The sequence below is a fragment of the Culex pipiens genome, chromosome 2 (genome assembly GCF_016801865.2).
Source record: "Culex pipiens pallens isolate TS chromosome 2, TS_CPP_V2, whole genome shotgun sequence".
NCBI lineage: Eukaryota > Metazoa > Arthropoda > Insecta > Diptera > Culicidae > Culex > Culex pipiens.
This window is the reverse complement of record NC_068938.1, coordinates 175,031,396-175,175,574: the sequence shown is the minus strand read 5'-3', so window position 1 is coordinate 175,175,574 and position 144,179 is coordinate 175,031,396. Positions and strand designations below refer to the sequence as shown.

Here is a 144,179-nt window from a genome sequence, read left to right as displayed (position 1 = left end):
AGTTCTTTAAAAAAAATAGTTATACTATTATAAAGTCACGACAACACGAAATCAAAAAAGTTGCCCAGACCCCTCTTCGATTTGCGTGAAACTTTGTTCTCAGGGGTAATATACTGTAATGTAATATACTTTTTGAATCAGCGGTTAACCCGAGCAGGGGTAAATAACACGGAAATACCAAATTTTGGTATTACTTGAGCAAAAAACATTGACCAAAATGTGCCCTTGGTTGCCCAGTAATAGATGGTAAAATACCATGAAATCATACCAAAGTCTTGTATGTGGAAGGGCACAACTGAGGATAATATGGATTTTATGATTGCGCACATAAGAGCGTCTGTGTGATCCTGTCGCACTTTCTTTCCCGGTAATTACAAACAAAAGTTCTCGCGGTACAAAACAAACTATTTATTGCAAAAAACTGTTTATTTGCTGTTAAACTCTACTGGATTTAGCAGTTACTGTACTGAACGGAACTGTTCTGACCTGTTCTGAGGTCTGTCAAGGAATGGGACTGATCATGGGATGTTTTCCATCAAGAAACTGAGCGGTCAGGACAAGTTCACTGACCCTTTTCCATCTGTTTGTGTTCTGTGAGTACAAATATGTGTGTGTTTACAAGTAACGTAGAGTGAGAAAATTAGACAACAGAAACTGCGGTAAAAACTACACGAAAACAGTACAGGACAAAAGTTTCTGACTAGAATCTTAATCTTGTGTGTAAACATGCCGCCCGCCTTGAAAGACGGCGGCTCTGAGCGTGCTTTCAACATAAATCTTCTTGCATAAACTCTACGGTTTACTTCTGTACTGTCTTGGTCTGAACTGTTACAAAACTAATGCGTGTATGTGTGTGATCAAACGATCAATCGTCTTTTCTTCCTTCTTTCTTCTTCTTGTTCAATCACTGTCCGATGTTGCCAAACATAAAATGCCGCCCGCCATGCTGATACGGGGCTGTGAGCGATGCTTCGCTGAACCTGCTTCTACTGTTGCTCGACTGTAAGCTGTAACTGCAGCTGCTCGAGTCGAACTGCTGCTGCTGACGGGTCCGAACTGCTGTTGCTGGCTTGACCTGCTGCTGCTGCTTCTTGCTTCCTCTCGACCGCTGCTTTTGTACGCGTGACCAGGGTGTCACCTCACGTACCGATTGTGCTGTAACTTGCGCTGCTGTTGTTGTTGAAGTTGTCGTTGTTGCTGTCCTAGTTTGTACTCCTGCCTTCACCGTAACTGTTGGGACTTTCACCCGCTTCTCAACTCATCCTCGCCAACAGTATCTTTGGGACTTGAACCCGCATCAAAAAGCGACCGTAATGTTGAGACCAGTGTGTCTCCTTCCAACTTGAAGTCATGTCGCGAACATGACTCGTACGTACGTGTTGACTGTAGATGGAACCAGTGTTCCCGAAACTGTTTACTGTGGCCGTTGAGGATGGGCTGACTGACTAAGACGACTCTCGACTTCTTCTGTCGAGTTCCAGCAAATGTTGAAGTACCTGTTAAGCAGAGTGATTGAGCGGATGCTCCCGAACAGTATTTCAGGTACTTAACTTGGAGAACTGTTGGAGCGGCTGTTCTGACCCGTCCGATCACGAACGCGCCGCCCCTGAGGGCTTGTTTGCTGGAACCTCGACACCGACTGTAGCATGCGGTGATTCTGGATCGGTAGCTGTAGTGCCCAGCAGTCCTTCTGACCGCCGAACCGATGACGTGCAGACAGTTCTTGCAGCTGTCCGTCCAAACGTTGATTGCAGTGCTGCATCCGACAGTCCGTTGCACTGTGGACTGCAGCTTCGTTGCCTTCGCTGAACTGTTGCTGTGCAGATCCCTTTTCCAGTAGTCGTAGACCACCAGGTCGTTGTTGAAGATCTGCTCCTGAACAGTGATGCCTCCGACAGTCCGTCCGACTATCAGAGTGTTGATCGTTGATAAGCTGTAGTTGTTGTTGTGGTTCCAGCTGCACCGTACCTGAGTGTGAGAGCGCTGAGCGACTGATCGCAACCAAAGTTGAAAGAAAATACTCAACTCGTGACGGTGGTGGGGGGCTGTTCTGGCCCGTCCGACTACGAACTTGCCACCCCTCATGCCTCCGGTGCTGGAACCTGCTGTCAGCGTTAGACGTGCTGACCTCCGAAGACTTGCCGGCTTCGGCCGCAAGCTTTAGTTGACTGCTGCACCTTGTTGCGGAACATCGACGACTTCCGTTCCACCGAGGATGTACTACGGGACTTCTCGACCGTAGTTTGTGTGCGCTCACTGTAGAGCTGAACTCGAATTTGCGCTCGCTGCGCTCGCTGTGCTCGTCCATCTCGTAAAGATTCCAAAAGGGGCATCTTTTAGAACACGACTTATGCACAAAGACATACAAACACAAAACTTCCAATTTGACGAGCACGATCATTCCTGATTCCAGGCAGTTTTACGGACCAACACCAACATACAGGTTACCTTACATTAATCTATGATGACAGCAGGTAGAGTAGACTGGACCTGAGACCATCGTCTGGTCAGTGATAGAGGTGTCCGAGGGAAGTTCCGCTGTAAAAACATTTCATTAGCTTTTTGAAATTCGAACAATAAATTAACTTCCCTGGTGTCCGGAGGCCTCCCAGCCTCCGCCGGTGGAGGAGTCTGAATTCTCCCCGTTGTACGGTAGATGTTGTGTTTCTTACTGTCGCTGCTGTTGGTCTGTTGCTGGCCGTACTGTACTGTGGACGACTGTTGACGTCTGCGACGCTGACACTGTTCTGTGCTGAGCTGGACAGATTCTTCTTCCTGTGCTGCGTCCCAGAGCTGCCACTGGAACCGACGTTTTCTCTTTCGATCTCGTACAATTCAACTGCCGCAGATTGATCCTCGCCCGTAGCCTATGGTGCTTGACTGTACGCACTGCTGTCGGTTGCAGCTCCGATTCACCTTCGCAAAACACCAAAGCGCGAAATACAGCGGAATTGTGATGTTCGGAACGCCCGTAGCTTCTTGAACACGACGCACTGCATGCGTTTCTTCCGTCTCGGGTCATCACCGCAGAAAGTCGCACAACCAAACGTCCCGTCGCAGGAAATAACGAAATTTCCCTGCTGCACTTTTCGCGGAACGATTTTTCTTCCAACCGAGTCGACCGAGGTAAACAAATTCAATTTCGTTTGACGTTTCTCCTTTTCGTCAGATCTGTCACCTCCAGTTTCGCCGTTCTACTTTCGCCGATGGTAGAGCTGCGCGGTATTACACCGGTGCACACAACTTTTCACAATGTTGGATTTCGCTCATGTTTTGGTCTCGTGTGGCAAAATGACAAGACAAAATGGCGACACAGAACAAAATGGTGGATACAGTACGACGATTTGGCACACTTAACACGGATTTTCGACACGGGCAACTTAACTTTCAGGTTGTAACTGATGGTGTGCAGACTTCTGCAGTACTTTTCTGCAGACTTTTCTTCAGTGCAGCGAAATAGCTCCCAGCTCTTCACGGCGCTGACAGTTGGTGGAGCTCACAGTGACAACCGCGGTTGTCAGACATCAAAACAAAAACAAGTCCGAGATTTCACACACGAAAACTGCGAATTTCTTCGACGGAGCAGATTTTCGTCACAGAAACCGGTCTTAGAAGCACCGGACGGAAACTGAACGCGGATCGGGATGCGATTGAGGCGCGCGCGGAACGTCGGTACGATTACCGAAGATGGCGGATCGTCGAGTGTTCTTTTTCAGCACTTCTTCACTTCGACGGAATGGCTGCCGGCGCCATCTTCGGCGACGATTGTTTACGGCACAAATTCAGTGGCCCGACGGACACGATCCATCGGCTTCGGAACCAGGATTTACGGCGCGACATGATCCGGTTCGAAGGACCATTTTATGATTGCGCACATAAGAGCGTCTGTGTGATCCTGTCGCACTTTCTTTCCCGGTAATTACAAACAAAAGTTCTCGCGGTACAAAACAAACTATTTATTGCAAAAAACTGTTTATTTGCTGTTAAACTCTACTGGATTTAGCAGTTACTGTACTGAACGGAACTGTTCTGACCTGTTCTGAGGTCTGTCAAGGAATGGGACTGATCATGGGATGTTTTCCATCAAGAAACTGAGCGGTCAGGACAAGTTCACTGACCCTTTTCATCTGTTTGTGTTCTGTGAGTACAAATATGTGTGTGTTTACAAGTAACGTAGAGTGAGAAAATTAGACAACAGAAACTGCGGTAAAAACTACACGAAAACAGTACAGTACAAAAGTTTCTGACTAGAATCTTAATCTTGTGTGTAAACAAAAATCAAGTTCGAAATTCCGGTTTTCAATGAAAGCATTCGCTTTGAGACATCATTTTAGCGCAAAATTAATTGTTTTGTCAAAATTGGTCAAAATTTTCCCATAGTTTCAGAGGAATTTGATAAAATACTGTAATACCAAAATATGGTGTTCGACCATTGACAAATTATGCAATTTTGCAATATCAAAACAATACCTTAAATTGGTATGATACCACATTTTGCTCTTGCATAATCCTTAAGACAAATTTTAAAGGGTCCAGGAATACCAAAATTTGGTATTGATACCAGAGAAAGGAATTATTACGCATTTCCCTTGTTATTTACCCATGCTCGGGTTAGTCATAAGGGTCATTATTTGTGAATCAGTGTGACAATGTTCTCCAAAGTTGTAGCGCAGAAAACTACTAAAAAAATCCACTATTAAGCCATCAAATTGGGCGTCCAAGTCCCTTTGACTGTGGAATTTCAAAAATAGTGTCCAAGCTGTTTATAGATGGCGTCTCCGCAATATTTTAAAATGAGTAATGATAAATTTCATGCTTTATACTCTGCGCGACACTTGAAAAATGTATGCTTAAACTTCGAAACCACAGATTTAGTTTTTGATTCTACACAATAAAATAAACTACAAAAAATAAGCATCATGAGATCCATGGGGTTTATTTTTTTTAAAACACTCGACATCTTTAATTTACATGTTATTGATGCTAATGTTTCCCTTTTTTTATTTTAAATATTGTTTGGTTGATAAAAGTTTGTACGATTAAAAAAACAATTAAAATTTTGATTTAGCTTTGATTTCCTAAAAGCAATAGTTTTCAAGCATGAAATTACAAAAAAAAACACATAGGAAATGGTAAAAAGATTATGTTTTACTCACTTACGTTAATTTTGAATTAAATTACCCTTGCACCAATCTGAATGGCGTACAACGATTTACGGGACTGACACATAGGGATTATGTGACTAAAAGCAATTCCAGCTCAAATCAGGTTTTTTTTCTGGTGCTTTTTTACCCGACCCTCTCCAATTTCAATGAAACTTTGTAGACATGTTATCCTAAGCCTATATAAACCATTTTTGTGTATATGGAGCCAATAGTACTCGAAAATAACATTTGAGAAGGGCGGAAGGTATTTAAATATTTTTGTATTTTGTAATTTAAAAATTGCTGTATCTCGAAGCTGTTGCGTCGTTACAAAAAGTGATCAAAGACAAACTTGTAGGAAATTGGACGGGCTTTCTGAATACACTGAAACAAAAATACACGCCACATATATGAGATTTTCTGATTTTTAAGTCTAAAACTTAAATTTAAAGGTGATGTCACGATTTTTTTTCGTTCAAAATTTTTGAGAAAATAGCCTAAAATTTTACCAATAGACTGACGAAAAATGCAGGATGGTATGTCTCTCCTAAAAAAAATACAAAAATCATTTACTAAAACTGTTTTTTTGAAAAGTCATTGTTGGTAATGAGTGAGGAAGGCTCCAACCACATAGGTGGATTAAGTAAGTTTTTTTTAATAATTTGATGATTTCATCAAATAAACGATTTTTAAAAATTTATAATCTGCAACTAAACTTTGAGAGATGATAACGAAATAGGTATTGGTATGCCCACAGAAGCCAGAACAGTTTATTCATTTTTTTTTTCTGTTTGAGTATTAAGACACGGAATCCTGATTACAAGGACTATTGTATCGTGTTACCCATTTTTACTGTTATTAAGCATTTCCAGATCTATAACACAATTCCTATTGAGAGGAAAAGTGCTGTTCCATCCAGATGCTGTAAACTCCATTCCTTGTGCCTTGTGCGCTATGTATCGCTAGAACCGCGGTGACAATTTTTTCGTGTCGTTTTTCAAGCTCTTCCCAGCAGCTATTATTTGCCGCGCGGGGTCTTGTAAAGACAATTGTCTTTTTGCGGTGCTACTTTTGCGGTGTTCCCTTTGCTCTGATCTGGACAAAGCGACTGGACTGCAGTGCAATACCGATCGGCTGGGCATTATTTACATGCGAAGACACGAGGAAAGTATTTTGGGAAGAGGCGCAAAGGAATATCCCAAGATTGATCACATGCTAGAAGAGCACGTGAAGCAACCGTTTTATACTCATACGGTTGCTGCTACCTCTGGACTTAAACCTAAGGCTGCCACCCTGAGAAGAACCCATGACTTTCCGCTTATGAGGCGAAACCCGTAACCATTTGGCCACAGGAGGTTGGCATTTAAGAATAAATTAGGTTTATTCATTTAATTCTCAATACAAATTTGACAGCTGTCCATATATAAATGATAAATCAAAATTCTAAAATCTGTAACTTTCGAAAGAATGTTTTGACCGATGTGGTGTCTTCGGCAAAGTTGTAGGTATGGGTAAGAACTACACTGAAAAAAATGATACAAGGTAAAAAATGGTGATTTTTAATTTCACTTTATGTCATTGTGATTTTTTCAATAAATCAGTTTTGATTCTGAAATTCATAACTTGGTCAATGATTTTTTGCACGTTATGGAAATTTGTGGGTATGGCTAAATTAAGTTTGCTTCAAACAAAATTGCATTTTTATTCTGTTGACAGAAAACTATTCAATTTTTTTGTAATTTTCTAAAATTTTATTAAGAATCTTTTAAAGAAATCAATTATGCAAAATTACATTTTGGTAACAAGGTCTACGCCAAATCAAAAGGTATGAAAACTTAATGTATGAGAAATCATAATAACCGTCTGCCACCTAAAGTCCATTTCTGAATTCGAAATATTGCTTCGTTTTGTACTATTTTTCTTCTTCTTATTTTGTTTTTTTTACGTTGTCAGACGGCGGAATCCAATATTTTTTAAGTTCAATTTATTATAAAGGCCCTTTTTTGTAATTTCAGCCAAATATGGAAGTATGTCGATTAGAAATCTTAAGAAATTAATTAAAGTCAGATGAAAAAATAATAATAATTAAGATAGGAAAATAAAAGTTAAATCATTACAAAGAAATAAGTAAATTTATAGCACAGCTAACGATTTAATGTTTAATTAGAAATTTATCTTAAAAAAGTTGTTTCAACGAGTTTTTAGAATTTCTTAATATAAAAAGTTTAGATTTGATTTTGTTTTTCTTCTTTACCTAGCCAACATTAATATCAAAGAGCTACAAAAAAGAACATCATATTGTCAATCACGAAAAAAAAATACTCTCAAAATAAACTTCCACGAAAATGTGGGATAACTATACGAAATAAGTATTACATAACATAGCAGCAACTAATTTGGTATGGTGAAGCAACAAAAAAAGAAACAACGGAAGTGTTGGATCGCATCGAGTTTGTTGTTTGCCGGGCCGAAATCACCTGGTAGAACCAAGCTGGAAGAACATACACAAAAAATTGAACTCGTCGTAAACTGGGGCAGATTGCTGATAAGAGGTATTTTTCAGAATAGGTTATAATTTTTAAACTCAGATTCACGATAAATGTTTGATTTGATTTCAAGTTATTCGGTTTTAAATGGTTTACACAAAACAGTTTTTATGGGTATTTTCAGTTTAACGATTGAGAGATCATGTAAAAAATACAAATAGCTAATGTAAAAAATACAAATAGCTAATGTAACAGATTTGCCTAATTTATTCTTAAATCCCAACAAACTTTGCATTTTTGCTTCTGAGTTTACAACTGCGCCATTAATGCAAATGACTCATAAATTTCGCCAAACTCAAACCCAAAAGCAAAAAAATAACTGATCGTGATCTTCCATCCCATACAAACGTCTAACTTAGATCCATCAAACGCCGAAAAAAATAACAACACGATCCATCTAACATATGTTGAGCGTCCCACAGAACGTGCCTGTTCGATTGACTTATATTTTTGCTGGTTTGCTCCCCCTCTTCCTCCCCACCACTTATTCACTTCTCCTTTTCTTATGTACTTGTCTTCTCTTATGTTATTTTGTTGTCCAGTTTCTCTTCGCTCTTCCTGTTACTCAATTGATTGCTATCGCAATGTTAAACCTCTTCTCCCCAACTCACCTTCCTACACATAACCATTTTTCGCCGTTCTCTTTTGTTCCCTCGTTTGTTTATGTTTTGGTATTTCAAGGTTACCGAATTTTTTGCTTCATCATTGTTGTTGTTCCCGCTGCTTCTTCTTTGTTCTGTTTCGTGCATTTTTTTTTTATTTCACTTTTTTACTACTACGCGGCCGGCTGAATTCTTAATTATCTTCGCTCTCCATTTTTGGCAACTGTGGCCAAAGGGTTGAGAACAAGGGGAGAGGCCTGAGGGGCGAGCCAGAAAGCATGTTGTGAATAATGATGATAATTTAACTCGTTTTATGTTCTATCATGCATCAACTGAGCCGGGGGCCTGTGTAGGATGATGATGATGGTTGACTGAGAGATTTTTTTGTTGTTTGTTTTGCAGGAAATTGATGTGGATGCGAAAAGGTTTGAAAACTAAAATTTGAAAAATATCTTGTTATATTTTTTTAATTTAATTTCAGGTAACTTGAAAACAATTAAGATTCACTTTTAACTTTAGCATTTTTTCCCGTTAGTCAATCTGAAAACATTTGCTTGCTACAATAAACTCAAAATTCTCCGTTTTACACTCCACCTGAACTAAAACAGCAAATGTCTGGAGTTTTTTTTTAAAAGGTCCAATAAACCAAATTTTCAATTTTTGCTTTTTGGGTGTTTTTTAATACCCTTGACTCAAGGCGGTTTCAAAAACACCCAAAAAGCAAAAACTAGAAATTTGGTTTATTGGACCTTTTCAAAAAAAACTCCAGATGTGTTCCTGGAAAAGAATTAGCACAAATTTTTGCACACTGCCGAGTGTTTCCGATTCTTGGAATTCCCCCCAAATAAAACAGAAGGGAAAAGCAAAGTATGGCAAAACTAAATCGCAGATGAATTTTCATGTACAAGAACAAAAGGACACCGTTCAAGGGCAAATTTATGTAGTACATGGTTTTGGCATGTGAGGTTGAATAAATTGAGCATATTTTTACATTCGATAGTTGGAAAGCTGCCGGAAATTGTTTTTTATTTGTATGGGCAAAGTTTTATCCAGATTAAAAAATTGTAAATCGCGGAAAAAAATGCTAAAATCTTGAGAATAACTCAATTGTTATATTTTTTTTAAATAAAATATTCATCATACTTGTACGAATATGGTGCAAAAGGTGCAAAATTTACAGCAATGCGATTCATAAATACATTGTTGCACCCAACTTTGATGACTTTCGAGGGGATGAAAAGTCAATCACTTTCGAATCAATCTTAATTTCCGCAAAAGCCCTTCACCACCAGTTAATTCCATTATGCAAATGAAATCCAATTAAAAATACGTCATTCAGATTTGGTAAACCATGGTCACCCACGCAGTGATGGATGACACCACAGCCCACAAATGATTTCGTTTTTTTTTTTATGTTGATATTTTTATCCAATTTAAATTATTCGCTTCCAATTGACCAATGAGTGGTTTGGACTGTTTATTTTTTTGTTTTTCTTTCCGTGAAACTTTTACCAATCAGATAGATCCAGGTTGCACCCCTCTCGACCGCCGCTCTGGTGCGATCAAACCCACTTTGCCGTATTTTCGAATTAAAATCCATTAAAATTCAGCCAATGAGGTGGTGGCGCCTCTCGGAATAATAAAATTAGCTCCTAGACAGAGTACCCACAGGCATCCTCCAATCATCATCAATTACTGGCCGGGGCACTCCCACCATCACCGATTCGCAGCTTCCAAAGGTGGTTCTGCTGAACATCATCGACATATAATGAAAATTTGCTAAAGCATAATAAAGTTTAAATTTACATTTATTTGTAATTTTACCTTAATTTGAGTAGAAAAAGAAAAAATTGCACAAAAAAGAATTAACACACCTTTTCAGGATTTTTTTTTACTAACACATATCTTTCTACATTTTTGTTGTTATTTTGAAGAAAATTGGGTTTCGAGAGAGCCCAGAGAACCGAGTTGTGGAGAAGGATGGGGAGCATCAAGTTTTCTTATTTGATTTTCCGCGGGCATCGCTCATTCTGGAGGCTTATTTAATTAAAACACAAATATATATATCCAAATAGGCAGCTTCGGAGCAGATTTTAGCCCCTTCTGAACCAGCAATGGCGATGCTGATTACTACAGGTTTGTCAACCTCCTTAAAATGCGGAATAATTATGAAAAATAATACATTTTTGAAAGGAAAACAAATTGAAATTTCCAAAATAACATAACCCAATTCAATTGGTATTTTATTAAAAAAAAAGTATTTATCGAAACCTGACTGTACTTGCAAGTGAAGCGAATAGTGGTTGAGTGGTTCTCCGATTAATGGATATCGGAAGAATCTTTGATGAATTTCAAATGCCAATTTTTCCCACCACTCCTAATGTATCTTCCAAATTTGCGGTAGGGAAACGCAAAAAATTGTATAAAGAAAGAGGCGTAGTTTTTAACAAATTAATAATTATTATCTAAATAGTGACTTAGATGTGGGTGCTAATGATGAAAAATAAATCAAGCTGTTCACACACAATCACTTTTAGTTAACAATAACCAAACGCAATTGTTGAATAAATTCCAAATGTTAATTTAAATTATATTTTTGTTATTTTTTTAGTTCTTAACTTTTTTAAATATTGATATAATTTAATGACAAAAATCCAAACTGAAAACAAAAAGCAATTCAATAGTTTAGACATGATTTCAAATGTTAAAAGTTTGAAATATTGAATAATTTTGTGAAATGCGTATTCTGTTTTGAATAAATTTGATTGACATCTCAGCTCATTGAAAATACTCAAAGCCTTTTGTATCAAATAAAATAAGATTTAAAATGCAAAATAAAACGATTCAACAATTAATCAAGTAACTTTAAATTCATCACTTTACTTTTGTTCCACGAAATTTTTTTTTGTGGTTTCATAAGTTGTCTTGTTTTTTTAAATATTTTTTAAAGATTTTGCAAATCAAACTTGTATGACTACGACTATGTACTGAAAATTAAACTAATTGAGTTTGAACATAGTCTAGGAAATCGAGTAAACTTATACTTTTTTGAGCTGAAAAAAAATTAAATTAACCCCGCCTCTGGACAAGCTCCGATCTGAAAATTTGCCAGAAATCCATTTTTCAACTAATATCTTATCTTCACAACGTATTGGTAAGAAAAACTCTTTTTTTTTTAAATATGGTTTTTAATTTTGACTTGTTCTATGTGACTTTGCCAATGCACGGTCCAGATCGCAAAATTAGGTGGAAAATGGATTTTCCGTAAAACGGTGAAGTTTTGAAGCTTTGATATTTTCAAAAGAGTTGTTGGAAATAGAACGGGGCAATTGTTGGTTTGTTTGAAAATTAGGGTGATTCCCTATTAGGCTGATTTTGGAAATGTATCTTTAAGGAATATTTTTGGGATTTTTTTTTTGTCTTCTAGACAGTTGTTGGGCTACACCTTCTACGACCAAATTTAGAGAAAACATTTGAGCGAACCTTTAAAAATCTGTTTTTTGAACGTCACAATTTTGGGTTATGATTGGAGAAAAGTGCCAAAATCAGCCTGTAAGTGAACCACCATTTTCAACCGAACCAAAAGTTGCCCCTTTCCATTTGCAACAACTCTTCCCAAGACAAGGTTTTGAAAAAAAAATCAGGGGTCAACTTTGGTTTTGTTTTTTATCAACATTTCATATTTCAAGCAAAAATAAGTTTGTTATTTTTTTACTACATAACTATGCCTCAACGCATTTTTATACAATTTAAATTATAATGATAGAATTCTACAGTAGAAAATGTGAAAAAGGCAAAAGTAATTGTACGAACATGAATAAACTAAAATAGAAAAAGCTATTGTTGGGAGGTGGTAGTATAAGCCAAGACTATCAAATAAAATACTATGCAAATTCAATTACTAAAAATGAAACATTAAAGTAAAGTATCTGTAAAACAAAAGTTGCTGAAAAGTTCTTCAGAACTCGGGGAAAGGGAAAATTTTATTTAAAAAATATTTGAGCACTGGAGGGTTAAGAGCTCATCTACCCAATGATTTTGGTGAATTAAAAGTACATTGACTTCTTGTTTTTTAGAGTGAAGGTAAGAAAATTTGTCTTATGCAAATCTTTATGAGAAAAAAAAATAGCTATACCTTTTTTAAATTTATTTTTTCATGAAGAATATGAAGAAATATTTATTAGTGTATTACTTAATATTTTAATTCTGCTTGAAATCAAGAATAAACAAATGATAATCCGTTTTTTTTTGTTAAAGGGGGACAAAAAGTGAATAAAAAAAATTACACATATTTGTGATTCCAATGCAAAACTACATTCTTTCCTGACATTTTCAAATGATAGAATGGCCTCCATTTCATCGTCAAAAATTACAGTACTGTTTAGTAATTGCAATTACCTTAACAATCAAGCCTTCGGACACCTAGTTTCTAGAAGAAATCTATTGACAAGATATACTTTTCGATGCAGTTTTTAGAGTATTTTTCAGACGTTCAGAGTAATGTTTATTTTCCTAAACTTAGCTATCCCTGCGCTGAGTTAATCTTAAAATTGCTTTGATTTAATCAGAAATACAAATTGAAGTTTGATTCTTCATATACTTTAAGCTAAATGTTTGATTGCTCTCCCAAACTTCGTTGACAGCCGATATACTCAAAACATGCAAAATAGATTTTAAAATCCCATCTGACAACATCGACAACAACATCGCATATCTTCACCTTAACGACAAAAAACATCTCGTATCGCCTAACCTTCAAAGGAGGAAGGCTCATTCTCGCGCGGCTTTGATTCATTTCCCATCAATATTCTGCCTCTTTCTGCCTCGGAGCAGTAAAACATTATCTCACCTCACTCATGAGGGGGTGTGCGTCGTCTCATATGTGAAAGCAGAGCTACGGAGCCCAAAATAAGAAGTAAAAAAAGGGCAACGTATATTCACGGGAGGAAAAATATCCCAACAAACTCGAATTTATAACCACATTTATCATCAATTTATATGCGCATATATTTCATCCATAAAATATAGAAAATGCCATGAATAAATTCTGCTATATCTCTCTGACTCTCTCTGCCCTAGTGTTGTTGTGTGCGATGAGGAGGGTTTGGCCTGCCCCGTGGGCCTTTTGCGCTAGATATGAACATTGTATCCATCATAGAGAAGAGGACCAAAAGACTAGAACCAGCAGGAATTGGTGGCCGGTGTGTCCAAAAACTCACAGGACACCGTTCCCTGGCTGCGTGTTATGTTGCATCGTTTGGATGGATAGATGATTCCACCTCCCCACTTGTTTGGTTTACACTGCAAATAAAGATTGTTTAAAATCATGTTGAATTCTCCGTTAGTACAAGGTTCTTCTTGTTTGTTTGTTGCCTATTTGTTTCATGAACGTCTCAAGTTCTCTTATCTTAAGTTATTCCTGTTCGTTTTTAAGCTTTCTGAACTTGTCTTGTTGCTTTTATTTTTTATTTATATGTTTTATGCTAAGAATCCTAATTTTTATTCTGACTGATGAGTTGTCAATTTAAATTAACAACAAATTTTATTTACTGTTCATTATCATTCCCAAAACAGGAAAAGGGTTCCCAAAGTTGCCCACGTCGAAACTATATTTCCACTTGGCCCCGAAGGGACACTTTCATCGGTCCCCACTGACTGAGGGGGGTGGCGAGTCATATCGATAAGAACGAACGAACATTTCGGAAATGTTTTCCATGTTTCGTGTGTGCATTTTTCGGTGCTGATGATGATGAAGTGCCGATGGCCATTGGGCATCGAAACCGAGTGGAATTGAAATATGCAGGAGGAAGCTGCATGCTGCTGTTATGTTCTGATGAGTAACGAGCCGAACAGGAATGCAAAGTTGAAGGTTTTGAATAGTGATGTAACGTGGAAAAAGGTTGGAAATGTATCGATACTTAATGTTGCACGTCATTTTAAAAATGTTGAAAAAAGTATTTCAATTTCAATTCGGTTTTATTGGTGAATAATCAAGATACAATGAGTTATTTTGAAGTGCATAACAGAGTTTTGGAGTTCCTTACAGCTGTGTGTTGCATCATAATCCATTTAGGAACAATTATTTCTTTAACTAAGGCACTAGCACGAGTAAGAAAAAACTATAAAAAAAACTTACAGAAATTGCAAAGGAAAGGGGATAGAGGAAGAGAAAGCTTATATCTAGATCACAGGTAATTTATCCTTTGTAGATGTGTTTGATCATCAGTTCCCCAAGGGCCAGGAATTGTTCTGCCTTGTTCCGGCAGCTCCGAAACCGCGTCATCATCTCCCCCGCGAGAGCAAAGAACTCCGGCAGGGTGAAGAGATCTTCCCCGGTGACTTCTTGCTGGGCCGTACTGCCGCTACCGGCAGCGACCACGCTGGCGAACGAACGCCCCCAACCAGGAGGGAACGCTGAGTTTTCAGCTGGAACCGTACGCTGTCCAGCTGCAGGAACGGCTGCGCTCGTACTTCGCTGAGGAGGGTGGGACGCTTTCTTCTTCCTCTTTTCCTGCTCCTCGAGGTAGGCCTTGCGCGCAACGCATCCGCGGTAATTGCCGGTATGGTTGCCGTCACAGTTCGCGCACTTTACGCGCGGCTTGGTTTGTTCAGCCTTGTCCCCCAAGTCCGCCTTTCGTGGCAGTGCGCACGCCTCCTAGAGGTGTGACTCACCGCACTTCACGCAGCGGGGCCGGAGGTTGCAGTTCCGCGAGCCGTGGCCGAATTTCTGGCAACGGTGGCATTGCGCTACGTCCGTCGGGTTCTTGGTGTAAAACCGCCAGTTTACCCAAAAACCGTCCAACGTTTTAGTCCGCCGCAGGTCTTGGATCTTGACGGTGCCGCGGTCGAAGTACAACAGGTACAGTGTGTGTGTACCTGTCACCGTTGTCTTGCGCGAGAGCACTTTAATCTCCCGCGGTTTTATTCCGGCGTCCGGAAGGTGACCCTTCAGGTCGGAGATCGGACGGTCTTGATAACCCTGCAAGACGACCTTAACAGGGGGCTTCTCGGGGTTGAATGTGTAGAAGTTGAAGTTGCTACGCTTCAATTCTTCAAACACCAGGTCGAAATTCTTTTTGGTCAGTGTGATCACTTGCACTGCCGACTTACTGATTTTCAGACAATATCCGAGGCCTTCCAGCAACTCGTCAACATCGTCCGCTAACGTGTCCAAAACAAAAATTGGAGGTGGTCTACGTTCCGCTGGAGAGTTGTTCTTTTTTGACGTCGGCACTTTTTTCCGTGCACGACCATCATCGTCGTCGTCGTCGTCGGTAGTGCTGCTACCGTCAGAGTTGTTATTTTCTTCGTCGTCGCTCAGCATCTGGAACTCGTTCCTGATGGGGATGTTGGCGGATGTTGATGTGCCACTGGTCGTGGCACCAGAAGTACCGGAACGGGTTCGCACTGGTGATCTTGGGACATATCCAGGATGTAGTTACTTTTTGTCGATGCCTTCTGCGTTCATGCTCCCCTGCGCGATGGCGGTCGACACGGCGTTGGTTTGTTTACCTTTTTGCACACGGCCGGTAGACGAACTTCGCGGGTTTTTCGAGGCCGCACTCGAACTGCCACGGCCACGGCCGGCCTTTGGCATGCTGGAGAAGCAAACTCGCGGGTAACCACAATCAATTACGGCGAAAAAAATCGAAAAAACGATGGAGCACTGAGCACTAGCTGCATGCTCTCGTGCGTACACGGAGGGAGCTGAAAAAAAAAAAAAAAAAAAAAAAAAAAAGTAAAAATGCAAAATTTCAATAACATTGACCTATTGTGTTGGTCAATTATCTCTATAATTATTTTTAGAAATTTTTAGCAAAAGTTTTACAAAATGCTTGAGGTTTAGAACTCACATTTAAACTGACTTCTGAGGGTATTTTCATTTACGTACATCTTAAACTGCTAGAAATTTCTGACTGGAATAATTTTATGATTTCTTAAAATTAAAAATTACCCTTGCTCGGTTTTAAATTTTTATAAAAAAAAAGTTCAAAATCTGGCTTCTACCAACGTCTTCTACCAAAATTTCAGTCAATTTGGTCCATCCAGTCTCGATACATCGAGGCACCCGTAAATAAAATTCTTGATTCTAAACAGTGAAAAAATTTGAATTTTGGAAAAATTGGTTGGTTGAATATTAGGGGAACTATACCCTTTCTCAGCCTATTTCTATTATCGGCCTATCAGCACTTTGATCATGAATTACAGCTTAAATAAAGTGTTTTTGACTGTTCCAAAGTAATAAATAGCTCAAGTAAAAGTGAGCAAGCAACTCATCATTATTGATACATCTGATAATGTTGATTTAATAGCGGAAAACGACAAAAGTGATGAGAATTGTTCGAACGGCTTAGTGTGAATAAAATGGGTATATTTCCCCTACTACTTTTTTGAGTAATTTTACCTGAAAAAATGCGTAAAATGTGAAATTTAACAGAAACTTGTGCAAATTTAAAAAAAAAATACTCAAAATCTGCCACCCATTTTTTTACTGTGTCAAAAAACACCCTGCAAGTTTGAAAGTTCGTGACAAAGTTGATTCACTTTAACTTGAAGACTTCCATCATTGCCATGATTTTTCGTTCAAAGATTTAAATTTGACCATCAATATTCACGGAGAAAAAAAAGTTCCCAAAATCGTGAACACTTGTTCATGAAATTGGGAACCACGAACAAAGTGTTCAAATGCCATGGTACGATTTTCAAAAACGTACCATGGAATTTGAACACTTTTTGTTCGTGGTTCCCAATTTCATGAACGAGTGTTCACGATTTTGGGAACTCTTTTTTCTCCGTGTTATGACAAAATTTCTTCTACAAGTTGTTTTGAATAGTGCCCTACACATGCTGATACTTTTTGGTAACAATTTACCCATTCCTTGCTAAGTTATGGAAATCGTCATTAATCAATGATCGCCAACAAGGGTGTCAATGACTGTACCAGAAAATTATATACATTTTGATGCACAATTGATTTAAATCAAAAATTTATTTATGGGCTTCCAGAAGGCAACAACCGAAACATACTGATTCACTTTGGTGCAGAAATCCGTTAAATTGAATTCAATACAGAGAATTATTGTCTGCACATTTTCTAATTTGACTGGATTAATATTTTTCTCGATTCTTAAATTTTCGAATTTCAGGTGTAACATTTTAAAAGCTAAGCCTCATAAAACTAAGCATAAAAACTTGTCCAAGTACCTAAATTATAAAATTAATCGATCATAAACAACACAAAATCAAAGATTCGAACAAAACAACCCAACCCAATAAAAGTGACACCATCTCGGCCATAAAACCGATCCACCCACTCCCGCCATCAGATCTCCCTGATGGAAGTGATACAAAGCTTAAAATATAAAAAGAACCAGCTACAATCGCGAGGAAATAAATTAAAACCTGTTTTTGTGACTAATATAGTATTCAGCACAGCGCAGTCAGCAGCAGCAGCAGTTCTCTCAAAGCGTAAGCTAATATGTAAACAAAAAACCTGTTTCTGGACACGATTTTAGAAGATGAAAGTGAGGTGTTTTCAATATAAACAACATCATTGAGGACAGTGGGATTGTATGCAAATTAAAGAGGTATAAAACCGGGTTAGATGTAAAAAGTTCTCTAAACCACGAATTAACTCAAGCCCACCGTACCAGTGATTTGCACTTCTTGACCTTCTTCCTCAGGCGAGTTTCTAGCAGCAACAAAAAAAAAAGCTCGCCAACTCTCGGAAACGTGTTCTGAAGCCGTGCGGTGTCTCAAGAAGCCAGAATAAAAACAGCTCGCTCGCAGAATCGCCTCGAACTCGTCAAACCGGTTGGACCAGACCCGCACAATCGAGAGACGAGATCGGCGTCTTGTTTACCCCCTGACGCCTACATCATCGTGGGTTCTTGATTTTTTTAGACTTGTTTAACCGGCTCAATGCAGTAGCGGGCCCCTTAATCAGCATCCACTTCACACCTTTCTTTGTTACGCAATTTATTTTATTTATTCTGGACATTCGCACGCCGGGACACCAGTGAAGGTTAAACTTGTAATGGCATTTAGATGCTGTAACGAATATCTTGACAAAATGCAATATTCATTTGAGTTTAACTTTTTAGCACATGTATTGAAAATTATTATACTTGTCTTTACTATTTTGGATATAAACACTCATCTTGACGGAAAATAACATTTAAGCCCACAGTAATTTGGAACCCCGCGTTGAACTTGAAGTCCTGTACGATCGGGGTTCCAAATGAATTTGGTCTTAAATAGGGAAACACGCCACTCACTGCTAAAATTCCAATTCAAAGGTTGTTTTCCGGAATTGCATAAAAAATGTATTAAACTCGTTTCAAAACATGATTTTGTCAGTACTTCTGTATTTATCCAATTCGGTAAACCTTGTTGACTAAATTTACGACTCTCACTGAAGAATTCTGCTTCTGCAACTTTTTACATAGACTACTACAGTCCAGACTCGATTATACGAAACCTTTGGAAAACATTCACTTCGCATATTCAAATGATTGGATAATCGAATTATCAAAACAATAGTTCGACGCCTTATTTGTGATTGTCGAGATTAGGTATGACCCCTAAACAATGCTTAAGTGATTGAGAATTATTGAATCCACGATGGCGGCCAAAATGGCGTCGATTTATTGACTTGACTAAAATTGAGTAGCAGACTCGAGTTAGATGTTAAAAGTAAGAAAATAAAAAATGAAATCTAAATAGAAGATAATAAAATAAGTTGCGCAAAACAAAAGAAATTCAGCAAAGGTCGTATATTTATTAGAGTGTAACAAAAATGACATTTTGGCGGACATTCAAGGGTTTGTTCCGGTGGGCATACTAAGTCCAAGTCCTAAATATGAGCTTGATTGGACGTAACAGGAGCTGGCGCTCCGCCTTTCAATTTTAAATGGGCTTTAACCCGTAAAAAAAGATTTTTTTCAAAAATGTGACTTTTTGAGGCATTTTGGCCACTGAGGCGTTTATTTTCAACATCATTGGCGTGTAGGCCAGATCCTTGTGCATTTTTTTGGTATATATAACATTGAAATTTGGAGCACCCTATAGAGTCCGGTACAGACCTTCAAAGTTTCGTATTTTTTCGAAAAATCGGCCCCGGCAAAAAAAGATATGCGTCGCGCCTCGCGACGCCCTTGACGTCATTTGATTTTGCTGGGGACAATTTTTCGAAAAAATGCCAAACTTTGAAGGTCTGTACCGAACTCCAGTGTGCTCCAAATTTCAATGTTATATATACCAAAAAAAAAAAAATGCGCAAGGATCTGGCCTCCACGCCAATGATGTTGAAAATAAACGCGTCAGTAGCCAAAATGCCTCAAAAAGTGACATTACTGAAAAAATCTTTTTTTACGGGTTAAATCCCATTTAAAATTAAAGGGCGCCAGCTCCTGTTACGTCCAATAAAGCTCATATTTTGGATTTGGGCTTAGTATGCCCACCGGAACATACCCTTGAATGCCCGCCAAAAAGTCATTTTTGTCACATCCTAATATTTATCCAACAAGGTTAACCGAGTTGGATAAATACGACGAGTGCTGAAAAAAAACAAGTTTTGCAACGAGTTGCTTACAATTTTTAAGCAATTCCGAAAAACGCTTTTTGAATGGAATTTTATGTCAAACATTCATGTGTTAAGTAAATTCACAGTTCAAAACAAAACAATATTGAAATTTTTTACTTTTCGATACAAGTGTTGAAAAATTCAACTTTTCAGCACCCATTTCAGTATGAAAAGTAGAACTTTTTGGCACTGACATTAAATGGTATTGATTTTCAAATCAATTTTTTGGAAGCAAAAAGTAGGCTGTTGCATTTCTCCGGAGAACAAATTCTTGTTCATGATTCGATTATCCGAAGTCTCATACAAACCTTTGGATAATCGAGTCTGAACAGTATTGGTATAAAATTATTTAAGTCGACAACATTTGATATTCTGACATTTATTTTGCTCTACTGATTGTCACTTCTTCACTCATTCTTTTATTTAATATCCATCATTTGATTTTGATTTTACTAACATTTGATTCTCTTATCTCTCAAAGCTTTTTCACTCTTTTTTACCAATTGATACTGCTGTAACAAACTTTGTTTTTTTCTTTAAAATATACTTTTCCTTAATGTACTACTAATATCAAATCTATTTATCATTTGCCTAATCTTTTTGGATATTATTGCGAATCTATTTATTTGAATAATTCTTTACATGTCCTATAAATAATCATTACTATAATCTTAGCTTGTATTTATCTCTATTTATTAACTATTGTCTAGTGTCTAGTAATTTTGATTTTGATTTTGATTTGTCTAATTTTACATCTACTACTTCCAGCTTCTCATTTTTATTCTTTAAAATAGAATCATAATTCTCTTACTATTGTTTCTTGATTTTTTATAAAATATTTTCTCTTTTACTGTCTATTGTTTTCAATCTTCACCCTTTTCCTCTAACAAGTGAGGTTTGATCCCTTACTCAATTTAACACAAATATTACTATTGCACTTTTGGTAAACTTTACAACATGCTTAGGACCAAAAATTCTAACGAAACACCGCGACATAAGAAATAGCAACACATAAATACGACTCAACACTAGGAAAGAATTCAGGAGAAAACAATACACAGTAAAATAACAACTAGCTTTTGATTTCAAACTAAAAAATAAAACAGTTTTTGCTTTAATGAAAATTGATAGGCACACTTTAAATGGTTAGGCGCTTATACTTACATCAAACCCTACTTAATGTACCACCCCCGGCCGAGTTAAAATGCGTAACCGGAAAAGAAGGTGTGCATGCCTGGCACGAACACTCAAAGCGTGTTCTAGCGTGTTGCTCGTACTAACTCAGAGCAAGGGTGAGATGTAGTATAAGGGCAGTGCGTGTTCGTCAGGAACCTGGTGCATAAGATCGGTCAAGGCTCGTTCTTACACTGAAAATTGCGAATTGCGAAAACATAGGTAGATTTCTTCTTATTTGTAATTTTGCTTGTTCAACATAAATTAAAGAAATATTTCATCAGAAAATATGTATCCAGACAAATTTATTAGCAAGATAGATATAAACAATTTAACAAGATAATAAGTGCATAAATATGTAACACAAAAAAGGAACACTATCAGTTTACCTTAAAGATATAAGATAAAACTAAATGAGATACAAAAGTGCATATAACATTACTAAACAAAAACATAAAAGAACAAACCTGTAAAAAAAATCACACGAACTTGTCTTTTAAACGAATGAAAAATTAGGAGCAAAGAGTTAATATTAATATAATTAGAATATTATATAATTAGAAAGTTCATTTTTCAAACCGTTGCTGTCTTGCTAACTTGTGCCATTAACCATTTTGTGCAGCTCACAGCGCCTCATCTTTTGACCTTCACACATTTCCAAAATTCAATGACAATTCTGAAATATTCAAATAAAAATGAAAAAAAAAACTCCATGCATTTTTGTCACTTTTCATATGAAAGAAGTTTCAATTTTGTCGTGCTATCTTGACACAGTCTGAAAATTATTTTAAGTGTGATAATTGGCCAAAGGGATTTCAGGTCAGAACGCGTTTGACACAAATACAAGCTCGACTAGTGTAAACATTTGTAATTATAACTCGGGACTCCAGCAACCAAACTTCGGGATGATGACACAGAATGATCAACCACACAAAACGTGATCAACCACACAAAACGTGATTGTGATTTTTTGCATTTCGTGCTCTAGTTTTTGTTAATTCAAGGTCAAACATTAAAACGCGTTTTTCTCGGAACGTCAAACAGCGACGTACGACAAGTTAGCACGACGGTGTCGAAGTGACATAAAACCCTTATCCTCAATAAGAATAACAAAAAAATGGTTTGCAATTATATTGCAAAATTTTACAAAAAGGGGCTTTTGAAAAATAGATTAATACTTACTCAATGCTATTAGAATTCATACGGAATATCCTTAAAATTGTATGAGCCTTCATTAGATATTCATAAGGTAATTGAGAATTCCAACATAACTATTCATTCAGCCGTAAAGAGCTAAAACTTATAGCCTTTATCTAGAACATTCCATTGTCACACCTAGATACACACAGATAGACACTAAACTGACATAAACTACCAATTTACAACTTATTCCAATAATGTTAGACAACTGTCTTTGTCTCCCGGAATGCCAGGCTTCGTTTCTTACCTCACCTTTGCGGTTAAGGATCGTAAGGGTAAGGGAACCTCTCTTTGGCTGGTTAGTAGGATGTAACAAAAATGACTTTTTGGCGGGCATTCAAGGGTTTGTTCCGGTGGGCATACTAAGCTCAAATCCAAAATATGAGCTTGATTGGACGTAACAGGAGCTGGCGCTCCGCCCTTCAATTTTAAATGGGATTTAACCCGTAAAAAAAGATTTTTTCAAAAATGTCACTTTTTGAGGCATTTTGGCCACCAATGCGTTTACCAAAAATATCACTGGCGTGTAGGCCACATCCTTGCGCATCTTTTGGTATATATAACATTGACATTTGGAGCACCCTGGAGCTCGGTGCAGGCCTTCAAAGTTTGGCATTTTTTCGGAAAATCGGCTCCGGCAAAATCAAATGGCGTCTAGGGCGTCGCGAGGCGCGACGCATATCTTTTTTGCCGGGACCGATTTTTCGAAAAAATGCCAAACTTTGAAGGCCTGTACCGAGATCCAGGGTGCTCCAAATGTCAATGTTATATATACCAAAAGATGCGCAAGGATCTGGCCTACACGCCAGTGATATTTTTGGTAAACGCATTGGTGGCCAAAATGCCTCAAAAAGTGACATTTTTGAAAAAATCTTTTTTTACGGGTTAAATCCCATTTAAAATTGAAGGGCGGAGCGCCAGCTCCTGTTACGTCCAATCAAGCTCATATTTTGGATTTGGGCTTAGTATGCCCACCGGAACAAACCCTTGAATGCCCGCCAAAAAGTCATTTTTGTTACACTCTACTGGTTAGCCTTACAAGTTGAAACCACGACCTATTACTCCATACTCGGGATGTGTATGCTCCTCCAGTTTGACAGTAAATTGACTTGGTAGAAAGCGGGCCGGGCCTTCGAAAACTTATTCCCTTTTCCGAATGTACTTCCGGCAGGCATATTTCCCGGTAAATTACGGCCCCCGTACAATTTCACCTATTTCTATTCCCAGGAAGCTTGGGAAGATTTGGGAGGGGTGATAGTGGCGGCGGTGCTGGTGCCGGTGGCACCTTCGGAATGGAAATTTTAATTAAATTTTATCAACTTTCCATCTATATTTTCGTGCAGAGAGCCTGGCACAGAACGGCTACCCTCTTCCCCCTCCAAAATCGGTTCCGTGGGAAGCGGATGGTTTGGGAATCCGTTCTCCGGGGTGGTTGGTTTTCTAGGAAATCCTCGCCTCGAAGTGGCTTATCTGTTCAATGCTGAATTTAAATGGTCCTCTCCTTTGGTAACAGGCGAACAAGTGTTTTTGTGTAAGCTTCAACTTTTTCCAAGATAACCGGGGAAAATATGGGAGTGAGTGCTCACCGAAGCAAACCAGCTATTGATTCTGGGTTTGTGCCTGGAACCGCGGAACCAGGACTTTGACGTTCGTTACTACTAAAGACTTGGTTGAATCTTGATTTGGGAGAAAGGGTTAGACGATTGCCACATCCATGGAGTTGGAGATACACCCGCCGGGTGGTTACGGGAGGGTTCAACCGCAGCCGACAGACGTTCCAGCTCGGGAGCGGAGAAAGGTATTTAATTGTACCGGGCTAGCAATTTGGAAATGTTTCAAATTATTGCCCGTGAAATATTAGACAGTTGCGGTTAAAGATATTGAAAACGAAATTGGAGAAGCGGGTCGCTGGTAGGTAGTCACCTATTGTAAATTGTAAATTTATTTGAGGTTAGGGTGAAGGTTTGGGTTTCTTTGTTAAATTGATGCTATACACGAGCTAAAAATACACAGAAAAAAATAATGTAAATTTGGAAGCTGTAATTTTGGAGGGTTGAATATTACCTCTTTTATGATGTAATTTTACCTCAATTTAGACTGAAAAAGTGACATTACACCAGAAAAGTTGTAAAATTACACATTTCCAGAGGTAAAATTACACCTTTTTTCTGACATAAAAGATGTACCCCTTCCCAGATGTAATATTACCATGATTTTTTTTTCTGTGTAGTTTAACGCAATGGTAAAGTTTCCATAGGTTTATTTTCATACGAAGAGTGAAATTTTCAATTTATTTTTAACTACGTTTTCTTTTCGCTAAATTTATTTTCATATCGAAATTTTCTCAAATGGCTAATAAATGAAAATCCTGAATTGCGTTGGAAGTAACTTGGACAAACAATCTGAATACTTCAAACCCTTCTGTACATCTCATTCGTTGCAAAAAGCAACTAGTCAACCCCAAAACGTTCATCTTTAATTTCCTGATCCCAGTTCTTCCCCATCACAGTGCTGCTGTGACGCATCAGAATATTTCCACCCTCATTTTCCAGCTCCCCCTTTTCCATCTCGTTTCTCTCGAGGCCTTCAGCGTTGATTATGTAAATCACTGTTGACATAATTTCCTCCGGGAGATTGTTTTTCCTGCCCATCACCAACGCTCGTCCCCTCAACTTCCTCACCGAACCCAGAGATTTTTTTTGGGTGCAGTTTCACCCTTTTTTCCTCCTTCTTAAAATACCTACACCAAACTCCTCCCTCCAAGAACAGATGTCGCCTGGACTTTTGTGCGATGGATTGCATACAAATAGGCTGACTTGTCCCTTCCGACTTCCGCGTGGTTTTGCTCTCAGCTCACGTTGCGCCGTGACATAACCTCACCCGACACAGTTAGTGCCGACGATGATGATGCGCCCCTGCAAGGTAGGCCGCCCGCAAATCCGCCGAATCGTGTCCACCCCAGTGTTGGCGTTGGCGGCATATTTACGCAAAAGTGTAATCGGATTCATCACTGCTGACCCGGAATACAAAAGGACAACCCCGGCCAAGGGGAGGGAGGAAAAAAAAAAGTATTGGCCGAGGGCGTTGGATTATCAATCATGAAAAGTTGTTTAAATTGGAGCTGGTATCAGGTTTCGTGGCGGACAAAGTGATGAGTAATTCACTTAAAATTAATGACATCGGAAAAGTTTTGTCCAATAATGAAAAACGCATTTTGGTGAGAGTCGTGTGGTGTTCGTCGGGGGGATCGGTGTATGACGTCGCGCGCGAGAATCCGCGAGAAAGTGGTGGAAGATTCTGGAATCATTGAAAAGAAGTTCGCGTCGAGGCCTTGGAATTTGGGCCATCAGTCGTGTGGTGTTCGTCGGGGGGATCGGTGTGTGACGTCGCGCGCGAGAATCCGCGAGAAAGTGGTGGAAGATTCTGGAATCATTGAAAAGAAGTTCGCGTCAAGGCCTTGGAAGTTGGGCCATCAGTCGTGTGGTGTTCGTCGGGGGGATCGGTGTATGACGTCGCGCGCGAGAATCCGCGAGAAAGTGGTGGAAGATTCTGGAATCATTGAAAAGAAGTTCGCGTCGAGGCCTTGGAATTTGGGCCATCAGTCGTGTGGTGTTCGTCGGGGGGATCGGTGTATGACGTCGCGCGCGAGAAAGTGGTGGAAGATTCTGGAATCATTGAAAAGAAGTTCGCGTCAAGGCCTTGGAAGTTGGGCCATCAGTCGTGTGGTGTTCGTCGGGGGGATCGGTGTATGACGTCGCGCGCGAGAATCCGCGAGAAAGTGGTGGAAGATTCTGGAATCATTGAAAAGAAGTTCGCGTCAAGGCCTTAGAATTTGGGCCATCAGTCGTGTGGTGTTCGTCGGGGGGATCGGTGTATGACGTCGCGCGCGAGAATCCGCGAGAAAGTGGTGGAAGATTCTGGAATCATTGAAAAGAAGTTCGCGTCAAGGCCTTGGAAGTTGGGCCATCAGTCGTGTGGTGTTCGTCGGGGGGATCGGTGTATGACGTCGCGCGCGAGAATCCGCGAGAAAGTGGTGGAAGATTCTGGAATCATTGAAAAGAAGTTCGCGTCAAGGCCTTGGAAGTTGAGCCATCAGTCGTGTGGTGTTCGTCGGGGGGATCGGTGTGTGACGTCGCGCGCGAGAATCCGCGAGAAAGTGGTGGAAGATTCTGTAACCATTGAAAAGAAGTTCGCGTCGAGGCCTTGGAATTTGGGCCATCAGTTGTGTGGTGTTCGTCGGGGGGATCGGTGTATGACGTCGCGCGCGAGAATCCGCGAGAAAGTGGTGGAAGATTCTAGAATCATTGAAAAGAAGTTCGCGTCAAGGCCTTGGAAGTTGGGCCATTAGTCGTGTGGTGTTCATCGGGGGGATCGGTGTGTGACGTCGCGCGCGAGAATCCGCGAGAAAGTGGTGGAGACTTCTGGATTTCATTGAAAAAGGGATTCACGTCGTCGTGTGTATATTCACTTTCATTTAGTTTTGGAAGCCCTTCCCATAGCATCGTTGCTCGGATGGCACGACGGCGGTAGAAGTGAAAAATCGCGATTGAGGAATTGATAAGTCCTTCTCATAGCGTCGTAGCTCGGAAGGCAACGATTATGTTTCCCTGATCTATTTAAAATTGCACGTCGCCGAATAAATCGATAAATACAATAACATTTAATTTTGAAAGTCCTTCCCATAGCATCGTTGCTCGGATGGCACGCCGGCGGTAAGATGTGAAAAGTCCTTCTTATAGCGTCGTAGCTCGGAAGGCAACGATTATGTTTCACTTTCTGGTCATATCATCTACCAAGATGAATCCTGACCTTCCCTTTCCTTCCCCTACTAACACAATTCCCCCACTTCCCGTGATGCTTGAAGGAGATGCTGTGGATTCAACGGTCTCATGCGGTGTCAACAGGTATAGAGCGACAAACTCTGTGTCTGATGAGTCTGCAACTTCAACTATCGGACTAACATTCCTACCTTTGTTGAACTGCATCTCCTTGGGGGGGCGCCGGTATTGACTTGAAGCAGAGATCTTCAGGGGTTATACAGTGAGGATGATTAGCTCCCACTAATCATCTGTTGGTTCATTGTGTAACTTCAGCTGATCCGTCAATAACGGAGTAGCAGCTCATTGGCAGTCAACCATGCTCATGCTCATGCTCATGCTCATGCTCATGCTCATAATGAAAAACGCATTTTGGTGAGATTCGTACAAAATAAGCATTTCATCTCAAAAGCTTCATTAAAAATAAATAAATCCCAATCCAGGATGAAATTTAACAAAACAAAATTGTAAAACAGACATCAACCAAAATATTTAAAATGGCTGAGCAACTCTCTACCAAATCGGCCTATTTCGACCATTTTTATTTTTTGTATTTTTTGATTTGACTTAAACTTTGTGGTGGCCTTCCCTATGGCCAAATTTGCTATTTTGCGTCATTGGTTCACCCATACAAGTCTCCATACAATTTTGGCTGCTGTCGATACAAAAATGGTATGTAAATATTCAAACAGCTGTAACTTTTGAGTGAATTTTCTGATCAATTTGGTGTCTTCGGCAAAGTTGTAGGTATTGCTGAAGACTTTTGAGAAAAAAATAGGTACACGGAAAAAAAATTGCAGATTTTTTAATCAACTTTTTTTTACTAAAACTCAATTTCCCAAAATACGTATTTTTTGATTTTCGAGATTTATTAAAAAGTTTTAGGAGACAAAAATCCGCAACTTTTGAGCCATAGAGAAACATGGTCAAAAATTCTGCCGCCGAATTATGAATTTTTGAAAAAACAGTGATTTTTTGGAAAAAACGAAGTTTCATGTAAAAACAAGTTTGACATTATTTTTTAATGCAAAATTGAATTTGCAATCGAAAAGTACTTTACAGATTTTTCTATAAAGGGCTCCGTTTTCAAGATATAGCCACCGGAAGTTTGGTTTTAGCGAAATATTTTCAGTTTTTTCAATTTTTAAAAATAGTGATCATGAGTGACCATTTCTAAAAACATTTTTTTTTTAAAGTTCAGAAAATTTGCTATAAAATTGTCTAAGAGACATTGAAGATTGGACCTCGGGTTGCTGAGATAGAGCCGCTTTTTGAAAAAGAAACAAGAAAATTGAAGTCTGGAGTTTTTTTTGAAAAGGTCCAATAAACCAAATTTCCAGTTTTTGCTTTTTGGGTGTTTTTAATACCGCCTTGAGTCAGGGGTATTGAAAAACACCCAAAAAGCAAAAACTGAAAATTTGGTTTATTGGACCTTTTCAAAAAAAATTCAAGAAGTTTTCTTAATCTCACCAAAATAACCCACCATTTCCTAATGACGATATCTCAGCAACTAATGGTTCGATTTTCAATGTTAATACATGAAATATTCGTGAAATTTTCCGATCTTTTCGAAAAAAATACTTTGAAATTTTTTAAATCAAGACTAACATTTTAAAAGGGCCAAACATTGAATATTACGCCCATTTAAAATGCATTGAAAATCGGACCATTAGTTGCTGAGATATGGTCATTAGAAAATGGTGGGTTGTTTTGGTAAGATTAAGAAAACTTCAATTTTCGTGTTTCCCCTAAAACATATCAAAAAATCTCGAAAATCAAAAAATACGTATTTTGGGAAATTGAGTTTTAGTGAATAAGAAGTTGATAAAAAAAACTGCAAATTTTTTTTCCGTGTACCTATTTTTTTCAAAAGTCCTCAACAATACCTACATCTTTGCCGAAGACACCAAATTGATCAGAAAATTCAGTCAAAAGTTACAGCTGTTTGAATATTTACATACAATTTTTGTATGGACACGGGGGGATGCCACTATGGGGTTTCAGGCGGCCATAAATCGAAAAACCGACATACTCTAATTATTTTTTTGGTATTTTTTTTCGAAAATAAACATTCTAACTAAGAAAAATCCGGAGTTTGAAAGTTGTAGGTTCAATATTCACTGAATTGCAGACCTTCAAAGGCGAAAATGGTAAGAAAAAACATGTTTTTTTGACAAAAAAATGATTATTTTTCATAGTTGTACTGTGTAGCTGTTTATGTATTTTTTCCTGCATCATTATAAATATTCAGAAAGGTAATTGATTCAACTTTTCAATAACATTTTACAAAACACACTTTTATAGGCTAAAAAAAATAATAAAAATCAAAAAAGATGGATTTTTATTCAAAATTTAGTTTTTTTCAACTTTGTTAATGGAGTACTTTTTTTGTGTGCATTTGTGCGATCTGAAAATTTTGCAGCTTAAAATTTGAACCATGTCCTAACTTGTCTCCAAATTTCAAAGTGCACTTATGTGCACTTTTTGAGTTATGCCATTTTGAACATTTTGATTCATGCAAGAAAATTAATGATTTCGCGTATACGCTTGGTTAAAATCACATTATTTACCTGCGGAGGCAGAAATGACGTACCTGCTATGTATGTTTTGAAATTGATTTGATATTCATGACTTTGTTGGTACCGTAAACTGGGGTGACTTTGATAGCCCGGGGTGACTTTGATAGGTTTTTCAAATGCCCGTCAAATTAATATTTAAACATTTTTGAGAATTTTGAGTATGTAAGCATTAAGGGAAAGCTTATTATCGAACATATATGCAAAAATGTGACTGTTACATTGGATGTATCAAAAATAGTGGCCAAATCAAATTTCTATCAATGTCACCCCGGGCTATCAAAGTCACCCCAGTTTACGGTACTTAGGTACGTTTAATAAAATTAGAAATTCCTATTCTAAGTATTTTACAGAAACGATTCGTAGAATATTCATATCAGTTCGTTGTTGTGTTCTTTTGAAAGTATGGATAATAATACCGTAGTGTCCCTGTACGATATAACGAAGCACTATTCTGAAAACGTGAGAACTGCTTTCGAGTATATTTGTAAGAATTACAACATTGCAGAACCATCATGATCAACTCAGGAAAAACCCACAGAGGAAAAACTACGCATGCTGTTCTGTAGCTTCAAAACGAGGTATACAAAAACCCATAGAAGAAGTTCATATTTTAAGTAATCTAACGACAATCGGTTACATAGTGATTTTGATTTAGAAGAATTTATCGTGGAAAACGTGAATTTGCAAGTGGATCAACAAAAAACGTGGACGAGAATCCATACAATGTTCCATAAAATAAACCGTCTAAAATTCTAAAACACCGCAAAAATCAAATTTTAATTGGAGGGGGATGGGGGGGGGTCTTCAAAGAGAGGTGGATTTAAACTCAAGAAAAAGAGCAAATAGACAGAGCAAGAATATCAAAATTCACCACTTTAATGCATGTGGCCTCAAATATATGAAAAAATCGAAAATTAAACTTTTTTTTTGGAAAAATATCAAAATTCATTTGTTTTCATTATACTAAGTACAAACAACACAAAAAAGTCACAAAAAAGCAAACAAATATTTTTGGCCGCTCGCTTATATGGAAATACCCCATAGTGGGATGGCAACCCTATTCCGACCAAAGCAAACTGACAACAGTCGACATTAGCACGGTTGTCAAATGAGAGCCCACAACAAAAGCACTAGCTGTCAAATGGTAGCCCATAACAAACCATTGTTTGGGTTTTTGATTTTCAATTTTCCCGCAATTCAAACGATAAATACCTGAAAAAACACGTGAATTGTATTACCGATGGCGAATTCTATCATATCCTTGGAGATTCCATCCCAATATTGGCTGAAAATTCATATCGAAAAAAGTGATTTTTCTGTTTACCTTTTTTTGCTTTTTTTCTTTGTGTCGATCACATTTTTTAGTTTGGTTTTTCACATTTGCATGGGACTTTTGAGTTTAACCAGGATAACACACTTCGTGTTACCAAAATAATATCAATAATACTGATTCTGAGTGTTTGTTTTCTGAACTTCCAAGATGGCGGCTTCTTCGCTACCCCCTGTATGGACAGCAGCCAAAATTGAATGGAGACTTGTATGGGTGAACCAATGACGCAAAATAGCATATTTGGTCATAGGGAAGGCCCCCACAAAGTTTAAGTCAAATAAAAAAATACAAATAAAATCCATTTCCGGTTTTGGTTGAGAATTGCTCTGGCTGAGCTTGAATCTTTCAAAAACTACATCGATACAAATGAAAAATTATTAAATTTTTTCACATCTTGGATATGATATTTAAATGTGATATAACATATAAAACTGAATAATTTTCTTTCAAACACGATGTTATTAAAAAAATTGTTAAATTTGTCTATTGAAGTAACCCTTCTCGAGCATGGGTAAATAACAAGGGAAATGCGTAATAATACCTTTCTCCGGTATCAATACCAAATTTTGGAATTCCTGGACCCTTTAAAATTTGTCTTACGGATTATGCAAGAGCAAAATGTGGTATCATACAAATTTAAGATATTGTTTTGATATTGCAAAATTGCAGAATTTGTCAATGGTGGTAAAGAAATGACTTGAAATTGTGGAAAATTTTCTAAGTCAGGATGGCACATTTTGGCATTATTTTGGTATTTGAAAATTTTGACCAATTTTTACAAAATAATTAATTTTGCCCTAAAATGATGTTTCAAAGCGAATGCTTTCATTGAAAACCGGAAATTTCAAATTTGATTTTAAACATTTTTGATGTACCCCCTAGAGATATGACTTGAAATTGTGGAAAATTTTCTAAGTCAGGATGGCACAATGTGGTACACTACTAAAAACAAAAAACAATTTGGTATATCACTAAAAACAACATGGAATCATCAGGTGAGTAGATTTGGCTGTTGCATATGGATCATTTCCGTTTTTTCACTAAATGCAACTGCTGCACTAAAAATGGTATGAAAAAACCAAATTTTGATATTACTTGTGCAAATACCAGCGACCAAAATGTGCCCTTGGTTGCCCAGTAATAGATGTGCACATGTTATAAATAACAAACAAATTATCTTTTCTCTATGTCCAACTCCAACAGTAAAACATCCGAAACCCGGGAATGCATGAGTGTTTTTGTTTGCCCTGGCTTTTTTGGTCAACGACTCTTGGGCTGGATTGCGTGGGCGAACCGGACTCCACCCTCTCAGTGGTGTGGAAGGATTAGTCTGTGTTGTGTTGTGAAATGGCCAGTTTCGCGATGCCCTAATGGTTCCTTTTTGGTAATGGGGGAGGACATCGCTACTAAAAATAAATATTTTGAAGAAAATCACAAAATCACGTGTCTGCATAATGCAAACACAAGTGATATTTGAATGTCAAACACCTTAAAGATATTTTTTTGTTTATAAAACCAAATAATCATAAGTTTTACGTAGAAATCATTTTTAAAATTAATCAAATCATTCTGCTAGTCAATTAACAAAAACAAAAACGAAAATATTTAGTTCGCCAATTTCATGAAATAAAAAGTTTATTCAAGATTGACTCGTGCTCAAAAATAGCAAAAGTACCGCCCGTCACGTTTTTCGAGAAGAATCTGTTGACACTAACTACTCGCTAGATATTTGCAGGGAACAACATTAGTACGTTCTTGACTGACACGCGCAAAATTTCTGCCAAACAACCGTAGCCTACTGCAGTCGGTGTAAAGGTGGAACACCCAGTCAGTGTGTTTTGTGTGTTTGTGCAAAACTGACCAGTCACTTGTCAATCGCCAAAACGCACGATCCGCATCTTCTCGATCGTTCTCTATGGGGAGAGGGTTTGTTCGTTGGAATTTTGGCTTACCGTGATAAGGAGTTGGTTTGGTATTTATCGATTAACTATGAAATTTTTGAAACCTGGAAGATTCATATTCAGTTCTTAAATTTACAGTTTATTTCTTCAGTATTTAAAGATTCTAGATAAGAAACATTATTGTCAAAAAGATTAAACTTATGAACGACGAAATAAATTTCCCCAAAAATTTTATTGCCTATCAATTCGAAGCTTAGCTCAGAACTTCAAAATCAAAAAAATGTCTCAAGTAACTAGTTCCACGGTAAATAACTACACGTGGACCCCGTTGGATGGGAGCGCCTGGTCGTTGATCTGGCGCAAATATTTGGACAAAACTTCGTACGCGAGATTGTTTGCCAACGGTGGCGGCCACCGTGCGATAAAAATACTCGAACCGCGCGCGTGTAGCTCTATACGCTTTTCCCCCCAATCCGGACATCTGTCACGCAGTTATCACTCAAGCACGACTGACGGAGGGATGGGAAATATTCACTGTCAGGTGAAGGTTGTTGCTCAAAAAGTGGCAGCTCGTGTATTCTTTGTGACACGTTTCACAAAAATGGGGGGCAGTAGTTTGTTGATTTTTCATTTCATTCATCGCAGAAGGGGCGGCAAATATTTACATTTTCGAGCGTTGGTTTTATGATTTTGATTGAAAGGCTTTCCGAGACAAACACACACACACAATGAGTGGCATTTAGAGTAAACCGATTCCTGCAACAGCCAGTATTGGAATATAATTTATTTACATTCAGGCAAAACAGTGAAGTCCATTTAGAAAATGACATACCGATTCAAATTTTTGTTTGTGATGTCATAAACAATCAAATTTATTCATTTTCAATATAATATTCAAGACAATTCAACTCAGTTCAACCTTTTGATCGATTAGGTGTCTTGGTCTTAATTGTAGTTCATGATCAGGACTTTTCAAAAAAACGTAGGTACACGGAAAAAAATCAGAATTTTTTATTTGGCTTCTTACCCGGACAGACGGTAATAACAAAATTCATGCCATTTCAATAACAAACACTGTTAAAATAACAGAAAGTGTTATGGAATCTTCTTGAAAAATCCATTTATGCATAAGAGTTTAATAACAGTTTATGATATTATAACAAAATTTGTTATTGGTCTGATATTGATTGAAAGCCATATCACCTTAGGGATAACATTTTTTATTATTGAAGAATACCGCCAACTGTTATTGGGATGATCGAATTAGTTGTTAAAATAACAAAAAATAATAACAAAGATTTGTTCGAAGAATAACTAAAAGTGTTATAAGTCTGTTATTACAATAAAAATTCCATAACAAAAATCTCACAACGACGAATAACAAATCTTGTTATATTGATCCTTGCACTGTAACTTGGACTAAGCCCGCACTTTTCTCTCGCACTTTTGACAACAAGAATTCGAAAAAACTAGGCAACCAGCAGTTGTTTATTTACATTTCCAGCCGCAGTTTCCACCAAACTGGACAGTCGCACTTTGAAATTGCGATTGACAGGTGAGCAACATCGGCTCGCTTTGATCTTTTTTTGAGAAAATTTAAATTTCTCAAACCAGTTTGACAAGTCGCAATAGTGCGATCGATAGCAATTATTTAGTGCGAAGTCCAAGTTAGTGAGAATTGCGCAATAAATAACATTAAATGTTGTTGGCCTAGTATTCCCAAATATCAAAAAATATTATTTCCAAGTTATTTCCGTCTGCTCGGGTTATCAACTAAAAATTAAAGTCCCAAAAATACGTATTTTTTGCTCTTTCATTTTTTTTCCTTTGCTAGATTTAAGACCACTAGCGTGCCCAACTCCTCGGGGCAACAATATAGACGTTTTCGTAATTACGGACACCCCCTGAACAAATTTAGAACAAATTTCTGAGGATGGTGGGGCAGTTGCCCCATGTTGCCCCACCCTGTGCACGCTAGTGTTTAAAACAGTTCAAAATCGGGTACAAATAAATACGATAGTTTTTGAAAAAAACGAAGATTTTTGAATAAAAAATTGATAATATTGTCAAACAAAAATTCAAAATAGTAATTTGCAACAACCCATTTCATTGCTATAAATTATTATTTTTCTGCCTTTGTACCGAAAATTATAACTTTTCAATTCTGTTTCTTTTAGGGTAAAGGTAAGCCGATTATAAGTTTGAAAATGTTAGGAAAGGCACATAGTTTTACGACGGAATCGATAAATCATTTTTTAAGCAAAATCAATTTTTTTTAATTATTTTTTTTTCATGGTGTGTTTTTAAGTGATAGGAAATTTTCGGTATTTTTCGAGTAGATACATTTACATTTTCTATTTTTTTTATGCAATTCACAGATAAATCCTGCAAAAAAATAGAAGAGCAGAGAACTTTTATTTTCCTTTATAAAACATTATTGACCGGAGTGCTGGTTGCTGAGTTTAATTTTTGCAATTCCGACGTACTTTTCTTGTCATTCCCGAGCGACGATACTGCCTACTTTTCTCTACCAAAAATAATAGAATGGAAAATTAAAACCTTTCAAGATCAGTGCTGTAAAATTCTACTTTTCAGCACTGAAATGGGTGTTGAAAAGTTGAACTTTTCATCGCTAGTATCGTAAAGTAACATTTTCCATATTTTTTAGTTTTGAAGGGTGAATTTGTTCAACATGAAATTCCATCCAAAAAAATTTTTTAGAAATTGCAAAAAATGTTACAAGCAACTCGTTGCAAAACTTGATTTTTTCAGCACTTTTCGTATTTATGAAACTCGGTAAACCTCACGACTACTACTAATATGTGATTTTTTCAATATGAAAAAAATGCAAAATTGCTTCTTTTACAAAAGTGATTGCATGGATAAAGTTCCACCCAAATAAATAAATGAAACCATAAAATTCTAAATCCCGAAAAATCACTCATTACCAAGAATTTATTGCTTGGCTTATGTAGTTATACTTTCCACATAAAATGAGATAAAATTACAAAATAGGTAATATTGCGCAGTCAAATTTTAAACCGTTTAAGTTTACTCTTACGAAAGTAATGTGATTTTTTTTCCTTCTGATGATTTACTTGTTTCTTTAAGAACCCGCATGCTCTGTTTTCAAATTAATCTGCTGTTCATAGGCTGTTCATATCTTAGTCTAGAACAGTAAATATACACAAATAATGTTTAAACAACGAAATAAATAAACAGAAATAAATATTTTTTTTAAATCCACCTTGCTCACTGTGCATCAGAATGTAGATAATTAATATTCAAAATGAAAAAAATATCGTGATCATCATCATCATCGTCAAAATTTAAATTTCAAAAAAGTCCAATGTGCTCGTAACATTACAATTAAGAAGCGTAAAAAAAATAGAGTGGGTGAAATATTGAACAAATGCTTTTTGTTATTTATTAGGCGATCATCTATTCAAATTTGAGTAAAATTGGGTCGCGGAAGTTCAAATTGTTGTTAAAAGCAAGAAAATAAAAATTAAAAAAAAAACACGAAATAGAAGTTTATGCAACATGTTGCAAAAAGAGGATTTTTGCAGCACGAGTCGTTCATTTATCCAACGAGGTTCACCGAGTTGGATAAATACAAAGAGTGCTGAAAAAATCTAGTTTTGCAACGAGTTCCATACATCATTTTTTGCAATTCCAAAAAACACACACTGAGTGAAATTTTAAGTCAAATTTTCATGTATTTTGTCAATAAATCGTTTAAATAAAAAAAATTTAAAAGTGTTTCTTTTCGAAACAAGTGCTGAAAAGTTCAACTTTTCAGCACCCATTTTAGTGCTGAAAAGTAGATCTTTTTAGCATTTGTTTTGAAAAGTGTTGCTATTCGATTCTGTTATTTTTGGTACAGAAAAGTAGGCTATTTCGTCGTTCAAGAATGACAGGAAAAGTGAGTAGTTTCACGACGGAATTGCAAAAAAATGATTTTTGTTCGTGATTTGAGTGTCCGAAGTCTATTTTAAATTTTTCATTTTGCACAAAGTATATCTTGTGACACAATTTCGAAAACATGATTGATATTGTTTCAAATATGTTGATTGTTAATTTTCCTTAAATTGCTCAAAATCCTTCTTGGACTCACCTGCCCAAGTGCAAATACAGTGTGCATAAATTCCTACATTTCGCCGAAATAAAAAGTAAATAAGCAATTCAAGGCGGTGCAGAATGGATGAAAAACAACGAGCAATCCAACCACGACCATTATTGGGCTGTTTTCATATTCCAGACCAAAAGAAGACTCTTCTCTAGTTGTTTTTTCCCCACTTCGGTTCTGTGGCGGTTTCGCCATTAACTCGAATTCTTACTCTTTTTTTGAGCGACTTCTTGTTGTTGATCATGATGTTGATGATGCTTGTGCAACATTCAGGTGACCTTCAAGGTAATTCCTACCTTGGCAAGGAGAACGGGGAAGAGGTTACGTATCCATCAAGCAAACAGTAAAGTGGTCAAGAGAGGAGTTTGGGGAGTGTGGGCAGAAAGGGGGCAAAGTCGGATGTTTCGCTTCAATTTTGTTTTGGTGTTTTTTTCGTGAAATTCTTGTTAAGGTAAAGTTTCGTTATTTTGAGCATTAATTATCGTTAAAGCTTTATTTCATAATCATTTCCTTATTAGCTATTCTGTACTTCTACGTTAATTTTTTTTAGTGCATATAATTCAAAATTGGGCCACAATAGGGTCAGTTCCCGTAGAATGTGGACAAAAAGCGGAACGGGGCCTGCGGATTTCCTTCCTCATTTTTTCTTCACTCGCATCGTTTCTGGATTGTTAATTTCTTCCCAAGTTTTTTTTTCGCTATTATTATATGGGTAATTCTCTACCAACTCACACGAAATCGGGAAAAGTTGCCCCGACCCCTCTTCGATTTGCGTGAAACTTTGTCCTAAGGGGTAACTTTTGTCCCTGATCACGAATCCGAGGTCCGTTTTTTGATATCTCGTGACGGAGGGGCGGTACGACCCCTTCCGTTTTTGAACATGCGAAAAAAGAGGTGTTTTTCAACAATTTGCAGCCTGAAACGGTGATGAGATGGAAATTTGGTGTCAAAGGGACTTTTATGTAAAATTAGACGCCCGATTTGATGGCGTACTAAGAATTCCGAATAAACGTATTTTTCATCGAAAAAAACACTAAAAAAGTTTTAAAAATTCTCCCATTTTCCGTTACTCGACTGTAATAAATTTTGGAACATGTCATTTGGGAAATTTAATGTACTTTTCGAATCTACATTGTCCCAGAAGGGTCATTTTTTCATTTAGAACAAAATTTTTCATTTTAAAATTTCGTGTTTTTTCTAACTTTGCAGGGTTATTTTTTAGAGTGTAACAATGTTCTACAAAGTTGTAGAGCAGACAATTACAAAAATTTTGATATATAGACATAAGGGGTTTGCTTAAAAACATCACGAGTTATCGCGATTTTACGAAAAAAAGTTTTGAAAAAGTTACTTTTTGCGTTTCTCTTTGTTTCGTCGTCCGTGTCTGTCACGGGTGACCATGAATGGCCATGATCGATGACGACCAACTTTTTCAAAACTTTTTTTCGTAAAATCGCGATAACTCGTGATGTTTATAAGCAAACCCCTTATGTCTGTATATCAAAATTTTTGTAATTGTCTGCTCTACAACTTTGTAGAACATTGTTACACTCTAAAAAATAACCCTGCAAAGTTAGAAAAAACACGAAATTTTAAAATGAAAAATTTTGTTCTAAATGAAAAAATGACCCTTCTGGGACAATGTAGATTCGAAAAGTACATTAAATTTCCCATAAAATGACATGTTCCAAAAATTTTTACAGTCGAGTAACGGAAAATGGGAGAATTTTTAAAACTTTTTTAGTGTTTTTTTCGATGAAAAATACGTTTATTCGGAATTCTGAGTACGCCATCAAATCGGGCGTCTAATTTTACACAAAAGTCCCTTTGACACCAAATTTCTATCTCATCACCGTTTCAGGCTGCAAATTATTGAAAAACACCTCTTTTTTCACATGTTCAAAAATGGAAGGGGTCGTACCGCCCCTCCGTCACGAGATATCAAAAAACGGACCTCGGATTCGTGATCAGGGACAAAAGTTACCCCTTAGGACAAAGTTTCACGCAAATCGAAGAGGGGTCGGGGCAACTGCTGTGTGAGTTGGCGGAGAATTACCCATATCGTAACTTACTTCCCAGAACTCTGCAAAACAAGGCCCGGCTCAAGTCAGCTGTTTGTGACCCCCAAAAATGTGCAAAAGAAAAACACCGAAACCAAGCGGAAGAAACCTTCCGGGAACGGAACGAAAATAGGCCGGCTGCTTGACTCGCGAATGCTTTCGATGAATAAATTCATTTTGAAACGCATCGCAACATCAATTGCAAAAAAAAAAACACGCAGAACTTTTCACATTTTAATTTCAAGTGTGCCTAATTGAGCGTGATGTTACTTGCAAAACACGCACCGAAATTAATGTTAAGTCGCGATAGTGTGACCCAAACTTGTTGAGTATTGGAGAAATATACAAATTTTCAGACTGATAAGCTTAGCGAATTGTTTAAGTCACTTTTTGTAACTTTTCATAATCAGAACAACTTTTATGGAGAAATTAACAAAGGGAAGTATCTAAAGCGTCCAATTTCCCGGGGTTACAAAATTCCCGGGAAACGGAAAATTTTCAACAAAATTCCCTGGAAATCCCGGGGATTCCCGGGAAATTGAAATTTAACGAAATTTATTCTGATCCTGTTTCTGATTGATATTTTGCAACATTTTTTTAGTTTTTTTTTGTTGAGTAGCATTTTTTTATTCAAAGTGTTTGAACAGTGAATATCTATGCTCCACAACAATAAAATTGTTTTTAAATTTGCCTCAGTGACCATAAAGTTGAAAGTGAAAAATCATGCAAAAATATTGTTTTTTTTTTATGGCAAATAACTTCTTCCAGAACAAGTATGTTAAACTTGTGAATAAATAGATTATGATTGAATTTGCCTTTAAAATGTAATTTCTAGCGCTATTCAACTTGAAACACTATTTCATGAAATCACAATTCAAAGTTTTAAAATATTTGGAGCATGTTTTTAAAATATGGTTGCATTCTTTGGGTAAATTTCATATGATACGAAGTTGTTTTTAATCATTTTTCATGGTTTTAATTATGGTATAATTTAAGTTTTATGATGAGATTGCCTAATTAATTAATTAGATTAAAATAATTTTCATAGTGTAAAAGTGGTTGAAATTAAACGATATTTTATTTATATTTAACCCTCTAATGCCCTTGGTAGCTCACGTGCTTTATAAATTTATAACAAACAGTAATTTCTCGAATAATTTAAAACAAATTCTTATCGAACAACTCTTTTTGAATAATTTAATTATATCAATTCAATTTTCAACCAATAAACTAAAATGTCAAACAAATCTCAATTTTAATACTGGCCGGAAGAGGTGAATGAATATATAAGAATGATATAACAAAAACAAATCGTTAAAATAGGTTGTCGAAAATAAAACAGTTTATATTCAATCCATAATAGCGAATTTTTTGTTACCCAACATATAAGCAAACAATATTCCTAAATAATAAATAAAAAAATATTATCTACAGAAAAGCCAATTAGTTAAATATGAATATGAAGGTTGAAATGAATAAAATTCTCTTGGGTAATTCTCTACCAACTCACACGAAATCGGGAAAAGTTGTCCCGACCCCTCTTCGATTTGCGTGAAACTTTGTTCTAAGGGGTAACTTTTGTCCCTGATCACGAATCCGAGGTCCGTTTTTTGATATCTCGTGACGGAGGGGCGGTACGACCCCTTCCATTTTTGAACATGCGAAAAAAGATGTGTTTTTCAATAATTTGCAGCCTGAAACGGTGATGAGATAGAAATTTGGTGTCAAAGGGACTTTTATGTAAAATTAGACGCCCGATTTGATAGCGTACTCAGAATTCCGAAAAAAACGTATTTTTCATCGAAAAAAACACTAAAAAAGATATAAAAATTCTCCCATTTTCCGTTACTCGACTGTAAAAATCTTTGGAACATGTCATTTTATGGGAAATTTATTGTACTTTTCGAATCTACATTGACCCGGAAGGGTAATTTTTTCATTTAGAACAAAATTTTTCATTTCCCATAAAATGACATGTTCCAAAAATTTTTTCAGTCGAGTAACGGGAAATGGGTGAATTTTTAAAACTTTTTCAGCGTTTTTTTCGATGAAAAATACATTTTTTTTCGGAATTCTGAGTACGCCATCAAATCGGGCGTCTAATTTTACATAAAAGTCCCTTTGACACCAAATTTCTATCTCATCACCGTTTCAGGCTGCAAATTATTGAAAAACACCTCTTTTTTCACATGTTCAAAAATGGAAGGGGTCGTACCGCCCCTCCGTCACGAGATATCAAAAAACAGACCTCGGATTCGTGATCAGGGACAAAAGTTACCCCTTAGAACAAAGTTTCACGCAAATCGAAGAGGGGTCGGGGCAACTGCTGTGTGAGTTGGCGGAGAATTACCCTCTTATAATTATTTTTTGTATCATTTCAAAACATTGATGCCAAAAAGGTAGGAAAATGTATACTTCCGCTTGTGTTTCGGGAATTCCCGGGAAATTTACAAATTTTCCGGGAAACGGGAAATATTTTTTCCGGGAATTCCCGGGACGGGAAATGGGACGCTCTAAATTAAGCGCAAGGAGTTCCTTAAAATATGTTTTTTTGTGATTTTGTCGTTTTTCAAACATGAGCATTTTTATGAAAGCAAATAGATTCCATGCATAATTTTTGTGTTGTGTTATGTTTTAGCAATTTATTGTTTTGAAACCCATGCATAATTAAGGCTACCAACTGTGCGGATTTTTTTTTACCGTACGGACATTCGACCCTCTTCGCGGATTTTTAACAGGCCGGAATTTTTGTATGGAATTTTTTGCCTAATACGGATTTGTATGGAATTTTCAAAACTTAGTTTAAAATTGAATTGATTTTTTAGATTCGGCTAAAACTTTTGCTAGTAGAAAATTTTGATTTGACTGTCAGTTTGATTTTAAAATGATAACTTGGATAGTTTGACGTCCCAAACAGAAACAAATTTGGCGTATCCAAACAAGCATTTGGCTTTACGCCCAGCAAAACTTGGCAGTGTTGGCAAGCACAAAACATACGTTGCCAGATCGATTCAGCAAAGTCTGCCAGTCTCCCTATTTAGGGTCTCTAAGTTTTCCGGGTTTTCTTCAGTTCAAAGTTGATTATCAATTATTGTTCTTTTCAAATTCCTTACAAAATATATTTATCTAACAAAGGCTTTCTAAAGCTATTGAAAACCTATGATAATTTGAATTAACAAATCTAGAGTAATTTTTGAAAAGGTCCTATAAGCTATGTTTCACATGTTTACGTTTAAAATTTTACGAAATGTCAAGTTATCAAAAAAATGGAAGAACATGATTTGATTCAGCGTTCAAGTCTGATAGCAAAGTGAAATTAGTTAGCTTCAAAAATGACAGAGTTTTATGTTTTAGTTTCTTTAAATATTTTTTTATTATTTTTTTTATGTTTTTCCAAATTAATCCAAATAATTCCTTGACAGTTTTTTTTATACATATATCATATCGGCAATGTGTACAGATTTTTGCTCAGCAAGAGTTGATAGCCTTATGCATAATGATTTCTGAGAGTATTTGTCATTAATTTGATGAAGAAAAGTTTAACATTTTTTTGTATAAGGTTGGTTATTTCTCGATATTTTGCAGTCTATCATACAAAAGTAATTATTAGTAAATAGTGGATTTTTCCCGGTTTTCTAGAACAAAGTACTAAATTTTATTGGTTTTTCTGATAGTTTACATGATTTCGAATCAAACTGCATCATTACCGCAAAACAGACGAAATTACATATGGGACGGACTAGCTTCGAGCTGCAGTTAAAGAGTTTATCAAACAGCCAGTTTATATCAGCTCTAGTCCAATAATAATTTGATCAAGTCTTTTCTAACAAAAGTATAATTTGACAGTATTTTTTTCATTATTTAAACCCGTAAGAAAATAAATAAATTTAGTTTGTTTTCATGTTTTGTCTATTCGATTCTATATTCTATATTGAACTATAGTTTTATTTTATGCTGTCAACGCATTACTGTTCTTTTCGAAACAAATAAATTATCTCACCTATCTTATCATTGGATATCATCTTCAGCAAAGCGTCGCCATCGTGCTAACTTGTCGTACGTGCATTTTGGGCCAAATTGAGTTAGGAACGCCATTTTGTGCAGCTCACAATGCCTCACCTTTTGACCTTCACAGATCCCCAAAATTCGATTTCAATCCTGAGATATTCACCAAAAACCGAAAAAACTCCGTGCATTTTTGTCACTTTACATATGAAAGTAGTTTCAATCTTGTCGTGCTATCTTGTCACTCCCTGAAAATCGATGTAAGTGTGACAATTGGCCAAAGGGATTTCAGGTCAGGATGCGTTTGACGCACGTACAAGTCAGACTACCGTAAACATTTGTAATTATAACTCGGGACTCCAGCAACCAAATTCAACCAAATTTCGGGACAATGCACAGAATGGTCAACCAAACAAAACGTGTTTGTTATTGTTTACATTGCGTGCTCTAGTTTTTGTTTATTCATGGTCAAACATTAAAACGCGTTTTTCGCGGACCGTCGAAATGGCGGGTGCGACATGATAGCACGACGACGTCGAAATGCCGATAATTCATCATACAAATCGAACAATTTAAAAATACTTACAATAACCTCTATTGCTGACTATTCCTTTTTCTTCATCTTGGTGACAATCTTCCCATCATGGGTCCTAATCCACTCGGTTGCTTTTTTTCACCACACTCCGGTGGCACCCACTTTACTGCCATCTACAGATGACGAATGTTCCGTCGGAAAAATTCCCACCATATCGATTCAGCAACTACCTACTATCGAATCGCAAATCGCATTCACCGTCACCGTCGTGTATTTGCATACGTGCTGCTGTTCCTGGCGGAACGGGAGCTATCAACCATCTCGTCATCGCATCGGGAGCTGTGTACTCACAAGTGGGTTGTTTGCCAACAACCTGTGCTGCCATAAACAACCCATTCGCCGATGGAGACTTCCCTTAGAAATTATGCACGGAACAATCTTTAGGAAATAGTAGAAATTTAACTATTTTTAAACACTTTGACACAAAATAATTCAAGCTTAATTTTTCAAATGTAGACGTAATAATAATTTGAAAAAATAGAAAAGATTAAATTCAAAAATATATATTTTGCAAAGACCAAGGCAGAAACACTTTCAATCGCCGAAGGTTCTTGCGCAGTTTGCTGTGGGAAAAGGCATTCTGCAGGTCTCGTAAGGATACAAACTGTGAACAACTCCGAGGAGGTGACGAAAGGCCACCATGGAACACTAGGGCCAGGGCTGTGTGCATGTAAACAAGTTAAGATTACTGATATACTATCGATAAACAAGCGCGATGGTAAATACCATACCAGTCTAGCAATTCGAAGTGAAAATGGCTTGTTTACTCCGCCGTCTCAGGTGGTTCTGGAATGAGGAACTTCTACTTCCTCAATGATAGTACAGTACTTGTTCGGTAACTGGGCTGATAACGTAGCCCAGTCACCGAATGCTGCTCGCTAACTGGGCTGAACGAAAAATAACGAGAGGACCACCGATGCATAAAATTTCCTGATGAAATATATGAATAAAAGTTAATCACATTTATTAACAATACTGACTTTTCATATTTCTTAAATTGTAACTTGAAATCAAATAAAAGTTTGAAAAAAGTGTTTTTATTTATTGAACATGATTTTTGCATCCATTAACCCTTCGGTCATTTCGGTTTGTTTTGGATTTTTGACGTTTGCCTGCTATTTAACTGGGCTACAGCCCAGTTATCGAGTGAACAGTTAAAAAGCAGCCCAGTTAAACAACGCCCAGTTAGCGAACAACTACTGTAGTTGGAGGCGCAGTAACTTTCCATAAAATTTAAATTTTATTTGAAAAATTATTCAGAAACATAACACTCTGAATCTAAATCATAAACAATTCAAAATAGATCATTGTAATCCAATTACGATTAAACTGAAGTCTGATAAAGCATTTACAAATTTACAAGCGAATTTATGATTGGCCCCTTAAGTTAAAACGCTTTTCACATTTCTACAAGAGATAAAATACATCACGTGAGGAAAAAAAAACTTTTACTTCCAGTCAACTTTTTAAGAAGCGACATCTCGTTAAGGGGAACAAAACTATCCATGTCCTCGCGTATATTCTTTCCTTACACGGGCCTTAAACTAGCAACATTTTGTCGCTTATTCTAGTTTATATGCAGTGCATTCTGGCCGCACTCTCTCTCTCTCGGTGATTGTGCCGCCAAGGCAAAACCAGCTGAAAAAGTTTGCACAAAATATGATGTTTGCCCAGGACGACGAAAAACTTTGCCATTGCTCTGGCTGGCTGCTGGCTCTCGCCGAAGGAATAAGAGGCAAATTGATGATGCAGTGCTGCTGTCGCGCTGCTGCTACTCGGAGAAAGTCTAAAATTTTACAAGTTTTATGCCGGCACAAGAAAAACCTTCCATAAATTACATGCACACAAAACTTGGCGCTGAAGAATATGATTATTTACACAAACTGCCGCGGTGCTAGCAGTTGGCTGCTGCTACTGATGTTGATGCTGTGTTACTTTTCTGAAAGCTTGACTTGCATCGCAAAGTTAGTGGCTCCAAGGAAAGGTACCGTGATGTGGATGCTGTTGGAAATGTTCGGTTTTATTGAAGCTATTTTTTTTGCAGTAGGAAAACACAGACTAATATATATTTCAATATTTTCTTTCGAACTTGATTATAAGACTAATTAAACTAAAATCAACGATCTCTGAATTGCTAAGTTTTAAGATTAAAACTTAGCAATTAGCAGTCTTAAGATTAAAACTAAGCAATTCAGAGATCGTTGATTTTAGATTAATTAGTATTATATTCAAGTTCGAAAGAAAATATTGAAACATATATTGAGCGAGCCCACGGTCAGGGCATACCCCCGATGCGATTTGAAGCATCCCATTTGGTTAAATCTAAAGGGAGTTTTGGCATTTTAGTGAAAAAATAGCACAATTTTCAAACTCAAATAAAAAAGTAACGAAACTAAACGAAACTATTGGCACTACGCCCCCCGGGGCATGGCCTTCCTCTAACGTGGGATTTCTGCTCCAGCGCCTCTGACGAGACAGGAGAAACCGGGACCGACGTTTTACTTCACCATCCGATAGAAGCTCAGTGGATAAGGCGGGAATCGAACCCGCGTCTCATAGCATCATCGGGATCGGCAGCCGAAGTCGCTACCCATGCGCCACGAGACCATGGGTGTTCCATCCAAATATTAAATCGATTCAACCAGCAGCTTGTAGGCGACATCTGAAGCTACCATCTGAGACTGAGAACACTTTCGGTAAGGCAGTTTAACACATTAAATAGACACTTTTACTTTAATTGAATTGTTTGGTTGTAAACTTTTGCTCGGGGGACCCCTTTAGATCCTATATTTCGACGATAATTTTATCATATTCGTGTTTCTGAGACAATTTCACAATAGAGCAATTAAAGCATAAGCATAAGCATAAGCATAGGTGCCCACCCGCAGTTGCTACTCCGTTATTGACCAGGACCTCCAGAAGTTACATCCACGAGCCGTGGAAGATAAGTGGGAGCTATCTTTCCTCGCTTCGCAACTTCTCAAAGGCCCCTATCATGCTGATCAATACCGGCGCCGGCCACGACCAGTGGTAGGGTCACGGGGAAGTGGATGGGAATGTTAGTCCGATACTTGAGTGATAGAGACCGCCCAATCGACTGCTTCTCCGACAAAGTATCACATGAGTTTTGAGGGGGTTAGTAGATGGGTATGAGGTCAGGATTCACGAGTGGCAGTGATGTGACCATGAGCATTTTGTTTATCGGTTGAAATTTTAAATCTTAGGCAGCCGGCTGCGGAAAGATAAATAATTGATTATTTAAAAAGTTTGTTTTAATCGAACGCGTGCCAACCGAGCGGTAGTGCTATGGGCTGGACTTATCAGTATATTTTTACTGTTGGTACAATTAAGATAACGCGAGCAAATGTCAAAAATAGTAGATGAGTTAATACTAAAGCTGCCAGTTGGAATAAATTATTAAGATCAACGAATATAAACGAAAAGAAAACAGGACACCACGTAACCGATTGTAATGAAATTAAAACAATAACTTAAACGAACTTAACCGGCGGCGTGCCTTCCTATCAACGATGATAAAAGAAGGACTTATAAATTTAAAATATAAAAAGACTCCAAAAAATACGTTGCATAGTAACCGCGAAGTCCCGCTACTCACAATCGAATCCGAAAGATAGCTATCTAGAATTTTAAATATAATATTAATTCGACCGCGATCCTCCAGAAATTCTTCGTCGGCGTGCCTTCCGATCAACGGTGATGTAAGAAGGGCTTTATTCATTAAAATGATTTTATATCATAAGCCTTAAAACATATTCGTCGGCGTGCCTTCCGATCATCGATGATATAGAAAGGACTTAATCCAGCAATACGACTTGCTTGTCTCGAAAAAGAAAAAAAAGAATTCGGATCGTTTCTATCGAAAACTATGTAAAGAGAACAAAAATAAACTCATTGGCCAACGAACGCGCGAACTAAAAATAAAGAAACAAGAAGAAGAAGAAGACCAATCACCCCATGCACACAAACAGCGACACAAAAGAGATGAAAACAACACGAATCAGAAGAAATCCAATCACCCCATGTACACAAATAGTGACACAAAAGAGATGGAAAATAACACGAAAAAACAAGACTGAGCGTCCACACAGGCACCGCACTACTGATGCCATTATTTAATTATAATGACCAATCACCCCATGAACTCGAACAGCGACATAAAAGAGACGGAAAATAACACGAAAAAACAGGACTGAGCGTCCACACAGGCACCGCACTACTGATGCCATTATTTAATTATAATGACCAATCACCCCATGCACTCGAACAGCGACATAAAAGAGACGGAAAATAACACGAAAAAACAGGACTGCGCGTCCACACAGGCACCGCACTACTGATGCCATTATTTAATTATAATGACCAATCACCCCATGCACTCGAACAGCGACATAAAAGAGACGGAAAATAACACGAAAAAACAGGACTGAGCGTCCACACAGGCACCGCACTACTGATGCCATTATTTTTTGACCAATCACCCCATGCACTCGAACAGCGACATAAAAGAGACGGAAAATAACACGAAAAAACAGGACTGCGCGTCCACACAGGCACCGCACTACTGATGCCATTATTTAATTATAATGACCAATCACCCCATGCACTCGAACAGCGACATAAAAGAGACGGAAAATAACACGAAAAAACAGGACTGAGCGTCCACACAGGCACCGCACTACTGATGCCATTATTTAATTATAATGACCAATCACCCCATGCACTCGAACAGCGACATAAAAGAGACGGAAAATAACACGAAAAAACAGGACTGCGCGTCCACACAGGCACCGCACTACTGATGCCATTATTTAATTATAATGACCAATCACCCCATGCACTCGAACAGCGACATAAAAGAGACGGAAAATAACACGAAAAAACAGGACTGCGCGTCCACACAGGCACCGCACTACTGATGCCATTATTTAATTATAATGACCAATCACCCCATGCACTCGAACAGCGACATAAAAGAGACGGAAAATAACACGAAAAAACAGGACTGAGCGTCCACACAGGCACCGCACTACTGATGCCATTATTTAATTATAATGACCAATCACCCCATGCACTCGAACAGCGACATAAAAGAGACGGAAAATAACACGAAAAAACAGGACTGCGCGTCCACACAGGCACCGCACTACTGATGCCATTATTTAATTATAATGACCAATCACCCCATGCACTCGAACAGCGACATAAAAGAGACGGAAAATAACACGAAAAAACAGGACTGCGCGTCCACACAGGCACCGCACTACTGATACAATTTCACAATAGAGCAATTCTCTACGAAATCGGTCTTTTTTGGTGCCTTCGGTATGCCCAAAGAAGCCATTTTGCATCATTAGTTTGTCCATATAATTTTCCATACAAATTTGGCAGCTGTCCATAAAAAATGATGTATGAAAATTCAAAAATCTGTATCTTTTGAAGGAATTTTTTGATCGATTTGGAGTCTTCGGCAAAGTTGTAAGTATGGATATGGACTACACTGGAAAAAAATAACACACGGGTAAAAAAATTGGGTGATTTTTTTATTTAACTTTTTATCACTGAAACTTGATTTACAAAAAACACTATTTTTATTTTTTGATATGTTTTAGAGGACATAAAATGCCAACTTTTCAGAAATTTCCAGGTTGTGCAAAAAATCATTGACCGAGTTATGAATTTTTTAATCAATACTGATTTTTTCAAAAAATCGAAATATTGGTCGTAAAAATTTTTCAACTTCATTTTTCGATGTAAAATCAAATTTGCAATCAAAAAGTACTCTAGTGAAATTTTGATAAAGTGCACCGTTTTCAAGTTATAGCCATATTTAAGTGACTTTTTTGAAAATAGTCGCAGTTTTTCATTTTTTTAAATTAGTGCACATGTTTGCCCAGCCTTGAAAAAAATATTTTTGAAAAGCTGAGAAAATTCTCTATATTTTGCTTCTTTGGACTTTGTTGATACGACCTTTAGTTGCTGAGATATTGCAATGGAAAGGTTTAAAAACAGGAAAATTGATGTTTTCTAAGTCCCACCCAAGTTCCACCCAAACAACCCACCATTTTCAATCGTCAATATCTCAGCTACTAATGGTCCGATTTTCAATGTTAATACATGAAACATTTGTGAAATTTTCCGATCTTTTCGAAAAAAATATTTTCAAAATTTTCAAAACTAACATTTCAAAAAGGCCAAACATTCAATATTACGCCCTTTTAAAATGTTAGTCTTGATTTGACAATTTTGAAAATATTTTTTTCGAAAAGATCGGAAAATTTCACAGATGTTTCATATTTTAACATTGATAATCGGACCATTAGTTGCTGAGATATTGACGATAGAAAATGGTGGGTTGTTTGGGTGAGACTTAGAAAACATCAATTTTCCTGTTTTTAAACCTTTCCATGGCAATATCTCAGCAACTAAAGGTCGTATCAACAAAGTCCAAAGAAGCAAAATATAGAGAATTTTCTCAGCTTTTCAAAAATATTTTTTTCAAGGCTGGGCAAACATATGCACTAATTTAAAAAAATGAAAAACTGCGACTATTTTCAAAAAAATCACTTAAATATGGCTATAACTTGAAAACGGTGCACTTTATCAAAATTTCACTAAAGTACTTTTTGATTGCAAATTTGATTTTACATCGAAAAATGAAGTTGAAAAATTTTTCGACCAATATTTCGATTTTTTGAAAAAATCAGTATTGATTAAAAAATTCATAACTAGGTCAATGATTTTTTGCACAACCTGGAAATTTCTGAAAAGTTGGCATTTTATGTCCTCTAAAACATATCAAAAAATCAAAAAAAAATCAAAATTGTGTTTTTTTGTAAATCAAGTTTTAGTGATAAAAAGTAAAAAAAAAAATCACCAATTTTTTTTTTACCGTGTGTTATTTTTTTCCAGTGTAGTCAATATCCATATCTACAACTTTACCGAAGACACCAAATCGATCAAAAAATTCCTTCAAAAGAAACAGATTTTTGAATTTTCATACATCATTTTTGTATGGACAGCTGCCAAATTTGTATGGAAAATTATATGAACGAACTAATGATGCAAAATGGCTTCTTTGGGCATACCAAAGGCACCAAAAAAGTTTCAGTCAGATTAAAAAATACATAAAAAATCGAATGACTGAAATCCTAGAGAACTGCTCAATAGAAACATGTAAACAAATGCTTATTTCCATCCATTAAAGTTAAAAAAAATCTTCGATTTACATTTATTGAAAATCATGTTCATTTCCAAGGATACTAGATGACACCAGAAAAAACAGCTTCTTATTTTTTCAACTTCAATGTTTTAAAGGGTAAAAATTATTGAAAATAAACATTTTTATGCATGTTTCTACTCTGAAATTGTCTCAGAAACATTTAATGACTGTAAATTGTAAATAACACCTGTTATCTTCATTAAAATATTGGTAATCCTTACTATCTTCGAGTTGTCATTTCAAGGTACGGTTCCAGCTTTTTATTTAAAAGGTCAAATAAAAAAAAATCTAATGCCGTAGCTCACAAATATTCATAACTAAATTTTGAAACGTTGAGTTCATCCCGTTCACTTTAGGACATTTAAACTTTATTTTCTGCGTACACCATGAAATTTAGTCTGTCTCGAGGTTATCAGGTCAAATTGAAATGTAATTTATATTTTGAAGGAGTGTTTCTTTAATAAAAGGTACTTTAGAATCAAAATTTCCTTCTTATTTTTTTAAGAAAATGTTGATCAGGAGGAAGATATAATTCATTTGATAAATAATAATGATAACGATTACAAGTTTTAAATATCGATTTTCTCACACCACACCACACATCACGCCTAACTGATTCGGAACGTTTGGTACGGTATGTTCATGCATCCATCCTCCCCTGTAGATTCTGTGGAATAAACATCACGAGTTATCGCGATTTTACGAAAAAAAGTTTTGAAAAAGTTACTTTTTGCGTTTTTCTTCGTTTCGTCGTCCGTGTCTGTCGCGGGTGACTATGAACGGCCATGATCGATGACGACCAACTTTTTCAAAACTTTTTTTCGTAAAATCGCGATAACTCGTGATATTTATAAGCAAACCCCTTATGTCTTTAAATCAAATATATATCAAATTGTCTGCTCTACAACTTTGTAGAACATTGTTACACTCTAAAAAATAACCCTGCAAAGTTAGAAACAAGAAATTTTAAAATGAAAAATTTTGTTCTAAATGAAAAAATGACCCTTCTGGGTCAATGTAGATTCGAAAAGTACATTAAATTTCCCATAAAATGACATGTTCCAAAATTTTTTACAGTCGAGTAACGGAAAATGGGAGAATTTTTAATACTTTTTTAGTGTTTTTTTCGATGAAAAATACGTTTTTTCGGAATTCTGAGTACGCCATCAAATCGGGCGCCTAATTTTACATAAAAGTCCCTTTGACACCAAATTTCTATCTCATCACCGTTTCAGGCTGCAAATTATTGAAAAACACCTCTTTTTTCGCATGTTCAAAAATGGAAGGGGTCGTACCGCCCCTCCGTCACGAGATATCAAAAAACGGACCTGGGATTCATGATCAGGGACAAAAGTTACCTCATAGGACAAAGTTTCACGCAAATCGAAGAGGGGTCGGGGCAACTGCTGTGTGAGTTGGCGGAGAATTACCCTATAACAACATTATTTATATCTGGGTCAATGTCTGGAGTTTTTTCTTGAGAAGGTCCAATAAACCAAGTTTCAGTTTTTACTTTTTGGGTGTTTTTTAATACCCCTGACTCAAGGCGCTTTCAAAAACACCCAAAAAGCAAAAACTGGAAATATGGTTTATTGGACCTTTTCAAAAAAAAAACTCCAGATATGTTGAGCAATAAAAATACTCATTTTCACTATACATTTTTTATTTAAATTTTACCGCTTTTTAATGATAATCACATTAGGCCGATGCCAATGTTTTTCAAAGTTTTTGTCCAATGCATTTTACGCTAGTTGAGTTGCTTTGCAATCATTAGTTTCTAAAAATTGTAAGATTTGACAAAAACAAAAAAAAACTACGAAAAAAATTTTTTGCGAAAAAATAAACCCAAACATGCTAAACACAGGGGAACGCATTTTAAATTGATTTCGGCTGATTGCACTTAAAATTTCATTTAAATTTTGAAATTCTTTGAAAAAAACTATTTTTTCTGCCACTCGATTTTTCGGGTCAATTTTAAATGAGGGGGGGGGGGGACCCGAGCAGACGGAAATAACGTGGGAATAACAGTTTTTGATATTTGAAAATACTACGCCAATAACAATTTATGTTATTTATAACAGGATTTGTTATTCGTCGTTATGATTTTTTTGTTATTGGATTGTTATTGTAATAACAGACTAATAACATTTTAAGTTATTTTTCGAACAAATCTTTGTTATTATTTTTTGTTATTTTAACAACTAATCCGATCATCCTAATAACAGTTCGAGTTATTCTTCCATAACAAAAAATGTTATTCCAAAGTTGTTTTGGCTTTCAACCAACATCAGACCAATAACAAATTTTGTTATGATAACATAAACTGTTATTAAACTCTTATGCAAAAAAATATTTTTCAGGAAGATTCCATAACATTTTCTGTTATTTTAACAGTATTTGTTATTGAAATGGCATGAATTTTGTTATTACCGTCTGCCCGGGGAGGGGACAAAAACTTTAATTAAAATTTGTACCAGCCTTAAAAAATGGAAAAATCGAAAATCCGCTTTCAAATTTATTGAATGAAACAACCCAAGCATATTGATACAAGTCCTCCCAACTGCACGGTACTACCAGTCCTTCCCAGCGGTCCCAGCTGATGGAGCTAGTTTGTGCCAACAGCCGGGGAACGTCTCCGCGACGACAGCACTGCGTTCCTTACAACGCGCTTGCTAATGAGATTTGCCGAGCAGTTTACATCAGGATTTTCTGGGGAGGATTACGTAATATTACGGACGGGGCCCAGCCCTGGCACAAGTTTGGAGTGCAAAGTTGATCCAGCAGGAACCTGCTCCGTCCGTCCCTTTCGGACCGGCATTGGCCGGGGCTAGTTTCACAGTAAATTTGAGTTGAATGAATTTCGAATTAAAATTTCATGAGTTACGAGACGACATGGCCGCTGCAGTCCAGTGCAGGCAAGCTCTGGGGGAGAGCTCTCGCAAACCGGAATTCAATTTCAAAGTTTTTGGCTCAAAGTTTTGTCCCACCGGCCGCGCGGTCAGTCCCCTTGTCCACGGAATGGTTCTGGGTCCTAGAGTCGCTATCCAAGAAGTGAGTGCAAATGAGAAAGTAATTAAGCAATTGGTCATAACTCGTACAACGGCTTATGGTGTTGGTAATGGATTTTGAAAGCAGAGTAGATTTCAGTTTTTCTAGCACCACAAATTTAGTGAGCTTAATTTATTCATTGACTGCAAGCTAACGTTCCACGCGGGCTCTAATTGAACCGAGAAGCGCGCGGATAGCCAAGAACGAAAACAGTCAAACTGTCTAGAGCGAAAGAGCTGTTTACTTGGTCCAAGAAATCGTTCATAAAGGATTTGAAGAAACTGGGAAACATAAAACTTATATTTAAAAAAATACGTGGTAAACTAAATAACTAAGTAACACATAAAGTTGAATTTTATTAATGCCTAAAATATATTCAACAAAAAACATTTTAATTTAAAAAAAATAAAACAAATCTCATCATCTCTTAAAAGCATCACCCGAAAACTGTCCAGTTGTTTGTACAGCCAAAGCTCTCCAATGTTTAAGTTTTACGAGCATCCTTTTCCGGGACCGCTCCATTCCCCCCACGGGGGAATACCATCCTCCCACCACTTGGCCATAGTGCAGTTTAGTTCAACATCAACACCCCCTTGCCCCTCCTCATTTGGAACCACACAACCCGTTCCGTATCTGCGCCAAAACGACAAGCTTTATGGATTTCCCCCCCGGATTGGAAGCGATATTTTCGGGGGTAGGAAAACGGCAGAATGAAGCTGTGTGCATTACGAAATTTGCATTTAAATGGGTGTCCATAAAGTGCAACGAGCTTCTTTTTTTTTTGTTTGAGTTTGAGCTTGAGTTTGCTGTTGTTGTTTGGGCCACGTTCGAGGGGGAACCTATAGTCATGAGAAACCACGTGGTAATGGTGCTGCTGGGAGATTGCTGACCAAATTGGTGCTTGGGGAAGGGTAATTTCAGGGGCGGGGTAGATTACTCCTTGAGAGTTATGAGTTTATTAGCAGGATTGCTTTAAGATTGGATGAGAAGCAAAATAAATTTCAGTTGATTCGACAATCGCCAAATGATTAGATGGAAATTTTAACACATGCACCGTTTTAAGTTTTGTTGATACCATCTTTAATTTTTATAGTGGGAGAGAATTGACAGTATTCACTTGGTAATGTAACAGGCAATCAACCTGTCACCTTTCACTAGTTTTGGGTCTCTGAACTCGAATTTATTGTAATAATAAGTAATTTAAAACTCATGATTAATTATAATCCATTATCCTCCTTTTCTGAAAAGCTGTGCATATTTGAAACTACGGATAATTCAAACTTATTTTTAGATTTACTGATATTTAAACTCAATCATTGACTTTTGAATTGCAACAAATGGAAAGAATTCTCTGCATTTTTTTTTTTTTTTGCTGAAATATGAGGAGTATTAAATAACAGACACAACCAAAGCTGATTCAATTTTTATTCAGAAAATATTGACAAGGTACCATTAAACGTCCTTATTTGAATCAAAAAATCTTTGAATATTTCAGTTAGATAAAGGTAAATTATTATACAATGCATCATATTAAAAAAAAACAAATGTTATATTATTACACTTAACACACCCTACAAACACCACTGCAATCATTAATCCCCTGTCGATTCTGCAAAATGTGATCCGTTCTCAGAATCCTCACAAACACAACGCAGTAGGGCTGGCCACTTTAATTTTTGTAATACATTTTTGGGTGCTCTCAGATGTACTGCAATTATTAATATTTACAAGAAAAGTGCTTGGGGCGTAGGGCAAGGTAGGTCATCAATGAGACACTTTTGGTTTTCAACTTTCAACGATTTTTGTATTTTTTTTTTTTCATCAGCATGTTTTAATGAGCTTTTTGTTGCATTTTCTTTGTTTTAATGTGTTCTAACATTAACCAAAATAAGAGATCGATCTAACGTCTACAGCCAGAGCTATTCAACTGTCTCATTGTAGACGAACTTGGCAGGAACAATGAGACAGCTGGGGAAAAATGAGACACTCTACGAAAATCAATACTTTTCTAGTAAAACATCATATTTTTGTATTGTTCCATTGCAGGTGACTCGCCTTGAACATTTTAAAGCAATTTTGCCAACTTGAAACTATAATTAACAAAAGTTATACTGAAAAGTATTTAAATTTAGTAAAATCAAATTAGTTATGGGTAATTCTCTACCAACTCACACGAAATCGGGAAAAGTTGCCCCGACCCCTCCTCGATTTGCGTGAAACTTTGTCCTAAGGGGTAACTTTTGTCCCTGATCACGAATCCGAGGTCCGTTTTTTGATATCTCGTGATGGAGGGGCGGTACGACCCCTTCCATTTTTGAACATGCGAAAAAATAGGTGTTTTTCAATAATTTGCAGCCTGAAACGGTGATGAGATAGAAATTTGGTGTCAAAGGGACTTTTATGTAAAATTAGACGCCTGATTGGATGGCGTACTCAGAATTCCGAAAAAACGTATTTTTCATCGAAAAAAATACTAAAAAAGTTTTAAAAATTCTCCCATTTTCCGTTACTCGACTGTAAAATTTTTTGGAATATGTCATTTTACGGGAAATTTAATGTACTTTTCGAATCTACATTGACCCAGAAGGGTCATTTTTTCATTAAGAACATTTTTTTTCATTTTAAAATTTCGTGTTTTTTTCTAACTTTGCAGGGTTATTTTTTAGAGTGTAACAATATTCTACAAAGTTGTAGAGCAAACAATTACAAAAATTTTGATATATAGACATAAGGGGTTTGCTTATAAACATCACTAGTTATCGCGATTTAACAAAAAAAAGTTTTGAAAAAGTTACTTTTTGCGTTTCTCTTTGTTTCGTCGTCCGTGTCTGTCGCGGGTGACCATGAACGGCCATGATCGATGATGACCAACTTTTTCAAAACATTTTTCCCTTAAAATCGCGATAACTCGTGATGTTTATAAGCAAACTCCTTATGTCTATATATCAAGTTTTTTTTTATAATTGTCTGTTCTACATTTTTGTAGAATATTGTTACACTCTAAAAAATAACCCTGCAAAGTTAGAAAAAACACGAAATTTTAAAATGAAAAATTTTGTTCTGAATGAAAAAAAGACCCTTCTGGGTCAATGTAGATTCGAAAAGAACATTAAATTTCCCATCAAATGACATGTTCCAAAAATTTTTACAGTCAAGTAACGGAAAATGGGAGAATTTTTTTCGGAATTCTGAGTACGCCATCACATCGGGCATCTAATTTTACATAAAAGTCCCTTTGACACCAAATTTCTATCTCATCACCGTTTCAGGCTGCAAATTATTGAAAAACACCTCTTTTTTCGCATGTTCAAAAATGGAAGGGGTCGTACCGCCCCTCCGTCACGAGATATCAAAAAACGGACCTCAGATTCGTGATCAGGGACAAAAGTTACCCCTTAGGACAAAGTTTCACGCAAATCGAAGAGGGGTCAGGGCAACTGCTGTGTGAGTTGGCGGAGAATTACCCTTATACCAAATAACTTTATATTTGTGGTTAAATGAAGTTAAAACTCAAAAAATATGCCAAAAATCACTTCCAATTCATATTTTGAAGGATTTCCCTAGATTTTGAAAAGTTTCATAAAGAAAAATCAAAGTGTCTCATTGTTACCCATGGGCTGAAAAGAGTGGGGAACAATGAGACAGCCCTGGATTCTGGGTATATTCTTAATACAGACATGCCTTGGTTTAGCACCGCATATGGGGGATGCAAAACCAAGGCGTGCATAACCGAGGCACAGAGCTTATGGGATTTTGGCTATATGGGAGACATTGGCTATAATCGTACGAAAAATTATGCAAACATAACAATATTATACTGTTTTGGAATTGGGATGATGTAAGCTATCCATTAAAATTACAATTTCATGAAAATTTTCACAAAAATACGTATTTTTCCTGTACTTTGAAAATGCAAAAAAAAATTTCTAAGGTAACCAAATATATATTGTTATTGCTATATGGGTATCAAATGATCAGGATTTTTCATACATTTTGATTGTAATAACAACATTTTTTTAAATATTCAAAATATTCACAAAACTACGTATTTTTGAAAAAAATACCCAAAATTTCAGTTTTAACATTGGAGGTACCGTCAGTGGGGGTGACTATGGGTCAAAAAACGATACACCTATTGTAATTTCTTAATAACAAAAAATCGAAAATCTTTCAACGTAGATTTATTCTTTGATAGTTTACTAACATTTTACCAAAATATGGGAGATTTTGATGAACACTACCTTAAATGCCAATAGTTTGAAAATTGACCCAATCTCACCCCTTAGAGGGGGTGACATTGGGTCAAATGAAACTAAAATGATGCTCAAATACAACGATATGGCAAAAATAAGTCATCCAACAGTGTTTCTTGTTCGAGGGAATCGTATTGTCATGCTACAATGTTTAAAGTAGATATTTTCAAACATTTGGGTAGTTTTCGAGCAATTCCAACAAAAATATTAGAAAAAATGATTTTTCGAGCGGTCATTTTTGGCCAAAAACGTACCTCAATTTAAGACAGCTGCCAAAATAACAGGATTTGTTCTAGGAACGAGATTTTTTCAGCGAAGTCATCTTAAGATGTCCCCTACACAACCCTTTTAGCAGAATTCAGTTTCATTTAGAAGAATCTGAGAAATGGTAAAATCCGTAAAAAATCGCTTTGATCCAATGTCACCCCCCAGACCCAATGTCACCCCCACTGACGGTATTAAACGATCGGGATTTGTTCATACATTTAGAATGGAATAATTTTTTATTTTTTTTGAAAACACTCAAAATTTTCATAAAAAAACGTATTTTTGAAAAAAAAAATAGTCAAAATTTCAGTTTTTACAATATGGGTACCAAACGATCAGGATTTTTTCATTCATTTCGAAAGTAATAACAACATTTTATGAAAATACTCAAAATTTTCACAAAACTACGTATTTTTGGAAAAATACTTAGAATTTCAGTTTTAACAATATGGGTATCAAACGATCGGGATTTTTTTATACATTTGTAAGTAGTTTTGTGAAAATTTTGAGTATTTCCAAAAAATATTGTTATTACATTCGAAATGCATGAAAAATGCCCGATCGTTTGATAACCATATTTTGAAAAACATAAATTTTGAGCATTTTTTTTTCGAAAATACGTAGCTTTGCAAAAAAAGGGTATTTCCAAAAAAAGTTATGATTACGGAAATTTTGAGTATTTTTTCGAAAATAAAAATTTTGAGTATTTTTTCGAAAATGTGAAAATTTTCATGAAATTATAATTTTAATGGATAGCTGACATCATCCCGATTTCGAAACACTATAAATTTTGATGTTTGCATGATTTTTCATACGTTTAAAGCCAATATATTCCATATCGACGTCGTCGTGCTATCTTGTCGCTCCCGCCATTTCGACGTTCCGAGAAAAACGCGTTTTAATGTTTGACCTTGAATATACAAAAACGAGAGCACGCAATGTAAACAATAACAAACACGTTTTGTTTGGCTGACCATTCTGTGCATTGTCCCAAAGTTTGGTTGAAGTTGGTTGCTGGAGTCCCGAGTTATAATTACAAATGTTTACGGTAGTCTAGCTTGTACGTGCGACAAACGCATCCTGACTTTCCTGGCCTGAAATCCCTTTGGCCTTTTGTCGCACTTACATCAATTTTCATGGAGTGACAAGATAGCACGACAAGATTGAAACTACTTTCATATGTAAAGAGACAAAAATGCACGGAGTTTTTTCGACTTTTGTTGAATATCTCAGGATTGAAATCGAATTTTGGGGATCTGTGAAGGTCAAAAGGTGAGGCATTGTGAGCTGCACAAAATGGCGTTCTTAACTCAATTTGGCCCAAAATGCACGTACGACAAGTTAGCACGATGGTGACGATATATTTAAAGCCAATATAATCCCATATAGCCAAAATCCCATAAGCTCTGTGCTTCAGTTAAACACTGGGCCGTGCTTAACCGAGGCAGCTGTACGAATCAAAACCGGGACAGTGCAAAACCGGGGCATGACTGTATTGGTCAAATCTAATCAAAGGCAATTGTAGCCCAACTCATGCCCTATGAAATGACGAAAGAAATTTGGAGAAATATTAGTTTTCGTATTAATAGCAGCCTATGAGCGAAACTGTAATTTTCAGGCATAATTTACTTATAAACCCCAAAATCAAACATTTATAAATAAGCGTCCATAACCAAAACCACTATAATGGCAGACTTGTATCCAGTAGACACACCTTTCCCAAAAATATGACCCTGATTGGTTGAAACACCGACTTGTAACCTTGTAAGAGCCATTTTATCATTGTTCTCCGTGTCTCATTGATGACTACTCTACCCTACATATAGCTCTGAACAGCTTTAAATTCGAATGTATTTAGTAGGGCCGTCTACGATTGGTAATTTTAATAAATGGAATTAATTCAGTTGGGCTAATTAAAAAAAAAGTTATCCGAACATTGTGTGGCCACATCAACAAACATTTCAAAAATAAAAATAAATTTGTCCCAGTGCTCATGAGTTTTCGCGAAAAAGAGTAATTTTACGGGTTTCTAGAACAAACCACTACTTTTTTCTGTTTTCTGATTCTCATGGTTAAGTTTAGAATCAACCTGCATCATTAACACAGCATTGACACATTTACATAAGGGACGGACTTGTTTCGAACATACTGCCGTAAATTATTTAAAATATTTTTTAAAAGATTTATATAAAATTGTATCAACAAATTGATAAAACCTGATCCTATTGAAATATGTAACACCATGCTTATTTTTTATGAACAAGAAACCACACTGAAACATAATTTCTCCGCTTTGGACCATCTCGATGTGGTTTCGATTACATCGTGCTAGGATCTCTTGGACCGTGTAGGGACAAGAAAAGTTTCCTGATGTGAAAATATCCTTTCTGAAAGTCGTAAACCATAAACCACACACAAGAAAAAGGCACCACATAAAACTGGGCCCCATTGGAAAACTTCCCATCCATGCTGGTGGTAGCATCCCAAGCGCTGCCTGATGATGGCTAGTTTATCTAAAATCAATTCCAGAAATATGTCACACTCGCCACTCTTAATCCCAAGCAGCAGCCCGCCGCTCTCCAGAGGCCAGAACTTTCCCTTCTCCGCAAGAAGTAATGCACATAAAACTACCATCAAAAGAGGACCTCCCAAAGATAATCGTCAAACTTTAGTCATTGTACAAAAATAATGCCAAAGGAAAAAGTTTTGCCCTGCCCGCCCCACTTTTTCATCGTGTGCCGGTCCTTAACTTTGCAAAAGTTCTTGGGGAATCCCCCAGCGTTCTGCATCACCAGCTTGGACGGACACAACCCACAAGAGGCACGACAGGACACGACTTTTCTTATCGTTGACCGGACCGGAAGAAGCCAAAGCCAAACGCCCCTTGATGATAACGAGAACCCCTCCCAGAAGCAAGGGAAAACATTTTCCCAAGGATTTTCCTCTCCAAAGTGGAGAGCCGGAAAATGTGAACGATACAAATCTTTCTTTGTGTAACAACTCTCTCTGTCTTATGCTGTGGGATTGTTTGGTGAAGTGAGATAAAACTTTGCTCTGAAATAGATTGCACAACATCAAACGTGGCCCCAAAAACCACGTGGTGAATTAATTTTAAGAAAAGTTTTTTTCTTTCTTTCAAAAGTCATTTATCACAAGTCGAGTACAACTTTGTTTCATCTTTATTTCATACACGCTAATCGCTAGGTTACGACCATCAGTGTTTTTGTTTTTTGTGTGTGAAATGTGAGTTCATTTAGGTGAGTGTTTGTGAGTCTCCTACTTTAGTCAGTTTAGTTGTATGTGTAGATAAATATAGTGCATCTCTCTGTTATCTGTCACGTTTAGTAACCGTTCCCTCACAGACACGTGTTGTGCTTGTTCTCCAAAAAATACTTTCGGGGTAAATATTGCTCAACACAATCACCGCCCTGTGGGAGTTCGAGTTTTTAAAGTACCGCGGTAAACTATAAATATACATTTCTGCGAAAAGTTGAGCAACTCTGCTGTTAACAGTGCCTTTGTAAAACGAACCGAACTTGTTATAATCGTCACAGTTTGATTTGAAAATATGAGCTAGAAGTAAACATTTCTTAACATACCTACACTTTCTATACACTTTGTCCCTACTTTGCACAAAATAACGACCTAAACAACAACATTCCTCTTGACGTTTTCAACGCTGGTTTCGTCCTCTGCACTTCGAGACTTTTTATTAATTTCGCAATTCTACGCACACGTACTACATGTTCATTGTTTCATAAATATACTTTAAACATTTTTGGTGGGGTGTATACGATCTCGTGTATTACTCTCAGTTCATCGACTCGAACCTGACTAGAACATTAAATATAATGTACACATTTCATTTGTTTCTGTGGGTCTAACTTTTTGTTTTGCACTAACACTATACGAGTCTTCTAAGTTTCTTTGCTACCTTTACGTGGGTATTAATGCTAATTTATGTATCGTTCCTGGTTCGTATGGGCTCGCTTGACGTTTTGATTTTGGCAATACAATATACAAAAATGAGAATTACTTCTTTAACTTACACCCAATTCGACGAGAAGCATGAACTTTGGGGTCCCAAAAACAAGGACAATAAGAATGTTTCAAAAATACTTAGATGAAGCCGAATGGGTTATCTCTTAAGTCTGAATGGAAACAAATCATAAGTTCAATTTTATAATAAGAAAACTAAAAAGACTAATCTACCAATGTTGCCAGATTTAACAATATGAAAATACTCAAAGTCAAATTCCTCGATTACATATAGATATCTGGACTTTCCCTACTACTTTCCCTTTACTAAGCAATCGAATCCAGAAAGGGAAACGATCACTAGTTGTGCCGGGATTTGAACCCGGATCTACTGCTTACAAGGCGGAAGCGTTGCTTCTAGGTCGATCGTAGAAAATTCTTCTATTCTTAAAATAACCCTGGGATGTTGAAAAAATGCAATATGAAAAAAATGTTCTAAGCGAAAAAATGTCGCACCAAGTTATTGCAGATTTGAATTGTACTAAAATTTTCGCACTAAATAACATGTGGGCAATTCTCTACGAAACCGGTCTTTTCTTTGCAATTTTAATTTTTGTAATCCGACTGAAATTTTGTTGGTGCCTTCGATATGCCCAAAGAAGCCATTTTGCATCATTAGTTTGTCCATATAATTTCCCATACGAATTTGGAAGCTGTCCATACATAAATAATACATGAAAATTAAAGAATCTGTATTTTTTAAGGAACTTTTTGATCGATTTGGTGTCTTCGGCAAAGTTGTAGGTACACTACACTGAAAAAAAATGACACTCGGTAAAATAAACTTTGATGATTTTTAATTTCACTTTTTGTCACTAAAACTCGATTTGTAGAAAAAAATCACATTTTTTTTAATTTCTGATTTGTTTTAGGGGACTTCAAATGCCAACTTTTCAAAAAATTCCAGAACGGGCAAAAAATCTTTGACCGAGTATTTTTAGAATTAATACTGATGTTTTAAAAAAATGAAATATTGGTCGCAAAAAATTTTCTACTTCATTTTTTAACACTCCTCCGTCCAAGGCATCCCGTACTTACACGAACGACCAAGGCGGAAAAAAAGTTGGAACGCTAACTTCAACTCGCTGGTTCTCAGCCAAAACTCAACCAATCTGGATGATTCCTTTTTCCAGAGATTTGTACGGATCTCCAGATGAGCCTAGAACTTTGCAGATCTCGATTTGATCAATCCTCTAATAACTACGACTAAATTAGTCGGAGCAACTTTTTTTCCGCGTGTATTTCCGAAAAGCGACTCAAGCGGGAACATTTTTGCTACGCTGCAAAAACACAATAACTTTGCTAAACTGTTAGCAAAACCCATAAAATTATATATCAAAATTTCCGTTATGATCTCAGGATTATGATGAACTTCTCAAATTTCCATTATTTTCACAAAAAAAATCACAAAACTACGTAAAACTACAGAAAAAATAAAAATGCCTCATTTTATGACTAGAACTTTATGGTAAAATCATTGATTTCATTGATTTTTTTATGAAAATGTTTCAAATGATCTAAATTATATGTTTCCGAATCATTCTGAGTGTGTTTTTTCCTAAATACTACAAAATTTTACCAAAACTACGTAAAATACAGAAAATTTGATACATTCCTTTAGAACTTTATTTGCTTCATGATAAAATCATTGATTTATTTTATGAAAATGTTTCAAATGATCTAAATTAGGGGAACTATACCCTTTCTCAGCCTATTTCTATTATCGGCCTATCAGCACTTTGATCATGAATTACAGCTTATAAAAAGTGTTTTTGACTGTTCCAAAGTAATAAATAGCTCAAATAAAAGTGAGCAAGCAACTCTCCATTGTTGAAACATCTGAAAATATTGATTTAATAGCAGAAACGGCAAAAGTGATGAGAATTGGTCGAACGGCTTAGTGTGATTAAAATGGGTATATTTCCCCTATATGTTTCCAAATCATTCTGAGTGTGTTTTTTCCTGAATACTACAAAATTTTACCAAAACTACGTAAAATACAGAAAATTTGATACATTCCTTTAGAACTTTATTTGCTTCATGATAAAATCATTGATTTATTTTATGAAAATGTTTCAAATGATCTAAATTACAAGTTTCCGAATTATTCTGAGTGTGATTCTTACTGAGTACTACAAAATTTTACCAAAACTACGTAAAATACAGAAAATTTGATACTTTCCTTTAGAACTTTATTTGCTTCATGATAAAATCATTGATTTATTTATTGAAAATGTTTCAAATAATCTAAATTACAAGTTTCCGAATTATTCTGAGTTTGATTCTTACTGAGTACTACAAAATTTTATCAAAACTACGTAAAATACAGAAAATTTGATACTTTCCTTTAGAACTTTATTTGCTTCATGATAAAATCAATGATTTAGCTTATGAAAATGTTTCAAATGATCTAAATTATAAGTTTCCGAATTATTCTGAGTTTGATTCTTACTGAGTACTACAAAATTTTATCAAAACTACGTAAAATACAGAAAATTTGATACTTTCCTTTAGAACTTTATTTGCTTCATGATAAAATCAATGATTTAGCTTATGAAAATGTTTCAAATGATCTAAATTATAAGTTTCCGAATCATTCTGAGTGTGTTTTCATTCTGAATACTACAAAATTTTACCAAAACTACGTAAAATACAGAAAATTTGATACTTTCCTTTAGAACTTTATTTGCTTCATGATAAAATCAATGATTTAGCTTATGAAAATGTTTCAAATGATCTAAATTATAAGTTTCCGAATTATTCTGAGTGTGATTCTCCCTGAATACTAAAAAATTCTCCCAAAACTACGTAAAATACAGAAAATTTGATACATTCGTTTAGAACTTTATTTGCTTCATGTTAAAATCATTGATTTATTTTATGAAAATGTTTCAAATGATCTAAATGACAAGTTTCCGAATTATTCTGAGTGTGATTCTTACTGAGTAGTACAAAATTTTATCAAAACTACGTAAAATACAGAAAATTTGATATTTTCCTTTAGAACTTTATTTGCTTCATGATAAAATCAATGATTTAGCTTATGAAAATGTTTCAAATGATCTAAATTATAAGTTTCCGAATCATTCTGAGTGTGTTTTCATCCTGAATGCTACAAAATTTTACCAAAACTACGTAAAATACAGAAAATTTGATACTTTCCTTTAGAACTTTATTTGCTTCATGATAAAATCAATGATTTAGCTTATGAAAATGTTTCAAATGATCTAAATTATAAGTTTCCGAATCATTCTGAGTGTGTTTTCATCCTGAATACTACAAAATTTTACCAAAACTACGTAAAATACAGAAAATTTGATACATTCCTTTAGAACTTTATTTGCTTCATGATAAAATCATTGATTTAGTTTATGAAAATGTTTCAAATGATCTTAATTACAAGTTTCCGAATTATTCTGAGTGTGATTCTTCCTGAATACTAAAAAATTCTACCAAAACTACGTAAAATACAGAAAATTTGATACTTTCCTATGGGACCATCCATAAACCACGTGGACACTTTGGGGGGGGGGGGGGTATGGCGATTGTCCACGCTCCATACAAAAAAGATTTTTATTGTATGGACAATTGTCCACGAAGAGGGGGGGGGGGTTCGAGATTACCAAAAAAGTGTCCACGTGGTTTATGGATGGTCCCTTTAGAACTTTATTTGCTTCATGGTAAAATCATTGATTTATTTCATAATGCTTTTTCAAATGATCTAAATTATAAGTTCCTGAATCATTCTCAGTGCGTTTCTTCCTGAATACTAAAAATAAATTACCAAAACTTCGTAAAATACAGAAAGTTTTATAATTTTTATAATTTTATGTTGGTATTAGAATGTAGAGCATTGTTTTGGAAGCTTATTGTATGGGAGCAGTTCTCTACAGAATCAGTATTTTTTCTTTAATTTTATTTTTTGTATTTTTAATCCGGCTGAAACTGTTTTGGTGTCTTCGGTATGCCCAAAGAAGCAATTTTGCTGCATTGGTTCGTTCATTTAATTTTCCATACACATTTGGCAGCTGTCCATACAAAAATGATATGTGAAATGTGAAAATTAAAAAATGTGTATCTTTAGAAGGAATTTTTTGATCGATTTGGTGTCTTCGGCAAAGTTGTAGGTAGGGATATGGACTACACTGAAAAAAATTATACACGGTAAAAAAAATTTGGTGATTTTTAATTTCACTTTTTGTCACTAAAACTTGATTTGCAAAAAAAACACTATTTTTATTTTTTTTTATGTTTTGATATGTTTTAGAGGATATCAAATGCCAACTTTTCAGAAATTTCCAGAATGGACAAAACATCTTTGACCGAGCTATGATTTTTTGAAGCAATACAGATTTTTTCAACAAATCGAAATATTGTTCCCAAAAAACTTTCATCTTCATTTTTCGATGTAAAATCGAATTTGCAATCGAAAAGAGCTTCAGTGATTTTTTTTATAAAGTGCAAGTTTTCAAGTCAAGCTATTTTTAGGTAACTTTTTTGAAAAAAGTCGCAGTTATTCATTTTTTTAAATAAGTGCCCATGTTTGCCCACATTTGAAAAAAATATTTTTGAAAAGCTGAAAATATTTTTAAAAGGGCCTAACATTCAATATTATACCCTTTTGAAATGTTAGTCTTGATTTTAAATTTTTGAAAATATTTTTTTCGAAAAGATCGAAAAATTTCATAAATGTTTCATATTCCAACATTGTAAATCGGACCATTAAAGCAAATAAAGTTCTAAAGGAAGGTATCAAATTTTCTGTATTTTACGTAAAATTTTGTAGTACTCTGTAAGAATCACACTCAGAATAATTCGGAAACTTGTAATTTAGATCATTTGAAACATTTTCATAAAATAAATCATAATTTTATCATGAAGCAAATAAAGTTCTAAAGGAAAGTATCAAATTTTCTGTATTTTACGTAGTTTTGGGAGAATTTTTTAGTATTCAGGAAGAATCACACTCAGAATAATTCGGAAACTTGTAATTTAGATCATTTGAAACATTTTCATAAAATAAATCTATGATTTTATCATGAAGCAAATAAAGTTCTAAAGGAAAGTATCAAATTTTCTGTATTTTACGTAGTTTTGGGAGAATTTTTCAGTATTCAGGAAGAATCACACTCAGAATAATTCGGAAACTTGTAATTTAGATCATTTGAAACATTTTCATAAAATAAATCAATGATTTTATCATGAAGCAAATAAAGTTCTAAAGGAAAGTATCAAATTTTCTGTATTTTACGTAGTTTTGGTAGAATTTTTTAGTATTCAGGAAGAATCACACTCAGAATAATTCGGAAACTTGTAATTTAGATCATTTGAAACATTTTCATAAAATAAATCAATGATTTTATCATGAAGCAAATAAAGTTCTAAAGGAAGTATCAAATTTTCTGTATTTTACGTAGTTTTGGTGATATTTTGTAGTATTCAGGAAGAAACACACTCAGAATGATTCGGAAACTTATAATTTGGATCATTTGAAACATTTTCATAAAATAAATCAATGATTTTATCATGAAGCAAATAAAGTTCTAAAGGAAGGTATCAAATTTTCTGTATTTTACGTAGTTTTGGTGATATTTTGTAGTACTCAGTAAGAATCACACTCAGAATAATTCGGAAACTTGTAATTTAGATCATTTGAAACATTTTCATAAGCTAAATCATTGATTTTATCATGAAGCAAATAAAGTTCTATAGGAAAATATCAAATTTTCTGTATTTTACGTAGTTTTGATAAAATTTTGTACTACTCAGTAAGAATCACACTCAGAATAATTCGGAAACTTGTCATTTAGATCATTTGAAACATTTTCATAAAATAAATCAATGATTTTATCATGAAGCAAATAAAGTTCTAAAGGAATGTATCAAATTTTCTGTATTTTACGTAGTTTTGGTAGAATTTTTCAGTATTCAGGAAGAATCACACTCAGAATAATTCGGAAACTTGTAATTTAGATCATTTGAAACATTTTCATAAAATAAATCAATGATTTTACCATGAAGCAAATAAAGTTCTAAAGGAAAGTATCAAACTTCCTGTATTTAACGTAGTTTTGGTAGAATTTTTTAGTATTCAGGAAGAATCACACTCAGAATAATTCGGAAACTTATAATTTAGATCATTTGAAACATTTTCATAAAATAAATCAATGATTTTATCATGAAGCAAATAAAGTTCTAAAGGAATGTATCAAATTTTCTGTATTTTACGTTGTTTTGGAAAAATTTTGTAGTACTCAGGAAGAATCACACTCAGAATAATTCGGAAACTTGTAATTAAGATCATTTGAAACATTTTCACAAACTAAATCAATGATTTTATCATGAAGCAAATAAAGTTCTAAAGGAAAGTATCAAATTTTCTGTATTTTACGTAGTTTTGGTAGAATTTTTTAGTATTCAGGAAGAATCACACTCAGAATAATTCGGAAACTTGTAATTTAGATCATTTGAAACATTTTCATAAAATAAATCAATGATTTTACCATGAAGCAAATAAAGTTCTAAAGGAAAGTATCAAATTTTCTGTATTTTACGTAGTTTTGGTAGAATTTTTTAGTATTCAGGAAGAATCACACTCAGAATAATTCGGAAACTTGTAATTTAGATCATTTGAAACATTTTCATAAAATAAATCATAATTTTATCATGAAGCAAATAAAGTTCTAAAGGAAAATATCAAATTTTCTGTATTTTACGTAGTTTTGGTAAAATTTTGTAGTACTCAGTAAGAATCACACTCAGAATAATTCGGAAACTTGTAATTTAGATCATTTGAAACATTTTCATAAAATAAATCAATGATTTTATCATGAAGCAAATAAAGTTCTAAAGGAATGTATCAAATTTTCTGTATTTTACGTAGTTTTGGTAAAATTTTGTAGTACTCAGTAAGAATCACACTCAGAATAATTCGGAAACTTGTAATTTAGATCATTTGAAACATTTTCATAAAATAAATCAATGATTTTATCATGAAGCAAATAAAGTTCTAAAGGAATGTATCAAATTTTCTGTATTTTACGTAGTTTTGGTAAAATTTTGTAGTATTCAGGAAAAAACACACTCAGAATGATTTGGAAACATATAATTTAGATCATTTGAAACATTTTCATAAAAAAATCAATGAAATCAATGATTTTACCATAAAGTTCTAGTCATAAAATGAGGCATTTTTATTTTTTCTGTAGTTTTACGTAGTTTTGTGATTTTTTTTTGTGAAAATAATGGAAATTTTAGAAGCTCATCATAATCCTGAGATCATAACGGAAATTTTGATATATAATTTTATGGGTTTTGCTAACAGTTTAGCAAAGTTATTGTGTTTTTGCAGCGTAGCAAAAATGTTCCCGCTTGAGTCGCTTTTCGGAAATACACGCGGAAAAAAAGTTGCTCCGACTAATTTAGTCGTAGTTATTAGAGGATTGATCAAATCGAGATCTGCAAAGTTCTAGGCTCATCTGGAGATCCGTACAAATCTCTGGAAAAAGGAATCATCCAGATTGGTTGAGTTTTGGCTGAGAACCAGCGAGTTGAAGTTAGCGTTCCAACTTTTTTTCCGCCTTGGACGGAGGAGTGTTAATGTAAAATTCAAAATGTTCTTCAATGATATTTTGATAAAGTGTCTCGTTTTCAAGTTATAGCAATTTTTAGGTAACTTTTTGAAAATAGTCGCAGTTTTTTTTGTTAAAATTGGTGCCCACTTTTGAAAAAAAAAAATATTTCTGGAAAACTGAGAAAATTCTCTATATTTTGCTTTTCGAACTTTGTTGATACGACCGTTGCTGAGATATTGCCATGCAAAGGTATTTTTTTTGTAGAAAATCACGAGGAATTGATTGGTGACGTTCCCATAAACGCCAAACGACGACAAGGGCCCATTTTGCCTCATATACCTCTTCTTTATGTATTATCTTTATCTTGAATTACCGTGGTTTACTAATTTTCTGAACCATTCAAAAAAAAATATTTTTAGAAATTGTAGCTCATGGTCACTGTTTTAAAAAATCGAAAAACTGCAAATATTTCGCTAAAATCAAACTTTCGGTGGCTATATCTTGAACAGAGCCCTTTATCAAAAAATCTGTAAAGTACTTTTAGATTGGAAATTCAATTTTACATAAAAAAAAATACGACAAATTTGTTTTTGGATGAAATTTCGATTTTTTTCTCCAAAAATCACTATTTTTTTCAAAAAATCATTACTCAGCGGAAGATTTATTGACTATGGCTCAAAAGTTGCGGATTTTTGTCCCCTAAAAAATATCAAAAAATCTAGAAAATCAAAAAAATACGTATTTTGGGAAATTGAGTTTTTGTGAAACAATAGTTGATTAAAAAATCTGCAATTTTTTTTTCCGTGTACCTATTTTTTCTCAATAGTCCTCAATAATACTTAAAACTTATCCAAAGACACCAAATTGATCAGAAAATTCACTCAAAAGTTACAGCTGTTTGAATATGAACGTACCATTTTTGTATGGACAGCTGCCAAAATTGTAAGGAGACTTGTATGGGTGAACCATTGACACAAAATAGCTGATTTGGTCATAGGGAAGGCCCCCACAAAGTTTGAGCCAAATAAAAAAATACAAATAAAATCCACTTCCGGTTTTGGTAGAGAATTGCTCATAAATATTTTTTGTATGGAGAGCTGTCAAATTTGTATGGAAAATTATATGGACAAACATATGACGCAAAATTTCAGCCGGATTGAGAAATACAAAAAAAAACATATTTCGTAGAGAATTGCTATGTTGTCAAAAGATAGAGCTCACTTTCTAAATCGTAGAAGATGGAGAACTCGGTTCTTTTTGGAGGGTCAGTCACTAAATTTTCAAAAACTTGAGCCGCTGGAAAAACGACCGAGATCGCTTATTTAAACATCGTCCTATTATGGCCACAGTTTTTAAAAATGGAAACAAGTTTCAAACAATAAAATGGGTAGCAAAGTGCTTTCAATCAAAAAGTCGAACCATACTGTTCCAGGAACACATTTTCCGAATCCCACCAAAAGCCAAGCGAGCCCCTGTCTATCCCTCGTCAACCAGCTCAACGTTCCCGCGTCACAAGCATTCCCATTTTTATTTCGATTACACACATCTAACAGTCACAGACAAGGGCATAATCTACGGCAACTGAGACAGAATTGTTTTTTCGTGGGTTATTTTTTTGCTGTTCACTAACATTCACACTAAACAACTAACAAAGGTGTTCCTTCGTCCTATTTTGTCTCTGCCCTGCTAGACGCTCGTATTATTATCCTATATTATTTCTGTTGTAGATATCTTCTGTATACGATACATATTATCCCTACCGGAAGGACAAGTGTGCGAGCAGGCGGAATAAATGGCGGATGACATATCGTGTCCCTTCTCGTCCTCGTCGTCTTTCTCGTTAAAGAGCTTCGGCGTCGGGAAGATTTGCGTCCTCATTTTCTAAACGAAACAGTGTTTCCTTTTCAGACTTTTTGCTAAACCTACTAAAATCGTGGCTTCTTTGTTTTGACGCCATAAAACACATTGTCCTAAAACATGGATAATGGGGATGCTTTGGGGATGAGGATGATTTGACGAAACGAAATTTACGCCGGTTTTAGACTTGGAGTGTGTGTGTGTGTGCGCCAACAGCAGTGGAGTGGCCAGATTTGCTCTTTTTAAAACTATCGGTGGTGTTTACAAAAAACGAGTTGTCGCTCTAAATTCAATTTGCTTGACCTGGTCGCCGTGGAAGTGTGTCTGATTGCTGTTCGTTACGCACTCTGTTTGTGTTGCTAAAGTACAAAAATCTGTTGAGCTCGATTCTATGATTGCGTGAGTGTGTTTGTGTGTGAATTTTAATGAGTGTGTGGTTTGACCTTTTGTTTTTTTTTTTGCAGAAGTATAGGCACTTTTATAAAAAATACTATGTGTGTCACATCGATTTGAGTTTACCCTAAATTACATCACCATACAATCGTCGCACTCACCCCCGGCGTCGTCCTCGCAGTTGCAGTCGCACATCCCGCAATCCGTCGGATCGCCGTCCGCGCCCTCGTACTCGCAGCACACGCAGCACGGTTCCTCGGCCTGCTCGATGGTCACCTCCGGCGTGGACAGCTGAAAGGTCTGGAATTTTGGGATTGAGTTAGGTTATCAGTGGTCTATCATCTATCACTGCTTTGCCGGTACTGTGCCTTCCGGTACAAATCAGAACAATTCCAAGCTCTAGGTGAGCTATTGATGAAGTACATCTACAACGGATGAGCTGCGTTGGGCAGCGAAGATTTTCGATGTCAAAAGACTAAACAAACTGTTTATTCGTTTCAATCTTTTCTAATTGTATCAATTTCCTTAGCAAATCTCTAAGGTTTTCTTATTGTAATTTTTTCTTCTATTGCCAAATCCTCTGTTAGAATATCCAATTACATCAAAATGAACAATGGTTGAAAGGAACTCTATTATGCTTTAATAAATACGTAATTGTGAACTGTTTATTTACTAATAAAAGCAATTAAAGTAATTGAATCTTGTCTCACTAGATTTTTTCTTTCAGAAAGTCAAAATTTTATGATTCAAAAACCAATATAAAAAAGATGCATTGCAGATGCACGTTGTAGGTTATGATGTTATGGTTATGAGTACACTTCAGAAAAAAAAATCACAGAAACTCGATTTTGACAAAACTTACCGCCCTATTTTTTTATCATTTTTGAAAGGTTTTTGAAAGTGGCAACTTTTGTTCTACATGGCGGACGTTGTTAGTTTTTCCAAGTTAAGAATATTTGAAAAAAATAGATTTTTTAAAGTTTTCGAAAAGCAATTGGAAAAAATCATTTTTGGGTGTAAAATTTAATGGGCAATCCAGATTTTGATAAGTTTATATAAAAGGCACTAATTTCTAATTTAAATTATTTTAAGGTTAAATTTTCAGATTTCTTTTAATAAATTTATAAAAAAAAAGTGCAGATTTTGGACCTACTGTGCAAAGCTCCAAATTATTCCGGCATGTTCTATTTTGGACCCAATTCAGGAAAGTGAAAATGAAATGAAAAATTGAAACGCGTTTTCGATTTTGCTCGGAAATCTAATCAAATATATCAATTTTGATTAGGTTAGTGTTCTTAAATGTTGAGAGGAGTTTTAGGAATGTTCAAATGTTCAGTCGAACAATCACAAAGAATAGTTTTTTTTAAATCGATTAAACCAATATAATGCTACCGCTTGGGTCCAATATAGGTGCTAGGTCCAATAAAGGGACATTTTACGGAAAACCCGAAATTTTGGCTTACAAATATAATTTTCAATCCTGTTTATTTATATTTCGAGGTTTTGAGTTGGTTTTCAGGGTATCACATAATGCTTTACACTTTGTTACAGATTTGGTACTGTGAAAAAGTTGCAAGATATCGATGGATTCATGAACATATGTTTTATACAGTGTTACGTCTTTTTCCGATTTGTGGTCCAAACAAAAAGTTCTTTCTCAGCAACCAGCAAATTCGTTGATGAAATTATACTAAATTTTTCAGGGGTTTCGAAAATATGTTTTGCTAAGGTGAAAGAGAACCTTCACATTTTTTAAAAATTTCAAAAAATGGAACATATTTAAAAAAAAATTCAACATGCCTAAAACTTAAAAAACGGTTCTTTTCACCTAAAATATTGATAAATCATGTTCGTTAGCAAATTTGATTTTGGTACTAAAGCCATTTTTTTAATTCATCTTAAAAAAAAAAATAATATAAATGTCAAATGCACTCAACCCCCGGTGGTTGGTCACTTTTTCGTTTGACACTTCTTTAGTTTGTACCCCGTTGGTTGGTCAAAGTCAAACTAAAAAGTGGCGAACTGTCACTTTTTACACGGCGCTCACGCACACTATCAAAACAAACGTTTGGTAGTGTGTGTGAACTCCGTGTAAAAGGGGTGTCAAACTAAAACGTGACCCCGTTCGTTTGACAACAGTTGGTGTAAAACCATCGGGGTTTGAGTGTAAAAATATCGATTTTTTATGTATTTACTTTTTTTATCAAGAATAATCTATTACATGAAAAATTACTAGTAGAAATAATAAAAATAGTTTTCTAATAAAAAAAATAATCCAAGATCCATGATTTAGTAAAAAAACAATAAAAAAGTGTTTTCATAAAACCCCAACATCACTCACCGGCTCGCTCGTAATCACCCCCTCCAGGTTGTTGGTCGCGACCGTCGAGGGCGCCCCGGGAAAGAGCATCTCCGGCGGAAACAGATAGGTGTCGCAAAAGTACGCACTGTGGGTGTTTTTGATGTGCTGCTTGAGCTTCTCCATCGAGGGCATCGGCGTATCACAGAGCGGACATTTAAAGTCCATTGTCGACGGGGGGCGGGGGAAATCCTGCTCGATGGTGATGGTGATTTCTCGCCGCGAAACTTCTCCAATAGTGGACCTTCTATTAATAGCGTCGTCCTGCTGCTGCCAGGATGCGACGAGATAACATCACGCTAAAACTTTTTCCTTCCGGTTTCAGCAAAAGCAGCAGCAGCACCAGCCCCACCACCAACACTTCATCGAATCAGCTGGGTCACAACGAATGGGCGTAAATCTGAACTGCAAATAACAAGCTTGTCAAACACAGACACACACGCACAGTCTGAGGAGGATAAGCACGCACGTGTGTCACGCACTCCCCCGCACGGATTGAACTCACCTTTTTTAAGCTGCGGTGGAAAGCACCATTTTCTACCATCGACACCACTGGCTGCTAAATATTTAGAAAAAATGTTAACCTTTTTATTACGCCTGCAGGTAGACAAAACTTGAGTCGAGAATGCACGTTCGAACGCAGATGTGAGTGTGATTGAAGCGAAGGATGCTGTGCGAAAAAGTGGACCCAGTCGCGAATGTCGAGCATAAATTGATGTCAGGACTTGGCTATGTTGCGCGGATGTGGCTAGCCGGTGAACTAGGGGTGGAAAAGCTTCTCGGGGTGGTTGAACAGGAGCAGCTTTCGAACATGGAGGTTGAGCTTTTTGCGTTGAAACGTTGCGCATGAAATGTTGCAAGAGCACGGAAAAACATCGCAAGCTTGAAGTCTATGAATATTAGGCACAGCATATCATGCGTCTCCATGATATTGTTATAAAAAAACGCATTTTATTCAAAATTTAAACGATTGTAAATACTGTAGATGTGGTTAAAAAATAACTCACTGAATAACACTTATACATTTTTCTTATTAACAAACCTGTTTATCAATCACAGGAACTAGATCCCCCTCCACCACAATCTCCACCTCCGGAATCACCCCCACAACCGCCTCCTCCAGAATCACCACCTCCTCCAGAATCGCAACCTCCTCCTCCACCTCCCGAATCCCACTTGCAGTCGTTATCGTTGGCGCCTCCATTGTCACCACTACTGCTAAACCAACCTCCACCACCCCCAAGCGGCTCCACGTGGTCCGATGAAGATGTTGTTGATGTTATTCCTCGCTGGTGGTCACTAGTGTACGCATCACCATCTTCATCGCTGCAACAGCCGTAACAACAACCGACATATTCATCGGGTGCATTTCGAGATGGTACGGATTGTTGCGCAAAACTAGTTGCATTGGCGGCGATCTAGAAGGAAGTTGAAAGTTACCCTAACTTGCTAGATGTGACTAATGTCATGGTTTTACCGGTTGAGAAGTGATTACCCCGTTCGCTGCGGGATCAATTGGGGTTTGGTTCAAATTCGAAGACGAATCAATGCAGCTTTTCATGTGATTTTTAATAATTTCCTCAGATTCGAAGCGTTCCCCACAAAGTGGGCATTTATAGTTCTCATCCATTTCTGATAAATTATAAATTCACTAACAAAAAAACGAAAAACAAAAAACGAGTAACAACAAAACAAAAGAAAACCTAAGTTTATGATGCGCACCACTCGGTGGGTTGTACACTACTGAATTGCTAGTGAGCTTTAACGTACCGGCAGAAGCGTGACACGCAAAACCAATACAACGCAAAAATAATGATGAGGCATGTGTTGCTGACTGCAGTAAAAATAAACACTCAGTGGTAAAAATATTTGTTTCATTGAATTTATCACAAAATATTTATACAAAGCTTAAATTTTTGCATGCATTAAATCAATGAAACTTTTTATATTAATGCCAGAAATTTTATCCAAGAAGAATGAAATTACTATAATTCTAATACATTTAATAACATTGTAAACATGTCCAATTTAAGCAAATTCGAAAAAAAATGCATTTTCACGATTTGAAGATTGCTTACTTTTATTCTGTAAGGTTACACGCAGGTTGTTCAGATAAAAAAAGTCATATCCATAAAAGGTAGTTGATCCAAAGAGTAGTTTTTCTGCACGTGTTGTACATCAACAAAAAGCTTTGAAAAATATAGTTTGAATTAAAGAGCCAATTGAAAAAAGTTAATTATGAAATGTGAAAATCTGTATCTTGACAAGGGATTTTTCCCAATGATTTCATAAAAAGATTAAACTTTAAAAAATAAATTCTTAAATTGTAAACATTTATAAATTCAAAAAAAAAATATTTTTGAAGACAATAATTTAAAAAAATCAAAAAATGAAAAAAATAATATTGAGAATTAAAAAATTGTTTCAAAATCCACCAATTCAAAGATTAAGAAAATCTAAGGCTTAGATAAAAATTAAAAAATCAAGAATTTCATAAAATTTTAAATAAAAAATTACAAAAGTAAACTAAGAAGATGTTTTTTTAAAAAGAATCAGAAATGAAAAAAAACTCAAATATTTAAAAATCACAAATTAAAAACTAAAAAATATTTATTTTATTTTAAAAGTTCAAAAATTGTATAGTTCGACAGTTCAAAGATAAAAAACAATAAAATAAAAATAACATGGTTCAAAAATTTAAAATCAGTTTAAATGAACTAATATAAAGCATTCAAAAATCAATCAATTTAAAAATTGAAAATACTTGTAAACATTTAAAATTCTAAAACAAACCAAAACAAACATTGAACTAAAAAAAAAAACAGAGAATAAAAAAAAATATGTTGGGAATTAAAAAAAATTCAAAATCCACAAATTCATAAATTTAGAAATCTAAGAATGAAAAATATAATCAATTTAAAAATCAAGAATTTCTGAATATTTCAAACATTTACAAAAAAAATTAAAAATATATTATTATTGCGAGATAATATCAAATTTCTCCTTCGCTGTGACCGACAGAAGGTCACAGCCGCCTACAAACGGTGTAAAAATCAGCAAGTTGAACTGAAATTCAGCGTTGAATTGGCTGTCAACTTGGTTTGTTTTGGATATTTTCCAAAAATCAGCAGAAAATTCAAGGCAACTTTGGACGACAGCCGAAAATTTTAAACTGTAGCTGTAATGCAGCCATTCTTCTTCGGTACTCCAATCATTGACGCCCGCGAAGACATTTTTTTCTAAAATGAATCAGAAATTCAAAACCTAAAAAAAACACAAAATAAAAATTCAAATAACATATTTTAATTTGAATTCTAAAAGTAAATAGTTGAACAGTTCATAAATAAATAAAAAATATAATAAAATTTCTAAAGCATTCAAAAATCTATCAATTAAAAAAATTAAAAATTTTAAATTTAAAATTCTAAGTCTTCGAAACATTTATGAACTCCAAAACAAAAAATGAACATTTTTTAAATACACAAATTCAAATTTTAAGAAAATCCAAGAGTAAAAAATCTAATAAATTAAAAATTTAAAATTTCCGAAAAATTCAAAAAAATACAGATACAATTAAAAAAAACTTAAGAAGAAAAAAATCAGAAGATATAAAAAATTCTAAAACTCTAAAATGTATAAATCATATAAACAAAAATGATAAAAAATAAAACAAATGTTCTAAAATTAAATAGTTTAAAAATCTAAAACAAAATATTTCAATAATAAAAAGTAGGTAAATTAAAACATAAAAAAGTCCAGCAATTAAAAAATTTAAATGATAAATCCATGAAAAAAATTAAAACTTCAAATAGGTAAGCAAATAAAAAATCGAAAATTCAAAAATCGGGAACCTTTCTAGAATTAATTTCCAAAATAATCTATGAGTTGTGGGTTTCCAATGCAGATAGGACATTTTAAAAATTTAATACAGATTAATAAATCCAAAAATTTAAAAATATAATTTAATATATGTTTTAAAGTAAATCAAAAAATTAAATATCTATCAATTCAAAAATTTAAAAAAATGTAGAAAATTATATTAGGATTAAAAAAATCTAATTCCATCAATTCAAAATTTAAGAAAATCTAAGAATGAAAAATTAAATAAATTTCAAATTGAAAAAATATGCAAATTTGGAATTCAATTTCAATTCAATTGTATAAACTTTATAAATTCAAAAAACATAAAAATTTAAAAAAAAACTAAAAATCAATTAGCATACAAATGAAATAAAAGATCAAAAAAATGCAAGCGTAACCATGAATGTTAACAAACAGGCTATCTCACTTGCTCAGTGTCAGTTGCCCGTTGAGTGTGAGTGAGATATGTTTAGGCCAAAATTAGCTACTTTGTCGATTATTTTACAAAAGAACTATTGAATAAACAACTAAACCAATACATGTATCTTATAGTTCACGTTTTCCCCTTTCTGAAACACCCCTGGTTTTTAAAATTTGATTGTTTCTACGCATATTTATAGCCATTTTAAAATTATATTTTCAGTTGGTTCTCATTCAAGTTTTTCCAACTTGCATGCAAGTCAAATTATGCTGGGATTTCAATAATAAAAATCAAAAATGCTTTGCAGAACGTTGAATAAGTTTGTCTCGGTAATCTAATTGATCATATTTCATGTAATTTTGTCTGCTTAATCCATTCCCATCATTGGATTTTTTTCAAAAAGGTCAGCTTTTTGAGTAAAAATTGAATTTTCGATGATTTTTTCAAAATAAAATCTATTTTATGCTAAAGTATGACTCAGAGATGACTAAATGTCGATGTCTCGTCAGTCTAATTGATCATTTTTAATGTATTTTTGTCTGCTGAATCCATTCCCATCATTAGATTTTTTTCAAAAAGGTCAGGTTTTGGAGTAAAAATTGAATTTTCGATGATTTTTTTCAAAATAAAATCTATTTTATGCTTAAGTATGACTTAGAGATGACTCGTCTCAGAGACAAAATCTTGTTGGACTGTGTTATACATTACGATCCACTGAAAAAGTGACGAGAATTCCGAAGAAAAACAAATTGTCTTTCAAAATGTAGAGTGTTGTAACGGCATTCTATTTCGTAAGAACATACCTAAAGCTTTCTTAAAAAGCCGATAAAAATGCTCTCAACCTTTACAAACAGTGCGTCAGAAAAAAACGTAAAACCTTTATCTTTTCACTTGAGTGTAGTATCCATATCACCGCAAGTTTTCACAGTTTTGTGTAGGAGGAATCTTCGGTACTGGTTCGGAATCAATGAAAAATATTTCACTTTTTATCGTTTCAGCTGTTGCAAAGCTTATTTAATTGAAATATTGCTCTTTGATGTCTAGCTATCGTACAAAATGATCTTAAATCTATGAAAAAACGTGGATTCAAATTTAATTATTCTACAAAAATTTATACTAGATTCATAAGCGTAAAATGTAACAAACTCTTCTGCAAGCCCTGCCGTTATCACATAATAACACACTCGCAGTCATCGCAAATATTGCAACACTGCCAACAATCACGCCAACACTCTCGACACCCTTCCGGTGCGAACACAGGTGCTGAGCGTCCTCCATCGGAACAACACGGCAAACATCCGCAGTTCCAACCGTTGTTCCGTTCCGCTGGGAACTCCGATGTGGGCGTCTAAAAAGGGCGTCAATCGATTAAATTTAAAAAAAAACCCCAATCCTAATAAATCAGCTGATCTGGCTTACCGGTTCCGTTCGGATGATCACCGGAATGGGTGAGTCCGCAATCAAGCCCACGGAATCGGGCTTGTCCGGATGTTCCGCAGCAAACTCCAGCACGACATCGCTTTCCATGTGATTTTCACCCAAATGTTCTTTGAGCTCGTCCTGTTTTTCGAAACAGGCCGTACAGAGTGGACACTTGAAGTTTTGCTCCATTTTCAGAGATGAAATCGGTGCTGTTTCGATTTTCCCACCAGATACTGCATTGTCGGAGGCAGCCACGCGACTGCTGCTGGTCCTGCGTTCTTTTGAGACGCAGCACGCGAGAATACGCCAGGGTGAGTGGTGCAATTTTGTATTTATCAACTAAATTTTTTTATTTTTCAATTTATATTAAATCAATTTTAACAGAAACATTATCATTAAAAAAAAGTTTAGAAAAATTTCAAAACAATAACCTCAAAATTGGCGAATGCTCAACGGCCCTTCGGCGCCACCAATACCAAACTAAATACAACACAAGTGCAAAAGTGAGTATGACTAACGAGGTGTAACCCAGCCACTTGGGCACTGGCAAGAAGCGCATTTGGTGGCACTTTACTAGTACCTATAGGTAATCATCTTTTTGACACAAAAAAATACATTAATATGTTGCATGCCTATTTTTATGATGTTTTCATTTTTTGCTGGTGTCAAACTGTCGGTTAAGAACAACTTTGATCCATCTAGCCCTTTTGCACGCTACTTTGAAGAAAAAAAAGCTCACTTGCCATTTTCAATGAGGCTTTGAAATTGTGGTTCAGAAGGAAAGAACCCTTCCGGTTAAAAGATGAGATAAGGTCATTATATTTTTTTTTCGAAATGTTTGGCCCTCGGTTCTGCACAAGGTAACCCAGTCAACTCTATCGGAATTCTGAAACGGAATTCAATTCGAATCGTTTACGTATTCCGTTTCAAACGCAACAACCGATTCCGTGTACGTATCGATTCGAATTGATGCTAAAAAACATTGTTGGCAAAAGTCCGGAAGATTGTAAAAAGGATGGTTCTTTTGCCTTCCTCACTGAGGTAAGGCTATAATCCTGCTCTAAAAATGAACTTTTTATCAAAAGCTCAAAGACCCACCTTCATGTATACATATCGACTCAGAATCGAAAACTGAACAAATGTCTGTGTGTGTGTATGTGTGTGTGTATGTGTGTGTGTATGTGTGTGTGTATGTATGTATGTGACCAAAATTCTCACTGAGTTTTCTCAGCACTGGCTGAACCGATTTTGATCAAACCGGTTGCATTCGACTTGGTTCATGGTCCCATACATCGCTATTGAATTGTTTGAAGTTTCGATAACTAGTTCAAAAGTTATGTATAAAAATGTGTTTTCACATATATCCGGATCTCATTTATATGCATGTAAACGATGTCCGGATCCATCATCCGACCCATCGTTGGTTAGGTAATCGAAAGACCTTTCCAACAAGTCCACAACATTGAAGATCTGGCAACCCTGTCTCGAGTTATGACCACTTAAGTGATATTTATGTACTTTTTTGAAGCCGGATCTCACTTAAATGTATGTAAACGTTGTCCGGATCCATCATTCGACCCATCGTTGGTTAGGTAATCGAGAGACCTTTCCAACAAGTCCACAACATTGAAGATCTGGCAACCCTGTCTCGAGTTATAACCACTTAAGTAAAATTTATGTACTTTTTTGAAGCCGGATCTCACTTAAATGTATGAAAACTATGTCCAGATCCATCATCCAACCCATCGTTGGTTAGGTGATCGAGAGACCTTTCCAACGAGTTCACATAATTGAAAATCTGGCAACCCTGTCTCGAGTTATGACCACTTAAGTGATATTTATGTACTTTTTTGAAGCCGGATCTCACTTAAATGTATGTAAACGTTGTCCGGATCCATCATTCGATCCATCGTTGGTTGGGTAATCGAGAGACCTTTCCAACAAGTCCACAACATTGAAGATCTGGCAACCCTGTCTCGAGTTATAACCACTTAAGTAAAATTTATGTACTTTTTTGAAGCCGGATCTCACTTAAATGTATGAAAACGATGTCCAGATCCATCATCTAACCCATCGTTGGTTAGGTGATCGAGAGACCTTTCCAACTAGTCCATAACATTGAAGATCTGGCAACCCTGTCTCGAGTTATAACCACTTAAGTGATATTTATGTACTTTTTTGAAGCCGGATCTCACTTAAATGTATGTAAACGTTGTCCGGATCCATCATTCGACCCATCGTTGGTAAGGTTATCAAGAGACCTTTCCAACAAGTCCACAACATTGAAGATCTGGCAACCCTGTCTCGAGTTATGACCACTTAAGTGATATTTATGTACTTTTTTGAAGCCGGATCTCACTTAAATGTATATAAACGTTGTCCGGATCCATCATTCGACCCATCGTTGGTAAGGTTATCAAGAGACCTTTCCAACAAGTCCACAACATTGAAGATCTGGCAACCCTGTCTCGAGTTATGACCACTTAAGTGATATTTATGTACTTTTTTGAAGCCGGATCTCACTTAAATGTATGTAAACGTTGTCCGGATCCATCATCCGACCCATCGTTGGTTGGGTAATCGAAAGACCTTTTCAATAAACTTTTCCATAAACAATTTTTCTGTTATAAATTCATTCTACTCACTTGCTGACACGTCTTAACTGCGAACGCTCTGTATCGTCGGAGGTTCTGTGCGTGGGATTTGTGGTGGTCGGAAACGCCCACAACGGGTTGTTCTTTTAGGATCTAACGCTTTGAAGTTGAATTTTAAATGTTGACAGAAAATCAACAAAGTTTGAAAAGCAACTGTTGCTACGATGCAACCGTAACACTTGAACTGAAACCGGAGAAAAATAATTTTCCCTTTGGAAACATCGAAAAGTAGTACCTGTGAATTGCCACCAGGTGCAATTTTGGCGTGGCGGTAGTGTCGCCAGCCCCAACAGGGGAGTGGCGTATCTATATATATTTAGTCTATGTCCGGATCCATCATTCGACCCATCGTTGGTTACACAGAAAAAAATATTTCTGTAAATTTACATTATTTATCATGTACCAAAAGGTATCATGATAAATGATGTATATTTCCATTAGATCCATTGGAAATTAACATTAGATTCATTGGAAATTTACATTAGTTTTGAAAATTTACATTTGTTTTGGAATTTACATTAGTTTTGGAATTTACATTATTTCAAATCAACTAATTCTGATTGGCCAATGGGAATGAGAAGCTCGACTTGGATTGCAGTAGGAAAAGGGTGTGGCCTATGTTCTATTTTAAAATTATTGAAGCGGGCAGCAAAAGGAAATTCTGATTCTAAAAAGTTGTTTCACAGGTAGGGGACGCTTTCTCGTCGACGGCCAAGTGGAATAACGCTGGACTGGAATCGAACAGACGACGGGTAGGATGCTCGGTGTTACTGCTGCTACCCGCTGCCTACTGAGCCATCTTCGCATTTTATAATCGAACGGCTAAAGCATCAACTTGTTCAGGTCGAGGCACAGGCAGTGAGCCAGCGAAGTATGAGAGCGATAGAAAGAGAACCAAACATAACTATTTTTAGATCGGGTAGTTTTGAAGTGAACGTTTGGCAGAAATACATTGGATATATGATTTACATTAAATAGGAATTTACAGGAAGCCGAACGCGGGTAGAAATTCATCAGATTTGAGTTTCCATGCTCAACGTTTCCATTAGATTCATGATTTACATTAGATTTAGATTTACATCGGAGTAATTTCCATTATTTTTTGCTCATTACATCATATTTCAACATTACATAGAGTGAGTTTACATAAGAAGCAGCAATTACGTGCTGTGTAAATTTACATATTTTTTTCTGTGTAGGTAATCGAGAGACCTTTCCAACAAGTCCACAACATTGAAGATCTGGCAACCCTGTCTCGAGTTATGACCATTTAAGTGATATTTATGTACTTTTTTGAAGCCGGATCTCACTTAAATGTATGAAAACGATGTCCGGATCCATCATCCGACCCATCGTTGGTTAGGTAATCGAGAGACCTTTCCAACGAGTCCACAACATTGATTATCTGGCAACCATGTTTCGAGTGATGACCACTTAAGTTATATCTGTGTACTTATTTTTCTGGATCTAAAAAAAAATAGCTAGCAAACCACTTATATTCAAAATGAGGAAGGCATCAACCACATAGGTGGATTAAGTTAGTTTTTTAAAGAAAACCTGTTATTACATTTTAGAAAGTTATTTAAAAGACCTTTCCAATGAGCGTATAACATCGAAGATTTGATAACCCTAGCAATAGTTATGAGCACTTAAATGTTATTTATACACTTTTTTTAAAAAGATAAAAATATTTTTTATGTTTATCATGTAACAAATCTTCAGCTTTTGATTTTTGTTATTTTTTTAATAAAATTTCAAAATCGGGCTTCGTCATGCACACGGGATATGTCTTGAGAGTCTTCACCCGAAATTTCAGCCGTCTCATCTCAAGATATCGTGGCACCCGTAAATCAACTCGATGTTTTGAGAAAAACGCTCACAAAGTTTGACACTTCGCTTTACGCATGGCAAAAATTTTAAGCTTAAATCGTCTCTTACTCAGTTTAATCATGAAATATCATAATGAAACATTCAGGAGTGTTTGAAATCATCATTTTAGTGGATTTAATAAATTATCTGTAATATGACATTTTGTGATATTCTACATGTATGTAACGCCTTAAAAAGATGTCCGGGTCCATCATGCGACCAGTCGTCAGTTAGGTAATTGAAAGACCTTTTAAGTGAGCCTTAAACATCGAAGATCGGATAACCCTATCTTAGTTAAGAGCACTGAAGTCTTAATTTTAATACTCAATTCGACTTATAGTCTGATCACGAAGTAAACCAGTTTTGGCAGATGAGCAATTCTCCACGAAATCGGTCTTTTTTTTTTAATTTTAATTTTTGTATTTTTTAATCCGACTGAATCTTTTTTGGTGCCTTCGGTATGCCCAAAGAAGCCATTTTGCATCATTAAATTCTCCATATAATTTTCCATACAAATTTGGCAGCTGTCCATACAAAAATGATATATGAAAATTCAAAAATCTGTATCTTTTGAAGGAATTTTTTGATCGATTTGGTGTCTTCGGCAAAGTTGTAGGTATGGATAATGACTACACTGAAAAAAATGATACACGGTAAAAAAAATTTGGTGATTTTTTATTTAACTTTTTGTCACTAAAACTTGATTTGCAAAAAACACTTTTTTTTATATGTTTTAGAGGTGATGCCAACTTTTCAAAAAATTTCAAGTTGTGCAAAAAATCTTTGACCGAAGTATGAATTTTTTAATCAATACTGATTTTTTCAAAAAATCGAAATATCGGTCGTAAAAAATTTTCAACTTCATTTTTCGATGTTAAATCAAATTTGCTATCAAAAAGTATTTTAGTTAAATTATGATAAAGTGCACCGTTTTCAAGTTAAATCCATTTTTAGGTGACTTTATTGAAAATAATCGCAGTTTTTCATTTTTGAAAATTAGTGCACATGTTTGCCCACTTTTTATTTTTTTTTGAAAAGCTGAGAAAATTCTCTATATTTTGCTTTTTTGGACTTTGTTGAAACGACCCTTAGTTGCTGAGATATTGCCATGCAAAGGTTTGTATGGAAAATTATATGGAGAATTTAATGATGCAAAATGGCTTCTTTGGGCATACCGAAGGCACCAAAAAAGTTTCAGTCGGATTAAAAAATACAAAAAAAAAATGGAATGACCGAAATCTGAGAGAACTGCTCAGGTATGTTAATGTAACGATCCATTTACGCAGTTGTTCCAATTGCTGTATTTGGATGCTCCAAGTAAATCCGTCTTTTCTTTTTTTTTTAAGAAAGGTATTTGAAATAATTTTCCGATGGTCCTAAAAGACAATCCTATCAAAGAGTAACGAAGCTTTAATTATTAACCATTTTTCACGATGCTCAAAATACCGTTATTATGAAAAAAAAATGCATTACGAGATTTTGGTGTCTATCGATTCCTTACACCATAAATCACCTCTAAGCAAAAAATGAAAACATTCGCTGATGTAGTTTTCGAGATACAGCCCTTTTAAGATTTTCAATAAGAAAACCATAACAATCTATACAATTTCGGCATTTCAAAGAATATGCATTTCAAGATAATGACGAATTTTGCTTCATATGACTATCAAGTAATTCTGGGCAAAGTTTCAGAAGGTTTGCTGATGTAGTTCTCGAGATACAGCCATTTATTTTATTTCCGACTTTTTCTCAGAAAATCTGTAAAATCAATACAATTTCAGCACTTCAAAGAATATGCATTTCGAGATAATGATGATTTTTGCTTGATATGACAGTCAAGCGTCTCTGGGCAAAGTTTCAGAAGGTTTGCTGATGTAGTTCTCGAGATACAGCCATTTTAAAATGTTATTTCCGACTTTTTCTAAAAAAATCTATAAAATCAATACAATTTCAGCATTTCAAAGAATAAGCATTTCAAGATAATGACTGACCTTTTGAAACTTGGCCTAGAAATACATGACAGTCATATAAAGCAAAATCAATCATTATCTTGAAATGCATATTCTTTGAAATGCTGAAATTGTATCGATTTTATAGATATTCATAGAAAAGTCGGAAATAACATATTAAAATGGCTGTAGCTCGACAACTACATCAGCAAACCTTCTGAAACTTTGCCCAGAGATACTTGACAGTCACATGAAGCAAAATTCATCATTATCTCGAAATGCATATTCTTTGAAATGCTGAAATTGTATTGATTCTATAGATTTTCTTAGAAAAAGTCGGAAATAACATCTTAAAAGGGTTGTATCTCGAAAACTACATCAGCGAATATTTTCATTTTTTGCTCAGAGGTGCGTTATGGTGTAAGGACTCGATAGACACCAAAATCTCGGACTGCATTTTTTTCATAATAACGGTATTTTGAGCACCGTGTTTTTAGGTCGAATGATGCTGTTCTGGGTAAATTTTATCGCTTGAGTGCGATTTTGTGACAAGTCTGTTGTAAGAGGATACGACGTGCAACAAGGTAGTACACAAGCGACGATGTATTATATAATTGTGTGATAGGCACCAACCACCTAAAGTTGGATTAAGTAACGTTTTGATATAGCTCTAAGGTATCCCATTTAAAAAAGAGAAAACTTTGTAAAATAAATTCTAGATTCTAGATAGTTAACAATTGATTGCTTAATTTTCAACCATAAAAATATGTGTCATAATTAATATTTTCCCTCCTGACTTTTACCATTTAAATACATAAGCATAACAAACAAATTAAAAAAAACTATTCCTTAAACAAAAAATTTGATTTGCCGATTTACATGTATGTAACCTCTTAAAATATAGGAAATGTTAGTAAAAACACAGCCAAAATTGACCCTTAAAAAATACATTTTTTTAAATATTGGCAAAGTCACATAATACAATTAAAACTTTCAACCCTAAAATTTTCTAAAATTTGAAGAATTCTTCTTTCCAATGCTTTTTAAACATCAAAAATAGGTTGAAAAATGATTTTTGGCGATTTTTTTAAAAGAAGCCCGTCTAAAGGCGTGGTTGGGTTGTAGAGGGCTAATCACCAAAAAAGTGGCAACATTAACTATAAAAGTATATCAGTAAATTCTTCCTAATCAGATATGAGCGCACGTGACCATCGTCGTTCACGATAACTCATTCCACTTGAACCCAATTTATTGTTGTTATTTGATTTATTGGATCCAACGACAAAACATAAACTTTTTACTCAATTCCACTCGACTCCACCGACAAGTGGTTGACCTCCGATGCGAGCAGTCAGGTATACTATTTCTTCTGGTAGTAGGTATGTAAAGTAGAACTTCACGTGAGGTAAACGCACCTCAAGCTATAAATCGTTTCTTCGCCTCACAGGGGGAAACGCAATCGAATGTAGGCCGCGTAAAGTTCAAATGTTGCAAGGAAATGCGTTCGCAGCGCCTTGTTAGTGCATGATGTTCGTCGGGAAGGGTGAAATTTTTATCCGGGAAAACTTGTCTAATTTATTTAATTTAACGGTATGCGAAACCGCACGCCCGCGCTGATGATCTATGACCGATCGCATCGCATCCATCATCGAGCATGTTTTCTTCGGTCCGAGGAGTACAAGCTCGCCGCGGGTGCGAGATGGAATGTGATGTGAGACGTTCTCAGTCTTAGTTGCTCAGTGTTGAATTAAGGGAGTTTCCACAACGAAAGCGTAATATTCATTCATGGTTTTCGTTTTGGGGGTTTCCCTCTAGTCGGGCCCTGGTACACGTCCCGGTTTTAGCTGTGTTTAGCCGTTGGGTTTGGTGGTAATGGTGAATTGGCGAATCAAAACACACTCGAATGGTTTAGGGGAGAGCAGCTTATATTGAGGTTAAGTAAAGTGTTCTGTTCACGTAGTTTTATAGTTAAGATCTAGATCTAGTTTTATCTACACCCAAAATTAATGAACGAGGGGATAGTCCTCACGAAAAGAAACGTGAGGAAAGTTCTATTTTGCGAGAGTACAGTCCTCTCGCGCGTTCATTCGTTCATTGGAACAGTTCATTCTATTGAGTGGCTTATATGGACAAATGACCGCCACTTTGTCACCGAACCATGGTGGCCCATACGGCAAAGGCGTGGTTCAATATGCCAAAGGTCTTGGGTTCGGGTCTCGGTACCGGTACTTTTTTTTGAAGATGAACCCATGAGTAAAGTACTCTCGGTAATTTCGGGATTTATTCTCTCAGTCCGCGCACAGTACCAATTTACTACCGAATCGTGCTCTTTATCCTCTCGTATGCCGATGTCCAGTTCTGGGTGTAGATTATGTACCTGATATTTTTTCCAAAATGAATAATTTTAACGTCATCAATGAGACACGGGGAACAATGATAAAATGTCTCTCATAAGTCGTAGTTTCAACCAAACAGGCTCATACTTGCAGGAAAGGTATATCTATTGGATACACGTCTGGATACACGTCATAACTAATTATGGACGCTCCCTTAAAAAGTTATTCATAAATGTTTGATTCTGGGATGTAAAAGTAAATTATGGGCAAAAATTACTTTACCGCTTGTAGGCTGCCATAAACACCAAAACTAACATTCCTTCGGATTTCTTTCGATGTTCTATAAGGAATGAGTTGGGCTACAATGTCCTTTCATTAGGTTTGACCAAAATTAAGAATATACCCAGAATCTAGGGCTGTCTCATTGTTCCTCACTCGTTTCAGCCCATGGGTAACAATAAGGCACTTGGGGGTTTCCTCATTAAACTTTTCAAAATCAATGTAAATCTTTCAAAATTAAAATTGAAAATGATGTTTGGCATATTTATTGAGTTTTAATCTATTTAACCAAAAATAAAAAGTTATTTGATATAAATTTAAGGATTTTACAAAATTGAGATACTTTTTAGTATAACTTTTGTTAATCATAGTTTCATGTTGGCAAAATTGCTCTAAAATGTTCAGTGGCATAACTCTGGCTGTAAAGGTCGGCTCGATTTCATATTTTGGTCAATGTAAGAATACTTTAAATGAAAGAAAATGCAACAAAAAGCTCAATAAAACATGCTGATGAAAAATATACGAAAATCGTTGATAGTAGGTAAGTCTCATCGATGACTACCCTATCCTAAATTAGTTTTTTACATAGAAAAACACATCAGAGTAATTCTGTAAAAGATTGTCCATCGATCCTTATGTCCAACAGCCATTCCATACAAAAGTTCTGTTTGACAAATTTGACATTCTATCCAATTTTATAAATAGTGTTCCTTCTCATCCATCCCTTAAAAAATATAATAGAGACGTTGAGGAAATTCTCTACATTTTTTAACTTTATTGATCAGACATTTGGTTGATAGATATGCCCTGGCAAAAGTGAAAATTATGATAAAATAGAATTTATAAGTGATATTCAACCAGCCTTATTTTTTCATCGACGATTTTTTGGAAATTTTGCTCCGATTTTCAATGTAAAAAAATTAAACCTTTGTAAAAATAAAATATTTTCAGATTTTAAAATCCTCGACTAACATTTCAGAAAGGCTAAATCATGCGTTTTAAGTAATTTCACAAAATTTTCATTTGTAAACAATGAAAAGCGGAACAAAAATTTCCAAAATATCGTCGATTAAAACATGAAGACTCAATAACATTGAATAACACATAGAAATTATTTTTTTTTCCTACTTTTCAGCTTTGCCGGGCCATATCGAAAAAATATGGGTAGCACTTAGAATTATGTATTTCAAAAGAACTTTTTGATTGCGAATTTTAATGTAAACACACAAAAATGATTTTTGGACATTTCGTGAACGATTGTAAACATACATTTTTAGTGTTTTTTGCGATCAAATTTCTATTTTTTTAAATTTTATCTTAAAAGAACAATTTTAACGCAACTTTTTCATAGGACGTAATATTGAGCATTTGAGTATATTTCATTAGTGAATTCGGATTCGCTAGTTCGAAGGCAGTTCCATTCGAATTAATGAATCCACTCTGTTTTTGAAAAGTCTTGTTATTTTTCATTAAAAACCCTACCAATCACTTTTCTTTTGCATCGTGGCGAGTTAAAATTGGTTCCGCCATTCCGGAGATATGATTTTTTGAAAAATGTTTTTTTTTTTAGAAAATCTGCAAACAAACATTTTTTTGACGACTCTATTTTGGATAGGACCACCCTAATCGCTGAACAAAAAATACTGTTCCAATTATTTTGACCAAGAAACTCCACTGCCAAATTTGAGCCAAATCGGAGCACTTTAGATCTGGATCCGGCTTGTACGACGAGGTATCGTTGTAGAATAATATTTTTAAATAGCTGAACAACTCTCTACGAAATCGGCCGATTTCGACCATTTTTATTTTTTGTATATTTTGATTTGGTTCAAACTTTGTGGGGGCCTTCCCTATGACCAAATAAGCTATTTTTCGTCATTGGTTCACCCATACAAGTCTCCATACAATTTTGGCTGCTGTCCATACAAAAATGGTATGTTAATATTAAAACAGCTGTTACTTTTGAGTGAATTTTCTGATCAATTTGGTGTCTTCGGCAAAGTTGTAGGTATTGTTGAGGACTTTTGAAAAAAATAGGTACACGGAAAAAAATTGCAGATTTTTTAAGCAACTTTTTTTTCACTAAAACTCAATTTCAAAAAATACGTATTTTTTGATTTTCGAGATTTTTTGATATGTTTTAGGGGACAAAAATCCGCAACTTTTGAGCCATAGAGAAACATGGTCAAAAAATCTGCCACCAAGTTAAGAATTTTTGAAAAAATAGTGATTTTTGGAAAAAATCGAAGTTTCATGCAAAAACAAATTTGACATTATTTTTTAATGCAAAATTGAATTTGCAATCGAAAAGTACTTTACAGATTTTTTGATAAAGGGCTCCGTTTTCAAGATATAGCCACCGAAAGTTTGATTTTAGCGAAATATTTGCTGTTTTTCGATTTTTAAAAATAGTGACCATGAGTGACCATTTCTAAAAATATATTTTTTGAAAAGTTCAGAAAATTTGCTATAAAATTGTCTAAGAGACATTGAAGATTGGACCTCGGGTTGCTGAGATACAGCGGATTAAACAAAAAGAAACACAAACATTTTTAAAAATCGAAAAACTGTAAATATTTCGCTAAAATCAAACTTTTGGTGGCTATATCTTGAAAACGGAGCCCGTTATCAAAAAATCTGTAAAGTGCTTTTCAATTGCAAATTCAATTTTGCATTAAAAAATAATGTCAAATTAGTTTTTGCATAAAACTTCGATTTTTTTCCAAAAATCACTATTTTTTCAAAAATTCATAACTCGGCGGCAGATTTTTTGACCATGTTTCTCTATGGCTCAAAAATTGCGGATTTTTGTCCCCTAAAACATATAAAAAAATCTCGAAAATCAAAAAATACGTATTTTTTGAAATTGAGTTTTAGTGAAAAAAAAGATGATTAAAAAATCTGCAAATTTTTTTTCCGTGTACCTATTTTTTTTTTTTCAAATGTACCGGCTCCGTGGCTTAATGGTTACGGCTTCTGCCTCACAAGCAGAAGGTTCAGGGATCAAATCCCGGCCGGTACCTTTGAAATTTGGAATCAGGAATTTGAACTTTGAATATGAACAAAAACGAAAATGAATCAGGTGGGATTCGAACTCACACCTCTGGATTGGTGGTCTGGGACGCTAAGCAGTCGGCCATCAGAAGGTTTACACTCTAGCAGTGAATTGATCCGTAGTGTTGAAACATGTTATCTTCTCATATTAAATACGCGCTGATCCCTGATTTGCCTGACGGGATTGGAAGTCTAAATATAGATCGAGTTTCCTTCAGATGCTTGCTTCTATGTTTAGGCGGGGCCGAACAATGCCCAGCGACCTCGGAATTGGACCGCAAGGAGCTCTGTCATTCTGAAACGGGTCGTTGGAAGCAGCGCGAGGGCTATCACCATCTAATACCCGGGACTGAGATAAGTTGTATCACCATTCGGCATATACAAAGTCTGATACAAACTATACTTTCCCATAATTTCGCTACCGGTTAGCGGGTATTGGTTTGGACCACACACACACACCTATTTTTTTTTTTTCAAATGTCCTCAACAATACTTGAAACTTTGCCAAAGACACCAAATTGATCAGAAAATTCACTCAAAAGTTACTGTTGTTTGAATATTTACAAAATTGTATGGAGACTTGTATGGGTGAACCAATGACGCAAAACAGCTTATTTGGTCATAGGCAAGGCCCCCACAAAGTTTGAGCCAAATAAAAAAATACAAATAAAACCCATTTCCGGTTTTGGTAGAGAATTGCTCAGCTTCAAATGGAATATCTCGATAACCGAGTTGATCTTTTCGATCAATCTTTAGAAATTACCTTTATTTTAAAAAAATAAAATAAAAAGAAAGCTAATTAAAAACTCTCCTCCCCTAACTTAAAAACCGGTCCGTCCGCGCGTAAGTAAACAACAAAATATCGCTACGCAGACAGCAAGCTATTAGCAATGTGCTGGTGCTGTTCCCTCATGCAGACAGCGCGGGGCAACCCCGCCGTATCGCATTGGATTGTTGTATGGCCCGTAGCCAGGCCGAGCATTTAGTCAACCGAGCGACAGCATCTGGACATTTTAGCGGCGCCGCTAATGCTGCGTACAGGCAAAGTAGAACACCATCAGCTATTTTCAATCGCGTTTCGGTAGTGATGCTAGAACGACGTACTTAGGGTTCGTGGGTTACGCCGCCCAACTCAATCGTCGAGGTCATCCGAATTAATGAAGATTTTTCGGTGCTTCCTTAAAACAAAGTCTGAGCATTGACTCAAAACTAAATAAAACCAGCTCAAAATGGATTTAAACTTCAAGTGTCCACTCTGTGAGACGTACTTCGACGCGCAGGATGACCTCCAGGATCACGTGAAGGCAGCGCATACGTCCTACTACTACGATACCTATCTGGTGCCGCCGATGATCATCGGTCTTCCGGATCCCGTGGGGGTCGTGGCACCTGTCACGGTCATCACAACCGAACCGGTGAGTTGAACCACCTTGCTCCAGTGATCTTCAACCGAACCTAAGTCGTCTTCTTGTTGACCAACAGGTCGGTAGCCCGGATGTCGTCATCGAACCCGTGGTGGTGGACGATGGTTGTGATTGCTGCGGGTGCTGTTCGTGTTGTTCCGACCAACCCGCTAGTTCCGCGGTGGATGGTGGCGATGGATGCTGCGACTGTTGTGGCGGAACGGACGCTGGTGGTGGTGGTGACTGTGGGGATTGTGACTGCGATTGTGACTGTGTGATTATGTAGAAAGGAAGAATCGTGTCGTGCCAGATGTTAACCTTTTTTTGTACAGGATCGTTGTTTGGAATGTTGCTTTTGTTGATACTAACGCCATTAGTTGTTAATGTAAGCTCGCAAGGTATTGAATCCCAGTATATTAATACTCAGCGTTGTGAGACGTGTTATTTACATTATTTGATAAAAAGTATTTATTGACTAATAAGTTTAAAGCAATAATAGCATGTAGTTTCATATCTCTCGTATGACTTCCGATTCAATATAAACTATTTTTGAATCTCTACCAAATTCGTCATTCCATTATTCATCATTTCCGTTTTTGGGGTAACGCAATCAAAATTATGATAAGAAGCAATTTTGGTGCGTCAAGGTCTGCGATGTTCGATATGAGTCAACTATTAGATTGTTCGTCTAGCTCTATGCAGATGTTTTAGTCTTTTAAAATAAGTTGTAACAATCCAGTAATTATCCAGGTTTTCATATACTTTTTTGTTCTTTTTTTTCATTTGGATGAAACTTTATTTTCTCAAGTCATAAGAACTCATTTTTATGTAAAACGATTAAACACTCGCCTGAAAATAATTTCCGGTGACATTTTTTGATGTTTTTGAAAAAAAAAAACAGAATTGACAAGACAACATTTTACTATTGATCAACTATGGTCCTTTTAGAACAAGCTGTCAAATAAGACCCTCTGTCAAAAAAACGCGTAATACTTTTAACAACCCCGATTTAGCCTATTCAGCCCGGATTTTTTTTTTTCAAAATATCTATTTTCGTTATTGATGAAAAAAGGTTTCTTATGACCATACGAAAATTATTGGCTAACTTTGGAAATTTTGATTTTCACGTCATATATGACCCATTAGGGTGTAATATGGTCGCACGTAAAAAAATAAAGTTGTCCAAATTTAGTGAGCACAAAAACGTTTCAGTTCCGTTTGGGGTCCTAAACAACTGTTTGGGAACGATTGGTTTAGTCCTCACTTTGCGCAAAGCGTTTCTAGTTTTTTTTAATTTGATATTTACAGGGTTGTTACGGAAAAGTCGAGAAAAAATCCGCGCCAGATCCGCGCCGACCCCAAAACCCAATCCGCGCGAAATCCGCGCCATATAAAAAAAAAATCGCGACAAACAAAGAAGAGAGTAACATAATGAATGAAATTTTAAACGAAAAAAGAATAATACAGAAGGCATTTGGATCAGTACCGTTGATCAGTTGTGGATTCATATTCCACCTGTACCAAATGGAACCATTTTTGCCATTTCTGAAACAAAATTAGCATTTTTTGCAACACTTTTAATATCGTTGCTTTAAAAACAAATTCAGGAAAAAAAATAAATTCGAAAATTTAAAAAAATTAAAACTATAAAATAAATCACCAAATTAAAAAATCTAGGCATCCGACTTTCAATGTTAAAATATGAAATATTTGTGAAATTTCTCGATCTTTTCGAAAATCAATATTTTCAAAATTTTCATATTAGGACTAACATTTCAAAAGGGCTAAACATTCAATATTACGCCCTTTTAAAATGATAGTCTTGATTTGAAAATTTTGAAAATATTGTTTTCGAAAAGATCGGAAAATTTCTCAAATATTTCATATTTAACATTGAAAATCGGCTGAGATATCGACATTGAAAAATGGTGGGCTGTTTTGGTGAGACTTAGAAAACATCAATTTTCCTGTTTTTAAACCTTTGCATTGCAATATCTCAGCAACTAAAGGTCGTATCAACAAAGTCTGAATAAGCAAAATATAAAAAATTTTCTCATCTTTTCAAAAATATTTTTGTCAAAAGTGGGTAAACAAAAAAATGAAAAACTTCGACTATTTTCAAAAAGTCACCTAAATACGGATTTAACTCGAAAACGGTGCACTTTATCAAAATTTCACTAAAGTACTTTTTGATTGCAAATTTGATTTTACATCGAAAAATGAAGTTGAAATTTTTTTTCAAAAATTTATAAATCAGTCAACGATTTTTTGCACAACCTGGAAATTTCTGAAAAGTTGGCATTTTATGTCTTCTAAAACATATTAAAAAATAAATAAAAATAAAAATAGTGTCTTTTTGCAAATCAAGTTTTAGTGATAAAAAGTTAAATAAAATCACCATTTTTTTTACCGTGTATTATTTTTTACCAGTGTAGTCCGCATCCATACCTATAACTTTGCCGAAGACACCAAATCGATGGAAAAATTCCTTCAAAAGATACAGATTTTTGAATTTTCATACATCATTTTTGTATGGACAGCTGCCAAATTTGTATGGAAAATTATATGGACAAACTAATGATGCAAAATGGCTTCTTTGGGCATACCGAAGGCACCAAAAAAGTTTCAGTCGGATTAAAAAATACAAAAAATAAAATTGAAGAAAAAAGACCGATTTCGTAGAGAATTGCACAATATTTAAAAAACTAATAATTAAAAAAAACTTTGATTAAAACTTTTACCAGCCTTATCTGCAATTTATAAATTTTTAAATATGTTCAAAGCGTAATTTTTTTTCCATTTTTTCATTCAGAACGAAAAACCATTGTTTTTTTTATATTAAAGTTATCCGAAAATCAAGCTTTATACATAGTTGTGGTAACCATAATCACACAAAAGTTTAAGGAATCAAACATTTGGAAGCAACATTTAAAATGACTGAATTATTTAGTTTAAGATTCAAAAATATTTACTGCAAAAAAAAAACTAACTGGGTGAATGTCATTTCAAAAGTGTACAAAACATTTCAAAATTTTTCAAGAGTTAGAAAATAATTTTCAAGCAAGGATGCTTGGGATTCCCGACTTTCTAAAAAAAAATCACAAATACCCGACTTTTTCCTGTTTTTTTTCCAGGATTTTGGAGAATTCCCCACTTTTTTTCGACTTTCCCCGATTTCCCGACTTGAGTGGCCACCCTGTTAGTTGGGATAAAATAAAGATCGATAATTCGAAACCAGTGATGGTCGTGTTTAAAATTATACCCGGTTGACATTACTCGAAAACTAAATTCATACTAATTAAGTTCCGATAATAACGCAATTCCCACAGGGAATTCTAAATCTTGTAGTAGTGCATCGACTCATTACACAGCTATTTACACACGCGCACATGTCTCAATTAAATGACAACCCAGTTCCAGTACAGTTGCAACGCGCTCGTCTCAAGTCAGTTCATCTCGCTGTCGCTATCGCGTTTCAGTTCAATAACAAAAATAATATCAATTGCACTGTAGGTGAGTTGATGCTGCATCGTTGAAGTAAGCAAATGGAGCGCGTCTTTCAGTGTCCTCTGTGTGAGGAATGTTTCGAGTCCATAATTTGCCTGGAAAACCATCTTGGAGATGTTCACAAACGGTCAAATCTTGCGGAATTGATTGCCGCTACATATGCAGGTGAATCCGAGTCCGTGTCGGTGATAACTTCGCAACCGGTAAGCAAAAGTGAGAAGATTTTTTGAGGAATAGTTTAAATTCAAACAGGTAACAAATTCAAAGGTCGCCACCAACTTGCAAAACTGTGATAGTCAAATCGAGATCAGCCAGGAAGTCCCCTCCGAAAACGATCAAGACGATTTCGATTGCTGTGGATGCTGCTTTGGAGATGGTGGCGAGGGCAATGCTGAAGACTGTCAGTCGACCGGTCAGCAAGATGGAGGTGGATGGTTGTCTAGCGGAGAAGCCGATGGTGGGGGAGGTTCTTGTGATTAGTTTTAGAAATTTAGATCGTTCTGAATTATGAACTAGTTCTCAAATTTTCCATCAACAAAAAACAACATTGTTTTAACATTTTATAAGTGTTCGATTATTGCCAGACTTGTGTGTGTATGTGTGTTTAATATATGTGTAAACTAGTAAATGTTAAATATATATCCAATAAACATCAGTTCTTTTCCGCACTGCCGAAAAATCGTCCAACCTCCCACGATACCGCTCACTCTCTAAACAATATTTAATAAATATTTTGTTCCACACAATAATGGGGGAGGGGGTTAAGAATGCATAATAAAATTTATATCCCGCGAATCTCGCGCATTCGTGTAACAGCGTAAAACAAAAACCCGGAAAGCATGCACTGTTTCTGGTGTGGGTGCTCACTTCAATTTCCACAGCGGATCCAGATCTTTGAAGGGGTCGTTAATGGCCTCCTCCTTTTCGGCCGTGGCCGTCGCCTGCACCGACTTCATCTGGTACGAGGTCATGATGCCTCCTTGGAAGAAAAACCACAATTTCGTGAAATTTGCTGAGGAAAACGGAAACAGGATCTACTTACGTTTGTTCAGAATACTGTGACCGTTGGCGAGCACAATCTGGTACGACAGCTGGATGTGGCTCGGATCCCGGAGGGCACCCTTCCGCTGGCAGCACATGCGGTACCAAATGTCCACAATGTCTGAAAAAAAGCTGGTTGATCAATTTTATCCAAACAAAAATTGCAAGCAACTTGCACTCACTTATCAAAATGGGCTTCCGCGTCTGCGTCGCCAAAATGGCCGCCACCGCAACCGCCAGCAAGCTGGACCGATCGCTCCCGGTCAAACAGTTCACGATCAACGGTTTCAGCTGCTGCTTCTGGCCCTGGTTCTGCTGCCGGTACGCACCGATCACGTTCTGCGCGATCCCCAGCAAATACTCGGCCGCCCCAGCCTGCCGAGGCCACAGCTTGTTCTGCAGCAGCGACACGTTCAGGATCACGTCCGAACCGAGCATCGTGACGCGCAGTGCCCGCTCGATGCAGTGCGTCAGGTCAAACTGCTTGATCAGCGTGACGGACACGTCGCCGTAGCTCAGCTCCTGGTTCGGCTCCGTCGGCCAGAAGGTGTCCAGGATCTGTGGGAAATGCGAAATTTTAGCAAATTATGTCAAGATTTGTAGCGATTTCTAGGACAAACCTCCGTTGGGGTGTGCAAACAAACGACGAGATTTGACTTTTGGGACCAGATCATGTTCCAGAAGTCATTCACGGTGTTCTGCAGCGGTGTCTGGGCCAAAATCATCTGGGGACAGCCAAAGCCGAGGTCCTGCAAAAAAAAAAGTTCAGGAAACTCAATAAGTAAGGAAGTCAAAGAGTTAAGTAACAACTCAAGTAGTAGCGATACAACAATTTAAAACCCGTAGAACAAATACTGGCTCTTCTACAAATACCAGGAAGGAAACCACTTACCGATGATTTTTCCTTTTCAAACTGGAAAATCGTGACATGTATAAATAGAAGAAAGCTGTAAATGTATAGAAGACCCAAGCAGCCAAAAGTCTCAAGAGCAGCACAAGAACTCCCTAAGAAAGCCACATCACAAAAATCCGAACCGTGGCAGGACAAAACTCTACTCAAGAACTCTTTTTGAAGTCCCAGCTACTTGGAGAGAAACCCCTTTCAGCGATTTTCGATTTGTTGCGAATCAAAACAATACCTTCTACAATCTACCCATTTTCCACATTGTCGCGCTTCTTTTTTAAGCCGTCTCAACTCTGTCCCGCGTTACCGGCGTTAGTCAAAGAATTACAAGCCAATTCCACAGGCCACCAGGTAGGTCACATCGTGTCATCATGATGACGAAACCAAGCCAACGCAGAGGTAAGAAAATAGAACCAAGCCACATACAAGCTTTAACTTTTTTTTTTTTTTGTTCAATACCGAGAACAATGTTTGGAGAAACAAAACTTAAGAAAATGCTAGGTTTTTTCGTCATAAAAGCTATCCGGAAATGGAGTAGAGCAGTTCTCTCCGTTTTCGCAAATCGAGTTTTCGCCGAACGAATCTTTCCGGACTGGAGCGCGCAACCATTCGCGAGCGAACACGACTCGCCAACTGCTAGCGACTTGCTCAATCGCTTCTCCGTCCGTCGACACGAGTCACAAACAAGTATGCTCAGAGAGGAGAGAATCTAACAAAATATGTACCAGCGCGGCGCTCTGTTCACCTGCGCTGCCACATTTTACCGTCAATTTTGTCGATAACATTGAGTTTAAGCAATTTCTTAAATAATCAAAGCAAAGTAGACAATTTTGAGTCAGCTTTGAGCAACATGGCGCAATCAGTCTCTTTGAGTCATTCACTGTACTAACCCGATTGGAGTGAGAGGGAGAGTAACAGAGAGAGTTTTCAGTAGCGATTGGTGTGGAAGTGACAAACGCATAATTATGAATGGAAGTTGTTTACGGAGTCGATGCGGTTGTATTCATCCAGAAGCTGTCTTCATTGTTTACTATGAATACAATAGTAATGCATTCTGCTAAAACCACAATTCATTGTTTAATTCGTTTAAAAACCTACTGGTTTAGTGAAAATTTGCTCTGTTTGTTGGATCAGCTTCGCTAGAATTAGAGATGTTTTTTCGCTGGACCAGGAAAAGCTGCATGATTCCAGAATCAGCCAGAAAATTAATCTTCGTCACCCGTAAAAAAGAAAAACCTCTTCTAATCACTCAAAAACTTAAAAACACACACAATTTACCAGCAAAAAAAGTAAAAAACTAGACAAAAAAGAACAAATCTGGAGTTTTTTTTTTGAAAAGGTCCAATAAACCAAATTTCCAGTTTTTGCTTTTTGGGTGTTTTTAGAACCGCCTTGAGTCAGGGGTATTAAAAAACACCCAAAAAGCAAAAACTGAAAATTTGGTTTATTGGTCCCTTTCAAAAAAAACTCCAGAAATACTACTGATTATAAAACAGCTCATTTGCCAGTAAGAAAAAAGTCATGCTTGTGCTTGAACAGCCTCCTACTTTATAGATGTAAACAAAGTGGGATCATTCGAAAACCACGTTACGCATTCTCTCTATTCATCACCCAGCAATTAACCATTCAAATTTGACTAAAATGGGGTCCCATGACTCGAATTTGATGTTTAATGTAAGAAAATTAAAAAATACTGTATTTTTTTTGTTTGCGATTCGATTATCCGGAGGCCCAAACAAACCTTTCGATAATCGAACCCCTTTCAGCGATTTTCGATTTGAATTGAAACATCGTATAATCGAGACTTCAAATAATCGAGTCTGGACTGTGTTTACGATTTTTTTTTCGTTTTTGCATTTTATAATACTTTTAAAAGGAAAAGCAACTCCGAAAAAATATTTTTCTGACGCGAAAACAATTTTCTCTCTGAGACTTTGAAAATCGGACAATTAGTTTCTGAGATACAACTTCAAAGAAATTCGAATCGATGAAAATTAGTTTTTCTAAGTATCACCAAATCAGCTCGTAATTCTCAACTGACGATATCTACGAAACTTATGGATCGATTTTTTAATGCTGAAAAATTAAACATTATTTTCAAAATTGTCAAATCCAGCAAAACTTTTGAAAAGGTAAATAAATAGATAATTTCTCTAATTTCTTGTTCTAGACCAAATTTTTAAAATTTGAGATTTTTTGTATTGACAATATTAAAAGATTTCACAAAAGTTAAATTTTTTAACATTCAAAGTAGGACCAATAGTTTTCGAGATAGCGTCAGTTCAAAATTACAGGCTTATTAGGCTTAGAAAAAAAAAATATTTTTTTTCGATTCGAATTCTTTACAAGGCTATTTCTCAGAAACTAGCTGCCCGATTTTTTAAGTCCCTGAGAGAAAAAACCATGTAATTTTGTCAGGTTTTCAAAAATATATTTTTCAGGGATGCTCTTTCTCAAGAATTTTTTGAAATGCAAAAAAAAAGAAAAGAAATCGAAAATTTAAACCTAAAGGTATAGCTTGAAATTGATACATTTTAGGCCGTTGCAAATATTTTTAAAAATGTATGTCAAAATTGGTCCGAAAAAGCAGGGGGCAAAAATTAAAAAAAAACATCAAAATTTTAATGGAAATAGAAGTCTAATCAACTGAGAACAATCTTAAATGCCTTTTTCTGCATTGATAATTATATTTAGCATGATTGGGGTCTTTTAAAAATATTTATAACTTTATTGAAATTACAATGTACAGCACCGCAAAAACTTTTTTAAACTTGATTTTGAATCATTTTTTTGTCCAGGTTTTTGATATTATCAGACAACAAAATTTCCAGATCTCCAGAAAAAAAATTTTTCCACGTGGTTTATGGATGGTCCCTATCAAACGAAGCGAATAATGTCGTACATGTTTACATTATTAGACTTTTTTCATAAAACAAAACTCATTTTTTTACAAAATTCAAAATTTGCAATATGGGTATCAAACGAAGCGACTTTTTGAATTCATTTTCACTTTTTGCATATTTCACGCTTCGTTTGATACCCATATTGAAAATTATGAAAATTTGAGTATTTTCGAAAAACTACGGTATTTTGTGTAAATTGTGTTTTTTTACAAAAAAAAAAATAAAGAAGAAATTAATTCAAAATGTCGCTTCGTTCGAAAGGAAATTGAAGTACTTAAAAAAAACGGTATTTTGTGAAAGATTTTTTTAATGAAAAAAGTCTAATAATGTAAAAATTTATAACATAATTCGTTTCGTTTGATACCCATTAGGATGTAACAAAAATGATTTTTTGGCAGGCATTCAGGGGTTTGTTCCGGTGGGCATACTGAGCCTAAATCCCAAATATGAGCTTGATTGGACGTAACAGGAGCTGGCACTCCGCCCTTCAATTTTAAATGGGATTTAACCCGTAAAAAAAGATTTTTTCAAAAATGTCACTTTTTGAGGCATTTTGGCCGCCAATGCGTTTACCAAAAACATCACTGGCGTGTAGGCCAGATCTTGCGCATCTTTTGGTGTATATAACATTGAAGTACAGACCTTCAAAGTTTGGCATTTTTTAGAAAAATCAGCCCCTGCAAAAAAGATATGCGTCGCCCCTCGCGACGCCCGAGACGCCATTTGATTTTGCTGGGACCGATTTTTCGAAAAAAATGCCAAACTTTAAAGGTCTGTACCGAGCTCCAGGATGCTCCAAACTTCAATGTTATATATACCAAAAGATGCGCAAGGATCTGGCCTACACGCCAGTGATGTTTTTGGTAAACGCATTGGTGGCCAAAACGCCTCAAAAAGTGAAATTTTTGAAAAAATCTTTTTTACGGGTTAAATCCTATTTAAAATTGAAGGGTGGAGCGCCAGCTCCTGTTACGTCAAATCAAGCTCATATTTGGGATTTAGGCTCAGTATGCCCACCGGAACAAAGCCCTGAATGCCCGCCAAAAAGTCGTTTTTGTTACATCCTAATGTCCATGTTGCAAATTCGAGTATTTTCGAAAAATAATTTTTAGTTTTTATTCTTTTAAAATTACTACAAGATGTGGTTGAATTAATCGATTTTGGAAGATTATCGCCGATAGATTTGAAATTACGAGATAGATAGATAATCGTAATCGTTCCGATGATAACAATAACCGTTAATGTTTTCGTTTGACGATAATATTTTCGACAATAATTTTTATCGATTAACCACCTTGATGTTTTGGTATTTTAACTTTTAGTAATAAAGAAATAAATCGGTTTTTCCGTGAACTAAGTTCATTTTTTTATTTTTATTTTTTTTTTCTAAGATTCAGAAAAGATTTTCTGATCGAATTGGCAAAGTTGTGGGTTATGATTAGGACTTTTTGGAAAATGTACCTATGTACCTTTGCTCAAGACACCAAATCGAGCATGGTTGACTGCCAATGAGCTGCTACTCCGTTATTGACAGATCAGCTGAAGTTAAACAATGAATCAAAAATAATTGGTGGGAGCCAACCATCCGTTCACTGTGTAACCTCTGAAGATCCCTACTTTATTAGTCAATACCGGCGCCCTCCCAAGAAGCCTGCAGTTCAACGAAAGGGAGGAATGTTAGTCCGATAGTTGAAGTTGTAGACTCATCAAGTACATAGTTTATCGCTATATACTTGTTGATACCGCTTGAGACCGTTGAATCCACAGCATCTCCTTCAAGCATCACGTGATTATTATTTTTTGGGTTAGTAGGATAAGTGATTGGCTTTTCGATGCCTCCCGAGCTACGACGCTATGAGGAGACCCGTCGGCGAGCCTTCCGAGCAACGATGCTATGGGAAGGTCTTTCTGGTTAACACACAAACTCACTCACACACAGTTATTTTGCTCCACTATTAACTCGACGATCCAAATTGTCAGTGCGTCTTTCGATCATTATATGGAAATGGCTTTTCACCGCAAAAAAATAAAACCTTATTCGAAAAATTTAAACACAATCCACCCGACGCCGTGCCTTCCGATCAACGATGATATAGGAAGGGCTTTGAAAATCACAAAAAATCACTTTTCGCTCCAAATATTTTTTACGACCACGCGCTCCCTTTGCCAATTATGCACTCACTTTGCTCAAGACACTGAAAAGTACATTAAATTTCCAATAAAATCGGGCGTCTAATTTTACACAAAAGTGCCTTTGGCACCAAATTTCTATCTCATAACGAATTCGAGCTACAAATCACTGTAATACGTGTCTTAGTAAAAATCCAGTTATCAAAGGGGTCGTACCGCCCCACCGTCACGAGATATAGAAAAATATTTGAAACTACCAACTCGTCACCTTACCTTCACGTACACCGCATTGATGTAGTTGTCCGTCTCGGTCGGCAGCGTCACCCGGGCATGATCGTACGGCACGCAATCGACGGAGCGATTCTTCTCGGGGAACAGCTTCGCCACCCCAACCTGTCGCTTGGATTCCTCCTTCACCTGAAAACAAATTCTCACCGTCAGTCTGCGGATGTTCTCAAACGCGCCTTCAAGCTGGTACTCACCAACATATCCTGCAGCTCCTTCCACTTCCCATCCAACGGCGTCGTCCCGTTCAGCGTCTTCACGTTCAAGCTCTCGCAAAACTTCTCCAACCGCTCGACCTCCTTGTGGAACCACTTAAGGGTGGGTTGATCCTCGAACGGATCGCGCACCGCCTCGACCAGGATACTGGCCGGCACCGAAGGTGCCACAACACTTGCCGAATCCGCAACGGGGGGTCTTGCCGCCTTCAGCGACGCACTCTCCCAGTCAAAGTTCTGGTCGATCGAGCTGAGGTCCGAGCAGAGCGACAGGTTGTCCAGGCTGGGCTTGCGATCGATGGTTGGTTGGGGGGTTTGTTGGGAAGTGGGAGTGGGATCAACCGGGGGTGGTGGTGCTTTGGTTGGCGTGAGGACTTCACTCTTGATGTCGTCTTCCGCGGGGGCAGCGGCGGAGGCTGGTTGTTGGGGTTGCAGGACGGGTGCTTCGACGGGGGCCGGGGTGAAGTCGATGCCGGAGAGGAGGTCCAGGTTCGAGGAACGCTTTGGAATTGGGGCGGCGACGACGGGTTGGGGGGTTGGAGTTGGGGCGGCGGCGGTTACGGCGGGAGTTGGCGGAGGTTGTTCGATAGGGGGAGGTTGTTGGACGGGTGGTTCTTGGTAGGGGGTTGGGTAGGTTGCGGGGTATGTCGCGGTTTGGGCTGGATAGCTGGAATACTGAGTTGATTGTTGGGCAGCTGCTGCAGCGGGATCTACGGTTGGCTGTTGGTAGCCGTAGTAAGGATTTTGGATTTGTCCTTGCTGATAGTACTGCTGGGACGGGTCCTGAACCGGCTGCGCCGGTAGCTGCTGAGCTTGCTGGTAGTCGTAGTAAGGAGTCGGTTCAACGGTTGCCGTTTGTTGAGGTTGCTGCTGTTGACTGTAGTCGTAGGTAGTCGGCATTGGCGTAGCTTGAGTTCCGTAGTACAACCCGGTTGTAGCGGTTGTGTCCGTCGTCGTAGACGAAGTCGTGACCGTCGGCTGAGCCACGCTGTACTGATTCGTGTACGAGGCCTGACTGTACTGCCCGGTGTAGTCGTAACCGCCCGTTTGAGGATTGTACGTGTAGCCGGGATAGGTTGCCGGGTACGACGCTACCGGTTCTTGCGCCTTGGGAGCTTCCTGAACCGCCGCAGGTTGCGGCGTAGCTTGCTGCTGCGGATATTGTTGCTGAGGTACGGGAGAAGGTTGTTGGTAGTACTGAGTGTTGTAACCGGCGTAGGATTGACCATTCTGAGCAGCGTATTGCTGCTGCTGCTGCAGATCGGGTTGTTGATAGCTGGTCGAATAGCTGGCAGGATCTACCGTTGGTTGCTGGAGATTCATCGCTCCAAACTGTTGGGTCATCGAGTTCCACTGTTGTTGCTGCGGCGCCGCAGGCGCAACTTCGTTTGAAGACGCTGAGGAGAGCGCCGGTGAGGGTTGCGCCGCCGGATATTGTCCGTAGTCCAGCGATTGACGTCCATTGTAATAGCCGGACGAGTTCTGGTAAATCGGGTTGACGTAACCCGTTGTCGGAGGTTGGCTCTGCGATACGGTGTTCGTCGGTTGCGCCGACTGGAATGTAGAGGCGGGCATGGTCTGACCGTAGGTCATCTGATGTTGTTGTTGCTGCTGTTGGTAGTACTGAGAGTAGTCCGGAGTTGGTGCAGTATTGGCGGCTGAAGCCGCCGCAGAATAGTAGTTGTAGTTCGCGTACGAGTCCTGGTAGTACGCCCCCGCACCAGAACTCGACGTCGGTGCCGTACTCTCCGAACCAACCGGAGCAGGACGCACCGTTGGAATGTACGCGGAAGTCGCGTTCGTATCAACCCCGGAAGCCTTGATCGACCCCAGCGTAATATTCCCGCTCTTCAAGTAGTCCTTCAACTTCGGACCGCCTCCACCACCCCCAGAAACCTTCGGAACCTCCTTCACCACGTCCTGCTGCTTCTTCATCAAATTACTCGACTTCAGCTTCTGGTTCCTCTCCTCGTCCTGAACGTCGCAAGCGGCCTTCACCCGCGAGTACAACTTCTGCACATTCCCCTGCAACTTCTTGTAAAACTCCAACCCCTTCGCACTCTTCGACAGCAAATCCTCATAAACATCGTACGATCCCTGCAGCGACGAAAAGAACTGCTCCCGCTTCGTCTTCGACTCACTGATCCCCTTGATGATCGGCGCACAACGCGCGTAAATATCCGTCAACGCCTTCAAGATATTCCCCTGCGCCTTCAAGTTCGCATCCAGCAGCGCCACCAGCTGATCGTGCTTGCCCAACTCCTTCCTAAACAGCTCCTGCATCCGTTTCTTCCCATCCGACCCGCCACTTTCCAGCGCAATCAACTGCGACGTAATATCGTCGTTCGTAATGTTCACCCTCAACTCCCCGTACAACTTGCCCCGCTGCTTCTTCATCTCATTAACCTTCCCCAAAATCCCCCTCAACTCCTTCAGCGTCCCCTCGTCAAACTGCTCCCCACTCGCCGGAATCTGCTCCTTAATATCCTTCAACGGCTGCGCCAAAATCTTCAAGTTATGCACGTGCAGTCCCATCGCCTTCCGCAGCGTATCGTTACTCTCCCCAGCCTTATTATGCGCCTCCTGATATTTCGCAAACTCCCTCGCCAACTCCGCAATGTGCCCACCCCCGTTCGACCGCTGCCCAATCTTCGCCTGATACCCTTCCTCCTGGATCTCGTCCTGGCGCAGCAGCTGCTTAATCTCCTTCAGCATCACCTCCACGTCCGAGCAGGTCTCCGCCAGGCTGGACATGGACTGCACCAGATCGGGGATGGCGCTGGGTTTGGCGTTCAGGTCGGCGCACCGGTCGACCAGACCCTGCGGCAGGCGGGACTCGTTGGCGCCGGACGGGTGCTGCAGGTTGATCGAGTCCAGGCTGAGCGAGCTCATGAACGAAGCCAGCTCGGCGTCCTTGTCCTCGACCTGGGGAGGGTAAAATAATTTTGCATTTTTTTTTTTTTTTAGGATTGGCATTTTGAGAAAAAAAATATGTATGCAAAAATGCCTTTTTGGCGGGCATTCAGGGGCATTTGTTCCGGTGGGCATACTGAGCCAAAATCCCAAATATGGGCTTCATTGGATGTACGACGAGTGCTGAAAAAATCAAGTTTTGCACCGAGTTACTTACAACATTTTTTGCAATTCCAAAAAACGCTTCTATAAATGAATTTTATGTCAAACATTCATGTGCTTAGTAAATTAACAAAAAAAAAAGAAAAATGTTGCTTTTGGGTACTAGTGGTAAAAAGTTCAACTTTTCAGCACCCATTACAGTGCTTAAAAATTGAACTTTTCAGCACTGGTATTGAAATGTATAAATTTTCCCTTCTTTTATTTTTGGTAGGGAAGAATAGGCCGTTTCGTTTCTCCAGAAGGACAGGAAAAATTGTCAATTTCACAGCAGAATTGGGTCCTAAAATGAACCTTAGATTGCTGATATTTTTGTTTACAGCGATAAAGCTTATTTTTCTAAGTACAATGACCCTTTGTACGACCACAAAGAGTTTAAAATGGATTTTTAAATCAATTTTGAAAAATTAACCTCGCGGTCCTTCTTGACAGAAAAGCTCCTACTTGACAGCTCGTTCCAAGGGGACCATAGTTGATCCATCGAAAAAATGTTGTCTTGTCAATTTTTTTTTTTGAGTTAAAATGAAAAAAAAAGATCAGAAATGGTTTTTAATCGTGTTTTTTACCGTTGTACATAAAAATTGACACAGGGCTTTAGTACCCAATTGCAAATAAAAAAATTGCGTTCCTTAAAATTCTCTTGCGCATAAAATTTATCCTAAACAGTATAGAAATAGTAGTTTATGCAACAAATTGCAAAAAAGAGGATTTTTTCAACACGAGTCGTAAATACGAAGAGTGCTGAAAAAATCAAGTTTTGCAACGAGTTCCATACAACATTTTTTGCAATGCGGAAAGTGAAGTGAAATTTTATGTCAAATTTTCATGTATTTTGTCAATAAATCAAAAAAATGTTGAAAAGTGTTACTTTTCAAAACAAGTGCTGAAAAGTTCAACTTTTCAGCACCCATTTGAGTGCTGAAAGGTAGAACTTTTCAGCATTTATTGTGAAAAGTGTTGCTATTCGATTCTGTTATTTTTGGTACAGAAAAGTAGGCTTTTTCGTCGTTCAAGAATGACAGGAAAAGTAAGTAGTTTCACGACGAAATTGCATAAAAAAAAATACATTTCTGGAGTTTTTTTTTAAAGGTCCAATAAACCAAATTTCCAGTTTTTGCTTTTTGGGTGTTTTTGAAACCGCCTTGAGTCAGGGGTATCAATAATTGGTTCATTGGACCTTTTAAAAAACAACTCCAGATTTCGATACAATTGTTTAATAGTTGAATTTTCAGAACTTTAAAAAAACATATTCAATCGAGTCAAGCAACGCGACACTCTGCAAACATTTTTAAGAGATTATTTTTTTTGTATTTTAAAAAATCGCATTTTTTTCAATTTCAATTTTTATAATTTGAAATGTGGTTATCAAACGACGCAAAACGTTGGTAAAATTCTTAAAATATTAGTGGTTTTACAACTATATTTTCACAAAATACCATATTTTTTGAAAATTCTCAATTTTCATAATCTTAAAACATGGATTTCACACGACACAACTATTAGTTATTTTTTTTACAAAATATCGAATATTTTGAAAATAAGCAATACTACACCAAAACCGGAAATTGATTTTATTTATAATTTTCAATTGGCTCAAACTTTTTGGGAGCCTTGCTCATGACTAAATAAGCCATTTTGTGTCATTGGTTAACCCATACACTGCCGTTCTACGCATAACTGTCCTATGTTCAAAAAAGTTCCTAACTTAAACTAAAGTGTAATTTTTTTTTAAGGTGTAAAATTTTCAAATAAATACTACCGACAGTGTAAATACTATAAAAATTTTAGGATCAAGACCTGGGTGATGAATAGAGAGAATGCGTAACGTGATTTTCGAATGATCCCACTTTGTTTACATCTACAAAGTAGGAGGCTGTTCAAGCACAAGCATGACTTTTTTCTTACTGGTAAATGAGCTGTTTTATAATCAGTAGTATGTGTTTTATTTTGTCTAGTTTTTGACATTTTTTCCTAAGACATTGTGTGTGTGTGTGTGATCGATTAGAAGAGGTTTTTCTTTTTAATGGATGACGAAGAACTGCGGCGAGAGTGTCATTCTGTGATGTCGCAGATAAATTCCCTGGCTGATTTTGAAATCTTGCAGCCCTTTCTGGCCAGCAAAAAAAAAAATGCTAATTCTCGCGAAGCTGATCCAACAAACAGAGAAAAATTTTCACTAAACCAGTAGCTTTTCAAACGGAATCAAACAATTACTTTAAACAGCTTCTGGATGGATACAACCGCATCGACTCCATAAAAATCTTCCATTCATAATTTCAAAAAATGACTATCTAGCTTTTAACTTTCTTTAGATTTCTTGACTTCAACTCCATGTCTTCTAAAGCCACACATTTTTCAATCTTGCAAAAATAAAACAATTTTTAAGTATCGATAACAATACTCTCTACTTTTGGCGAACAGTAAATTGGTTCCACTTTGACAGTTTGAAATTGAGGCCGTTTTGTGAACCACTATTCAGCACCCAGATCAAGACTAACGATCCAAATTGTCAAATATTCAATAACATGGTGTCGATTTCTGGAAAAGTCAGGGAAAACCTGGAATTGTCAGGGAATTTTATTTGACCTGGAAAAGTCAGGGAAAGTCAGGGAATTTTTAGCTGGGTCAGGGAATTTCGATGATCTTAAAAATATTACTTCAAAATTTCTTTTTGAAAATTCGCTCTTGATGATGTATTTTAATGTCTTGCCAAACTTTGCAACATTGATAATATTTAATTTTTTATATTGGTCAGTCCGGAAGGAACGCAAAACTTCATATAAAAAATACCATTCTCAGAGATTTGTTCTAAAATTGGTCGTTTGCTTAGTATATAGGGACCACACAGAAAATTATACATTTTGTCAGAAAAATTGAATGATTTAAAAAATCAAAAGTTAAAAAATTCGAACATTTGAAAATTAAAAAAAAATAATCTAAAATTCTAAAGCATAAAGATTCTAAATTTTTAAAATTTTGAAATTCTGATATTTTGGAATTGTTGATTTCTTAATTTTTTAAATTCTTATTCTAAAATTCAAAATGTAAGGCTAGAAAATTTTCCAAAATTTCACTTTAGTATTCGTTATCTAAATTTTAATTTTTCTCAAAATTAAACTGAACTATGATTTAAAAATTATCCAAAGTAGTCTAATTTTGTTTAATCTAAAATGTAAGCAAAATACGGATGGTGAAATAGAATTAAAAATTAAAGAATTAAATTCGAGAATTAAAGAAATAAAACAAAACAATATGGAATAACAGGGTTGTTACGGACTACACTCAACTCATTTTTAAACATACTGACTCTGAATATTTAATTTCTTTAAAGTTTTGAGTAATGTTTTTTATCCTTATTTATTGTTCTTTTATACTGGATACATTCAATTTTAATCTTGTGAATCTTAATCATATTTCAAACTTTTCCTGAAGATACAGACATTTGGATGTAACAAAAATTATTTTTCGGGCATGTTCCTTCCAGTGGGTGTACTTCTTGAACATTCTTGAAGAAAAATTAAAAAAAATCATAACATTCAAAAATTACAGCTCCAACATTCCAAATTTTATTATTCAGAAATTAGAAAATAAAATTAGGAAAAATAGTATTAAAAAACCCCAAAAAAATCATATTAAAAAAGAAATTAAAAGATCCCAAACGCTTGAATCAAAAATTATAAAAAGCTGAAAACAAAAAACAAAGATATCAATATTCAAAAATAAAAAATAAAATAAAAACAATCAAGAGAACAAAAAAAGTATTATTATTAAATTCTTAAATTCTTAAATTCCTAGGTTCTTGAATGCTGCCATTTTTGTTACCATCTTAGATTGCAGAAAACCTGATAAAATTTGAAGTGTTTTTGGAGTTTTTTTGGTTAGAGAAATTTTGAGAAGAAGATGTAGGAAAATTTGCTTCGATTTTTCTAAGTGACGCTTTGGTAAGATCATCGATTATGAACTGTATCTTAAATTTTTAACCTCAAGATCGATAATTTATTACAATTTTTAAATTTTATTATTTTTTTTATTAAGATTTCATTGAGTTTTTAGATCTAAATTTCTAAATGTTGAAATTTTTGATTTTTTTTGCCAAAATGTTTGTTTTGGCTTTTTCCTCTAGTTTACCTAATCCTAGCAAAAATACATTTTCAGCGTTTCAAGATTCTGCGTTCTGAGATTACAAAATTGAATTTATTATGAAACTCTTTTGTATATTTGTCGCAAACTTATTTTTCTTAAAATGACGGATTTGGCGCGGATTAGGTTTTGGGATGGCGCGGAGTTTTTTTTTTCAATTTCTCCGTAACAAATTTAAATGAAAGAATTTGAGAGTTCAAGAATTTATAAAACATGGTCTCTTCGGAAAAGTTGTTTCCAGCATCCGAGATTTCATAGGGATTGTACAACTACATTTCACATATTTTCCCCAAACAACATTCAAGGGGTTACAAGGAGGAGTTCCCGTGGTCAGATCGAGCTTAAATTTGGAATCTAAAAAAACACCCAAATATCTAAGTTTGATAAACAATGACTTTTTGATAAGCTCGAGCAGGTTGTATTTTGTTTTTATTTTTATAAAATTATTGATCGTGTGAATGATCGTCTGTAAGCTCTAGTCAAGGTAGAAACTATTTTTTTAAATTTTATAGCAAATATATTTTGTTTTTTTTTTTTTTTGTAAAATTATTTAGGAAGATGTTTTCTAGCGAGTTGTGGCGCTATAACCACGGCAAATAGTGTCCAGGTCATTTGTGGAAACACAATGTCCCATCCCCGAGGGTCCCGGAGCACCAAAACTTCTTAGCATGGTGCTCCCAACGATTAATTGCTCAAAAAATAGGAACGTGAGCGGGGGATCCCCACGTTTCTTCCTCCCCTGTAGATTCAGAACTGTATTGCTGTTTGAACATTCGTGCTCAAACTCAATCCACTTCAACGAATCATCTTTGCGGTAAACTTTACGCAGTTGGCCTGGCCGCTTCAACGTTTGTGATGTTTCAAAGCAATTTATTGCATTGGAGCACTGCAATTGTTAATAATGACAAGAGGATGCTAGGCGTTAATCAACCTAAGGCATTTTCCAAGATGCCCTCGAAAGACTGGCTGCGCTAGGGTTAGATTAGATTAGAGATTAGAAATTATTTGGGAAGATGTTTTCTTCAAATATCCAGAAAACCGTTTACTTTAAATACAATCATTGTTGCAAAAGTAGGTCTTTTTAAAACCGTAAAAATGTACTTGAAAAATTTACATTAAATTGTTTATTTTTCTTAGTTTTTCAGTTTTGTTTTAATCTTTCTTAAGGTTCTACAAAATTACATATTTGTTCAAGTTTTTGTCTCCAAAACTATTAGTTTTTTTTTATAAAAACACAATCAAAAATGGCATCGGCCTAATTCGTTTGAAAATTCCGCAAAAGGAAACTATTTTAAAATTAAACATGACTTCTTACTTTAATTCAAATTTTCAATTGCTTTTTTTTTTGAAAACTTTTAACTTTAAATTTTCTTTAGGAAATGAAGTGAAACTAACTCATCGCAATTTCAAATTTGCAACAATTGTAATTATTAATTATTTCTAGAGTTTCTTTAAAGGTCCTTGTGTTTCATATGTTTTGTAAGGCATGCACTTCGAAAGAAACCGGTCAAGAAAAATTTCAAGTGGGCAGCAGCGGCAGCGAAAGCAAGCCAGAGAGGGTTAAGAAAAGCCCCAAAAAATCTCTCCATCTCATTTGTTCTGCTGTTCGTAAAGCTGTTTCTTGACCCCTTTCCTTCCGATCTGCGCCTTTTAAAGGACCCATTCAAAAAAAACTCTAGATTTTTTTGGTAAAGGGCAACATTTATAATGGCATCACCAGATAAAAAAAAAACCATTGGACAATTTTATGGTTGCTCATTTTGGGTGTTCGATTAAAAAAAAAAAGATTGACAAAATAAAAAAAAATGTTTTTAGGTTTTTGCAGAATCCATCGTTAAAAAAATAAAATAAAAAAAGTCATTGATTTTTTTCAAAATCTTGAATTTGCAATATTCAAAAAGGAAAATGCATGAAACCATAAAAACGCTCCAAACAATATGTTAGTAAAAAATAAAAAATAAAAATAAATTGGTGGTCTGGAGAGGTCAGGGAAAAGTCAGGGAATTTTATTTTGGGATTTGGATCGACACCATGAATAATATGCTCTTTTGAAATATTTATTTATATTTATTGGAAATTTTCTCAACCAATGAAAAAAAAATCTTGAAAACAATGCACTGTCAGCAAAAGTTTCATTTTTGCCAAATAAAGTTTTATTTTTGTTATTTCACATTAAAAACCGAAGTCAAAAATAATTCGAGCGAAATGTCAACTTTCTAAAAAACATGAGGAGCACGTAAAAAATATAGAAACGTGAAAAATATAGATTTGAAATTTAGCATAAATCAAAATAAGTTACAAAATTCCCAACTTCAGCCATGTGCAACAATTTCTACATCACCCATGCGGGAAATGGTAATTAATGCATTCCAAACTGTCAAAATTCTAAAACGTCATTGCCAATCTTCGGTTCGGGCCGAGACTCTGGGATTAATGAACCCCTTCCCCGTAACAAAATTTCCATACATAAAAAAATATGTATTACATATATCAACAAATGACCCCCCCCCCCCCCCTTCTTTCATTTTTTTCTAAACAGTCCACATCAATACCTACTACTTTACCGAAGATACACAACCGTTCAGAAAATTTCTTCAAAAAATACAGATTTCCGAATATCTTTTTTGTATGGGCAGGTGCCAAAATTTGGTGGAGACTTGTTTGGGTAAACCAATGACACAAAATCGCTTCTTTGATCATAGGGGAAGCCCCCAAAAGCTTTGATCCAATTCAAAGTATACAAAAAATAAAAACGCCCTTGAATCAGTTCTGCACCACTCACCTTCGTCCCCATCGTCCGCAGCAGGGTCGCCTTCTCCTCGCTGTACACCGAGCTGCTCTCGTGCGCCTTCATCGGCACCAGCCGGTGAAAGATGTCATCGCCCATCGCTTCCGGATCGGTCACGTCGAACCCAATCCCGTGCACCAGATTGGCACCCTGCACGGCCGAAATCGAGCTCAGCTCCGGGACCTCTTCGTGGTAGATGAATTCGTTTTCGTTTTTGGCGGACTTGCGCTTCGCTTCCACCACGTCCATCGTGAACTGGAGCGCGTCGTTGACCTGGTCGATGTGGGCCAGGTTTTTGGACTCTTTGCGAGCTTCTTCCAGCTTGTCGAAGGACGCCTGGTAAAGGGTGACGCGTTCGCCCATCTTTTGCTGCTCCTCGACTTGCTGGCCCTGGTAGAGCAGCAGGATGCAGGACAGGTAGGAGATCTTGAACTTGACGTACTTGCGCCACTCTTTGAACTGCTTGCTGCCGACAATGTCCTGGATGCGGCCGTCTTCGCCGTTTTGGGTTAGCAGGGCGGCCAAAGCCGAGTTGTAGTAGGTGACAATCTGGGCGGTCACTTTGGCGATGATGCCGGACTTGCGGTTGTCGCACAAACTCTTCTCCATGATGCACTCCTGGGCCTGGGCGAAGCAAAGGGCCTGCTTGAAGATCAACACTTCTGTGCAGAGATCGCCCTGCAGCAGCAGCGCGTAATTGTCCTTGATGAAGCCAAAGGCCCACGCAGCACACTGAAAGTGCGTACACGCCTTCTTCATGCTCTCCGGATCGGACCGGGCCTCGGCCGCGCCCAGCTGCGTGTGCAGGGCACCGAAATTATGCAACACCACGGCCATCTCGAACTTGATTGTCGATTTCTGCGTCGACCCGGCGTACAAATCCCGCCAGGCAAACTGCAACATCTGCTGACTCTCCGGCAGCTGGTTCAACAGGAACCGGTTCTGGATCGAGTGCAGCTGACAGTAATATCGCTTCATCAGCGCCGTCCCCTCGACGTCCTGCGTTGGCCGCGAAGCAGCGTTCCGCAACTGGTCCAGCTGGTAGCATTCCTTCGAGTACGAGTCCGGATCTTCGTCGTAATACTCCGCAATGTACTGCAAGCAAACAAAAAAAATGTCACCAAAGTTCAATGATCCAGCAGAATTGAAGAGGAGACTTTGCTAATTTAATTTGCATTTTTCATGTCCGAACAAACCTGCTTCAGCGGCTCGAAAGAGGTCGGTTCCGGGGACGACTTGAGGTCGAAGCTGACCATCGGCATCCGCGGTACGGCTTCCATGGTTTCGGTGCGGGTTTCACCATGAAATTTACGCACAATTCACTGAGATTTGTCGCCGCTGACTAAATTTTCGATTCGACAAAGGTTTTTGATAAAGAAAAACGACGAAAACAGAGCGATGACAGCGTTTAGTCATCAGGTCAGAGATGCCAGAAGATTTTGGGGAATATCTGTGTAGGTTATTTCAAAATATCTGCAAATTGCCTGTATAAATGGATACAGATTTTGAGAAACAAACGCAGATATTTTTGTGTCTATCTTAATGCAGGCATTTCAGAAGCGATTTTTGAATTTTAAAACAATAAAATTTTTAACACTTGTAGCCCCAACGGGGTCAAAAAGTTGGAAATGCCTTTTTTATTATAACTTAAGGTAGACGCATCTGTTTTGGATCTACTTTGTTGGAGGTGATTCTTGACATTCTTCCGGATCGACTGCAACAATAATCATCCAAATCGGTTAAGTTTTCGCCGAAATACAGCCGGTTGAAGATGCATTTTCCAACTTTTTTGACCCCCTTGGTGCTTCGCGTAAGTTTTGACCCCGTTGGTGCTACAAGTGTTAAATGAAATTAAAAAAATTTCAAGCCAATTTTACTAACCAAAATTTTAACCCATTTTTTTAAATGTGGTAATAGTAGTTTATGCAACAAGTTGCAAACAGAGGATTTTTTCAGCACGAGTCGTACATTTATCCATCGAGGTTCACCGAGTTGGATAAATACGAAGAGTGCTGAAAAAATCAAGTTTTGCAACGAGTTCCATACAACATTTTTTGCAATTCCAAAAAACACACACTGAGTGAAATTTTAAGTCAAATTTTCATGTACACTCAACCCCCGGTGGTTGGTCACTTTTTCGTTTGACATTTTTTTAGTTTGTACCCCGTTGGTTGGTCAAAGTCAAACTAAAAAGTGACGAACTGTCACTTTTTACACGGCGCTCACGCACATTTTCAAAACAAACGTTTAGTAGTGTGTGTGAACTCCGTGTAAAAGGGGTGTCAAACTAAAACGTGACCCCGATCGTTTGACAACAGTTGGTGTCAAACCATCGGGGTTTGAGTGTATTTTGTCAATAAATCGTTTAAAATCGTGTTGAAAAGTGTTACTTTTCGAAACGAGTGCTGAAAAGTACAACTTTTCAGCACCCATTTGAGTGCTGAAAAGTAGAACTTTTCAGCATTTATTTTGAAAAGTGTTGCTATTCGATTCGATTCGATTCGACGAAATAGCCTACTTTTCTGTACCAAAAATAACAGAATCGTATAGCAACACTTTTCAAAATAAATGCTGAAAAGTAACACTTTTCAACATTTTTTTGATTTAAACGATTTATTGACAAAATACATGAAAATATGACATAAAATTTCACTCAGTGTGTGTTTTTTGGAATTGCAAAAAATGTTGTATGGAACTCGTTGCAAAACTTGATTTTTTCAGCACTCTTCGTATTTTTCGTTCGTAAATGTACGACTCGTGCTAGGACTCGTGCTGATAAAATCCTCTTTTTGCAACTTAAACTACTATTTAAAAGAGTTAAAAAAAATTCAAATAATCTAGGAGCAAGTCTAGGAGAAGGATTTAAGAATTTAAGAATTTAAGAATTTAGGAATTTAGGAATTTAAGAATTTAAGAATTTAAGAATTTAAGAATTTAAGAATTTAAGAATTTAAGAATTTAAGAATTTAAGAATTTGAGAATTTAAGAATTTAAGAATTTAAGAATTTAAGAATTTAAGAATTTAAGAATTTAAGAATTTTAGAAATTAATTTGTCAAACTAACGCGACTCTAGAACCCAGGTAACTCAAGCCGAATTCTAAACGGAATCTAATTAGAGTCGTATACAAATTCCGTTTCGAACGCAACATCCGGTTCCGTGTTTGAACCGGTTGTTGCGTTTGAAACGGAATTTGTGTACGATTCTAATTAGATTCCGTTTCATCATAATTCGGATTGATTCTTGGATTGATTTGACTGGGAAATATCTACAAAATGATTTGTTTACAGCTATTTCGAATGTCTGCAGTACCCACATCGTCACCCTGTGCTGTCATCCCATCTGTCATCTCGAAAAGAAGAAGAGTCAGGTTGGACTGCGTGTGTGTGTGTTCGTGCGTGAAAAAGTAATTTTTGCTTCTCCTCTTCGTGGGCAGCCATCGCCGTGTTTCGCGAGTGAAAAATCGCCCCTTTCTCGGTGAAAACCCGCGCTCCGGTGGTCCGTTCCGTTCGCAACCGGTGCCCGCGCGTGTCCGTGACCGTTTGCAGCCACGATGGCCCGGTTCCGGGGCCAGCAAGTGCCCTTGCGGGTGGCGTTTTAAACTGCCCCCCATGCGAAAATAGCCAGAAGAAAAAAATTATCCTCCTGCAGTCATCATCATCATCATCAGTGAAATCGTCATCGAAGGGGGAGCAGCAGCAGGAATATCCCGTTTGTTTTGGAACCCGTGGGAGAGGAGGGTTGGTTGTGTTCTCTGGCGAGGGGAACCGGAAGTAGCCGCAATAGGAGCGCTGGAAGCGGGATCCTTACGTCGCACTCTTGACTTTCGGCCCCGCAGTTGGCAGTAAAAGTTACAAAGGTAACGACGGAGGAAAAGGTGTTGGTGCTACGCCCCTCCCGAAAAAGTGTTGTTTTGCTTTTGTTGCCTAATGAAAATCATTGCGCCTACTGCGACGACGACGGCACACGTACCGAGACAAACACACATACGCAAGTACTTCGGACTGATTTGCGGTCAAGGGTTCTTGTTGACGATTTTTTTTTGCAGTCAGGTTCAATTTGCGTTTTGCGTAAGATGACGATATTATTGTCGAAGGCAGCAGGTTCGCGAACGCCAGATGTTTTTTGGGTGATGAAGATTTATGTGTGTTATTTTTGAGAGGAGGTGGTCGGCCATGGATGAGTAGTTGAACTACCCGTTTACGACTTCCCTTTTCTAGCGCGCGGTGGCTAAACAATTCGGCTGCGTTGGAAGAACAACTTGTTTGTTCTAAAAGGGAGAGGCCAATTTTATTGATTTAATTGACTGTAGGTTTGTTTGATGTTGACTGTTTTTGGTTGTTTAATACTCCCAAACTTCCGTTCTACGCATAGGGGAAAGTGGGGCAAGGGGAACAATCGCTCGTACGATCGTTATTCTTACAATTTACAATATTTCCAAATTGAGAAAATGTTATAAGCAATGTAATTAGTTATTATTATTCCAGTAACAACATTTCAAAAGGGCGAAACCTACGATCCTGCCGTTTCGGGAAAATCAACATTCAAAATTTTGCAATTCCGATCAATTCCTATTTCCACAAAAAAGCATGAAAACCATCATTTTTTTCAAAACGTAATAGAAAATAGCAATAATTTCATCATAGAGAGCAATTTGAAATTAATTAAGGTGTTTTTGCTATTAAAAATTGAGAAAAACAAATTACGCCTTTTTGAAGAGCGTGCCTCCATTTTCGCCCCACCGTATTCGCCACCCACTCAACCAAAACAACGGTTTAGCCCGTCAGGTTACGCCACAAAGCAAAAGTAAACAACAGATTCGCCCTTTTGTTTTTTGTTCATTTTTCGGGTTTTTAAAGAAAAAAGTGGTGAAACAACTATTTTATCATTGTGAAACGTTACAGTCAGTGATAATACAGTGATATTTGCAACCTCAGTGATAAAAAATTGGTCTAGAAAGCCTTCATAAGGAGTCCGATTCAGGCCAAGACTCGTTGAGCTAGGATACACCGTAAGTAGCAAGTTGGTTTGACGATGTGGTCTATATTGAAGTGACGTTCCTTGGGGTGTCCCCGCCGGAAGTGGGAGACATGGCACCTGACGACTAGGCCACCCCGCGACACCATCCTGCCTTCTCAATCTTTGCATAGCTTCAATGGTTACGGAGGCGATGATTTTGTACGGCATTCCTCCTAAACCTCCCTACACTAACTTTTTGTCCTGCAACTGCTCGACCCAGAATCCCCGGATGTCCCAAGAACCGGTAAATTATGGACCTTCATATCTAGATTGTGAATCCAGACCAGATCCGATACTACAATAATTGAAATTAAAAAGTTATGTATTTAGGATCATACAAATCTGTGTTTGTTGTGGAATTGTGGTCAGAGACATCAAAAACATACATTTTGATCCATTTTGAGGATTGTCAGGTTAAAATTCACTAAATTATAACGAAAATTTAGTGTTTCTAAATATACGTCGGAACTTGCAGAAAACACTACATTCGCCCCTCGTGATTGGATGAAAACACAAGGGCGGAAACTCAAATTGGTTTGTTTTGATTGATGTTGTTGATTAGCCCTTTTGTTTTTTGCTTGTAAAACTACGTATTTTCGGAATTTTGTGATGATGGAGGGTGTTTTAGAATCAGTTTTGTTCGCTTTATATGATTCTGACAAAAACTCAGTTTGTTTACATCTGAGGGTTTCGCCCTATTGAAAAGTTGTTACAGATTCGACTACAACATAACTGACAAAATAACGTAAATACCACGGGGCACAAGATTGAATGTTATTTTTTTTTTAATCTTTTGTTTTTTAATTACATTTCAAATCAAAATCAAACCATCCACATTTACGACCCCCGGGTCTTTTGTGGTCTCTATTGCAAGTTTCTGCTCGAACCTAGGAGTCCGAAGGCTTGAATGGGGAGAGCACCCAAACCTCTTTCTACTCCAAGGAACCTTCCACCCTAGTGTTTGAACTGACGACTTCGGATTGCGAGTCTAACCGCCGCCAGCAATTCCACCGGAGTAGGTTTGGTTTGTTGTGTTGTGTTGTGTTGTTTGTTTTTTTTTTGTTTTTTTTTTGTTTCAACTTGTTTGTACTTGTCATGGAGACGACTCCTACACCTGGAATGACTTAACGGCCTAACAACCAAAGCCGGGACCGACATTTTACTTCCTCATCCGATGGAAGGTTGCAGCAGATGGGAATCGAACCCAGAATCATCCGCTTACAAAGCGGACAGCGTAACCATTCGGCCACGCACTGCCACAATTACATTTGGAAAACCCAAAATATGACTTAGGGTTCGTTTTTAAGTTCATGTTATCAAAATGCAATTTTTAACTAGATCTGAAGTGTTCCAAACAATGATTTGCACCTATTATAAAGTCTGATTTATCTTTTGGTTATTTTGTTGAGAGCTTTTCAAAAATCTTGTTCAGGTGGGGCAAGTGTAGTGCTGCGAAAACATATTTTATTGGGAATTAAATATTATATTTCTGATAAAACTTGTTAAAATTAATTGTTCATACAAAATATAGTGATATAGTCCAGACTCGATTATCCGAAGTGAAATTTTGCCAAGGCCTTCGATTAATCGAGTCTGGACTGTACTATGAAAATTTACAACAGCCCAGGCTCTATTATCCGAAGGCCTCGGAAATATTCACTTCGGATAATCGAAAATTCAGATAATCGAATCAGGAAAATCATTTTTTTTTCGTTGCCTAATTTTTGATTGTAAAGCTTAAGTTTACCCCTAAACTACGCTAAAGTGTTTTTAAATTTTTAAATTCAAGAATGGCGGCCAATATGATTTAACATTGAAAAAAGGCATTTTAATATTTAATAGGCAATCAACTATTCAAATTTGACTAAAATTTGGTCGTAGCACTCGAGTTTGATGTTTAAAACAAGAAAAAAACGAAAACATACAAACCTTCGGATAATCGAATTATAGATAATCGAATTATAGATAATCGAAACTTCGGACTGTATTTTTATCATTTATGTAATTTATTTTTTAGTACAAAAGTTCAAAATATTAGTTAAATATTATTATTTGTAGAATTTTTTTAAAGGTTCTATACTGCCCATGATAGCATAAATGTCTCATATGCATTTTATCGTTTTTGAGTTAATGATGCAGTTTGGTTCAAAATCGTGTGCTCTTTCAGAAAAACCTATAACTTGCCTATAACTTACAGTACTTTGTTCTAGAAATCAGGAGGAATACCAGGTTTTTTCACGAAAACTTAACACAGCCTTATGTGTGGGACAAACTTTAAATGCGTTTTTTTCAGCTTGCGGTTTTTGCATATGGGACATTAATGCAAACATGGGCAGTATAAACATATAAAAGCCAAAAGCACTAACTCAAAAAAAATAAAATTGAAAAATACAAATGTTTAAAAAAGAAATAACAATTTGGAATTGAGAAACCAAAAAAAAAAGAAGTCAAATCACAGATTAAAAAATATGAGAGAATCAAAAATAAAATAAAATTCATGCATAAATCTGAAGCTTCATAATTTAAATAAGACTGGTACAAATTTTATTTAAAGTTGTTGTCTCAGAGGGGCAAAACATTTTTTTCGATCAACTACAAAATTTCAAAGAAAATTTAATTGGAATCAGCTAAGTTCTCTACAAAACCGATCTTTTTTCTTCAATTTTATTTTTTGTATTTTTTAATCCGACTGAAACTTTTTTGGTGCCTTCGGTATGCCCAAAGAAGCCATTTTGCATCATTAGTTTGTCCATATAATTTTCCATACAAATTTGGCAGCTGTCCATACAAAAATGATGTATGAAAATTCAAAAATCAGTATCTTTTGAAGGAATTTTTTGATCGATTTGGTGTCTTCGGCAAAGTTGTAGGAATGGATAAGGACTACAACCCACCATTTTCTAACGTCGATATCTCTGCAACTAATGGTCCGATTTTCAATGTTAAAATATGAAACATTCGTAAAATTTTCCGATCTTTCCGAAAAAAATATTTGCATTTTTTTAAATCAAGACTAACATTTCAAAAAGGCGTAATATTGAATGATCGGAAAATTTCACGAATGTTTCTTAACATTAACTTCGGGCCTTGACATAAAACATCCTACTTGACAGCTCGGGACCATAGTTGATCACCTGAGAAAATGTTGTCCATTTTTTTCTTGCGTTTTATTAAAAAAAGTGATCAGAAATGGTTTTTATCGCGCTAAAAAAACACGTTTTGTACCATTTTTCATAAATTTCATTTAGGGCTTTAGTAGGACCCTATTACAGTATTGGAACATCATAATGTTACGCTTACGTCGCTTAGCAGAATTTTGTAAGAGGTTGGGAGAGAGGGGGTAATATGAACCCCCTACTGTGGAAGAATTTGAAATTTGGTTTATTGGACCTTTGAAAAAAAAAAACGTTACTTAATCCACCCTCAGGTGGATGGTGCCTTCCTCACATTTAATGGATAATGCTATCCAAAATAGACACAAAAGGGCGGACTTTTCAGTGTTCTATCAACTTGACTTATTATTCATACCATCAGATTGGGTAGTCAGATCTTCATAATTCAGGGCACTAATCTGCCGTTCTACGCATAATTGTCCCATGTTCAAAAAAGTGCAACTGAGAAAAACGCGATTGAAATTTTTCGATCGATTTCTATGTTTCTAGGCATGATTGTCCCGTGGGTTCCTATTCGCCCTATGTGTCCCTAATCGCCCCAGTTAGCAGGTTATCACCCTTATTTGTGATTATCTTGCTATACAACTGGTAAACAAGACATAATGCTTAGTAAAACTGATGATTCCGTGTAAGAAAATACTTGGTGGGACAATTATCCGTAGAAGTTCAACGATGGGACAAACAGACTTGGTGTTGTTTTTAATGAGTTTGCGAACAAAGTACCAGATTTTATGTGTTTTTCTTAAAGTACACATAAAACTAAACTTAAACATGTCATAAAGTCAAAATCGTCCAAAATTGACATGGGACAGTTATGCGTAGAACGGCAGTAATGTGCTTATAACTTTTGATAGGGTTGTCAGATTTTCAATATTTTGAACTCGTTGGAAAGGCCTTTGAACGACAGATCGCATGATAGATCCGAACAACGTTTTCATCAAAATATCTGAGATCCGGCTTCAGAAAAATGCATGAGTTACACTTTAGTGCTAATAACTTTTTATAGGGTTGTCAGATCTTCAATGTTTTGGTCGCGTTGGAAAGGTCTTTCAAATACCTTTTTAAAAATGTATAACAGACCACCCTTTTTACTATATTCCGAACTTTAGTCATAATCGTTTTTTAGCATAACTTTTGAAGTACTTAACTAAACTGCATAATATTTAATAGCGACTAATGGGACCCCAAGACGGATGTATGAGGTCAAAACGGGCAAAATCGGTTCAGCCAATGTCGAGATAATCGAGTGACAATTTTTTGATCAACACTCCCACCACACACACAGACATTTGCTCATAATTTGATTCTGAGTCGATAGGTATACATGAAGTTGGGTCTAGGAGGTCTAATTGGGAAGTTCATTTTTCGAGTGATTTTATAGCCTTTCCTCAGTAACGTGAGGAAGGCAAAAACTCTGGATTTTTGATTCATTTCAAACAACCATGCGGGGAAATATGCACCACAGCATTTGGGCAAAATGCACTAAAACAACGGGGAAAAAGCACCACAACAATGGGGCCAAATGCACCGGGTTAAAGCAGTTTTCACTAGTCACCACTAGACTGCCGTTCTAATTGTCCCATGTTCAAAAAAGTGCAACTGAGAAAAACGCGATTGAAATTTTTCGACCGATTTCTGTGTTTCTACGCATAATTGTCCCATGGGTTCCTATTCGCCCTATGTGTCCCTAATCGCCCCAGTTCGCAGTTTATCACCCTTATTTGTAATCCTCTTTCTATACAACAGGTAAACAAGGCATAATGCTTAGTAAAACTAATGATTCCGTGTAAGAAAATACTTGGTGGGACAATTATGCGTAGAAGTTCAACGATGGGACAAACAGACTTGTTGTTGTTTTCAATGATTTTCTGAACAAAGTACTTGATTTTATGTGTTTTTCTTAAAGTACACATCAGACTAAACTTAAAAATGGCATGAAGTCAAAATCGTCAAAAACTGACATGGGACAATTATGCGTAGAACGGCATTAGATGGCATCGCTGTTTTTCCAAAGGTGCTTCACAGCGGTGCATTTTGTCCCAACCTCGCTTTTTCTAGAAAATTTAATTGAAAATGCATTTTTTGATGTTTTTGGACTCATCTATCTATAAAACAATGAAGATTATGACGAAAACTATAGACTTCAACATTTCCAATATTAATAAATACTTTTTATATTGTCCAAAAAGCATAATGAAACTTCAATGAAAATGTGCATTTTACCACAGGGGTGCATGTTACCCCCTCTCCCCCTACAGTAGTTTGTAAACTTGTTTTTCTACAAATACAAAAAAGCAAAAGAATCCACTTTAACGACCCCCGGGTCTTTTGTGGTCTATATTGCAAGTTTCTGCTCATTTGGTAAACTTTTCAGAGATTCTATGTGATAGTAATCTCTATTTTTCAAATTTATTCTAGATGATATTTGCAATCAGTTAAGAATGTATGATAATAGGAATAATTTTTTTCTGTTTATTCAGAAAATAAGGAAAGGCATCTGTTTTTTTTAAAATAAATGTTTTGATGAAATAGAACCAAAAAATATGTCAGTTTCAGCATAGACTAGATTTGATGTTCAATTTTATCAAAAGAAGCATGTCGATTCGTTGAACTTGGTGCGATCTTAATGACAACATACCTAATACAAGATTTCCACTTTTGTCTATACCATGCTATCATAGTTCGACTTCAACTTCAACGCCAACACGTGTGACTTTTTATCTCATGTGCAATCATTACGTTGCGCTCGACGGTTGGCCCCGTTTGCTTCATTCATGTTTCGCATTTGTTTTGCTTCATTTGCCCGGCATGCACAACCGCATTACAACGTTTTCTTTCTTTCCCTCCCTCCCTCTTCCACTTGCAGATAGATACCGTGTGGGGTTGGGCCTCTGCCCCGCTGCGCCTAGCGGCCAACAGGATGGGCGACGTACTAATCTCCGATCGTCCGCCGTCCCCGGCGAGGTTTGTTCCTTCAACTGCCCTGCCTAGTTCATTCTACTAATTGATCGGTGTTCATTTGCAGACTTTCGCACACCTCGGAGAAGCACCCGCGCGTGACGCTGACCGAGCTGAACGTGCTGCGGCGGCACCGCGAGCTCTGCGACGTCGTCATCAACGTGAGCGGCCGCAAGATCTTCGCCCACCGGGTCATTCTGTCGGCGTGCAGTCCGTACTTCCGGGCCATGTTTACCGGGGAGTTGGAGGAGTCGCGCCAAACGGAGGTCACCATCCGGGACATTGACGAGAACGCGATGGAGCTGTTGATTGATTTTTGCTACACTTCGCACATTGTGGTGGAGGAGTCGAACGTGCAGACGTTGCTTCCGGCGGCCTGTTTGCTGCAGCTGGCCGAGATTCAGGACATTTGCTGCGAGTTTTTGAAGCGCCAGCTCGATCCGACCAACTGTTTGGGCATTCGGGCGTTTGCCGATACGCACTCGTGCCGGGAGCTGTTGCGGATCGCGGACAAGTTTACCCAGCACAACTTCCAGGAGGTGATGGAGAGTGAGGAATTTTTGCTGCTTCCGGTGGGTCAGCTGGTGGACATTATCTGCAGTGACGAGCTGAACGTTCGCTCGGAGGAGCAGGTCTTCAACGCGGTGATGGCGTGGCTAAAGTATAACGTGGCCGAGCGGCGCCAGCACCTGGCTCAGGTTCTACAGCACGTGCGAATGCCACTGCTCAGTCCAAAGTTCCTCGTTGGTACGGTTGGGTCGGATTTGCTGGTGCGGTCGGACGAAGCTTGCCGCGACCTGGTCGACGAGGCCAAGAACTATCTGTTGCTTCCACAGGAGAGACCGCTGATGCAGGGTCCGAGGACACGTCCGCGAAAGCCAACGCGCCGCGGTGAGGTTCTGTTTGCCGTGGGCGGTTGGTGCTCGGGAGATGCCATTGCTTCCGTTGAACGGTTCGATCCGGAGACGGCCGACTGGAAGATGGTCGCGCCAATGAGCAAGCGGCGCTGTGGCGTCGGGGTGGCCGTGCTGAATGACCTGCTGTACGCCGTGGGTGGCCACGACGGGCAGAGTTATCTGAACAGCATCGAACGGTACGATCCGCAAACGAACCAGTGGAGTTGCGATGTCGCTCCGACGACGAGCTGCCGGACAAGTGTTGGCGTGGCCGTACTCGACGGATTCCTGTACGCCGTCGGCGGTCAAGACGGCGTCCAGTGTCTCAACCACGTGGAACGGTACGACCCCAAGGAGAACAAGTGGTCCAAGGTTGCGCCGATGACGACGCGTCGGTTAGGGGTGGCCGTGGCCGTGCTCGGAGGCTATCTGTACGCGATCGGTGGCAGCGATGGGCAGTGCCCGCTGAACACTGTGGAACGGTACGACCCGCGCCAGAACAAGTGGTGCGCCGTCAGTCCGATGTCGACGCGCCGGAAGCACCTGGGCTGTGCGGTGTTCAACAACTTTATCTACGCCGTTGGCGGTCGGGACGACTGTATGGAGCTGTCGTCGGCTGAGCGGTACAACCCACACACCAACTCGTGGAGCCCGATCGTGGCGATGACGTCGCGGAGGAGTGGGGTGAGTTTGATTTTTTCCAAAGGGATGGGGGTAATGCTCGTATCTTTGATAGGTTAGCGATTTTCCACAGCTGATGCAAGTCAGATCAATTTCGACTTGCCAACGATTCGGATGCATATAAACAGTTTTTCTCTACAACTAAATTGTTTTTTAGTAGCCTAGCAACGGCCCTAACAATTGACAACAAGGAGAACAAAAAAAAAATCTCGGATAAGTTCTCGAAGCTCTCAACGCTCAAGCAGTCATCAAGATGATCGATCCGGACCTCAAGAACGTGATTTTACGTCTGACGGACCTGCTAGCCAAGCAGCATGAGACCTTCAAAAGGATGCAGATTCCGGAAAATCCAGCTGGAGATGCAGAACTGATCGTCGAGTCGCTGACAAGCGGAATCCAAGAGTTCCTGTACGATCTAGATGCCTTCTTCGATGGCGATTTCGACCCGGACGGCAAAGAACTCGACGACCCCGCTCGAGTGAGGTTGCGTCTACGGGAGCTTAGCACATCTGTCCACGGAAAATACGCCTACACAGTTCTATCCAATCATCCACGGGATTTCAAGCTGGCAAAGACCGTCGCGAAGCTCAGGAAGCTTTTCGGCTATCAGAAAACCGTTTTCCACTCGGACCACTACCTGGTGGGTGCAAGCATGCACTCAAAACTGTCGATGACGTACCATCGACGACGGAGCCGGCTGCAGGAAACGTCTGTGGCTCATCACTACTTGCAGCAGCTGGAAGCGAGCCTGCCCACGGAGGAGGAACTCGGAGTTGGAAAGCGATGCTGGTTCGAAGAATAGTGCCAGCGGCTACTCGACGAGAAGAAAGCAGCTTATGCGGTGAAGCTGATAGCCGAAACTGAGAACGTGGTGCGATACAAACAAGCGCTGAAACAGCAGAGAACGGTATTCAAGCTCAAGAAGCGCCAGCTGAAAGACCGCGATCGCGCCGAAATGGAGCAGCTGTTTCGGCAGAACGAGACGCGAAAGTTCTACGAGAAGGTTAACCGGTTCTGCAAAGGCTATGCGCTGTAAGTGAACACTTGTCGTGACGCCGAGAGAAACCTCAATGGTGATGTAGCGCATGCAAACGACTTTGAAGCCCAACTTGGCCCACCCATTGCTGACCAACAGTTCCCGGCACCTGATCTGGAGACGGTGAAGGAGGTGATCAGGCAGCTGAAGAACAACAGAGTCGGCGACACAGATCGGTTACCCAATGAGCTTTACAAATATGGAGGAGAGCACGGGCGATCCACTTGGTGATTCTAGGGGGAGGAAAATCTACCAGAAGAATGGATGGATAGTGTCGTGTGCCCCATCTACAAAATGGGCGATTATCAGAGTACAACGGTCTGTAAAATCCTCTCCCAAATCCTCTGCCGTCAGCTGTCACCGCATGCAAGGAGGTTCGTGAAGCCCTACCAAGCGGTCTTCACTGGAGCGCGTGCTATCACGGACCAAATATTTTGTCTCCGACAAATCCTCGAGAAATGTCGTGGGTACAACGTGCCCAATCATCACATCTTTATCCATTTCAGGGCGGGCTATGATACAGTCGATCACGAGCAGCTATGGCAGATTATGCGTGAGAATGGTTTCACGGACGAACTGACTCGGCTGATCAAGACTACCTTGGATGGCGTGATGTGTCACGTACGTGTTTCGGGGGAATTAGCGGAACCGTTTGGATAACACCGAGGGCTGCGGCAAGGTGATGGCTTATCATGTGAGCTGTTCAATATCGTTTTTGAATAGCTGGCATCGAGTTGCACGATCATGAACTATTCCTATTAGCTGCTTGCTTCTGCCGATGACATCGACATTGTAGCAAGAAACCTGGAGATGGTGAAAGCTACACCCGACTGAAGGTACAAGCATGGCGTGTAGGACTTGGCATGAATACGACGAAGGCGAAGTACATGAGCGGAAGGGGTTCGAAGGATGTTGGCCCCCCAAGCCTCACCCCTCTAACTGTGGATGATGATGAGTTGGAGAAGGAGAGCGAGTTCGTTTACTTGGGATCGCTGGTTCCGCCGACAACGACATCAGCAAAGAGACCCGGATTTTTGCTGGGAATCGTGCCTGCTTCGGATTACGGAAAACCCTCACATCGGATCGAGTGCAACGCCGCACGAAGCTGACGATGTACAAAACACTGATTAGACCGGTAGTCCTCTATGGTTACCTGGAGACCTGAACGATGCGGCAAGAGAACAAATGTGCCCTTGGAGTTTTCGAACGAATGGTGCGTGTAGCAACGACGCATGAACCACGAGCTGCACGCGTTTCTTGAAAAACCGACCATCGCAACCTAGGCGAAGAGATCGGGAGACTCAGGTGGGCCGGTCATGTCGCCTGAATGGACGATACCGCACCTGGGAAATTGGAGAGAAGCAACCCAAAACCGAGAAAGATGGAAGCGTATTCTTGCTACAGCACGCGTACCTGGCAGTATGGTATGGTATGTATTCAGGTTTCCTCGGACCAGTTCAAAGCGCTCCGGTTCGTCTGTGGACTCCACTCTGGAATTTCTGAGAAAGCCGGTCACCGCCAACCACAAGTAGAGCAGTTCAACCGTCGGCATGGAGCCGTCAAGCGTGAGTTCAAGTTCAAGCGCAATAACCTGTTCTACGCCGAGTACCACCAGGATTCTCGGCCGCGTCGTCGAACGGAAAGGCTCCATCAACTACATGGGAGATCCTGATCGAAGAAGCTCGATCGTTGCTGCTAGCTGACCAGGAATAATCTGAAGCATCCATCGAGATCGACATTCCTGTTCCTGGTAGTTCCGTACCACCGGCCCTGTCGGGAACCGAAAATCCATTGGAAGGTGGATCTGGCACAAACCCCATTTGTGCTGGGTTCGACTGTAAATGAGCTCGACGAACTCCCCGACGAGGTGCCTTCCGATCAGCGTTGATAAGGGAGTGCTTTGTGTATCGGTACAAAAGCTCACGTTCTGGCAAATTTAAGAGATCTTTTTTACATGATTCAAATAAGACATAATTTAAACGTTTTTTTTTTTCTTCTTTCTCCTAAAACCAGGTCGGTCTCGCCGTCGTCAACGGGCAGCTGTACGCGGTCGGCGGCTTCGACGGCACGGCGTACCTCAAGACGATCGAGGTGTACGACCCGGAGACGAACCAGTGGCGGCTGTGCGGGTGTATGAATTACCGCCGGTTGGGCGGGGGCGTCGGCGTCATGCGTGCGCCCCAAACCGAGAACTACATGTGGTAAATAATTTGCTTCTTCTTATTTTTTTGCCTGTCCTTTTTGTTTGTTATGATTATTTTTTGTTGCGATTTGCTAGTACCTTTTCTATTTATTTGGGACGTTTCGAGCTGCTTTGCACCGTATTTTGGTTTTGCTTTTTACAACTGCTTTTGCAAATCATATTGTTTTTGTTTGTGCCAGCTCACTCGGTTCATCTCGATCCGTACGAACGATTTACGAACTGTTTCGAACGACTTTTGTTATGTTATTTTTCAAAAGAATAATAAAAAAAAATCATCAACGCCAGCGTTTTTTCGCGTCGTAACTCATTTTGTATTTTTTTTTACATTTTTAGGATACGAAAAGATTCTGTTGTTTAACATTCATACACACGCGACTAGAAATTGCAAATATACAAAAACATCTAACAGTGCGCGCCGACACTTTCTCACACCCCCCACAACACTCACCGGCCCCGGCAGAGATTGATTGGCGTCGCGTCGATCGCGTGCGAATCATGCTGAGAAAGAGAGGATAATCAAAAGCACACACACTCACACATTTACACACAGAAAACAAAAGATCGCGCGCGCGGGAGAGTTGAGAGAGGAGGAGGCTTTCCTACAGAAATGATCAAATTAAGAGAGAGTAAAAACGCCAAACGAGGAAAGTACTGCACACCTGCACCACGCGCTAGATGTTTAGAGCATAAAATAACGCTAATTTAGTTCGTTTTAAAAACATTAAAGTCATTCGAGTAACTCTCGCTACCAACATCGTCATCATCCTCATCACCACACGTGCTAAAACCTAAGTGTCGTTTCGTTCCATTGAGTGTGTGTTCATCACCGGAGAGCAAGAGGAGGACGAAGAAATCCCTCGAACTTTTTATTTTTTTTTATATATCAATGTGTAAAAGTTTTATAGTATCGATTCTTTTTCGATCTCATCCCGCTTTCTACCGCAAATTGTGTTTATATATTTTTCTATTATTTTTATAAAAGTTTTTCTTTTCGAATTTCTGAACTCTCCTAGAAATCCCAAAAGATCATCGTTATCGATTAAATTTTGCGAATACTAATTGTGTAATTTTAAAAATGAAAACTCGATCGAGCGAGAAACTCTTAAAGGTTACAAGTGAATAAAGAAAAACAAAAGTCCTTTAAATTGAATTCTCTATATATGTGATTAATGTTAAGCAGGGTGACAAACGATAGAACCGAAATCAATTGGCGTGATTTTCGACGAAAATCACCGTCGCGACATGAAAAAAAAACAGAAAGAAACCTGACAAAGAGCTAGAAAAAACTCTTTCATCTAGAAACTAAGAAAGGCTTGAATTTAATTCATTTCGGTCGTGCAAAGCAAACTTTTTTTGTTTTTGTTTTTCGTAATTTTGCAATCAGCTGCAGCAGCGCAGCGCGTCGGAAAACTAAAATTATAACGCTTAACATCAGTCGGTTAAGATTACGAAAACGGACGCCCTTTTTCCCCATTCCCCGAGCCTTGACAATGTCACGTTTGAAACATTGTTTCGTAGGGAGAAGGGAGAAATGCTTGAATGCTATTGAAGTACACACTATGATATTAGGTTTAGTTCTTTTTTTATGATTATTTTTTTTCTATCTCGTAAGACCTGAACTATTTACTATTGACTAAATTATTACTAAAGGAATAAAACTGTTGAATAAAGATAAAAACAAATGTAGGTATTAAGAGATTAAACAGTAGATTTTCGTGTCGACTTTTTTTCTAGAAATTTGAAAGAAACATTCCTACCCTTCCTGTTGCAAAATTTAAGTGTATTTAAAAATAACACCAAGCTACAATTTTTCATTGTTTTTGAATGTGTTTTTCTTATTGACAAACAGGTTTGTAATAATGTCAACGCCTTCCGAGAGAAGGAAAACCTCTCCGGTGAGAGCGCGTGGTCTAGGAGAAGAGGACAAATGATAGAAAGAGAAAGAGCCCTTTGCAGGGAATCACTTGCCTATGATATTTTGGAAACAAGTTTTGGCTGAAATATTTCAGGAATAAATTAAATTATTTTGTTAATTCCTGAAACATTTCAGCCAAAACTTGTTTCTTCTTTTACAACCACTAGATCATTTTGTACATTTTTGGGCCCTTCTAGAAAATTGTAGAGCTTGTCAAAATAAACATTTTTATTCTTGAAAAATGAATTTTGGTCAATTCTATTAACACTGGAACGCCCAACACATGTCCAACTAACATGGACGCCCAAGCCTCCCAAAAAAGTTGGAACGGTAACTTCAAAACGCCGGTTCTCGGGCATAACTCAACCAATCGGGACGGTTCTTATTTCCAGTGATTTGTAGGAATGTCTAGATGATCCTAAAATTTTGCAGAACTTGATTTGAACAAATCTGTAATGTAAAACCGAAAACATCGTTCCACCTTTTTTTCAAAACGACTGCCACCGCGGAATTTTTGGCGATTTTTTTTACACGCGAAAAAAAAAGTTGGAACGATGTTTTTGATCGCAAAAATTACAGATTTGATCAATTTGAGTTCTGCAAAGTTCTAGGATCATCTAGACATTCTAACAAATCACTGAAAAAAATAATAAGCCTAATTGGTTGAGTTATTCCCGAGAACCAGCGAGTTGAAATTACCGTTCCAACTTTTTGGAGCTTTGGGCGTTGGAATGTTAAAAGCTATGGGCAAAAAACGATTTAAAAATGCTCATTTTCAAATTGAGATTAAATAAGTTAAACAAAAAAGATCTCCGAGATATTTTCAGCAAATGTACTCTAGAATTTGTACTTTCAGATGCTCCTAAGAGTGAGGTCAAACTCCACCACCTTTTCGAGTTATTCAGATTTCAAAATGGCGTCTTTTTGGTCGTATTTTGGCTATAGAGCAGTTCTCTACGGAATCGGTCTTTTTTCTTTAATTTTAATTTTTGTATTTTTTAATCCGGCTGAAACTTTTTTGGTGCCTTCGGTATGCCCAAAGAAGCCATTTTGCATCATTAGTTTGTCCATATAATTTTCCATACAAATTTGGCAGCTGTCCATACAAAAATGATTTGTGAAAATTCAAAAATCTGTATCTTTTGAAGGAATTTTTTGATCGATTTGGTGTCTTTGGCAAAGTTGTAGGTATGGATATGGACTACACTGAAAAAAATGATACACGGTAAAAAAAATTTGGTGATTTTTAATTTAACTTTTTGTCACTAAAACTTGATTTGCAAAAAAACACTATTTTTAATTTTTTTATTTTTTGATATGTTTTAGAGGACATCAAATGCCAACTTTTCAGAAATTTCCAGAATGGGCAAAAAATCTTTGACCGAGTTATGACTTTTTGAATCAATACAGATTTTTTCAAAAAATCGAAATATTGGTCGCAAAAATTTTTCAACTTCATTTTTCGATGTAAAATCGAATTTGCAATCAAAAAGTACTTTAGTAAATTTTTGATAAAGTGCACCGTTTCCAAGTTATAACCATTTTTAGGTAACTTTTTTGAAAATAGTCGCAGTTTTTCATTTTTTTAAAATAGTGCCCATGTTTGCCCACTATTGAAAAAAATATTTTTGAAAAGCTGAGAAAATTCTCTATATTTTGCTTTTTCGGACTTTGTTGATACGACCCTTAGTTGCTGAGATATTGCCATGCAAAGGTTAAAAAACAGGAAAATTGATGTTTTCTAAGTCTCACCCAAACAACCCATCATTTTCTAATGTCGATATCTCAGCAACTATAGGTCCGATTTACAATGTTAAAACATGAAACATTCGTGAAATTTTCCGGTCTTTTCGAAAAAAATATTTTCAAAAAATTTAAATCAAGACTAACATTTCAAATGGGCGTAATATTGAATGTTTGGCCCTTTACCGTGTATCATTTTTTTTAGTGTAGTCCATATCTATCAACCGTCCCCTAACATGACAGTTTTCGTGAGTTGCGCGTATACACCGACAGATGGCAAGTGGGCCTCGTCGGAGTACGCCCATCAAATACGCAACTCAAAATTTGCATAGCAAACTTTTTTTTTCGTGACGGCTTTTGTGGCACGCTCACTTCAACAGTTCTAGACTAATATTTGAACGTGGCTTATCTCTAAACAAGTTTTTAAAGAAAATGATTCCATAATGCTTATTTTGTCGTTTTAAACCAAAACAAGGCAAAAACTATATTTAATTAAACTATTCGCCATTTTCAAAAATTTGGCTAGATAATATCGAAGGCCGCCATCTTAGGCCCACTGGGCCCACAAAACGGGGTACGCTCAGTTTGTATGGGAGCTGTCAACATGCTCCCGGGCTGATATCTATACCTACAACTTTGCCCAAGACACCAAATCGATCAAAAAAATCCTTCAAAAGATACACATTTTTGAATTTTCACATATCATTTTTGTATGGACAGCTGCCAAATTTGTATGGAAAATTATATGGACAAACTAATGATGCAAAATGGCTTCTTTGGGCATACCGAAGGCACCAAAAAAGTTTCAGCCGGATTAAAAAATACAAAAAAAAATCGAATGACCGAAATCTCAGAGAATTGCTCAATGTATGAATTCATTCGAGTAGGCTTATGCTTTGGGATGTTCCCTGCAATATTGTATGTTTGGTTGAAGACGAAAAAATACTTTTCTAAACAATTTATGGAGCACGTTAAAAAAAGTGTCTTTTCGACTACTTTTCCAGGGTGGGTTACCTAAGAAAACAAGCCATTTCGTCTAATGCAACGTTGGAGTGCCCTATCCAACATAGTTTCCATGCAGTTGATAACTTTTATAAAACGTTATTTAATCGACCGTAAGGTAGTTATTGCCTTCCTCACATTCATATATTAAATACATTTAGTAAAAATATTATCATTCCCCTTTACTAAGTTAAACACGTTAAGCTGTATCACTCATTTCTTTAAATAGGGTTGTTGATTAGTTATCCGAGTAGGATTCTCGCAATCGAGAACGCCAAGGCAATGCTGTAGAGCGAATGATTTGAATTTGATTTGATTTTTTTTTTGATTAACTATCCAACGATGGGTCGCATGCTAGATTCGGACAACGTTTTCATCAAAATGCCTCCAAAAAGTGTTTAAATAACACTTAAGAGCTTATAACTTCAATGTTTTGGGCTCGTTGGAAAGGTCTTTCAAGTAACTTTATTAAAATATATATCATGCCGGGTTTCCTTACAAAAACCACCCTTTTATCTACCATACGAACTTGAGTCAAAATTGTTTAGTTAGCATAACTTTTGAAGTACTTAACTAAACATTAGAATTTAAAGATAGCGCCTTAGAGGACCTCAAGACGGATCGAATGAGGCCACAACGGTCAAAATCCGTTCATCCAGTCCAGAGATCGAGTGACAATTTTTCGATCAACATCCTACCACACATAATCTAATTTGTTACCAAATTTAAATTAAATAAATTGTTTGCATGCCTACATGCCGTTTTACAATCCATATGTGACTCTACAGTCAGAAACATTGGCCACTTAGAAAATTAGAAGCAATCGTATTGTGTTGTTCAGAAGTTTGTATTTTTTTTTCAAACAATACATCAAGTATGTTCAGTTTCTTCCACTTTCAACATATTTTGAGCCGAAAATCACAACAACAAAGAACACACAAGCGCCAACAAGGAGAACGGGAATAATTTTCTCGAAACTACCGTCGCTGGCCGACAACCGTACCGTTTTCTTGTTCGTAACGTTTAGTTGTTCCAAACTGGAATCGACAAAAGGATCACTGATGCACTTCTTCAACAACTCTTCATACGCTTTGATTTCTGTACAGTTGCAGTTGGTTGTGGCTTGGCTCGAATCGTTGACGGGTCGTACTCCCAAAGTGATGAATCCCGCTGAGGATTGCTGAATAATTTGTAGCGATCTCCCAACGTTTAGCTTGAACTGATGCATGCCAAAGTTTAAGCAATCCCGGTTCAGACTGTAGCGTCCGTCGTTGTAGCGAGCGTTTATGAATTCTTCCTCCCCTTGCATCCACAGCATGGGTTCAAACGTGAACTCGTTGGTTCGTGGCTCTCCTCGGCATTCAACGCCGATCTCCAGATAGTACAGTCCGACGTGTTGGTTGACCGTGTAGCTGACCGGAAACCGCAGACAGGCCGACTGATTGTCGAAGGCTCGGAACATGTCCTTCCATTCGGGGTTCGACGAATCGGGTGGTGGCAATTGAACGTCCAGCAGTGACCAGTTGTGACTTTCTTCGATGGGGAAATTGCAACCGGATGAATTCAGCGGATTGGGGTGAGAAGAATTTGGATAGATCACCAGTAGGTCACACTGTGGGTCGAAGTCCTGACCGGTGGACACTGCGATTAAGAGCAAGACCGACACGATGATCATTGTTGAGCTTAATACATGCGAATGGTTTGATTTTCTTCAAGTTGAGGCTAATAATGTAAGGGAGCATGATTAACGTAAATTAGATGTTTGCTAGTTACAAATAACATATAAACTACCATGAAAGTAAAAATGAAAGCCGTTGTGAAATTTCTTGAAATTGATGTTTGATACTTAATACTTCCGCTAATGGTCACTATTCTGCTCTCTTGCTCTTGTCAGAACTGAGACCTTTTAAACTTTAAAATGAGAAGAGCAAATTACGACTAACAACTTTTAAGACTCACTCTCATTTATAACATTGCGCCAAAAGAGAATGTTATGAACGTTTAATTTCACATTATTGACACCAATGTACAAGTCAGCGTCGATTTTAACATAGCAGTGTAAGATCAACATTATTCTTCCAATCCATTTTTTGTATAAACCAGTCACAACCAAGACCTTGTACAATGAACAGCATATTGAGCTTGATCGCTGCCTCGTCTGTCCTTGTTTCATCAGTAGCTACTACTAGCTGCCAACTTCCGCCCATGACGTTCCCAAATCCTTCGGAAAAGTACCTCCCAGACACTGTCGGTTGCAACTACCCCATCCAAGAACATCACAATTGGTCTCTGGTGAACCTCCAGCTGCCAGCAGTAGCCGATCCGGCCAACCCTGACTGGATGGATATGTTCCGAAAATCCGTAGACCATCCGTCCTGTCTGCAGCTTCGGGTCAGCTACACAATCAACCAGAACATCGGGCTACACTTCCTGGACATTGGTGTTGAGTGCCACGGAGAGCCAGAGACACACCCGGTCAAGTTCCAAATGATGGATCGAGTTCAGGGCCCCGAAGGGTTCTTCCTATCCGTGGAGTACAGTGGAGGTGGAGTGGCCCTGGACCCGGACTGTATACAGTTTGGAAGCCAGCAACGATTTGAGCTGGAGGTTGGAAAATCCTTGCGTATCGTACAGAACGCAACATTTATGACCATCGGGGAGGCCTCTGGGAATGTTTCAGACGACTTTGAACCCTGCGATTGTGCGAGCATCAGAGCGTATGAACTGATTCTGAAAGAGTGTCACATAAAAGGAGCGAAACAGCCGCTGATATATGAAAAATCTGAAGGAGAATTATCTTTAGCAGGAAATACCGTGAAATCTTCGGCTGATAACAGGGTGTGGCTTGTATCCATAATCCTCATAAGCGTTGGTGTTCTCCTGGTGGCAATCATCTACGGTTCCAAGTGCATTGAAAGTGACAATTGAGCAATGCCCTGAGATTTTGGGTATTCGATTTTGTTTTTTTTAAGCCGGCAAAAACTTTGTTGGTGCCTTTGGTATGCCCAAAGAAGCCATTTTGCATCATTAGTTTGTCCATATAATTGTCCATAAAAAAATGGCAGCTGTCCATACAAAAATGATGTATGAAAATTCAAAAATCGGTATCTTTCAAAGGAATTTTTTGATTGATTTGGTGTCTTCGGCAAAGTTGTAGGTATAAATAACGACTACACTGAAAAAATGATGCAAGGTATTTTTTTTTTTTGGATTTCTAATTTCACTTTTTGACACTAAAACTTGATTTGAAAAAACACACATTTTTTTTATTTTCTGATACATCAAATGCCAGCATTCCCAGAATGTGCAAAAAATCTTTGACTGAGTAATGATGTTTTGGTCGCAAAAAAATGTCTATTTCATTTTTCAATATTGATAAAGTTCTCCGTTCTCAGGTTATAGCCATTTTTATGTAACTTTTTTGAAAATAGCCGCAGTTATTTTTTTTTATTAGTGTCCATGTTTGCACACTGTTGAAACATTTTTTTTTGAAATTGTCATGCAAAGATTAAAATACATAAATATTTATGTTTTCAAGTCTCACCCAAACAACCTCCTGTGGCCGAATGGTTACGGGTTTCGCCTCATAAGCGGAAAGTCATGGGTTCTTCTCAGGGTGGCAGCCTTAGGTTTAAGTTCAGAGGTAGCAGCAACCGTATGAGTATAAAACGGTTGCTTCACGTGCTCTTCTAGCATGTGAGATCAATCTTGGGATATTCCTTTGCGCCTCTTCCCAAAATACTTTCCTCGTGTCTTCGCATGTAAATAATGCCCAGCCGATCGGTATTGCACTGCAGTCCAGTCGCTTTGTCCAGATCAGAGCAAAGGGAACACCGCAAGAGTAGCGCCGCAAAAAGACAATTGTCTTTACAAGACCCCGCGCGGCAAATAATAGCTGCTGGGAAGAGCTTGAAAAATGACACGAAAAATTGTCACCGCGGTTCTAGCGATACATAGCGCACAAGGCACAAGGAATGGAGTTTACAGCATCTGGATGGAACAGCACTTTTCCTCTCAATAGGGACGTGGCGTTACATCGTGCTGCCACCTGGTTTTTTTTAAGCGCAAGAGTGTAAAAGTGCTGAGTCATCGTCTAAAAATAGACGGCGTCCTATCTCGCCCAGCAAAATGAAGTCGATAAAGTAGTCGGTTTCGATGAGAAAAAGTGGAAAATGTGGTCTAAAAATAGCGACGCCATCCCCCTATAGGAACTGTGTTATAGATCTGGAAATGCTTAATAACAGTAAAAATGGGTAACACGATACAATAGTCCTTGTAATCAGGATTCCGTGTCTTAATACTCAAACAGAAAAAAAAAGCTTTGTCAAATGTAGATATCTCAGCAACTAATGGCCCCATTTACAATGTTAAAATATAAAACATTCGTGAAAATTTCCAATCCTTTCGAAAACTTTTTATAAATCAATACTATCATTTCAAAATCTAATTTAATCTAATCTAACACAAACGCATCCAGTCCGATGAAAGCATGCTGGAAAGTCTTGTGATTAGATTACGCCCCAAGCACTTTTCTTGTCAATATTAATAATTGCAATACATCCGAGATCACCCGAAAAGGAGCAGCTGTGGCTGAATGGTTACAGTGTTTGCTTTGTAAGCGAATGGTTCTGGGTTCGATTCCCATCTGCTCCCATCGAGAAAGTTAAGGACATAGAAATACTTGAAATGCTGAATATGAACGAAAAATCAAAGTCGCTGAAGGCGGGGTTCGAACCCCCGTCCTTTGGATTGGTAAGCAAAAATGCTAACCACTAGGCCATGGCGACTTGGTGAGCCTAGACTGGAATTAGGAATACTGTTACAACCAACCCGCAACGCCTTTCGAGGTGTATCCTAGGGTTCTACCTCTCCTACTAACATTGAGTCCAAAACCTCCCTACAAACATCTATACCACTAAGGTGACGTAGGGGTCCTTGCGCACTTTAGATAGGTGTTTACTAACGATCCTTCATATCCCTGAGGATAGCTTGGACCCGGCCTGGACCCCCTTATGCCCTGGGCTGTATTACACACTCATCAAAAGATGAAGACATGGTATCTCCCGTGTTGGATTATTGTTCCGGATGAGGGTCTAACACAACCAGACCAAACAGAGGGATAAGCGTTGTGGAGCCTTCCGGTGGTGGGGCGTCCTCCAAATGCTAATGCTAATGCTAATGCTAATACATCCGAGATCACCCGAAAATGTAATACAAAAATTAAAGCGGCCAGCCCTACTGCGTTGTGTTTACCGCAGAGAGGATTCTGTGAACGGATCACATTCCACAGAATCTACAGGGGAGGAAGGATGCGTGGACATACCGTACCAAACGCTCCGGATCAGTTAGGTGTGGTGTGTTAGTGTAAATTTGGCAGATAATTATATTTTTAAGGGCAAGTGGAATTGGGCAAAATGGGATTAAGGAATGGGAAAGTGAGGAAGGGGTAGGAGGGCTATTGAATTTATAGTATAATAATATAAGGGAATATAATCATTTAGCAAATAATGATGAAAAGCTCTCACCAAGAATCAGCAAATCTTAAAATCTTCGAAAGACTCAGTCAGATTGTGTCGCAACCTGCAGCTCCTAAGTTCTTAGGAGCCGCCAATCCGGCCGCATCAAATCAGCCAAGATTTCCTCGTCATCAGCGCGATTGAGACTCTATCCCAGGTCAGCGACGTCTTCCCGGACATGCAGCAACGCAACGCGAATCCCGAATATCTCCACCATCTCCACCTTGTCCACTGTCACTCACAAGTTCGTCTAGAACTAGCCGATAAGAATTTGACAGAAATCCTCAGAAGACGAAAAAACGCGGAGCGAAAAATCAAACAAACCTAAATCAATACTATCATTTCAAAAGGGCTTTTTTTTCTTCAAAATATTATTTTCGAAAAGATCGGAAAATTTCACGAATGTTTCATGCCTTAACATTGAAAATCGGACCATTAGTTGCTGAAATATCGACATTAGAAAATGGTGGGTTGTTTGGGTGACACTTAGAAAATTAAAATTTTTCTGTTTCTTTTTTTTAAACCGCTGTATCTCAGCAACCAGAGGCCCAATCTTCAATGTCTCTTAGACAATTTCATAGCAAATTTTCTGAACTTTTCAAAAAAAATATTTATTCGGAAATGGGCACTCATGCTCACTATTTTTAAAAATCGAAAAACTGCAAATATTTTGCTAAAGCAAACTTTCGGTGCCTTTATGATATCCTTTATCAAAGTATCTGTGAAGTACTTTTCGATTGCAAATTTAATTTTACATAAAAATAATAAGTAATTTGTTTTGCATGAAATTTCGATTTTTTTCAGAAATCACTATTTAAAAAAAAACTGCAACACGTGGCGGCAGTTTTTTTACCACATTTCACATGCTGAAATTTGTATGACCCAATCTCACTCCCCAAATCCAATGTCACCCCTGATGGCGGTATTTTGCGAAATTGAGTTTTTGTGAAAAAGGTAATGAAACTATCGTCAATCTTTTCCGTGTACCTTTTTTTCTCAATAGTCCTCAATAATACAACTTTGCCGAAGAAATCAAATTGATCAGAAAATTCACTCGAAAGTTACAGCGGTTTGAATATTTACGCACCATTTTTGAACGGACAGCAGCCAAAATTGTATGGAGACTTGTATGGGTGAACCAATGACACAAAATCGCTTCTTTGGTCATAGGGGAAGCCCCCACAAAGTTTGAGCCAAATCAACAAATAAAAATAAATTTAATTTTTGGTTTTGGTAAGGAATTGCTCCGTTTCAATCTTGTCTTGCTATCTTGACACAGCCTAAAAATTGATGTAAGTGCGACAATTGGCCAAATGGATTTCAGGTCTGAACGCGTTTGACACAATTACGACCTCGACTACCGTAAACATTTTCAGTTATAACTCGGGACTTCGACAACTAAATGCAACCAAATTTCTGGACAATGCACAAAATGGTCAAACATAAACAACGTGTTGGTTATTGTTTACGTTGCGTGCTTTCGTTTTTGTTTATTCAAGGTCAAACATTAGGACGCGTTTTCTCGGAACGTCAAAAGCCGTCGTACGAAAAGTTAGAACGACGGCGTCGATATGAAAGAATTTCCAAAAAAGTTGTGAAATGTTGTGTAAAATAACTTCCTGAATCACGCTTTCGATAATTTTTGTTTGGAAAACCACTCCTGGGGTATATTTGGAATGAAAAGATATAAATAATAAATTGAGTTATTTAAACAGAATGTTAAAAATCTACATTCTCGTTTCTATTTTTTTATTAAATCATTAACTTGTGAAATAGTACATGAAAATAGAACAGAGATTTTGCAATACATCATCTATTCTGGTTGAAACGTTTTTGCTAATCATCTTAGTTTACATACTATTAATACTTCAGCGGGCTTGTTCTCTATCTAAAACGCTTTACGAGTATATTGTTTGCAATCATATCAGATTTACTACCATTTAAGAAAAGTTCGTTGAACAATGCACACATTGTCGATCATTGTCTTAACCGTATTGTCCAGTGTCGTCCACGGTGAGGATACTTGTAAGTTTCCTGCTGTAATCCATCCCAATCCCTCTCCGGACAACCGGGCAAATATTGCGACCGGCTGTCATTTCCCTATCGATGAAAATCACTCCTGGTATTTGCTGAATCTCCAACTGGAGCCCTTGGAAATGGCTGCTACGGATTGGAAAAACTTGCTTCGGCATTATGTGCAGCACTCATCCTGTCTACAGTTCAATGTCCACTACTTGATTCTGGAAAATGTTGTACTCGATCGTCTGGACATCAACATCTTTTGCCGCGGAGGATCGCAATCGGTTATTATATTTCACAGCACATGGGATGAAGAACTGAAACTCACCGCGTGCAACATGATAAGCCGGAGTTGTATCGATTTCATCAATACCAAATTGGAGCTTCAAGTAGGAAAGTCACTTCAAGTCGTTCAAAATTCTTCGGTTGTAACGATTGGGGCTGCCTTAAATGATTCGGCCAAGTTCGAAAGAGTTTGCAACTGTACAGACTTTGAAGCTTACCGAGTGCTGTTGTATGATTACCTCGATTATACGATGGTTGACTTTGATACAAGTGTGTCAGATGCAATAAGATTGAATGAGAGGAATTTGCATCGGTCGACAGCGGAACATGACCCAATGCCTGACATGATTGTACCAATTTTCTTCGTTGGTGTTGGCCTGATAATGTTTTTCGCATTGTATGGTTTGGACTGCTTCAAGCTTGGCAGGAACTATTAAAAAAGGTTTTAATTTCAAATTTGTTTACTTAAAATGTAAATATTTTGGCAGAGAAATAACAATAATAAGAAGTTCACTTTTCGAGTGATTTTAATGTCAGAAAAAAAAATGTAATTTAACCACTTTTATGGTGTTCTGTCACTTTTTCAGTCTTAATTGAGCAGGTACACACATTTTTGCCTTCCTCACCTTACTGAGGAAAGGCTATAAAATCACTCGAAAAACGAAATTCTCCATTTGACCTCCTAGACCCACCTTCATGTATACTTATCGACTCAGAATCACATTCTGAGCAAATGTCTGTGTGTGT

General features: G+C 37.1%; 7 protein-coding genes across 9 annotated transcripts; 3 read left to right on the top strand and 4 right to left on the bottom strand.

The window, feature by feature from the left end:
• Positions 1-70,117: 70,117 nt before the first annotated feature.
• LOC120418189 (uncharacterized) lies at positions 70,118-75,534 on the bottom strand. The gene is made up of 3 exons (XM_039580492.2): positions 75,200-75,534; positions 74,677-75,099; positions 70,118-72,635 (listed from the first exon to the last, which is right to left on the bottom strand). The coding sequence occupies exons 2-3, from the start codon at positions 74,860-74,862 to the stop codon at positions 72,468-72,470; spliced, it is 354 nt and encodes a 117-aa protein (XP_039436426.1). The 5' UTR covers positions 74,863-75,099; positions 75,200-75,534; the 3' UTR covers positions 70,118-72,467.
• A 91-nt stretch (positions 75,535-75,625) lies between these two features.
• LOC120418188 (loricrin-like) lies at positions 75,626-76,419 on the bottom strand. The gene is made up of 2 exons (XM_039580490.2): positions 76,172-76,419; positions 75,626-76,112 (listed from the first exon to the last, which is right to left on the bottom strand). The coding sequence occupies exons 1-2, from the start codon at positions 76,322-76,324 to the stop codon at positions 75,744-75,746; spliced, it is 522 nt and encodes a 173-aa protein (XP_039436424.1). The 5' UTR covers positions 76,325-76,419; the 3' UTR covers positions 75,626-75,743.
• A 3,565-nt stretch (positions 76,420-79,984) lies between these two features.
• Positions 79,985-80,669, bottom strand: LOC120418206 (uncharacterized). The gene is made up of 2 exons (XM_039580515.2): positions 80,396-80,669; positions 79,985-80,324 (listed from the first exon to the last, which is right to left on the bottom strand). Exons 1-2 carry the CDS (start codon positions 80,585-80,587, stop codon positions 80,145-80,147), a joined length of 372 nt encoding a protein of 123 aa, XP_039436449.1. The 5' UTR covers positions 80,588-80,669; the 3' UTR covers positions 79,985-80,144.
• A 12,707-nt stretch (positions 80,670-93,376) lies between these two features.
• LOC120418200 (uncharacterized) lies at positions 93,377-94,465 on the top strand. The gene is made up of 2 exons (XM_039580508.2): positions 93,377-93,954; positions 94,022-94,465. Exons 1-2 carry the CDS (start codon positions 93,769-93,771, stop codon positions 94,226-94,228), a joined length of 393 nt encoding a protein of 130 aa, XP_039436442.1. The 5' UTR covers positions 93,377-93,768; the 3' UTR covers positions 94,229-94,465.
• Positions 94,466-97,145: 2,680 nt separating this feature from the next.
• LOC120418196 (uncharacterized) lies at positions 97,146-97,929 on the top strand. Its single transcript, XM_039580503.2, has 2 exons — positions 97,146-97,652; positions 97,717-97,929. The coding sequence occupies exons 1-2, from the start codon at positions 97,488-97,490 to the stop codon at positions 97,927-97,929; spliced, it is 378 nt and encodes a 125-aa protein (XP_039436437.1). The 5' UTR covers positions 97,146-97,487.
• Positions 97,930-98,307: 378 nt separating this feature from the next.
• Positions 98,308-116,390, bottom strand: LOC120418195 (tyrosine-protein phosphatase non-receptor type 23). Of its 2 annotated transcripts, XM_039580501.2 has the most exons (9): positions 116,184-116,390; positions 114,982-116,082; positions 104,910-107,852; positions 104,701-104,844; positions 99,383-99,403; positions 99,111-99,239; positions 98,673-99,048; positions 98,492-98,611; positions 98,308-98,428 (listed from the first exon to the last, which is right to left on the bottom strand). In XM_039580501.2, the coding sequence occupies exons 1-9, from the start codon at positions 116,265-116,267 to the stop codon at positions 98,313-98,315; spliced, it is 5,034 nt and encodes a 1,677-aa protein (XP_039436435.1). In that variant the 5' UTR covers positions 116,268-116,390; the 3' UTR covers positions 98,308-98,312. The 2 variants fall into 2 exon arrangements, with proteins under 2 accessions (XP_039436435.1, XP_039436436.1); XM_039580502.2 differs by lacking the exon at positions 99,383-99,403 and having other exon boundaries at positions 116,184-116,388.
• A 1,983-nt stretch (positions 116,391-118,373) lies between these two features.
• LOC120418194 (kelch-like protein diablo) lies at positions 118,374-132,660 on the top strand. 2 transcript variants are annotated; one of them, XM_039580500.2, is made up of 5 exons: positions 118,374-118,845; positions 126,045-126,142; positions 126,204-127,716; positions 130,763-130,950; positions 131,966-132,660. In XM_039580500.2, coding segments are annotated over exons 2-5 (1,746 nt in total). In that variant the 5' UTR covers positions 118,374-118,845; positions 126,045-126,098; the 3' UTR covers positions 131,967-132,660. The 2 variants fall into 2 exon arrangements, with proteins under 2 accessions (XP_039436434.1, XP_039436433.1); XM_039580499.2 differs by lacking the exon at positions 131,966-132,660 and adding an exon at positions 131,286-131,351.
• Positions 132,661-144,179: the final 11,519 nt, after the last annotated feature.

Bases quoted from the DNA above. Each gene is read 5' to 3' on its own strand.
- LOC120418196 (XM_039580503.2), top strand. From the start codon at position 97,488: ATGGAGCGCGTCTTTCAGTGTCCTCTGTGTGAGGAATGTTTCGAGTCC. The intron at 97,653-97,716 runs GTAAGCAAAAGT...ACAAATTCAAAG, and splicing joins CGGTGATAACTTCGCAACCG to GTCGCCACCAACTTGCAAAA.
- LOC120418194 (XM_039580499.2), top strand. From the start codon at position 126,099: ATGGGCGACGTACTAATCTCCGATCGTCCGCCGTCCCCGGCGAG. The intron at 127,717-130,762 runs GTGAGTTTGATT...TCCTAAAACCAG, and splicing joins TGACGTCGCGGAGGAGTGGG to GTCGGTCTCGCCGTCGTCAA. The intron at 130,951-131,285 runs GTAAATAATTTG...TTACATTTTTAG, and splicing joins CAAACCGAGAACTACATGTG to GATACGAAAAGATTCTGTTG.
- LOC120418200 (XM_039580508.2), top strand. From the start codon at position 93,769: ATGGATTTAAACTTCAAGTGTCCACTCTGTGAGACGTACTTCGACGCG. The intron at 93,955-94,021 runs GTGAGTTGAACC...GTTGACCAACAG, and splicing joins CGGTCATCACAACCGAACCG to GTCGGTAGCCCGGATGTCGT.
- LOC120418195 (XM_039580501.2), bottom strand. From the start codon at position 116,267: ATGGAAGCCGTACCGCGGATGCCGATGGTCAGCTTCGACCTCAAGTCG. The intron at 99,404-104,700 runs GTAAGGTGACGA...ACGATTTTCCAG, and splicing joins TCAATGCGGTGTACGTGAAG to TTTGAAAAGGAAAAATCATC. The intron at 99,049-99,110 runs GTTTGTCCTAGA...CATTTCCCACAG, and splicing joins GTTTGCACACCCCAACGGAG to ATCCTGGACACCTTCTGGCC.
- LOC120418188 (XM_039580490.2), bottom strand. From the start codon at position 76,324: ATGGATGAGAACTATAAATGCCCACTTTGTGGGGAACGCTTCGAATCT. The intron at 76,113-76,171 runs GTAAAACCATGA...ACTTCCTTCTAG, and splicing joins GGGTAATCACTTCTCAACCG to ATCGCCGCCAATGCAACTAG.
- LOC120418206 (XM_039580515.2), bottom strand. From the start codon at position 80,587: ATGGAGCAAAACTTCAAGTGTCCACTCTGTACGGCCTGTTTCGAAAAA. The intron at 80,325-80,395 runs GTAAGCCAGATC...CGCCCTTTTTAG, and splicing joins TGATCATCCGAACGGAACCG to ACGCCCACATCGGAGTTCCC.
- LOC120418189 (XM_039580492.2), bottom strand. From the start codon at position 74,862: ATGGACTTTAAATGTCCGCTCTGTGATACGCCGATGCCCTCGATGGAG. The intron at 72,636-74,676 runs GTGAGTGATGTT...CCAAAATTCCAG, and splicing joins GGGTGATTACGAGCGAGCCG to ACCTTTCAGCTGTCCACGCC.